This window comes from Sus scrofa, chromosome 12 (assembly GCF_054392235.1).
Source record: "Sus scrofa isolate SSC_HxYL_T2T_F1_AM1 chromosome 12, Sscrofa_HxYL_maternal_Yorkshire_Landrace_v2.0, whole genome shotgun sequence".
NCBI lineage: Eukaryota > Metazoa > Chordata > Mammalia > Artiodactyla > Suidae > Sus > Sus scrofa.
The window spans coordinates 27,054,999-27,193,556 of record NC_139394.1 but is presented as its reverse complement, the minus strand read 5'-3'; the positions used below and the strand labels follow the sequence as shown (position 1 = coordinate 27,193,556).

The 138,558-nt window shown below is 56.6% G+C and overlaps 3 protein-coding genes across 28 annotated transcripts in view; all 3 read right to left on the bottom strand.

Moving 5' to 3' along the window:
• ABCC3 (ATP binding cassette subfamily C member 3) overlaps positions 1-46,034 on the bottom strand; it is a 56,322-nt gene extending 10,288 nt beyond the window's left edge. Inside the window, exons 1-26 of the mRNA XM_003131575.7 lie at positions 45,916-46,034; positions 30,745-30,921; positions 29,996-30,121; positions 29,639-29,776; positions 27,250-27,375; positions 26,983-27,044; positions 26,223-26,354; positions 24,774-24,965; positions 20,955-21,132; positions 20,695-20,856; positions 20,098-20,190; positions 18,703-18,906; positions 18,475-18,621; positions 17,827-17,914; positions 17,106-17,172; positions 16,748-16,874; positions 16,490-16,666; positions 9,873-10,040; positions 9,384-9,576; positions 8,041-8,155; positions 7,730-7,877; positions 7,424-7,631; positions 6,851-7,161; positions 4,684-4,883; positions 4,426-4,552; positions 2,485-2,586 (exon numbers count right to left, since the gene is read on the bottom strand). Of these exons, the coding sequence (XP_003131623.5) occupies positions 2,485-2,586; positions 4,426-4,552; positions 4,684-4,883; positions 6,851-7,161; positions 7,424-7,631; positions 7,730-7,877; positions 8,041-8,155; positions 9,384-9,576; positions 9,873-10,040; positions 16,490-16,666; positions 16,748-16,874; positions 17,106-17,172; positions 17,827-17,914; positions 18,475-18,621; positions 18,703-18,906; positions 20,098-20,190; positions 20,695-20,856; positions 20,955-21,132; positions 24,774-24,965; positions 26,223-26,354; positions 26,983-27,044; positions 27,250-27,375; positions 29,639-29,776; positions 29,996-30,121; positions 30,745-30,921; positions 45,916-45,960 (3,813 nt within the window). The 5' untranslated portion in view covers positions 45,961-46,034. The remainder of the gene's footprint in view (positions 1-2,484; positions 2,587-4,425; positions 4,553-4,683; positions 4,884-6,850; positions 7,162-7,423; positions 7,632-7,729; positions 7,878-8,040; positions 8,156-9,383; positions 9,577-9,872; positions 10,041-16,489; positions 16,667-16,747; positions 16,875-17,105; positions 17,173-17,826; positions 17,915-18,474; positions 18,622-18,702; positions 18,907-20,097; positions 20,191-20,694; positions 20,857-20,954; positions 21,133-24,773; positions 24,966-26,222; positions 26,355-26,982; positions 27,045-27,249; positions 27,376-29,638; positions 29,777-29,995; positions 30,122-30,744; positions 30,922-45,915) is intronic.
• Positions 46,035-54,826: 8,792 nt separating this feature from the next.
• CACNA1G (calcium voltage-gated channel subunit alpha1 G) lies at positions 54,827-123,540 on the bottom strand. 24 transcript variants are annotated; one of them, XM_021067186.2, is made up of 38 exons: positions 122,647-123,540; positions 115,204-115,315; positions 114,869-115,002; positions 114,357-114,454; positions 111,933-112,092; positions 111,138-111,438; positions 110,877-110,969; positions 107,563-108,346; positions 104,545-104,921; positions 90,139-90,290; positions 89,196-89,381; positions 88,979-89,093; positions 88,731-88,886; positions 85,788-85,856; positions 84,168-84,252; positions 83,890-84,083; positions 81,799-82,230; positions 80,818-80,918; positions 80,486-80,609; positions 78,588-78,656; positions 78,261-78,445; positions 77,354-77,480; positions 75,557-75,682; positions 74,608-74,697; positions 73,836-74,028; positions 71,976-72,029; positions 66,537-66,688; positions 65,697-65,806; positions 64,288-64,421; positions 63,913-63,983; positions 63,701-63,779; positions 63,486-63,607; positions 62,810-63,163; positions 61,986-62,129; positions 59,663-59,797; positions 57,498-57,675; positions 57,030-57,199; positions 54,827-55,875 (listed from the first exon to the last, which is right to left on the bottom strand). In XM_021067186.2, exons 1-38 carry the CDS (start codon positions 122,886-122,888, stop codon positions 55,138-55,140), a joined length of 7,146 nt encoding a protein of 2,381 aa, XP_020922845.2. In that variant the 5' UTR covers positions 122,889-123,540; the 3' UTR covers positions 54,827-55,137. The 24 variants fall into 24 exon arrangements, 20 of the variants coding, with proteins under 20 accessions (XP_020922845.2, XP_084840900.1, XP_020922846.2 ...); XM_084984774.1 differs by having other exon boundaries at positions 73,815-74,028; positions 115,204-115,316; positions 122,648-123,066; XM_021067187.2 differs by lacking the exon at positions 71,976-72,029 and having other exon boundaries at positions 73,815-74,028.
• A 4,925-nt stretch (positions 123,541-128,465) lies between these two features.
• SPATA20 (spermatogenesis associated 20) lies at positions 128,466-138,234 on the bottom strand. Of its 3 annotated transcripts, XM_005668877.4 has the most exons (17): positions 138,132-138,234; positions 137,362-137,480; positions 137,051-137,230; positions 136,865-136,929; positions 136,506-136,660; positions 136,286-136,429; positions 135,982-136,183; positions 135,462-135,592; positions 135,254-135,358; positions 134,937-135,011; positions 134,627-134,836; positions 134,351-134,543; positions 133,568-133,736; positions 132,780-132,991; positions 130,128-130,327; positions 129,010-129,090; positions 128,466-128,827 (listed from the first exon to the last, which is right to left on the bottom strand). In XM_005668877.4, exons 2-17 carry the CDS (start codon positions 137,436-137,438, stop codon positions 128,657-128,659), a joined length of 2,370 nt encoding a protein of 789 aa, XP_005668934.2. In that variant the 5' UTR covers positions 137,439-137,480; positions 138,132-138,234; the 3' UTR covers positions 128,466-128,656.
• Between the last annotated feature and the right edge of the window lie 324 nt (positions 138,235-138,558).

The window sequence follows — 138,558 nt, the reverse complement described above, 5'->3', positions numbered from 1 at the left end:
GTTTTGAGATGGGGGAGTCAGACTGTCAGCAGTCAAAAAGCAAAGCAGCCAGTAGAGACCACTCTCTTGAGTGTCCAAAGAATGGACAACAGGGTTGGGGGCAGAATTTTTGAGGTGCAGAGACCGGATCATGGGTATAGAGGGGGCAATGGGAACACTAGGCATTAAGAGGAAGAATTTGAAGATCCCAGAGGTTGGAGGGGAGGGGATGACAGGGGATCTCCTGGGGCAGGAGAGGCCAGGCTGGGAAGAACAGGTGGAGTTGGGGCTCAGTGGGGACAGACAGGGCAAGAGCTTGGAGCACAGAAGCCGTGAAGGAATGCCCTCCAAAAAGGAGCAAGGGGTTGTTTTGTCTGAATGTTGCTGAGAGGTTGAATTCGATAAATTAAAGTGTCCCTTGGGGAGTTCCCATCGTGGCTCAGTGGTGAATGAATCTGACTAGGAACCATGAGGTTGCAGGTTCGATGCCTGGCCTCGCCCAGTGGGTTAGGGATCCGGCGTGGCCATGAGCTGTGGTGTAGGTCACAGATGCGGTTCGGATCCCGCTTGCTGTGGCTCTGGTGTAGGCTGGCGGCTATAGCTCTGATTGGACCCCTAGCCTGAGAATCTCTATATGCCGCGGGTGTGGCCCTAGAAAAGATAAAAAAGACAAATAAATAAAATAAAGTGACCCTTGGTCTGGAACCAGGCAGGTCACTGGTGAGTGGATTCAGTGGAGTGATGGGGCCAGAAACCAGACTGCAGGTGGCAGACAAGCTAAAGGGTGATGAGGCGGGGATGGGGACGGAACCCATGCCACAGCTGCCATATGCCTGCTGCTGGAGGAGAGCCTGTGGAGGCCATATTTTAAAGCCAGTTTCACGACAAAGGAGAGCAGAGAAAGGCGACACAGGATGCAGGGGAAAGGGAGGGTTGGTTTGTGTGTCTAGAATGGAAGCATATTCTTGCGTATGGAGGGAGCAAGATGGATGAGGTAGCAGGTGGAAGGTGTAATGCAGGAAGTGAAGCCCTTGGGCGGCCACTCATAGAGGTGGAGGGAGTGGACTTTGAAACAGGGAGGGACACTACCTGTTAAAAGAAAAAGGAAGAAGGTGAAAGGGACACAGGTTTGAGAGTCTGGAAGCAAGAAAGTCAAGGGAAGTTCACATTTTATAACCTATTTTCTTTCTTCTTCTTCTTCTTCTTCTTCTTTTTTTTTTTGTGCTTTTTAGGGCCACATCAATGGCATATGGAGGTTCCCAGGCTAGGGGTCAAATTGGAGCTACAGCTGCCAGCCCACACCACAGCCACAGCAACACCAGATACCAGCCTTGCCTGCGAACTACACCACAGCTCATGGCAACGCCAGATCCCTAACCCACTGATCGAGGCCAGGGATCGAACCCGCAACCTCATGGTTCCTAGTCAGATTCATTTCCACTGCACCACAATGGGCAACTCCTATAACCTATTTTCTCATTGAAGGGTTAGGCAAGGTCTGTGGCTGAGCACAGGGAGAAGGGGACGCCGAGGTTTAATAAAAGAGAATATTCAAAACAGAAATTTCTTTTTTTTGGGGGGGTCTACACTCATGGCACATGGAAGTTCCCAGGCTAGGGGTGCCAGCCTATGCCCATAGCCACGGCAATCCTTAACCCACTGAGTGAGGCCAGGGATCAAATCCGCATCCTTACGGATACTAGTCGGATTCTTAACCCGCTGAGCCACAACAGGAACTCCAAAACAGAATTTTCTGAAAGTGGAACATATGCTTCTTGGAGAAGCAAAGTAGGAATACCCAGCAGTGGCGTGTGGTCATAAACTTGGAGTAAAATCAGGAATTCCCATCATGGCTCAGCGGAAACAAATCTGACTAGGAACCATGAGGTTGTGGGTTCGATCCCTGGCCTTGCTCAGTGGGTTGAGGATCTGGCATTGCCTCGAACTGTGGTGTAGGTCGAAGATGTGGCTTGGATCTGGCATTGCTGTGGCTGTGGCATGGGCCGGCAGCTGTAGCTCCAATTTGACCCCTAGCCTGCAAACCTCCATATGCCATTGGTGTGGCCCTAAAAAGACAATAAATAAATAAATAAACTTGGAGTAAAATCAATGATTTTTTTCCAGCAACGTTTTAGGTGGTGGAAGGTAGACAGGCGGGCTCAAGTGGGGTGAGGATGACTGAGAGAGAGCACTGGCACTGGTGGAGCATGGCATCCAGGCTAGATGAACTCATGGACAGAGGGACAGAGGCAGGTCATGGGATTCAGGGTCCCAGGGACAAGAAAGTGCAGTGACCAAGGAGGAGCTCTAGCTGGCACCACATGGAGGGCAGACCCTGTCTTGCTCAATCTGAATCCTCTGTAGCTCCTCCCATGGGCTTCTTGTTTAATGAATGAATGAAGAGCCACCTGAACAGCTGGTCTGGGGGCACACGCATGGCAGGGCCCCCAAGCATCCCTCCCAGCTATTCTCGACTCCCGTGCTCCAGGCTCACCCACGACTCACCTCGGTCTCTGTCTTGGAGTACTCCTTGACTCTCTCCACGGCCACAATGTTAGATTCCAAGTCTGATATCGTTCGGATCATCCAGTTGAGAGCCAAAGTCACCTAGCCAAAAGGGCCTGGGTCATAAGTGGGGTGGGGGCCCCTCCCTCTGCAATGGCTTTGGGAGGAGTTCAGCCTCCTTGACTATGCTCCTCTCCCATCCGTGACCCAGGTGGGCTTGGGCAAAGCCAGAGGTGTGCCACCAAAGCGCAAATCACACCTGTACCTCAGGCGGGGACAATGCAGACTTAACAAAGGGCCACTCAGCCCAGTGGTTCTCCGACTCTAATATGCACAAGAAAAATATTCCAGGGAAACTTGTGAAAATGAAGCTTTTGATTCAGTAGGTCTGTGGTGCAAAGTGAGATCTGCATTTTCTCTTTCTTTCTTTTTCTCTTTCTTTTTTGCTTTTTCGGGCCTCATCCATGGCACATGGCATTTCCCAGCCTCGGGGTCAAAACAGAGCTGCAGCTGCTGGCCTTTGCCACAGCCAAGCAACGCGGGATCCAATCAGCGTCTGCGACCTACACCACAGTTCACCGCAATGCCAGATCCCTGACTCACAAAGCAAGGCCAAGGACTGAGCCTGAACCCTCATGGATACTACTCAGGTTCATTTCTGCTGAGTCACAATGGGAATTCCTCTTTTTCTTTCTTTCTTTCTTTTATGACTGCACCTGTGGCAATATGAAAGTTCCCAGCCCAGGAATTGAATCCAAGCCACACCGGCTGCAAGGCTCTATCCTTTAACCCAGTGCACTAGGCTGGGGATTGAACGTGCACCTCTGTAGGGAGCCAGGCTGCTGCAGTCAGATTCAGTGCCACAGCAGGAACTCCAGATTCTGCATTTCGAACAAGCTCATAGATGATGTTGGTCCCTGGACCACAATTCAAGATCAAGGAGTCTTAATAGTCACGCAGAAGCCAGAGCCCCATCCCAGACCTACTGTATCAAAATCCACATGTTAAGATCAGAATCCACATTCTGAGTTCTCTTCGTGGCTACAGGTTAACGAACCCGACTAGTACCCAATGAGGATGCGGGTTCGATCTCTGGCCTTGCTCAGTGGGTTAAGGATCTGGCATTGCCGTGAGTGGTGATATAGGTCTCGGACGTGGCTCAGATCCCACACTGCTGTGGTGTAGGCTGGAAGCTATAGCTCAGATTCGACCCCTAGCCTGGGAACCTCCATATGCCACCAGTGCGGCTCTAAGAATACCAAAAAAAAAAAAAAAAAAAAAAAAGAAGATCTCCAGGTGATTCATACCCACATTAAAGTTTGAGAAAATTGATCTGTTTGGATTGTTCTTTGTTTACCAAAATATTTAAGACTTGAGTCACCCGAGGCCCTGCAAATGTGACCTGCTTCGCACAAACTCCATTTGCAGTTATTTAATTCTTTGACAATACGGGCTGATATCAGGGTGACCTGGCTGCAGCCCAGGCTCCGGTCACCCTCATGTACTTTCTCCACAGGCAGGTGATACGAGGTGTATTTGTCTCAGTTCCCCAGGACCCAGGACCCCTGGGGACCCAGGATTCCCTACCTCAGGACCCCTGCCAGGGTTGACCTCTAGATCAGGTGTCCGGGCAGGGCAATTCTATTTGTCTTTGGGGGCCAAGCTCCATGACAGTTTCTCTCACACTTGGAGGTAGAGACCTCCTCTGTGCTCTTATAACATTTTGCTCCTTCCTCCGCTGAGATCCGTGCACCCTGCAGTGTTATCCCTGGCTGGTGGGAGCTATTCTCCATGCTTTACCGGGAGCTCACAACCCCAGGGAGCAGAACCTGTGGCAGCTCCCCATACTGGGCAAAGCGAGGTGCTCAGGAGATGCTTGTGACACCTGTGGGGCCTCTGCCCCGGTGGTAGCCCTGTCCCGGGGCCTGGACCTCTGCATACCTGTAGGGCATAGGACACAGACAGGCCCACCAGCCCCGGGCTCAGGCTGTTTCTCCCAGTCACAGCGAAGACAGCAGCAAAGAGCACAACGCAGTTGCCCACGAACTCCACTCGGATCCCCAGCCACCTATGGGGATGGGGCAAGGCAGAAGTGGGGCAGATGTAAGAGGCGGGCTGTTTAGGGAGAAGGAAGAGCATCTCTCCCTAGAGATGCTGGTGGGAATTGGAGGAGTAGGGGCTGCGGGAGGGGCTTCTGACCTGTTGGAGGCGATGTAGGGGTAGCAGCTCTTCTGGTTGGTGTCTACCTTAACGTTATTGATGGCCTCAAAGTCCTGGCTGCGGCCATATGCCCGGATGACGCTAGAGCCAGTCACCGTCTCCGAAAAGTGGGAGTAAATGGGCGAGCGGCTGACAGATTCCAGCCTCTTCAGTTGCCGTGATGTGGCCACATAGAAGCGCTGACAGAGGATGGAGAAAGAGCTCGGGGTCAGGACTGCGGAGCCCCAGTCCTGTTTGCCCTCTGGACCCATCGAAGTCACCTCCCAGTCAGTCTCAGTCCCTTGCTCCCTCCCCACACCCAAAGAACCTCAGACTTGGGGTCCTGATGTGGTTGCATGACCTCATCCCACCCTTTCTCTCTAGTCAGCTCTGCTCACTCTTCCAGGCCCCTTCATCCATGAAGCCTTTCCTGATTCTCTCCCAGCTCCTGACCCCCTCACCTCTGGGCTTAGATTATGGCCTTGATTTTGCTTTGCCTCCTAAGTCAGTGACTATGCTTATCTCCAATTCGGGGCACTATCAAATGTATTCACGCAGACAAAATTTTGCAAAATTTGGGAATTCCTGTCGTGCACAGTAGAAACGAATCTGACTAGGAAAAAAGAGGTGGCGGGTTCGATCCCTGGCCTCACTCAGTGGGTTAAGGATCCGGTGTTGCCGTGAGCTGTGGTGTAGGTCACAGACGTGGCTCAGATCTGGTGTTGTTGTGGCTGTGGCATAGGCTTGTGGCTACAGCTCCGATGTGACCCCTAGCCTGGGAACCTCCATATGCCATGAGTGTGGCCCTAAAAAGACAAGAGACAAAAAAAATTTTGCAAAATTTGCAAAAATAGGATAATTTCCTATTCTTTTTTTTTTTTTTGGTCTTCTCTAGGGCCGCCTCCTTGGCATATGGAGGTTCCAAGGCTAGGGATCCAATCGGAGCTGTAGCCTCTGGCCTACACCACAGCCACAGCAACGTGGGATCCAAGCCACATCTGTGACCCATACCATAGCTCACGGCAGCGCCGAATCCTTAACCCACTAAGCGAGGCCAGGGATCAAACCCACAAACGCATGGTTCCTAGTCAGATTCGTTAACCACTGAGCCATGATGGGAACTCCTCGTATTCGTCTCCTTAAAGAGCCTCTTCTCACCCCACCCCCTGGTTGTTTAAACTGCAGCCCCGCAAAAACACAGTTCTGCCTCCAGTTTCCATTCTCTACCCTGAGGGCCTCAGGATGGCCGGGGCTATGAATGATGTGCACCTGAGAGTCCCCTGTCCCACCATCAAGTGCAGCCTAGTCCACGGTCCTTACACACAGGATCTGAGCCTCTGGTACCTGTGCATTACCTTCATCAACTGATTAATTAAGGACAGGATAGGGGCTCGGCAATACAAAAGACTATTTTTTTTTAAGGGCTGCACCCACAGCATATGGAAATTCCCAGGCTAAGGGTCAAATCGGAGCTAGAGCTGCCAGCCTACGCCACAGCCACAGCAATGCCTGATCCAAGCCGCATCTGCGACCTACACCACAGCTCACAGCAATGCTGGATCTTAAACCCACTGAGCAAGGCCAGGGATCAGACCTGCATTCTCATGGATACTAGTCAGATTTTCAACCCACTGAGCCACAACGGGAACTCCCACAAGTGCCTTTTCTAGCTAGCTGTATCTGAATGTTATCGACGCTTCTCTGTTAAAAACATATACACACCTAAGTTTAGATATGTCTAAAGGGAAGGGGAGGATAATGTATCTCAAACTGTTGACAATATTTTATGACAAAATAGCCAGCGGGCATTGTCACTGGTTATAGTTGTGATGCCAATTCCCACACGCAATGGGTGCAGCCAAAATAAAGAAGCAAAGTAAATTAAAATTAAAATTAAAAATAGCCAGCAGGAAGAATTCCAGGGCCAGTCACAATTTACAAGGATTTCATTTTATCCCAGGGACAGCCCAATGAAGTAGATTCTATGATTCTATTTCGAAGGTGGGGAAAATGCGTTTCAAAGGGGTAACGTAACTGATTACTGAGCCAAATCCAGAAGTGACGCTGTGGGTCTGACTTCCCTACGTCCTGCCCCTGGTCGCCCGCAAGAGCCCGCCCCAGATGACATCCACGCTCCCAAAGCCACGCCCACCCGTTCAAGGCACACCTGCACAAAGAGGTAGAGGACAGCCAGGGGCACGACGACCACAGCAAAGACCGGCGTGCTGGCCACGATGACCACGAGGGTGGAGATGGAGTTGTAGAAGGAATTCAGCAGCATGAGGATGGTGGGAGCCAGAACCTCATCGATGACATAGATGTCCTTGGAGAAGCGGTTGAGGATGCGGCCCGAGGGCGTCGTATCGAAGAAGGACTGCGGGGAGCGCATCTTGTTGTGCAGCAGCGCCTGGTGAAGCAAGCGCGCAGCCTGGACACCGCCCACGGCCATCGTGACAGCTGATAGCATCACCAGGAGCCCTGATGGAGGAGGCAGAGGGGCGCTCATCCACCTGGGCCAGGCAGCAGGTGGGGGCGGGGGGGGGGAGGTCCCGAGATGGAGGAGAGCTGCCAGGAACCAGGCAGGCTCAGAGGCAGGTGGACGGCGACGGTGCAGAAGGGAGGCATGGGGGCCGTGAGGTGGAGGGAGATTCAGAGGCAAGGGTATGGTTTGGGGGACCCAGCAACCCAGAGGTAAGGAAGGGGCAGCAGGAGCCCCTTCTAGGCATCTCCGCGGGCTCACCTTGCAGAAGTCCCAAGGCAGCGTAGACACCCAGCCTGTGGGAGGTGTTGTTTTGCTGGCCGTTCATCGCAGCCTCGTCGGTCCAGGCGCTGAGCCACACATTGGCCCCGATGGCAGCCGCACTTTGACCCCCATACAGCAAACAGATGAACAGGGTGGTAGAGAGCCCCACGGCCTTGGCGTAATCCCAGTACACGCTCATCTTCACCTGTGTGGCCACCATGGTGGGACAGAGGACTCCCGTGAGCCCCAGGAATGCCAGGGGCCTGCCTACCTTCTCCGGCCCTCCTCATCCACCCTACTCACAGTGCCTGTCTCTGCCTTCTCCTCCTGGGTCAGCACCCGGCTCGGCTTGGCCTCTGCTTCCTGGACCACCTTTTCTGCTGTACCCACGCGCCTCCGGGGCACAGGCCGACCCTGGCCCTCTCCTTCCGAGGACATGGCACTCAGCTGTCTGTGGAGGCAGCTGGTCAGGCTCAGAGAGGAGGCCTCTAGCCCACCCACAGGACAGAGCCCTAGGAGGAGGTTCAGGCTGCAGCCAGAGGCCTCGAGGTGTATCAGAGGCTTGGGAGCCCTGACTCCGTGTCCCAGGAGGCTGTGCACTCTCGGGAGCTCACCTCATAAACTGCTTCTGGACCTCGTAGGTAATCGGCTCATTATCCGTCAGGTCTGTGTGATTGCTGAGTGTGTCTTCAATCAGCAGCACCTCCTCATCCTCTTTGTCCTCCAGGGCTGCATCAGGGAGGCAAAAGGAGAGGTTGGCTCATGCCCCCTGCAAGGCCCTGGTGTCTCCCAGTCCTACTCCAATGAAGGCGCCTGAGTGGACAGGCAAGGGAGATGAGAGGCACCAAGAGGGCAAACAGAACAATGACATAAAAATAAATGACTAACATTGGAGTTCCCGATGTGGCTCAGTGGTTAACGAATCCGACTAGGAACCATGAGGTTGCAGGTTCGATCCCTGGCCTTGCTCAGTGGGTTAAGGATCCGGCGTTGCCATGAGCTGTGGTGTAGGTCACAGACGAGGCTCAGATCCCGCATTGCTGTGGCTCTGGCGTAGGCCGGTGGCTACAGCTCCGATTCAACCCCTAGCCTGGGAACCTCCATATGCCGTAGGAGCGGCCCAAGAAAATGGCAAAAAGACCAAATAAATAAATAAATAATTTTGTGTTGGAAAAAAAGGGGGGGGGGGCGGCAAGAAAGACTTAGGCCAGAGAGGAAGAAAAGCTTTCCATCAGGGACTGTGTAGACGGGGATTCGAATACAAGGGTAGCAGCCTGGGCTCCAGAGTCAGACTGGCTGAAATTAAATCCCACTTCCTCACTGCATGACTTTAGGCAGGTGTGTAAAATGGGGATAATAGTAGGACCAACTTCATCGTGTCATTGTGAGGATTAAAGGAATGGATGTGTGTCAAGGGCTTGCAAGGGGCATCGTCCTAAATCAATGCTCCAGACATGTTAGCTGCATGTACGGCAAAGAGGCAAGAAAGCCTTGCAGAAGGGCTGTGCGCTGACCTGGGAGTGTGGGGTTGGGGAGCCATGGGGTTTCGACAGGCTCCATGAGGCCAGGGATTTTTCTGTTTGTTTATTGCTGTCTCGGTGCCTGGAATAGTGCCTAGACATAGTGAGTGCTCCATAAATATTTGTCAATACATGACTTTTCCAAGCATTTGTTTACGAAACCATTCATCTGTGAAAGAGCCTTGCCGTCCAAGCTGAGCCGGGGCCCTTAGGCCCTGTTGATACAGGAAGAAGACTGAGGGAAGAGGAGCAGGAGGGGCCTTGCCTCCATTCAGGTCACTTTCCCGCCTAGAGATGTCTGACGGTCACACAGACAGTCCCAGTTCCCTAGAACCTCCTTGTGCAACGCTGGGCCCGTCCAGAGAAGCTCAGAGACCCCAGGACAGGGGACATGCTGGGAGGGCGTGGGGCTATGGAGGCCGGGGGAAGGTGGATACCTGTCCTGCTGTCGGCCTCTTGATGATCTTTGGTGTCATCAGGTGCATAGTTTCGGAGGAAGTTGGCAAAAGAGCCATCGCGCTGCAGCAGAGCTGTGTAGGTGCCCACCTCAGACACCTGTCCGTCCGCTAGCACTATGATGAAGTCTGTCTGGGGCAGGAAGCTGATACCGTGCGTCACCAGCACCCGGGTCTGGGAAGCAGGCAGCAAGCTATCATTCTCCCTGCCTTCAGCACCCCATCCCACAGCACAGCACAGGGCCGTGGAGCGAGTAGGAGATGCCTGGGTGCCAGGGGGCAGGGGCAGGCACATCAGGGACTCGCCCCACACCCACTGCCATCGGCTCAGTACCCACCCCTGGCTTCCCTCACTGCCCAGCCCGTGCTCCCGCTCCTCAGGCCCGCCATACTGCCAGGCCTCGCCCGAACCCCTTGGCCTCCCAGGGCTTCAGACCTTCCCCAGCCCCCTTAGCCTCTGGGAGGCCTCACCTTTCCTGCCAGCACACCTTCCGGCCCGATGACCTGATCAAAGATGTGCTTGGCCACGTGGGCGTCCACAGCTGACAGTGGATCATCCAGCAAAAAAATGTCAGCATCGCTGTAGACAGCTCGGGCCAGACTGACCCGCTGGCGCTGGCCCCCGGACAGATTAATGCCCTGGATGGAGGAGGAAGGTGAGAGGTGTGTATACGGAAGGGAATCAGGCCATCGTAAGGGTTGGACAAGGGCCCTGTCTGTTGTCATTCGACAAGGCAGACCTCTAAATTCACATTCAATATGCCTGGTCCTGTCTGTGGGAAGCTCTCAGGCCACGGACAAAGGGGTGGTGGCTCTTCGAGTCCTGCCGGGGTGGGAGTCTCTGCTCCCTGCCCAGCCGCTTTCCCGGCCTGCCACCTTCAAACTCTGGGAGGCTGGAAAGCCGCAGGAGATGAGACCTTTTGGTCTCCCATTGCCCATGGTTCGCAGATGATATTCACAGTAATTAGGCCACTTGGTCCTCATGTCTGTTCTTCCAGGGAGGTGTCATTAGCTCTACCTTCTAGGTGAAGAAATTTGAGCCCAAGATGTTAATGACATGGTCCAAGCTCCTGAAACTATTATGGGCAGAAGCAAAGATGGACATCCAGCATCATCTCCGGAATTCACCAATCCCGACATCATTCAGATGCCACAGGGGATGTAAGATGGCTCCTTAAACCCGTTACGGAGAAACTGAGGCACAGGGCAGCCGGGCTGGGCCCAGAGGGCAGAGGCCAAAGGGGTAGCCTGCCTTCCTACCATCAGCTTTCCTCATTCCCTCTGGAACAGACCCAGGTCTTTGGGGGGGGGGGTACCCTGAGAAACTGACCCCCGGGGGGGAACAAGTATGGGGTGGCAGCTGGAACTGCTGAGTGGCAAGAAGCAAGACATGGCAGCTGTAGTGACTGGGGCATATGAATATGCCTGCATTCAACCAACCAGTCTTTCTTCAGTGCCACTGTGCACTGGGCACTAAATTAGGTCTGTGTGTGCAAGGTCGGTGTGGGTCCAGGAGAGAGGGGAGGACAAGCATCATAGGTCTGCTCTAGTTTCCTAGAATCTAGGACTCCTATTTGAAATTTTCAGGGTTCCCCGTCATGGCTCAGCAGAAACGAATCCGACTAGGAACCAGGAGGTTGCGGGTTCGATCTCTGGCCTCACTCCATGGATCTAGTGTTGCCGTGAGCTGCGGTGTAGGTTGCTGATGCAGCTCGGATCCCGCGTTGCTGTGGCTGTGGCGTAGGCCAGCCGCTGTAGCTCTGATTGGACCCCTAGCCCAGGAACCTCCATATGCTGCAGGTGCAGCCCTAAAAAGCAATAAATAAATAACTAAAATAAAATAAAATAAAATAAAATTTTCCCATCTCCACTGCCAGGCTCAGGGCCGCATCACTTTCCCAGACCACCACAAGAGCCTCTTCGCTGGTTCCTGTGCCTTTGGGCCCCTCCACATTGCAGCCAGGGCCGCTTTTCCAAATGCAATTCCTGTCCCTTCTTAAAATTCTTCATTGACAAGTTGAACATCAGGGTGAAAAAATGATGGTAATAGATTACGACCCATTGAATCAAATCGGAAGCCATGGGCCCATAATGATCTAAAGAAATTAAGTAGAAAGGGGGGAAGAGGGGAAAGCCCGTTCTTAGAGGAAAATGCCTACCAATAACCACAGATGGCACGGAGTTACAAAATCACAATTTGGCAAGCACCTGAGTAAACAGTGACTCAGGAAAGAAATCATCAATGAAAGACAACACCTCAGGCAAGAGGATCAAAGTTAATGTCAATAAGGCATGAACTGATACCATGTGCCTTCTGATATGACGTACCAAGAAGGACACAATATGACTTCTTTGGTATTGCTCCAAATAGACTCTGAATCTGATCATAGTCAAGTTGAGAAACATTCCACAAAATAACTAGCCTGTACTCTTTTGTTCTAAAGGACAAAGGTGGAGGAATTATTCAGATTGATAGAGAATAAAGAGATGTGACAACTAGGAGTTCCCATCGTGGCTCAGTGGTTAACGAATCCGACTAGGAACCATGAGGTTGCGGGTTCGGTCCCTGGCCTCGCTCAGTGGGTTAAGGATCTGGCGTTGCCGTGAGCTGTGGCGTAGGTTGCAGACATGGCTCGGATCCCGAGTTGCTGTGGCTCTGGCGTAGGTTGGCAGCTACAGCTCTGATTAGACCCCTAGCCTGGGAATCTCCATATGCCGCAGGTGCGGCCCTAGAAAATACCAAAAAAAAAAAAAGAGAGAGAGAGAGAGACGACAACTAGATGCAACTCATGATCTTGGAATGAATCCTAGACCAGGAAAAAAGATAGCTAAAAAATACATTACTGGGACAGGAGTTCCCGTTGTGGCGCAGTGGTTAACGAATCCGACTAGGAACCATAAGGTTGTGGGTTTGATCCCTGGCCTTGCTCAGTGGGTTAAGGATCCGGCATTGCTGTGAGCTGTTCTGTAGGATGCAGACGCGGCTCAGATCCCGTGTTGCTGTGGCTCTGGTGTGGGCCAGTGGCTAGAGCTCCGATTAGACCCCTAGCCTGGGAACCTCCATATGCCATGGGAAGTGGCCCTAGAAAAGGCAAAAAGACAAAAAAAAAAAAAAATTACTGGGACAAATGATGACATTTGAATACGGGCAGTGAATTAGATAATAATACAGTATTAATGGCAGATTTTTTTTTTTTGGTCTTTTTGGGGCCACATATGTGGCATATGGAAGTTCCTAGGCTGGGGGTCGAATAGAAGCTGTAGCTGCTGGCCTACACCACAGCCACAGCAATGCCGGATCCTTAACCCATTGGATGGGAATGCCAATGGTAAATTTTTTAATTTTGAAAACTCAACTATAGTTATGTAAGAAGATGTCTGTTTTGAGGAATACACACTGAAATCTTTAACAGTAAAAAAAGAGCTGAAACTGGAGTTCCTATGGTAGCTCAGTGGGTTACAAACCCTACTGGTATCCATGAGGATGTGGGTTTGATCCCTGGTCCTGCTCAGTGGGCTAAGGATCCAGCATTGCTCTGAGTTGTGGTATAGGTCACAGATGTGGCTCAGATCTGGCATTGCTGTGCCTGGGCTACTTCCATATGCTGCAAGTATGTGCCTCCCTAACCCCTCCCCACACACACAAAAAAAAAAAGCTGAAACTATAAAACTCTTTTTTTTTTTTTCTTTTTACCTCTGCACCTGAGGCATATGGAAGTTCCCAGGCTAGGGGCTGAATCAGAGCTTCAGCTTCCGGCCTCCACCACAGCCACAGCAATGCCAGATCTGAGCTGCATCTTCAATCTACACCACAGCTCACAGCAACACCAGATTCCTAAGCCACTGAGCAAGGCCAGGGGTTGAACCTACATCCTCATGGATGTTAGTCTGGTTCTTTTTTTTTTTTCCGTCTTTTTGCCATTTCTTGGGCCACTCCTGCAGCACGTGGAGGTTCCCAGGCTAGGGGTCTAATCGGAGCTGTAGCCACCAGGCCTACACCAGACCCACAGCAACACGGGATCTGAGCCGCATCTGCAACCTACACCACAGCTCACGGCAACACCAGATCCTTAACCCCTGAGCAAGGCCAGGGATCAAACCCGAAACCTCATAGTTCCTAGTCAGATTCGTTAACCACTGAGCCACAACGGGAACTCCACTAGTCTGGTTCTCAACCTGTTGCGCCACCAGGGAACTCTGAAGATAAAGTCTTGAAAAGATCTTTGTACACCTATGTTTGGAGCAGTATATTCACGATAGCTAAAATGTGGAAGCAAACCAAATATCCATTGACAGGTGAGTGGAGAAACAAAATATGGTATATACATACATATAATGCAGCATTATTCAGCCATAAAAAAGGAAAGAAATTCTGACATCGGCTGCAAAGGGGACAAGCCTTGAGGCTATTATGCTAAGTGAAAAGACAGCCACACCCAAAAAAACTCCCCAGATACTATATGATCTCATTTATATGAAATACTTAGGTGGTCAGATTCATAGGGCTAAGAAGTGGAATGGTAGTTGCCAGAACCTAGGGTGGAGCAGGGATGGGGGAGCTGACTGATGTTTAGTGGGTACAGTATTTAGAGTTCTTGGAGACTGGTTTTTACAACAATGTGAATGTACAAACACTACTTATCTATATACTTAAAATGATTAAGCTTTATGTTATGTATAAATTTCAACAATTAAAAATTAATAAATCAGGAGTTCCCTCCGTGACTCAGCAGAAATGAATCAGACCAGCATCCATGAGGACATGGGTTCCATCCCTGGCCTTGCTCAGTGGGTTAGGGATCCAGGATTACGTGAGCCGTGGTGTAGGTTGCAATGGGGCTCAGATCTGGCATTGCTGTGGCTGTGGTGTAGGCTGGCAGCTGCAGCTCCAATTCGGCCCCTAGCCTGGGGATCTACACATGCCATAGGTGTGGCCCTACAAAGACCAAAAAATTAATAAATTAATAAAAAACAAAAACTTTCACTTACGTCTCTCTCTCTCTCTTTTTTTTTCTCTTTTTAGGGCTGCACTCACAGCATATAAAGTTTCCCAGGCTAGGCATCAAATTAGACCTACAACTGCCGGCCTACACCACAGCCACAGCAACACCAGATCCAAGCCCTGTCTGCGACCTATACCACAGCTCATGGCAACGCTGGATCCTTAACCCACTGAGTGAGGCAGGGATCGAACCCACAACCTCGTGGATACTAGTCGGGTTCGTTAAACGCTGCACCACGACGGGAACTCCTGTCTCATGGTTTTTAGGGTAAAGGTCAAAATTGAAACCTTCAAGGCTCTGCCTTACCCTGTAGCTTCCCCATCCTTTGCTAACCTCCAGTCACGCCATCTTGCAAGGAATGCCATCCACCCACCATCCCTCAGCTCACAACTTCAAAGGTTTTCCATCACTCTTGGTAAAAGCCACAGCCATCACAGTTGCCTGCAAAACCCTACCTGGCCTGGTTGCCCGCCCACCTCAGTGACCTCATCTACTCCTCCTCCTCACCCCTGCTCATTCTGCTTCAGCCACTCTGTTCCTGCTGGTCGGTGAGTACCCCAATCACATGCCTGCCACAGGGCCTTTGCACTTACAGCTCTCTCTGCTTTCATGTCCCCAGATATGCACCACTCTCTCATTTTGTTCAGGTCCCTGGTTCTCTGTGAGGCTTTTCTAAAGCATCCTAATAATACAACCCTGCACATATTCTTTTTTTTTCTTCTAAAAAATAGATTTTTTTTTGTCTTTTTGCCATTTCTTGGGCTGCCTCCATGGCTAGGGGTCGAATCAGAGCTGTAGCTGCTGGCCTACAGCTACGCCAGAGCCATAACAACTCGGGATCCGAGCCATGTCTGCAACCTATACCACAGCACATGGCAACGCTGGATCCTTAACCCACTGAGCAAGGCCAGGGATCGAACCCACAACCTCATGGTTCTTAGATTCGTTAACCATTGAGCCATGACAGGAACTCCTAAAAAATAGATTTATTAGGATAGGACTCTTGTGAGAGATGCAAGCAAGTCTGCCTGAATATAATCTTTTTTTTTTTTTTAGGGCTGCACCTATAGCACATGGAAGGAGGAAGTTCATTAACCACTGAGCCAGGCTAGAAGTTGAATCAGAGCTACAGGCCTATGGCACAGACACAGCAACTAGAAATCCAAGCCTCGTCTGTGACCTACATCACAGCTCACAGCAACGTGGATCTTTAACCCACGGAGCAAGGCCGGAGATCGAACCCGCATCCTCATGGATCCTAGTCAGATTCATTAACTGCTGAGCCATGAAGGGAACTCCCTGCACATATTCTTAAATCCCTTCCCTGTTTCATTCTTTCCCGAGTATTTATCTAATATATATTTTCTGGTTTATATTGTTATCATCTCTTTCCCTTACAAGAATGTAGCCATATGAAGGCAGAGATTTTTGTTGGATTTTTTTTTTTTTTTTTTGGTCTTCTAGGGCCACACCGGTGACCTATGGAGGTTTCCAGGCTAGGGGTCGAATCGGAGCTACAGCTGCCAGCCTACACCACAGACACAGCAACATGGGATCCGAGCCGAGTCTGCCACCTATACCACAGCTCACAGCAATGCCAGATCCTTAACTCACTGGGCGAGGCCAGGGATCAAACCTTCGTCCTCATGGATGCTAGTCGGGTTCATTAACCCCTGAGCCACGACGGGAACTCCTGCATGTTTTTACTATTGTGTAATATTGCCTGGCATATAAAAGGTATGTCATAAAACCTGACGAATGAATGGATGAATGATGAGGGCTTCTTCGCTGTTACAATTCAGCTCAAAAGCGGTGCTTTTCCTTATGCAGACTCCCCGGCATCGCTGCCCTCCCTGTATCCTGTACAGGTCTTCAACTTGGCCTCCAGGGCATTCTACAGCCCCTGCTTGTTCCCAAGTTAGCCTCCCCCAGTAATGAATCGTGAATGAATTTTGCCAGCGCCGAGCGCAGAGCTGGACATGATATTACTTGACTGACTGACTGTACATATATATGGACCTGGGCTGGGCTGAGGTGGGCAACTGAATGTGCTAACGCCCCAGGAGATAAGAGAGGCGCCTGTACCTTCTCTCCAATCTCTGTCTGGTCCCCGCCAGGCAGCACCTCCAGGTCAGCTAGCAGGGCACAGGCTTCCAGAGCCTGCTGGTACCGCTTGGGGTCTAGGGCTTTGCCAAACAGCACGTTTTCCTGAAGAGTGCAGTTCTGGATCCACGCCTGCTGGGGCACGTAGGCTACAGAGCCCTGAATGAAGGAGAAGGTTACTTCGGGGTTTGCCCAAGGCCTGGCCAAGCTTCCCTTCCCGGGAGTCCCTGCCCCTCTCACCTTCATATACACCTTGCCTTCCAGCTTCTCCATCTCTCCCAGCAAGGCAGACACCAAGGAGGACTTCCCACAGCCCACAGGCCCCACCACAGCCACTAGGGCCCCTTTTGGCACTTGAATATCTAGGCTGAAGGCAAGGAGACCAGGAGCCCAGTCAGAGTAGGAATCAGAGTTTTGGTCCCCCGTTTTCCATCTGGAGACCCAAGCCCTCCTCCCTTTCAGACACCACCCTGGCCAAGCCGAGGCTCTTCCTGCTTCCCAGGCCAAAGACTGGAGGGTAAGAGTGGGGCTGGGTTCTGCTTTGCATCTGACCTTCAGCCCACTTTAGGCAGCTGAGAAGGGAAGGAGAAAATGATACCTGTGCAGGGCAGGTGGCATGTCCTGGGCCCAGGTGAAGGTGCCATTGTTTACGGTGATGGCATAGCCTGCGAGGACCAAGGAGTATAGGGCTAGGGGGGCCTGGGGCAAGGGGGAGAGGATCCTTGGGTGGGGGAGAAGTGAGGGGAGCCCTAGGGGAAGGGGCCCCCCAGGGGGAGAGCAGGGAAGCTTGGGGGACTGAGAGTGGGAAGGGACAGGAAGTCCTGGGGGAGGAGCAGGGGGAGGCCAGGGGGAGGGATGTGGAGAGGAGCACAGAGAGCCAGATGAGGAAGAAGATGGGCACAGAGGAAGAGCAGATGGGGAAAGAGGATGAAGAAAAGGGGGTCACATGAAAAAAGTGGAGGAGTTCCCGTCGTGGCGCAGTGGTTAACAAATCCGCCTAGGAACCATGAGGTTGTAGGTTCGATTGCTGGCCTTGCTCGGTGGGTTAAGGATCTGGTGTTGCCATGAGCTGTGGTGTAGGTCGCAGACCCCAGATCTGCTGGCGTTGCTGTGGCTGTGGTGTAGGCTGGCAGCTACGGCTCCGATGAGACCCCTAGCCTGGGAACCTCCATATGCCATGAGTGCAGCCCCAGAAAAGACAAAAAAGACAAAAAGAAAAAAAAAAGAAAAAGTTAAAGAAAGAAGTGTAAAGCCTGGAATAGAGGATTTTCTGGAGCAGGGGCCAGGGCAAGGGCAGCCCAGGGACAGGCTGTCTAGACCTGGGGTGATGGTCTTTCTTTCCACACACTGGGGGTCAAGTTCATCTTGACTCAGGAAATGCTGGATCCGCTTCAGAGACACACTGGTCTGCATGCAGGAGGGTGCGAGTCAGCCCTGGGTGTGCTTCGCCTACACCTGCATCCTCCTACCCTTGCTGGTCCCCAACTTCCTGGGTGAGGCTGGGCCCCTTCAGAGTCCAAAGGCTGGGGCTGGGGTCCCTCCCATGACTAAGTCTTGGCTGGCTCCCACTGCCAAAGATAGGGTCCCGGTTGGTAAGAGGAGGCTGGCTCCAGAACTTGGGTTCCCAGGGACTCTACCAGACTTTCTCTGACTCCACATGACCCTTGACTCTAATGACCTCCTTCAACTTGGAATAATCCTTTTTTTTTTTTTTGGGCTACACCCACAGCATGCAGATGTTCCTGGGCCAGAGATCAAACCCACGCCACAGCAGCAACGTGAGCCACAGCAGTGACAATGTCGGATCCTTACCCAGCTGAGTCCCCAGGGAACTCTGGGACAATTCTTGATAATGCCAAATGGCCCTCCCCTGATTCCAGGAACTCTCCGTGATGACCCCCTGGCCCTACGTGACCCCATCCACCTGCCCGGATTGCAGAAGAACCCTCAGTCCCACCCAGGGTTACCTGGGCCAGGTTGCTGATTAACTGGGGCAGCATGTTGAGCGGAATCTTTAAGATATTGAACAGGGACACGGACACGAAGGCCTTCTCGGCATCCAGCACGTTGTTCTCGTCCACAGACACATACACCCCGAGGGTGATCAGGGTCACCTGGGCAGGGGTGGGGTCCGGGGTCAGGGTGGAGTCTGCCAGGTGGGAGGCAGGATGCCAGCCCAGGCGGGGGAGCCTCACCAGGAAGGGGGTGCAGACCCAGATGAAGGTGGATATGGCGTGGAGGTAGGCGACCTGGCGCATCAGCTTGAGCTCATTCTGCCGGATGCCCTCCACCTGCTTCAGGAAGCTGGGCTCCCAGGCATACAACTTCAGCACCTTGATGCCACCCAGGATCTCGCTCATCAGCTTGATGCGGGAGTCCTTGAACTTCATTTGCTCGACCTATGAAGCGTGTGGAAAGGGCACACCCTGTGCCCTTGCTCAGACCTCTACCCACGGGGGCTCCCATCTTCCCCGCACGCACACAAAGCACAGCAGTTCCGTTTCCAATGCTCACCATTTCTTCTCCATCCCCCGTCCTGGCCTGAGCTACACCCCAGCTAGAATGCCCAGCGCCCCCCTCCTCTTCTCTGATGGGCAAAAGCCAGCTCCATCTTCAGTGTCCCATCACTGACCTTCCCAGGCAACATCCCCTGCCCCTTCCCTGGGTTTCTAAAGCGCCTCCTCATAGGGGGACCCTGTGCATGTATGCTCAGCTGGGAGCCTGACTGTACAGACCCCTTATTTCTCTTTGTTCCCCAGTCCCTACCCCAGGGTGTGGCATGCCAATCAATATATTCATTCAGCCCTGATTTATCAAGTGCCTGCTGTGTGCCAGGCCACGCGTCAGATGCAGGGCAGCCATGAAGATGACAGTCTGATGGGGGAGGCGGATAAGGAGGAGACAATTACCTGAATAAATGCTTAATAAATTTTAGCATGTGTCCTCTGATGGGAGTAACAGGATTCTATGGGAGAATGATGGGGTTGGGACGACTGGGAACTCAGAGTTCATGCTGGGAGGCGAACGGGGCAAGCAAAGAAGGGTGAGGCGCATTCTGGGGAACAGTCTGTGCAGTAGCCCAGAGGCATTCAGAACTTGGTGATCTGGAAAGAAAGGACCTACTGGCTGAAACTTGACCATGTCCCTGGGGGTGAGGGCTTGAGAGGTGAGCAAGGGCCTGATGGGAATTTGTCATTTATTCCAGGTACACTTCCATCAATGTTTTGCAAATTTCATTTATGGAAGCGAATGACTGGCTGTTTATACTCCAGCACAGTGTGGTGGAGTAACTCTGGTTAGACCAGAAGACATATAATTTCAACCCCAGCTCTGTCCGATTCTGGATTTGCTATCGTCTCTCTGGGTCTTGGATCCTCAGCGGCAAAACAAGAGTGTTTCTAAAACCCTCTCAGGGGTGTGAGGCTAGAGCGAGCTAAGGTGTGTGAAAGTGGCTGGTTGCGGGAAGCAAGTAGTTGAGAACCTCTGGGTGCGAGAAGCAAGTAGTTGAGAAGCCCCAGGCTGGGGACTACCCTCCCCCAGGCGCCTGGCCAGGGCTCCAGGCAGGAGCAGCACAGTCCACCAGCACCCACCTGGAACACACGCATCTTCATGGCCACCACTCCATTGAGCGGGATCAGCAAGATCATGAGAGCAACTCCTGCCAGGACGGAGGGACCCAGGTTCTGAGGAGGCATGGTGAGTGGATTAGCCAGATAACCAGAGTGTACAGACAGAACCCAACAGACAGAGGCTTGTTGAACTGCAATGTGCGGATGGGCGCGGAGCAAAAGATGGTGTCAGCCAAACAGACAGACAGCAAAAGGCAGGCATACGGTTAAAGCCAAAATGACAAAAACATTTGCAAGAACAGCCAGGCGTCAGATGAGACAACAGATGGGGACAAACAGGCAACCAGACAAGGATGTCCGGATGCAAAGGAAGGCAAATACACACAGGCAGACAATGACAGCCAGAGTCACACCCACTTCGCCTCCAAGTCCCCTCGTCCCTCCCCTGGGTTCCGCAAGAAGGACAATCACACAAGCTGGGGAGATTTAACTGCAGACACCAGCATCCTCGCAGCCCTGGCTCCTATTCCTCTGCTGACCAGAACAACCCTCTCTTGTCCCATGTGAAGAGAGGTCAAGATCAGAGGAAGAGGGCAGAGGTCAGAGTTCAGGAGTCACCTGCCAGAGGAAGTACATTGCCAGGATGATCTGCATGGGTGCTGACCACAGCAGGTTGAGGAAGGGGACAACGTCCATGAAGCGCTGGGCATCCACTGACATGAGGTTGACAATTTCTCCCACGGTGGACTCACGTTTGACGGAATTGGTGATGACCAGAGCCTGCAGGTGGACAGCAGGGTGATGAACCGGGCCCAGAAGTCTCTCCAAAGCTCCCTGGGGGCTGGCCTCCCAGTCCCCCAAGCCCCGCTCCAGCTGACCTTCCTGTAGATGACACCTATGATCCCCGTGCGGAACCTCAACCCCATCACAAAAATGCAGTGGTAATACTGGTGTAAGATCAGCGTCTGCATCACGGAGCACACGAACATCAGCCCGGCCACCAGGAAGCCCCACCAGGTGGGGGCCGCGGGGTTTGAAATAAATCTGATCAGGATGCTGCAAGGGGAAGAGAGAGGCATGAAGGTGGGGAGGCTGCCTCCCCTTTCTCTGTAGCCTCCCCTCCGCCCTGCCTCTGAAACCTCTTGGGTGGGGGCTTCTGGCCCTCCACACCCCCCACTCAGACGAAGGGGACTGAGCCCAGAGCAGCCTCAAGACCCTAACCCGCCATCCTTGCTTCCCTCTGCCGCCACCTCCTTTCCTATCTTCCATGCCCCCCCTGCCCCCGCCCCTTTATCACTCTCTCGCCACCAGCTTCACCAGCCTGCCTTTCTCGCCTCCTTGGACCATGTGGCAGGAAGAAATGCCACATGTCCATTTTTTGGACTTTCCTGCACCTTTTCCTGGGCTGCTGAGGGCTCTGAATTCCACCATGTGACCACACAGATGCTTGCCCCCCAAATCCATCCTCTTCAATATCAGCTGCCCCCAGGGCTGCCCAGTGACCTTCTCTGGTGCCCTAATCCCCCTGCTCTTCCAGTCTTCCTCCCCTCTTCCCTTCTGACCTGTTCTCACACCTCACCTCCCTCAGCAGTTGCCCATGTAAGTCTTCCACTGAGAACTCCCTGCCAAGTACAGACTTCCCTGCAAACACTGGCCCTCTTCCTTCTGTCCTGCTGCAGGAGATGAGGCGTCCCTCCTATTTTCATTGCCAGAACCTGAGCCCTGGATCACCCACACACTCCATCATCAGCCCCCTTTCTCCTAATCTGCAGCATCTACCTCTCCACTGGCTGCTCTCTACCTTGGCTTAGCGACATGACTAAGTCTCTTCTGCCTTGGGCCAGACTTCCCTAAGGTCCCATGGAGCTACCCCCATAGTTATGGCCAAGTGTCTTCTGCCATGGCTTGGGTGTAACTCTCCAAAGCTATGCTCAAGTCCTAACCCCTGGTACCTGTGAATGTGATCTATTTGGAAACAGAGTCATTGCAGATATAATCAAGTTAAGACAAGGTCATATTGGAGTAGGGCGGACCATAATCCCATGACTGATGCCTTTTTTTTTTTTTTTTTTTTAATTTAGGGGCACACCTATGGCCTACGGAAGTTCCTGGGCTAGGGGTCAAATTGGATCTGCAGCTGCTGGCCTACACCACAGCTATAGCAATGCCAGATTCGCCTCGTCTGCAACCTACACCACGGCTCACGGTAACGCTGGATCCTTTAACGCAATGAGCAGGGTCAGGGATAGAATCCACATTCTCATGGATACTAGTCAGACTCCTAACCCGCTGAGCCACAGTGGGAACTCGGTTCCACCCTTTTATTTTTTGTCACACCTGTGGCATGCAGAAATTCCTGGACCAAAGATTGCAAGAGCGCCAGAGCAGTGAACCGAGCCACAGCGGAGAAAATGCCAGATCCTTAACCACTAGACCACCAGGGAATGCCAGTGATTGATGTCTTTATAAGAGAAAAGAGAGGGAGATTAACACACAGAGACATGCAGATGCAAACACACACAGAGACACCACACAGACACACACACATGCAAAGATGGAAGCAGAGATTGGAGTGAGGTGTTTCCAAGCCTAGGAATGCCAAGGACTTCCAGCACCACCAGAAGCTGGGTGGTGAGGAGCAGATTCTCAGAACCTCTAGAAGGAACTGACCCACGGACACCTTGATTTCAGAACTTTGGCTTCCAGAACAGTGAAAGAATACATTTTTGCTATTTTCAGTCACCCCGTTTGTGGTACTCTGTTACCCTAGGCAACTAAAACCCTCTATAGGAAATTTCTAGACCTTCACTGGCCCCGTCTCCACTGCAGACACCCTGTTCTCAGCCGTTCTCGTCCATCTCAGCTCTGTTCTTGGCAAAGTCACCAACAAGCGCCATGCTGCCTTTATCAGGCTCTACTTAGCTGGTCACCTGGCTTCATTGGAGGCCATGCTTTCCCCTGGAAGTTTCTCTGATTCCCTGCTCCACGATCTGGGTTCTTTTCCAACTCTGGCCCCTCTGAGCTTGTCTTCTGCTCACTTTCACCTTTCAGAATTCCCTAGGGCTCTGTCTGGGGTCTCAGCACGGGCTCTCTGGGAGAGTCAGCCACAGAGAGGAGACTTCGGGCATCCACACAACAGCTCTGAAAATGCGATCTCTAGCTGCTGGGAATGTCCCCTTGAGGGCCACCAATCCCTCAGCCCGACATGGCCAAGATGCAACCCACCACTTTGCCCAGGGCCCAGGTCTCTCTTCCCAGTGAGGTCACCATCTCAGCAAACACTCCGTCATCCTCTGCCCTGCTCACCTTTGGCCCTGCCTTCTCCCTGGCATAAACACTCATAGCTACTGAATCTTATCTCATTGCTGGCCTGGATTTTCCTTGGACCTGGTTGGCCCACTTTCACCCTGCCACCCTGTCCTACATCCCCACACTATTGGCAGGGGATCCTTCCCAAATGCAAACCAGAAACCCCTCCCTCGCTTCAGGTCTCTTCAAGGATCTCTTTGGCTCTCCCTCTTTCCTTTTGTGCTTCTGTCCCTCCCTCTGATCACCCTCCCACTAACATTCAGAAGTACCTGGAATACCTGAGTCATGCTGTTTCAAGCCTTCTTGATTTTGCCTGGAATGCACTTTCCCCTCCTTCTTCACTCAGCTAATTAGCTAATTGCCAGGGCTTCCTCACTTGATACACTTCCTGGCTGGCAAGTGTACCCTGCCCTTTCCCGGGCTGGCTTCCTTGTCCCTCTGGGAATTTTCCAGACACCTATGTTCACCTCCACCTGTGCTGTGCACTAACAGATTGACATGCTTGTTTTTCCCAGAAGACTTTAAGACCATACCTTATTTTTCTCTATGTATCTGTATCCCCAGTATCATATCCACGTCTGTTGAATGAACGAATGCATGAACGGAGGGGCAAAGGACAGAGGGCTCAGAAGCCAGGCAGCTCTCCCCCCCTCCCCCCGCCCCGTTTGAGAGCTCCTTTTTGTCCAAGCCATTCATGTGACAGATGACAGATCCTATTATCTGGAGAGCCCTGCATTCCAACTCATCCTTACTAGCTCTGTGTCCTTGGCCAAGTCACTTCACTTCTGTGAGTTCCTACTTTCTCATTTTTGTTGTGTTTTCTGCTTATTCATTTGTATTTGCCTTTTTTTTTTTTTGGCTTTTTAGGTCCACACCTGTGGCACATGGAAGCTCCCAGGCTAGGGGTCAAATCGGAGCTGCAGCTGTTGGCCTACACCGCAGCCACAGCATCGTGGGATCCGAGCCACATCTACAACCTACACTGCAGCTCACAGCAACACCAGATTCTTAACCCATGGAGAGAGGCCAGAGATCGAACCTGAGTCCTCATAAGATACTAGTCGGGTTTGCTACCACTGAGCCACGACAGGAACTCCCTGTTCATTTGCAAAATGGGAAGAGGGGCACCTCTCTGTAGGCTCATTGAGAGGATTTAAAGACAGAATGTTTGCCAACACATATGCCAAGGTGCCTGGCATGCACACCCGATAAATACAAGTTGGATATGCATGGGGACACTGAGGTGCAGAGGCTCTGCCCCTTGCTAAAGGTCGCAGAGAAAAGTAGGGATAGCTCCTTGGGTCCTGGTCTCCCTACATGGTGTGCTGAGGCCAGCTGGCCGGCCCCCTGCCCTGAGGAAGGCTGTGTGACAGGCAGCGTGCAGAGACCTGAGCAGCTGTGGGTTGACAAAGGACAGCAGGTCCTGGATCAGCTTGAGGCACATGCTGAGAAGGAAGCTGGAGGCGAAGGTGGCCATCAGGGCCCGCAGGAAGGAGGGCTCCCGGGTCCGGGGCCGCTTCCCCAGCAGCACCTCACCCTCGCTGGACGGTCTTTTCCCAGAAGCCTCTGCAGCCTGGTGTCTGGTTTGGGAAGGAAGGAGCAATGGGTAGAAATGAGCACGTGAGTCCCATGAATCAAGGGCCATGGGGGGTAGCGAGGAGCAGGTAGGAGCAGGAGCAAGTTGGGGGGGATGGACCACATGACCTTCCAACTGAGAATCCCCAAGGGACTCTGTCTTCAGGTCCTAGGGAGCATATGAAGAAGCGCCTTAACTGCTCCCCAACGCCTATACACCCAGCAGTTCCCAGCCTCTGGGGCTCTCCTTGTCCCATCCCCCCAACCCAGGGCTGGCTCCGGGGAGAATGCTGATGGGATTGGAGTCACAAGCAGGGCTGGCTAGTGGTCTAGTCACTGGGACCTGAGCAGGGAGGGGGTGGAGGTGGCATGGAGGGACAGGACGGGGGTGCAGCAGGAAGATGGGGGGGGCATTAGGCCTTCCAGAGACTCCAAGACACTGCTTGCTGACCAAGCCCAAGTCTTTGACTCCACCACAGTCAGTCGGCAATCAGGAGCTCGGGCTGAACCAGCACCGGATTTCTGGACCTCCGGATGTGGGTGGAAGGGAAGGGGGCTCGGTCCTGGGAGGGCAGTGGGTGGGGAAGGAGAACTCGGCACCCAGCTCTTCTGGCTGGGTAGCCCTCCAGAGACAGGCTCCTGGGTCCTGGGCAGGAGGCTGCCAGCGGGAAGGCCCTCAGCCAGAGGGTCCTCTCCTCCAGCCCCTACCTCCAGGCAGGAGGAGGCAGGATTGAGAGGGAGGGCTGGCTTCGATCTTCATCACCTGACCCCTTTCCCTCTTGAGAGAAGTCCCTGGAATCTACCCTTCAAAGTCAGGCAGGGCGGTGCCAGGGTGAGTGTGGTGGGGCCAGACAGCTGGGCGTGGATTCTGGCTTTGCCACCACCTACTCGGGGACCTTGGGCACATCATCAAACCTCTATGTCTCAGTGTCCTTATCTGTAATATGAAGACAATGGAACCTGCACTGTAGGGCTGCAGGAGATGGACTGAGTTAATCTACATGCTCGGGACGGGGACGGGGACAGGGACAGGGACAGGGTAAGTACGGCAACAGTGTCAGCCATTCTCCCGCATCGGTAGAGCTGGAAGAGTTGGTGCCACCCAGGCCTGAGCTTCCCACCCCAGGACCCCCTGCACCTGCTCTTCTCCCCACCCCCATCCATGCGAGCTTCCAGGTTTCCCAGGCTCCCCTACAGGAGACCTGGGCTGTGTGAAGGGGCTGGAGTGGAGGGGCGCGGGGACCAGGGGAGGGGGCGCTCACTGCGCTGCCTGCTCCTGCTGTTTCTTCCACTCCTCCAGCAGCCTCTGCACCACCATCTGGGAGCAGTCCTCCTTGTTCAGGGCCCAGAGGTCGCGATCCTCCAGGGGCCGCCTGTAGCCGAGGATGGCTAATCTGGAGCGGGCAGACAGCACCACACAGGGTCAGAGCTTGGCAGCCTGGGGACCAGGGGCTCCAGAGAGGAGGGTATCCCTAGGGAGCTGTGGCCAAGGGAAGGGTCTCCTTTATTCCCACAGTGAGCAGGATGGAGGGCACTTCCTCTCACCTTAGTTCCTACTTTTTTGGCCCCTTCGCTCTCCTTCCCAGATGCCCCACTGACCCCTGGGCCTTCAGGATGGTAGCTGGGGCCCTGGGCAGTGCCAAGTGCCACTGGATGGAGCCCCAGCCCCAGGAGCCTCCTCAGTGCAGTGCAGTTAATGAGCTGTCCCCCCGGGTCACAGACACAATTCTCCTGCTCTAGCTGCTCTAGCAGATGCCAAGGAAATGACAGCTGCAAGCTTATTGCTGACCTAAGAGCTAGGAATTAGTCGTGGTCTCCCTCGAGGACCCAGAGCCTGTCCCCACAGCCTGCCAGACGCAGGTCTGGTCTGTGGCCTGGGATTAGAACTGGGCCATGCCCGCAGGGGTTCACAGCTCCCCAGGCCCCCGAACTTCTGGACGGCTCCCCTTCCTCCCTCTCATCCCCCAACCATCCACCCCTCCCCCGTCCCCCAGGCCCAGGCTCGAGGAAGAGCCAACTCACTTTGTAAACCACCAGAAAGTTAGGCGGGAGAGGAAGCCAGCTCCGGCCTCTGGGCAGGGGTTCTAGAAGGTGCACGAACGGGACAGGGGACATTAAGGCAGAGCAGAGGGAGGGCACCTCATCCCTTCCCGCTCCAAGTCCCCGTCTGCACACTGTGCCGACGACATGAAGATGGAAGGGACTGGAAGGGATGGGGACCGCTGGTGAGGGCGGGGCTGAGCGTGGGCTGTGGAACGACCCCCGCCCCCCACCTCCATTCAAACTCACCGGGTCGACATTCTTGGGGGAGAAAAACGGTGGCTTCTCCCTGAAGCAGGAGAGGATGAGGGAGGAGAGCACCAGGGCAAAATAGATGTAGAAGGTGGAGAAGCGGAAGGGGTCTGAGATCCTGCCCTGGGGGAGGGAGGAAAGGGGAGCAGAATCAGGGCTTGGGGAGCCCCAGGCCCGCAGTCCCTGCTCCGAAGAGTCCTTTGGGGCATCCGGCCCCTCTGGGGAGGAGTCAGCACCTGAGGGGCCCCTGGGTCTCCTGCCCAGAGGGTTCTGAGAGAGGGGAAGGGTGGTAAGGGGGCCCCTGTCCTGTGGGGCTTGCCCTGCTCCAGGCATTGTGCCAAGCACCTCACCCACATCACCTGTTCTAACATTCCCCGTCAGGTAGGAAAACTACCTTTCTCCCTTCCTTCCTTTTTTTTTTTTTTTTTTTGTCTATTTCGGGGCTACACCCGCAGCATATGGAGGTTCCCAGGCGAGGGGTCTCATCGGAGCTGTCGCCACCAGTCTACACCACAGCCACAGCAACGCAGGATCTGAGCCTCGTCTGTAACCTACACCGAGGCTCATGGCAACGCCGGATCTTAACCTACTGAGCGAGGCCAGGGATTGAACCTGCAACCGCAACGTTCCCAGTCGGATTCGTTAACCACTGGGCCATGACGGGATCTCCACCTTCCTGTTTCTTAATGGCTCCATCCACAGCATGTGGAAGTTCTCTGGCGAGGGATTTAATCGGAGCCACAGCTTCAGCAAACACCAGATCCTTTCACCCACTGCAATGAACCGGGGATCAAACCCCAGCCTCTGAAGTGATCCAAGCCATTGCAGGAGCAGCTGCAGTCAGATTCTTTTTTTTTTTTTTTTTTTTTTTTTTTTTTTTTTGCCTTTTTGTCTTTCTAGGGCTTCAGTGGGCGGAGGGGAAGGGTGAGGAGGAGGCATATGAATGTATGAATGTTTCCAGGCTAGGGGTCTAATTGGAGCCTCAGCTGCCAGCCTATACCACAGCCACAACTCCGGATCCGAGCCAAGTCTGCAACCTACACCACAGCTCACAGCAACACTGGATCCTTAACCCACTGAGTGAGGCCAGGGACTGAATCTGCAACCTCATGGTTCCTAGTTGGATTCGTTTCCGCTGTGCCACAATGGGAACTCCCTGCAGTCACATTCTTAACCTACTGCAACACAGCAGGAACTCCTAGGAAATCTTTTTTTTTTTTTCCCCAGGGCTGCTCCCAAGGCATCTGGAGGTCCCTAGGCTAGAGGTTAAATTGGAGCTGTAGCTGCTGGCCTTCACCACAGTCACGGCCATAGCAATGCCAGCTCTGAGCCGCACCTGTGACCTATACCACAGCTCATGACAACACTGGATCCTTAACCCATTGAGTTAGACCAGGGACTGAACCTGCATCTTCATGGATACTAGTCAGGTTCATTACTGCAGGGCCACGATGGGAACTCCTCCTAGGAAATCTTTTTTTTTTTTTTTTTATGTCTTTTTGCTATTTCTTGGGCCGCTCCCTCGGCATATGGAGGTTCCCAGGCTAGGGGTCCAATTGGAGCTGTAGTCTCCGGCCTACGCCAGAGCCACAGCAACGCGGGATCCGAGCCGCGTCTGCGACCTACACCACAGCTCACGGCAACGCCGATCGTTGACCCACTGAGCAAGCGCAGGGACCGAACCCGCAACCTCATGGTTCCTAGTCGGATTCGTTAACCACTGCGCCATGACGGGAACTCTTTTTTTTTTTTTTTTTTTTTTTGTCTCTAGGAAATCTTGATGCCCAGTTTGCAGTTGAGAAATGAGGCTCCAAATGGCTAAAGGTTTCACCCAAGATCACAGAAATATTAAGTGGATTGTCTCCAGCCTGAGCCTGCGCGTGCTTATGAATACACTTGCCTGCCTCCTCTTGAGACAGAGAAATGGGAAAACACTAGACTGACGGCCAGCGTTCCTACCGCCACCTCATCACCCCCTGCCCACCATTGCAAATGAAGAGGAAGGCCAGGAACTGAGGGAGGTGGGGGAAAAGGGGAGAACAGACTAACGGGATTCCAGGGAAGCCAGAACTGTTCGGGTCTGCACACTCGCACTCGTTGCACAGACCCTGCACTTGGTGGCGGTGACAGCGTTCCCACGAGCATCCGACAATGGCTGCATCTTGCAGCATCTCCCGGGTTACACGGCTCCTCACGCTGCTCCCCCGTCTGCTTCCCAGCAGAGATGCAACAAGTAGGGGATGACACACAAAGGACTGAATGGCAAAGGAGGTCCTGGGAGCCAGAGAAGGGGGGCGAGGAGGAGCCTGGGCCCCAGGAGTGACTCAAGTCCTGGGGTCAATCCCTAGACAGCGCTGGACCTGGCTGTTTCCTCGCCGGTACTCACCTGGGCCACAGCTGAAAGGATCTTGGAACGGAAGGGGATGATTCCGCAGATCACGCACAGGAACCAGAAGATGATGAGGATTCCCGAGGACCGCACCCCCCGTAGCCGCTCGTACTGGATCAGCAGGGTGGCCAGCAGCTGTGCAGGGAGGGCAGAGAGGCTGGTATGGAGCACGCACATCTGGACCTGCCCCTGTTTCTCCCCATCCCACGAGGCCAGAGATTTTGGGGGTTACCCCCAGCCTTCTCCCACCCCTAAGGAGCCCAGCCTTCTCCCCAGAGCCCATGGTTCCCCCATCCCCATCCCACAACCCTTTGGAGATCCTCCCCCACCCAGATTCCCTGGTCCCACACCAACCATGGTGACCCCCACCACCAAGGGGGTGACAAAGAAGATGGGGGCAGGGGCCCAGCCGTGCAGCAGGCCATGGAAGGAGTAGAAGAGATCAGCCCAGGAGACGCACCACAGCAGGACGCCCAAGGCCTGTGGACGGGGCACATGTTGGAGTCTCTATCCCCTAAGATGGGGATGTGCCCCCCTGGGGAGGGACTTTTGCTCCTGAAACCACTAGGCCTGCCCAGGCTTGTCCCCAGGAGCCAGGCTGGGTGCTGGCTGGAAACTTCGCCAGGGTAGGGGGAGCATTGCTGGAGAACCTGATGAAACTTCCCCAGGCAGAGACTATTTCACAGGGCTGGCAGGCTGCCATGGCCCCGATCACATGGCGGGTGAGGCTGGGAAACTCAGTCCAGCCACTGGGGGGGGGGGCGGGGGGGAGTGACTCATTGAAAGGAGAACCTCCGGAGTTCCCTTTGTGGCTCAGCAGTAACAAACCCAACTGGTATCCATGAGGACGCAGGTTCGATCCCTGGCCTCACTCAGTGGGTTAAGGATCCAGCATTGCCGTGAGCTGTGGTGTAGGTTGCAGACGCAGCTCGGATCTGGCGTTGCTGTGGCTGTGGTGGAGGCTGGCAGCTGTAACTATGATTCGACCCCTAGCCCAGGAACTTCCATATGCCTCAGGTACGGCACTAAAAAGAAAAAAAAAAAAAAAATAGAAGGCCCTCCATGTCCTGGTCCCACCCGCAGAACAGCCCTGAGCCCCTGACCGTTTTGAGCCTGGAGAGGTGGGAGAGGACAATGTAGCCTTGCTGGTGGCGCCGAAGGTAGAAGAGGTAGCAGGGCAGGGCGGCCCACAGGTACACGCAGGGGGCCCAGGCCAGCAGGGAGTTCTGGAAGCAGGGAGTCAAATCCGGGTTGTCTGTGTGCAAGGACAGGTTGGAGTCCTGAGGACAGAGGAGACAATTCAGTGACAGCTTCCTGAAGAACTGGGCTCATGATCCCGGGAGGCGGCTGGGCCAGAGAGCAGCTCCAGGCTCCCTGGGGGGTCGGAATGTGTGACCACGAGAGGCGAAGTGTGCAAACCAGCAGGTGTGGTTCTGAGTGTGAACGTTCCCAGGAGGCCGCGGGTGCCCCGTTTCCTCGCATTTTCTCTGTCTCTCTAATTGAGGTATAATTTGAGTACAATAAGCTGCACCCATTTAAAGTACATAGTCCAATGAGTATCGGTTGTCCACACCTGTAAAACTGCTGCCACAAAAAAGATATGGAGGATTCCATCATTTCACGAGTTCCTTTGTGCCCCTCTGCAGCCCATCCTTCCCCGGCACCACCGATGTCATTTCTGTCATTCCAGATTTCCACTCTTTTTTCCTAAATTAATTATACGTATTTATTCGGCCTCTCCATGCAGAGGCGTAATGTGGGATCTCAGTTCCTGGATGAGGGGATCAAACATGGGCCCTCAGCCGTGAAAGAACTCTGTCCTACCCACTAGAACACAAGAGAACTCCCTAATTTTTTAAAAAATTATTATTATTATTATTTGCTTTTTAGGGCCGCATTCGAAGCACATGGAGATTCCCAGGCTAGGGGTCAACTCAGAGCTACAGCTGCCGGCCTACGCCACAGCCACAGCAACACAGGATCCGAGCTACGTCTGCAACCTACACCACAGCTCACAGCCACGCCGGATCCTTAACCCACTGGGCGAGGCCAGGGATGGAACCCACAACCTCGTGGTTCCTAGTTGGAGTCATTTCTGCTGTGCCACAAAGAGAACTCCTGTAATTTTTTATTTTATCAAAGCATATATGCACATGGTTGAAGAGCTCACTTTCTTTCTAAGCCCCTCCCAGGGAAGGGATAGGGAGTTCTCTGAGCTTTTGTTGCCTCTCCTTTAAAATGGAGACGGAGGAGTTCCCGTCGTGGTGCAGTGGTTAATGAATCCAACTAGGAACCATGAGGTTGCAGGTTCGATCCCTGGCCTTGCTCAGTGGGTTAAGGATCCGACGTTGCCATGAGCTGTGGTGTAGGTTGCAGACGCGGCTCAGATCCCAAGTTGCTGTGGCTCTGGTGTAGGCTGGCGGCTACAGTTCTGATTGGACCCCTAGCCTGAGAGTCTCTATATGCCGCGGGAGCAGCCCTAGAAAAGGCAAAAAGACAAAAAAATAAAATAAAATACAATAAAAATAAAATGGAGATGGATAGGAGTTCCTATTGTGGCTCATTGGTAATGAGCCCAACTACTATCCATGAGGATTCGGGTTTGATCCCTGGCCTCGCTCAGTGGGTTAAGGATCCAGCATTGCCATGAGCTGTGGTGTAGGTCGCAGATGTAGCTTGGATCTGGCGTTGCTGTGGCTGTGGTGTAAGCCAGCAGCTATAGTGCCAATTCCACCCCCAGCCTGGGAACTTCCATATGCCATGGGTGCAGTCCTTAAAAAAAAAAAGACCAAAAAAAATAACATAAAATGGAGGCGGAGTTCCCGTTGTGGCTCAGTGGTTAAGAACGTGACATAATGCCTCTGAGGATGCAAGTTCGATCCCTGGTCTCACCCAGTGGGTTAAGGATCCAGTGTTGGCGCAAGGTTCAGCATAGGTCAGAGGTTCAGCTTGGATCTGGCATGGCTGTGGCTGTAGTTGCTGCGGCTGTGGTGTAGGCCGGCAGCTGCAGCTCGAACTTGACTCCTAGCCTGGGAACTTCCATATGCCAGGGGTGGGGCTCTAAAAAGACAAAAAAACCAAACCAACCAAACAAACAAAACTTGCTTAAGTAAATTTTTTGTTGAATAAAAGAATAAATAAAGTAATAATTTAGGAGTTCCCGTCGTGGCGCAGTGGTTAACGAATCCGACTAGGAACCATGAGGTTGTGGGTTCGGTCCCTGCGCTTGCTCAGTGGGTTAATGATCTGGCGTTGCCGGGAGCTGTGGTATAGGTTGCAGACGCGGCTCGGATCCCGCATTGCTGTGGCTCTGGTGTAGGCCGGTGGCTACAGCTCTGATTTGACCCCTAGCCTGGGAACCTCCATATGCCACGGGAGCGGCCCAAGAAATAGCAAAAAGACAAAAAATAATAATAATAATAATAATTTAGACCCGCCCTCTAAACCTTCGGTGGCTTCCTACTGCCTAGAAGACAAAACCCAAGCATGGCATTCAAATCCTACAGCTGGCCTTGCATTACCTTTCTGTCATCTATCTAAACTATTAAAGTATCTATTGCCTGATTTCTTTTTTTAAAAAATCTTTCATGGAGTGGTCTGGACACCCTGCCTCCTCTTCCTTGGCGTACACCTACCCTCACACTTTAATGCCGTCCAGGTCAGCCCTCTGCCTCCAATGTGCCTGCCCATGGCCAAAAGATTCCCGAAATACAGCGTTGCCTGCCTTGTCTCCTGCCCGCAAACCTGCAGCGGCTCCTGCTGCTCCTACGGCCAAGGCCAAGTGTACCATCTCCCTCCCACTGCGCCCTTCCCCTACTGCCAAAACTCATTTCACCCTAAATCTGATGTGAAAGTCTCACTCCTAGGTCTTTGCTCAGCCTGGTCCCTTGTTCATCTTCTTGTCAAAAAAATCCCAATAACTCCAAGGAAGTGTGGGGGCCTGGCTCAGGACCCACCTCTCCCTTCCCGTTTGGAAGTCAACACCTAATACGAGAGCCACCTTCCAGAGCATCAGTCTTCCACTTGATGACGCCCTGGGCAGGGCCTGCTGTGAGCTGGGAAGAAGGCGAGGCACACCTGGGCAAGCCCTGTCCCTGCCCCCGGCAGCATGAAGTCCGGGTACATGCTGTGTTGGGGCGTTTCACTCAAATCCTGGGGGTAGAGGCTGTGCCACGCACATCTGTATTTTAGAACCCTGTATCCAGGAGTTGCTCAAGAATGTCAGCTAAGGACATGCAAACTCTTGCTAAGCACCTGGCACGCCAACCCAGGTTGGGTACTGGGTCAAGGATCACAGAGTGGGGTGATACCATAGGCCTATTCGGGCTCTCCAGGGGGAGGGGAGGCAGATGCCCTAGCCCGCATTGTTTTCTTCTTTAAAACATGTCTGGAGTTCCCTGGTGGCTCAGCGGGTTAAGGACCTGGCCTTTTCACTGCTGTGGCTCGGGTTACTGCTATGGCATGGGTTTAATCTCTGGCCTGGGTACTTCTTTTTTTTTTTTTGTCTTTTGTCTTTTTTGTTGTTGTTGTTGTTGTTGTTGTTGCTATTTCTTGGGCCGCTCCCTCGGCATATGGAGGTTCCCAGGCTAGGGGTCCAATTGGAGCTGTAGTCTCCGGCCTACGCCAGAGCCACAGCAACGCGGGATCCGAGCAGTGTCTGCAACCTACACCACAGCTCATGGCAACGCCGGATCGTTAACCCACTGAGCAAGGCCAGGGACCGAACCCGCAACCTCATGGTTCCTAGTCGGATTCGTTAACCACTGCGCCACGACGGGAACTCCTGGCCTGGGTACTTTGGCATGCCAGAGGCCTGGCCAAAAAAATTTTTTTTCTTATCCAAGCCTCATGTACTTACAGAAAGGGCACACAGCTTAAGTGTACACCTCCGTGAATTGTCACACGCTGACCACGCCTGTGTGACTAGAACCCAAATCAAGACACAGGACATCGCTGGCCCCCAAAGTGCATCTTGCGCCCCCACCAAGCCACTCCTCATCCCAGGGGAACACTGTCCTAACTTCTAACAACAAGCGGTTTTACTTGTGTGGGATCTTCCTGTAAAGGAAATCACACAGCCTGGACCTTTCACATCTGGCTTTTTCACTTAACACTGCATCTGGGGTGTCACCCTTGGTATTGAATGTGAGTGGCGGTTTCCCCTCTGAACTTCTGCTTGTGGTCCATTGTGTGAACAAACACAGGTACTTATCCATTCCACTGGCAAGGTTGGTTAACTCCACTGGTTGCTTTAAGCTTTGCAACCTGGAGTTCCCGTTGTGGCTCAGTGGTTAAAGAACCCGACTAGCATCCATGAGGACGCAGGTTCGATCCCTGGCCTCACCCAGTGGGTTAAGGATCTGGCGTTGCGAGGAGCTGTGGTATAGGTCGCAGACATGGCTTGGATCCCGTATTGCTCTGGTGTGGCTCCGATTCGACCCCGAGCCTGGGGACTTCCATATGCTGCAGGTGTGGCCCTAAAAAGACCAAAAAAAAAAAAAAGCTTTGCAACCTGTTAATCCCAACCACTTAGCTGGCCCAAGGCCTCCCCCAACTCAGACCATCTGGTCTTTGAGCCTGGAGTGAACTGCTCAGCTTTCTGGGCCTCACCTGAGTCTCAGCTCCTACAGAAAGCATTTCTGAGGCACCCCAGCCTCCAGTGGGGCTTTTCCTTGCTTTATCCTATATGGTCTTGGCAGCCAGGTAAATGACTAAAGGCCACTTAAGTTTCATTTAATTTTTTTTTTTCATTTTTTTTTTTTTTCGTCTTTTGTTGTTGTTGCTATTTCTTGGGCCGCTCCCTCGGCATATGGAGGTTCCCAGGCTAGGGGTTGAATCGGAGCTGTAGCCACTGGCCTACGCCAGAGCCACAGCAACGCTGGATCCAAGCCGCGTCTGCAACCTACACCACAGCTCATGGCAACGCCGGATCGTTAACCCACTGAGCAAGGCCAGGGACCGAACCCGCAACCTCATGGTTCCTAGTCGGATTCGTTAACCACTGCGCCACAACGGGAACTCCCTAAAGGCCACTTAAGTTTCAGTAGTATGTTATTACAGCACTGGTCATTATCTGTTATTTTTTCAGAACAATTTCCAAAAGAAGAGAAGAGGAACAGTTTGAGGCACGGTTTGCAAAAGAAAAACCAGGCTCCATCTGTTCGGGCAACAAGTCCAAGGACACCTGGCTGTCAGGAGCTGGGAGGGCCACCAGGCCTCGTTAACTCCAACCTGGGGTTTCTCCGACCCTGCGCTCTTGGACCTGCACATGTGACCATGTCTTCTCTCTTATAGCAACTGCGCCTTCAGAATAGACGTTGGCCCCTAATCTTACTCATCTCCTCTCTGCCCCACACCCTCTAACTCCCAGCACACAGCCAGGCATGAGGAGCAGTGCAGATATGGTCTAGGCATATCTGCCAGACAAGGGAGCGTATGTGCTGGGGGACGGGAGCCTGAGTTCAAAGGCACAACACGGAATCTGCACTTGCACTGGCGTGGCTCTTGGAGGCAGCCAGGGAGTGGCCACGAGGAGAACCAAACCCTTATGCAGGGGACTCGAGGTGGGCTGCCACTTCGGAGCCGTGGGACTAAGGGTGACTGTCTTCATCTCTCTGAACCCCCATTTCCGCACGTGAGTCGTAGGAGTAATAACAGCAAGCCAGCCAGCTCGCCGCAGGAGCAGGATGAACAGCAAAGCACCTTGGCTCAAACAAGGCAACACTAGGAGTTCCAGTCATAGCTCAGTGGAAACGAATCTGACTAGCATCCATGAGGACATGGGTTCAATCCCTGGTCTTGTCCAGTGGGTTAAGGATCCGGTGTTACCATGAGCTGTGGCGTAGGTGGCAGATGTAGCTCAGATCTGGTGTTGCTGTGGCTGTGGCGTAGGCCGGTGGCTACAGCTCCAATTAGACCCCTAGCCTGGGAACCTCCATATGCTGTGGGGGCCGCCCTAAAAAACCAAAAAAGACAAAAACACAAGGCAACCCTCAAAGCAGGTGACCCAGCAGAGGCTGCTGGGACCTTGTTTGGGTTTCACAAACAACTTGCACTGTGGCAACAATCAAGAGATCTTGGGGAGGTGAGGACCAGAGACAGCTTTGACCCACAGGGAGATCCGGCCTGGGCTCCTTTCCTTCCAATATGCGTATCTCAGCTGGGCAGAGTTCCACCCAGAAGTCACGGGTACCCATCCAAGCCTGTGTTCCTAGACTGTTTATCTCAGCCTACTTTCTAGGACACTGATGGGACATGTCGTACACAACATGTCCAGAACGGAACTCCTGCCCAGTCCCTCTCCCAAGCCTGCCCACTGGACGGCTGGCGGCTCTTTCCTTCTCGAAGGCCAGAATCCTTGCCATCATCTTTGACTCTTTCTCTCACACCCCACACCCAACCTTTCAGCAAATCCTGTTCACTCTACTTTGAGATTATGAGGCTGAACTATAGGTAAGTTCTATATTTGACTGTTTTTATCTATAAAAAGGCATCTTTGTCTGGATGTCCCTGATAGACCCAGAATCTGATGGCTTCTCTTTTACCTGGACTGTGGCTACTGCCCCCCCTCTGGTCTCTCTGCTTGTACTCTGGCCACTTGCCAAGCTGTCTTTTCCAGCCCAGCAGCCAGGGGCAAGTCTGGGAGAAACCTAAGTCATGCTGATCCCATGTCACTCCTCTGGTTAAAACCTGCCAAGGGCTCCCCATTTCACACAGAATAAAAGCCCAAGACCTGGGCATCTATCCAGAGAAAACTCGCAAAGACACATGTACTCCAATGGTCATTTCAGCACTATTTTCAATAGCCAAAACATGGAAACAACCTAAATGTCCATCGACAGAGTGGATCAAGAAGATGTGGTACATATACACAATGGACTATTACTCAGCCATTAAAAGGAACGAAATACCGGCATTTTTAGCAACATGGATAGACCTAGGAATTATTATGCTAAGTGAAGTCAGCCATGCAATGAGACACCAGCATCAAATGCTTTCACGGACATGTGGAACCTGAAAAAAGGACAGTCTGAACTTCTTTGAAGAACAGATACTGACTCACAGACATTGAAAAACCTATGGTCTCCGGAGGAGACAGTTTCGGGGGTGGGGGGATGTGCTTGGGCTGTGGGATGGAAATCCTGTGAAATCAGATTGTTATGATCATTATACAACTACAGACGTGATAAATTCATTTGAGTAACAAAAAAAAAAAAAAAAGCCCAAATCTCCAAGGGGCCCTCAGGACCCTCCTTATCTGCTTCCCTGTCTCTCTGACCTCAGGTCCCCCACTCCCTCCTCTTGCTCCACTTGCCTCCTGGCCTCTGTGTGGTCCCCATATATCAGATCTGCACCTGCCTCAAGGCAGTGGTGCTGTGCCCCACGCCCTCCTCACCTGCAAACTTGTGCTCGGCTCACTTTTTCTTGCTTTCTTTCTTTCTTTTGGGGGCCATCCCCAAGATATATGTAAGTTCCCAGGCTAGGGATCAAATCAGAGCTACAGCTGCTGGCCTACACCACAGCCACAGCAATGCCAGATCTGAGCCTCGTCTGCAACCTACACCACAGCGCACGGCAACGCCGGATCCTTAACCCAATGAGCACAGCCAGGGATCGAACCCACGTCCTCATGGATCCTGGTCAGGTTCGTTAACCACTGAGCCATGATGGGAGCTCCCCCGGTTTGTTAGCTCTGCCAACCAGTGTATTTCCCACTGCCTAGAACAGGGCCTGGCAGAGCGAAGGCCCTCCCGTGCATTTGTAGAACAGAAAAAAGAAAGAATATGAACAAATAAATGAAAAGTACCCACGAAAGCCCACTTCTGCGGCCATGTGCCCAGCAGCTCAGTATGAGTTCCCCTGGGCACCAAGGCACCAGAGGGGATCTCAGACGTAGACCAAGCTAAGCATCAAGGACAGGGTTGGTGAAGGTCATTTCCTGGACCCCCTGGCACTCTTCAATTCCACAAGGGCAGGATGGGTGACCCCTTCTCAAACCACCAGCCCCCAGTTCCCATTCTGAAGAGTACCACCTGGGAGCTGGGCCCACCCCACCCCCCACTGTCACCCACAAAGTTTCCACAGCAGCAGCAACGACGTTAACCACACAATTAAACAGTTCAATGGGGAGAGACGGTCTGGCACCCAGACGCCACCAAGGGGGCCCCTTCATGGGCACCAAGGCCAAAATCTCGGCAGACCCCAGCAGGGGGCAGGGGGGAATAAGGATCCCAGAGCCCTTGGCCCCAGTTCTGTCAGGGACTTCCCAGGCCCCAGGGGCCCCAGGCTTGCTGATAGCCTCTGTCATGAGAAGATTAATGACTTCCTTAACCCTGCAGGGATCAACTGACAAATTCATTTATCTCAGCAGAAATGGAGGTGCAGAAACGGCAAAGGGCCCGCTCACACTGCTGACCCACTGTGGCTGAGACGGCAGCCTTCAGAAGGGCCTGGGGGTGGGAGCCCGAAACGAGGGCTCACAGCCTGGCCGGCCCATCATCCGCTTCCAAAAGGGGTCTTGGGCCAGCCAGCCACAGCTTTGGTTATTTGAGCACCACGGTGTTCCAAGATTATCATTGAATGCTCGCAACAGTGGAGACCCGTGGCCGGAAAGTGACCAACCCCAGGGCACAGCGGCCGAAGCTGGGACTCAAACCCTGGCCATGCCACTTCTGAGTCCCAGACTCGGTTCTACGGCACTTCCTCTACACCTTGTAGGGCTCCAACAGGACAACCCACCTTGAGGACAGAACCCCCAAAACGTTAAAAATCTCCTTTCAGGGAGTTCCCATCGTGGCTCAGTGGTTAACGAATCCGACTAGGAACCATGAGGTTGCGGGTTTGATCCCTGGCCTCGCTCAGTGGGTTAAGGATCCGGCGTTTCTGTGAGCTGTGGTGTAGGCTGTAGACACAGCTCAGATCCCGAGTTGCTGTGGCTCTGGAGCAGACCGGCAGCTACAGCTCTGATTAGACCCCTAGCCTGGGAACCCCCATATGCCACAGGAGCAGCCCCAGAAAAAGCAAAAAGACCAAAAAAAAAAAAAAAATCTCCTTTCAGCCCTGCAGCCTACTCTGAAATCACCTCCTTGCTATGGTTGATGTCACAGAGCTGATGGGGGAAGGGGCTGCTGTGACAGGGTAACAGACTAGCTGGCATTCTGGGAGCCACTGGACTAGAAACCTGAATATCCAGTTAGAAGGAGAAATCCAATCCAAGGATTAGCCCCTGTTAGCCCCCCTCACTCTCCCAGCCCAGCACCCCCTCCTGAAGGAGGAGCCGCTGCAGGTGGGGGAGGGGAAGCACATCCAAGCTCACCCCCCCCTCAGGAATCCTGTTCCACCTGTTGCCCTGGGACACCCACACCAGGAAGGGGTGGACACAACCCCAGGTACTCTGATTCTGCCTCCCGCTAGGAACCCCGACCCAGGCTCCAGGCTCCAAGACCATTTCCGGGTCAGGGGACCAGAAGGCGGGGCTTGGCAAAGTTCCCTCCCAAATGCCACTTCCTTGACTCATTTCCTTCCCTAAGTCTCCGGCCCTCCAGACCGGGTCCAGGGCAGTGGGGGAGCAGCGCAGCTGAGGAGAAGTCAGCCTGGGGTCATAAGGAAACAAATCTTTCTAAGAGAAGCCAGGGGCTCGGAGACTCAAAGTGGTCTAGCTTTAGCTGCGCCAGATGGGATGGAGAAAAGGAATTCAGGGGGCAAAGCCCTGGCAGGGAGGACTGTGTTCCTGGTGGGGTGGGGGGAGGGGGGATTGGTGTTCAGCAGACTGAGAGGGTTTCTGCCACCTACCCACCTGCCTAATGGCAGAGGCCCCACCTCTACCAGTTTCCCCAGAGACTTGGGGGTCACCATCTTTATTTGAGAGTCAAAGTACACTGAAATCAGAGCCTCACTTGTTCCTCATGTGATGGTGGCCACCAATTCAGGCTGCGCAGTGACCTGGTGGCAGGGCGCGACGGAGGAGACCCTGATACCCAGGAGCCCTAAAGTCCCTAGGGCCTTAGTCATAGCTTCACCCCGAGTCCAAGGCTCAGCCCCTCAGAATCAGCACTGAGCAACTAGACCTGAAGGCGGCCCCAGAGGCGACTTAGGCCCAGCTGGAACACAGAGAGGGTGACTAATTTGCCCAAAGTCACACAGCAAGTGAGTAACAGAATGGCACTAGCTGGAACAGAGCAAGAGACCCAGGGAGTAAACAGACCCAGGTGGGTAAAGAGCCAGGGGACAGTGAAAGTGCTGGTGCCTGGCTAGTGGGTGACCCATAGCGCTCCCCCAAGGGCTGCTACTCGGTAAACGCCATGTCTAAAATAGGGACAGAGGAGTTCCCGTCGTGGCTCAGTGGTTAATATCAAACTAGGAACCATGAGGTTGCTGGTTCGATCCCTGGCCTTGCTCAGTGGGTTAAGGATCCAGCGTTGCCATGAGCTGTGGTGTAGGTTGCAGACGCGGCTCGGATCCCAAGTTGCTGTGGCTCTGGTGTAGGCCGGTGGCTACAGCTCCGATTCGACCCCTAGCCTGGGAACTTCCATATGCCGCATGAGTGGCCCTAGAAAAAGCAAAAAGACAAAAAATAAAATAAAATAAAATAAAATAAAAGTGGGGACAGAACCAGCAAAGAGAGGTCTAGAAATCTCAGAGGAAGAGCTGGTGAATCTCCCATTGGCCACACCTTCCCTCTTCCAAGTTGGTCACAGAATTTCAGGGCAGGACCCCATCTCCTTCCCCCTCCAACATCTCCACCAAGCGGCCACTACCCCCTGTGCCTGAACCCGTCAGCAATGAGGAGCTCACTGTTTCCCAGGCCATCAGTGCCATCTTTGGACAGCTCTCTTGGTCAGGACCTTTGGATTTCTAAGTCCACACCAGCCTCCCAGGAACTCCCTGGAGTCATTAGATCAAAGCTAATTCTGCAAACAGGTCAGGACTTCCTGAGGGCCAACAGTCCCCAGGCTCTTTCTCTGTGCACTCCCTTCACCACCTGGATATGCCCCTGTCTCTGCTGCTCAGAACAGAGTAATCATCCAGGTAGGGGGCAACCTGGGACAGCAAAGGGACACCTCCACCTCCTTTGTTTTTAGCTCTGTGATCTCTGGGCCGTTTAGGCACAGGTCATTCTCTTGGAATTTATTTCCATGAAACTTCTGCGCATGATCAGAGATGTTGGTAATCCCTCCAAAATGGGTAGAGCTAAGAGAGACATCAAAGAAAGGATGGATCACTCACCCAGCGCACAATGTGTGTGAGTGGCAGAGTATGTGTAAATGCATGGTGTGTGTAAGTGCATGGTGTGTGAGTGCACAGTGTGTGTAAATGCATGGTGTGTGTGAGTGCACGGTGTGTGTGAGTGCGCAGTGAGTGCAAGTGCACGGTGTGTGTGAGTGCATAGTATGTGAGTGCACAGTGTGTATGAGTGCACAGTGTATCTAAGTGCATGGTGTGTGTAAATGCACAGTGTGTGTGTGTCAGTACATGGTGCGTGTGAGTGCATGGTGTGTGTAAGTGCACAGTGTGTGTAAATGCACAGTGCGTGTGAGTGCACGGTGTGTGTACACATGTCCAGGAGGTCATGGGTTCCCTCGAGGCTCCTACCCACACATTTATCTGGGGCTGAGGTGGATGGATTTAGCCACAACTTCCCCAGCAAACAGGTGAGATGGGAGCTCTTGACCAATGGCCCTGCGCCCCTTTCTTGCAGGTCTTTCCAAATCTAATACCTCCTTCTAACCTCATCTCTCTCTTTATTACTCTTCCCAGGAATATTTTGACTTGTCACCAACAGAGCATTTTAAATTTAAATCGGTTTAATGGAGTTCCCCTTGTGGCTCAGCGGGTTAAGAACCCAACTAGTATCCATGAGAATGCGGGTCCAATCCTGGCCTCGCTCAGTGAGTTAAGGATCCGGCGTTGCTGTGAGCTGTGGTGTAGGTCAAAGATGCGGCTCAGATCCCGCGTTGCTATTGCTGTATGTAGGCCGGAAGCAACAGCTCCAATTCAACCCCTAGCCTGGGAACTTCCATACGCTGCAGGTGCGGCCCTAAGAAGAAAAAAAATTAAATCAATTTAAGTTCACAAATTGATTCACATTCCTGTTTTGTTTTTGTTTTTTTTAACATTCCCTACTTTATTTGACCTCCACAACAGCTTTGTGAGGTGGTTAGGAGGTGGGTGACTTCCCCATTTCAGAGGTAGAAAAACTGAGGCTGTGAGGATAAGCTAGTGAAAAGGCTGGATAGAATGATCAAGTGGCCCCGAGAGGCCCGAACCATGTCCTCCCACCCCTCGCCCCCACCTGTTCACTCCTGGCTTAGGTACTTCCTGGCTGCCCTGCACTACTTCCAACATTGTGGGTCACCCACAGGCTCCTAAGATAAAAGATCCAGGGACAAGTATACCTGAAAAACACAATGAAAATGAGAAGCAGGAGTTCCCATTGTGGCGCAGTAGTTAACGAATCCAACTAGGAACCATGAGATTGCAGGTTTGATCCCTGGCTTTGCTCAGTGGGTTAACGATCCGGTGTTGCCATGAGCTGTGGTGTAGGTTGCAGACGCGGCTCGGATCCCACGCTGCTGTGGCCCTGGTGTAGGCCGGTGGCTACAGCTCCAATTAGACCCCTAGCCTGGGAACCTCCATATGCCGCGAGAACGGCCCAAGAAATGGCAAAAAAAAAAAAAAAAAAAAAAAGAAAGAAAGAAAATGAGAAGCAAACTAGCTCAGCATCCGTGAATAACCCTGAACTTCAGGCCTTTTGGGTAACTGAGCTAGGGCTGAGGTAATAGCAGCAGCCTCTGGGCCTCAGACCCCGTCCCCCCTTTTCTCAGCTCTACAAACCCTCAGAGGATGAGCTAGGAAACTTTCTGCCTTGTCCCGTACCACCCCCAGTCACCAGCTACTTGGGGGTACAGCCTGGAATAGCTTTCAGGAGCTAAGAAGTTAATGTAGAAGATGGAAATTGTTGGAGTTCCCATCGTGGCTCAGTGGTTAACGAATCCGACTAGGAACTATGAGGTTGCGGGTTCGATCCCTGGCCTTGCTCAGTAGGTGAAGGATCCGGTGTTGCCATGAGCTGTGGTGTAGGTCACAGACGTGGTTTGGATCTGGCATTACTGTGGCTGTGGCTGTGGCTACAGCTCCGATTCGACCCCTAGCCTGGGAACCTCCATATGCCACAGGTGCGGCCCTAAAAAAAAAAAAAAAAAAAAAAAAAAGAGGAAGAAGATGGAAAGTGCTAAGACACGGGGGTCAGGAAGAGGAGAGGTCAGTGTCCTTGTCATTTGATGCATCCCCTTGAACCTCACATATAGATGACCTGACTCCCATGGACTCCAAGGCTCTCAGAGAAGATACACATGTCTCAGGAACAAGAAATTCAGGCATGAGAGAGTCCCAGAAGCCCAAAAGTACACAGTCAGGGAATGACAAAGTTGAAACCATATCTCAGAATCCTGATTCCAAGTCGAGCACTCTGTAGCTGATTGTTGCGTGACCTTGACAAGTTCATTTTTTCAGTTTTCCCAGCTCTTTAATGAGGGGCTGGGCCAGCTACCCCAAGCCCCCAAGCTCTGACATTCTTGGATTCCACAGTATCATGGAAGGGTAGAGAAACCCTATCATGGGATCAAGAAAGGAGCCTTGAGTTCCCAGACTTCTGGTCCCTCAAAGCCTGTTTCTGGGCAATCCTAAGTTCTCAAGGTTAACTACACACTCAGGAACAGGGAGTCCTTGAACTTGAGGCATGGTCACATCTGCCCCCTTGATTTACAAGTCTTCTCCCTGGCCACCTCAGACACCCCAACTGTGCCGCAACAGCCAAGTTCAAGTGGCAATGAGAAAAAGTCTACTCATGAGCCAACGGGGCAACCTCTGGACTCTGGAAACAAGTGACCAGGCCAGGCTGGATGACAAATAGGGTTCCTGTGGCAAGAAGGGCAGCAGCAGAGAAGTTGCATCATCTCTGATCAACCATGTAGTGATCTCCATGGCTCTCTTTCTGGGTTACTAAAAGGTTAATTTTACTCTAACCATTTAGTTAAATGGTATTCTATTGCCCGAAATGTCAGACATCCATTTAAGCCCTTCAGTCCAGCCCAAATACAACCTGAGAGCGGGGTGTCTGACTATACGCTCACACTTACATACACACATGCACACACACATCTACACAAGCACTCACTCATGAATAACACTCAGTGGATGTGCGCGCGGGCGCGCGCACGCGCGCACACACACACACACACACACACTCACACACGCATGCATGCGACCTCCCCCTCCCCAGGCACATACATACAAATACCTGAAATGGAGAAATGATTTAGGCATTGGGATTCAGAGGCCCTGGATTTGAGAGCAGCCTATGCTGGGCAGCTCCCATAGGACCACTGACAAGCCCCTTGAGTCTGAGCGCATCCGTGAAACAGAGACACACCACTACTTGCCTCCCAGAGCTGCAATGATGATCAAGGGAGCTGCCTGTGAACAGGTTTTGAAAGCTGTAAGGAAGCTCTTGGGCTTTCTACACGGAGAGCACCTGAACTATGCTGAGGGTCTGGAGTCAGCAGCCTGAAAAGCAGCCTGATGTCTTAGAAAAGGGTCCGGCATATGAGCAGAAGGCCCACTTTGGTATCCCAGCCCTGTTTTCCTCTAACTGGCTTTGAGCAAGTCTCCTCCTCTCTCTGGGCCTTTCTCCATCTATAAAAGGGGAGGGTTGGACCAGGAAATCCTGATATCTTGCACCTGTAAGGGCCTGCCTCCAGAGTGAGGTCTGCCTCTCCCTCCTGACGCTGGGGCGGTGAGGATCAGCCAGTCTCTGGTGGCTCTGCCCGGAGCAGGAACCCTTTCCAAGAAGGCAGGAACCCTTGAAGAAGGGGGAAGCCCAGTAGACCCCGCCTCCCAAAGCACCTGGTTGAACAGGTGTGGGGATGGGCATCCAAGCCCTCGTCCAAGGGGCCAGTGCTGAAGGATCAACAGGATCTAGTAACCGGGAAATGCCCCTTCTGCAGCCTGCAGTCAGTCCCAGAGAGGGATGTGAGTGAGGTGGCAAGTGCGGGCACCTTCTGATTCCGAGCTGCCACCCACCGTGCCAGCAGGAAGCCTAGCACCTGGCTTTCCCAGGCTCGCCCATGTGGCTGGGGAAACCCGAAGCAGATTTCCCCGACCACGAGGGAACCGGCACTGGGCGACGCCGCGAGACCCGTTCCCGGCATCGCATCGCCACTCCCCGGGCTAAGGGCTCGCTGGTGCTCCCTCGTGGTCCCGGGACACCTCCTTACCCAGAACTTGGAGCTGAACTCCCCGGAGCCGCAAAGAGCGTCCATGGGGCCGGGGTTCGGCGACGAGGACGGCGAGAATGAAAACGGTGGCCTTCCAACCCGGGACAGACCCAGCAGCTGCCCAGAGCCGCCTCCGCCCGGCGCTCCGCCCCCGGGCCCGCCCTTCCCAGCCCCACCTCCAGGCTCTTTGGGTCGAATTGCGGTAGCACCTCCCTGAAACTGCAGCTCGGTGGGGGCCCTGGACACAAGGACCACCCCTTCCGGGGACCGCTGGGCCTCGCGGGAGAGGTACCCCTCCAGATACGGAGGCAGATCCAGTGGGAGCAGGGTCTGCCCAAGGGGCACACGCGGCTCTCCCAGGGAAGACGTTTGCGGTGGGGAGGGAGGGCCCCCCTCCCAGGAGTCAAGGGACATGCAGAGGGACAGCGCGAGACTCCTTCCTTCCGTGAATAAATGCTTGATAAGCTTACATTCATCTCTGGAGGTCAGTCTCCTCATCTGTGAAATGGGAAGAACTTGTGTGCCCTGACAACCCAGAGGCTATCTCTTCCCCACAGGTTGTCCAGGAAATGACAGACACCAACACACAATGTGTGTGTGTGTGTGTGTGTGTGTGTGTGTGTGTGTGTCTGTGTGTGTCTGTGTGTGTGTGTGTGTGTGCGCCCGCTTGCCAAAGGAGAGAGGGGTGGGAGGGGATCCCAGCACCATCCAAACAGTGGCTTCCCATGATCCTCTTAAATTGCCGCCTGGCCACATTTCCGTCCCTCCCTGATCTTGAGCCTGCTGCTTCAGCAGCCTCAGTGCTTCCACTTTCACTTCTGCAAAACAAGGATAATCACAGTACCTATATCACAGGGTTACTCTGAGGATGAAACGGGAAAGCTATGCTAAGCGTCAAGCATATCTCTGGCACACTTGGTAGGCACCCAACCCAACACGTAGTAGCTTCCTCTGCTTCTGCCTGGTTAGGGTGGCAGAGGGGCAGGTGAGGCCCCAAGAAAAGCCCCACATCAACACACTCCTCCTAAGCCTGAGTCTCCACATTTCCAATCTGTGAAATGGGTTTGGGGTCAATGGCCTCCTTCCCCTGCTTTGGCCCCGGCTTGGCCATGCTGGGATCCCTCCCTCCCTCCATCTCTCACTCTTCCTGTCATCCTCTCTTCCCTAATGGGATCCCAGAAGCCAGTTCACTACCCCTCTTGGGGTTGAGAAGGAATCTTCCATTCCCCCAGCAGCTCTTCCTCCAGCCCATCTCTCCCCTGCCCTTGCCGTCCAACTTTGTCCCTGTCTGTAGGGTCTGCCCAGGTGATCCTTTCCGGGGCACCGATCCCCAAGAGAAGGTGTTTTTTCCTTGGTGGCTCAGCAGCAGGTGTAGGTGGCTGCCAGCAAGATAGCACAGCAGGAGTTGCCATCGTGGCACAGCAGAAATGAATCTGACTAGGAACCATGAGGTTGCGGGTTCGATCCCTGGCCTCGCTTAGTAGGTTGAGGATCTGGCGTTGCCGCAAGCTGTGGTGTAGGTCACAGACACAGCTTGGATCTGGTTGCTGTGGCTGTGGCATAGGCTGGAAGCTGTAGCTTCGATTTGACCCCTAGCCTGGGAACCTCCATATGCTGCAGGTGATGCCCTAAAAAAGAAAAAAAAAAAAAAAGCACAGCAGCAGCAGCCACCTCTGGGCAGGCAGGAAATCTCTTCTGCCAAGGGCTATCAGAATACAGATCTGAGCCATCATGAGGTCTGGGATGGGAGCCAGGGGGTCAAGGCTCCTCCTCCCCAGGAAGTAGGACTGGGGGCCTTTCCCCCATCCCTGGGCAAGTGCTCTCAGCCCTTTGTCTGCCCCCCTTCCCTCCCCGGCCCCACCTCCCAGCCCCCCTCCGTCTCTGAGGCAGGCTTTACAGAGCTTTCACAGCCTTGTCACAGTGTGCATTGGGTTATATTTAGTTGTGAAGGTTCTGTCTTCCCTGCCAGTCTGAAGGGTCCCTTCGACTGAGTCCCTTCCAATCCCCCTCCACGCCTCCAGCAGAGCAGGGATCGACTGAGTCCCTTCCAATCCCCCTCCACGCCTCCAGCAGAGCCTTTCCTATACTGTGCGACACACCCCTGGATGTGTCTGGGACTGTTTCTTGAGCATTTTGGCACGGCACCATCTAAGCTCTCTTCCTGTTCTGATGATCTAGGCTTCTATGGTGAGCCGCTGGGACTCCTCCGCCCAGCTTTTCTCTAAGTTTGGGGCCAGGACTCTTGGGTTCTGTCTTCAGCCCTGGGGCTGCAGCACCATCCCCTTTGGCCCCAGCCTTGTTCAGCATTGGGCCTGCAGCACTGGGTGGGAGCCTCTGAGTTGGAGATCATGGTGGGACCCCTGGCAATCTTTACCTCCTCCACTGTCCCCGGAAGCATGCACTGGGAGCACTCTTCCTGGCCCCTCATGGAATGTGGCCCCTTTCCCACCGCCCTTGAATAAGAACTACAGTATTCCTAGGATATTAGGGTTTTGATTGTTCTCGCAAGACCAAGGAAAATGAAGCCCCAGGGCAACTTCTGGCAGAGGCAGGATGTGCTCCATGTCTTCTGAATACTGGGCTACTTCCATGCATCCTCCGTGGGGTGGGGGTGGGGGAGCATTTCCTGCATCCTTAGTTGTTGCACTCATGCCCCACCCCCACCATCAAGATTGCTTGTCGTGCCCTTCCCCCTGTGACTCATCTCCCTTTCTGCACCTGGCTAACTCTAGTCCTCCTTAAAGATTTCACTCAAGCAGCTCCCCCCACAAGCAAGACTTCACCGAACCCCTCCCATCCCAATCCTGGGCTAAGGACCCTTCTTTTCGCAGGCCGCTCTCCTTGTACTGTATCATTCGTTGTCCTGCATAGCATCCCCCCAAAATGTGCACATCTTAAGGACAGGGACCATCTTGGCTGCACCCACAACATGTGGACTTTCCTGGGTCAGGGACTGAATCTGAGCCACAGCTGCAGCAACACTGGATCCTTTAACCCACTGCCGGGGATCCCAGGTTGGGGACCGAACCCGTGACGCTGCCAGCAATCCAAGCTGCCGAAGTTGGATTCGTAACCCACTGCACTGCAGCAGAACTCAGGACCATCTTAAGGGTAGTCTTGTTTATCCCTGTACCCTCAGCACCCAAGACAGTGCCTGGCAAAGTTGGTTTTCAGAAATTTTGTTTGTTTGTTTGTTTGTTTTTTGTTTTTCAGGGCTGCATCCATGGCATATGGAGTTTCCCAGGCTAGAGGTTGAATCAGAGCTACAGCTGCCAGCCTACATTACAGCCACAGCAATATCAGATCCGAGCTGTGTCTGCAAACTACACCACAGCTCCTGGCAACGCCAGATCTTTAGTCCACTGAGCAAGGCCAGGGATTGAAACCGAAACCTCATGGTTCCTAGTCAGATTTGTTTCTGCTGCGCCACAATGAGAACTCCTGGTCTTTAGGAAATGTTTGTTGACTGACTAAACCAGCATCCGGTGTCCTTAGAAGAGGTCATATGTAGCAAGGCCACTGTAGCATTAGGTACAGTCCCAGCAGTGGATACTGTCCACTCTGCTTTTTTTTTTTTATCTTTTTGCTATTTCTTGAGCCGCTCCTGCGGTATGGAGGTTCCCAGGCTAGGGGTCGAATCAGAGCTGTAGCCACCGGCCTACGCCAGAGCCACAGCAAGGACAGATCCAAGCCGCTTCTGCGACCTGCAACACAGCTCACGACAATGCCGGATCGTTAACCCACTGAGCAAGGGCAGGGACCGAACCCGTAACCTCATGGTTCCTAGTCGGATTTGCTAAGCACTGCTCCACGACGGGAACTCCCCCACTCTGCTTTTGAGTTTTCAGAACCAAGATGTTTTCAGCTGGAGGCTCCTGAGAGGAGCCATAAAGACCTGTGTGTTGGGCTGCAGGGAGAGGGTCCAGACCTCTCCCAGCTTTAATGGCCCTAATCCCATCCTCTCTCTGCAACAGACTGTAGCTCCAGGCAGGATGGACAGTGTGTGCTCCATCCCTCTCCCCGCCTCCAAGCCTGCCAGTGAGCATCCCAGGGGAACCCTGGCAGAAAGATGCAGAGATAAGATAATTTCAAGGTACAGCTTCAAGCAGGAATGACAGCAGGGAGAAGAAAGCAGAGCAAGTGGGGGTCGGGGAGGCCCAGGGACGGGAAACCCTGCAAAGGAAGAGAGTCAGGTGGGAACGGATAAGACGGGGGAAGGGCGAGGAACAGCAAAGGCTGTGAGTTCTCCCTTCCACTCACTGCCTGGTTCCTTTTAGCCCTTGTGGCTCCTTGAAGGCCTGGAGCCCCCCCAGACCAGCTTCCAGATCTCAAGGTCCAGCTCTCTATTCCCATGCAGTGGAGCATGATACCTTTCCTCCGGACCCCCATGCAACGGGGGTCTGCACTGGCCCCACTGGCTTTTACACGTCTGCCCCTCCACCCCTAATCTGCACTTAGATCTGATTTGGCAGGCATGCGAGCACTGGCTGCTGTGCCCGCTTCAGGAGTTTTCAAAGCAAGAAGAATTAATTAGCTCCACGAGCCACGGTCAGCGGCTTCCGCCCCTGAACCAAGGCTAAGTCACAGTTCTTAGCAGAATTCCCTCATGGGCATTCGCTGGAGCCACCACCTCCTTGACCTGCCTTGCTGTGTCCTCAGAGCAGGGTGCCAGGCCACAACTAAAGTCTCTCTTAATTTTTGGCCGCAACCATGAAGTTTCTGGGCCAGCGATCCAACCAGAGACAAAGTTGTAGCCTGGGCCACCGTTGCACCCATGCCAGATCCTTCACCCTCTGTGCCACAAAGGAACTTCCTAAAATCTCTTTTGAGGGTTAATTTCCCTTCTGGCAACCACTGTCCTAGATTTTCCTGGGTCCACTGACGGTGGACTGGGCACCATGGACTCAGCCCTCTGATGGCTGGGATTCCAGAGAAGTCCTTTACTGGGCTCTGCAAGCCACTTTCCTCCTTTGGGGGCGACACAGAGCATCCGTCGGTAGGTATCCAACAGTGTCGGTATCCTCTCCCTGGCTAGGTACCCCTACAGAAGGGGCACCTGGGTGGTACCAAGTGAAGGTGTCTTGTGCTGCCACCTGGTGTCTGATGCCCCCACTGCACTGTGTGGCCAGCCCTTCCCCCCCAACCCCCCATAGGAAAGGTGAGAGGAGGTCACAGAGCTGTGACGGCTGAGGATTAGGGGTGGGGATGGAGGTAAAAGTGTTTGCAGAGTGGGAGAGGTCTGGGTGGGGCAGAGGAAAGGGCAGGAAGTGACAAGGCAGGGGATGGGAGGAGGAGGAGAGCAGGTGCTTTGTGGTTCAAGGGCAGCGTTACGTTGCCGAGAGGTGGTGCCTGGGAAACTGGGCAATTGCAGCGTCAGTCTTAGTCAGCCCTTGGCCAAGCACCTGAAGCTGAGGGACACCTTCTCTTGTGGCCAAGCCTCTCTCCACACCAGGTGGGGGGCTGCGGGCTCCTCTAAGCCTCTGAGTGCACCAAACTGGGAGCTCATGAGTACATTTCCATGAACGCAAATGTGACGGCTTTGGAAAAGTCCTCCCTGGCAAGTCATTTTGTGATCAGGACGCCTCACGCCGTGTCCCTTTCCTTTCCACAATGGGAAAGAGGCTTGGATGATGTGAAGCCAATTGTCTGGATGTTGTCCTGACCAAAGATGAAATTCTGATTCTGCCTTCTCCTGGCTGTGTGATCTCGGGCAGGTCACTTAACCTTTCTGAACCCATTGCCTCATGGGACAATGAGGGCAATAGTACCTCCTGTGCTAGGGTGTTGTGAGAAGTCAGCGAGAGACTGCAGATGAGCCTCAGATTTGTTTTTAGCACCAGCTCTGCTTGCTCCTCTTCCTAGTCCTCCCCACCCCCAGAGAGACCTTTTCTTGGAGTCTTAAGGTAGAGGAAGCAAAAGCAGCTAAGCCCGAGGTGGGGGCCTGCAGCTGTTATCATAATTTCCTCTGAACCTGCAAGGAGACAGCTGAGAGCAGAAGCACCAGGGTAGATATTCTTACCTCCAAAAGCTCCCCCATCCCTGAAGCTCCCGGCCAGTTCCAACCCAGTCTGGGGTCCTAATGGCAGACCGGCTGCCTCCACCAGCCCCTCTTCCCTCCAGACTCCTCCAGACTCCTCCGCTCCCCACCCCAATGTATCAAATAACCATCTAATCAAACATCATGAGGTTCGCATCCTGTTATTATTACTACGGTTAGTAAGATTCAGCAGCGTCATGATTTCCACTTCAAAACCCTTTTAAGGAGACAGAGAGTTTCCATCACTGATAAAGATTTTGGACTCCCATTGTGGCGTAGCGGAAATGAATCCTACTGGTATCTATAAGGATGAGGGTTCGATCCCTGGCCTCGCTCAGTGGGTCAGGGATCCAGCATGGCCGTGAGCTGTGATGTGGGTTCCAGACATGGCTCGGATCCCACGCCCCCCGCGTTGTTGTGGCTGGGGTACAGGCTGTCAGCTGCAGCTCCCATTCAACCCCTAGTCTGGGAATGCTCGTGTGCCATGGGTTGGGCCCTACAAAGCAAACAAGCAAACAAACAAAAACAAAAAAAACCCACCAGATTTTACATTGTTGGGGGCGAGGCCACAATTCTCTACCCACATATATCCACTCTCACTCTGAGGGGGTCCTGGGGGCAGGGGGTGGGTAGGAAACCTGGGATGGAGGGGAGGGGGTAGCTGCCCGGCCTCTGGATTCACCTTGACCCAGAATCTTCTAACCACTAGAGGAAAAAAAGACCCCAGAGCATCTTCTGCAAATCTACCATCCTTAGGGAATAGATAGCTATGAAGTGCTACCAAAATATAAAAGCTTAATCTGCAGACCCAGGGGACAAAACTCTATGAATTTTGTGAAGCTTTGCTTTTTTTTTTTTTTTTTTTTTTAATAAAAAGGCAGTTCCTACATGCACCCCCTTCTTCCCACCCAAGGAGGCCAGAAGAAAAAAGCTTCACGCTAATGCACACCCTAAGAGGATAAAACTAGATGTTTGCTTCAAGGAGTGGTATCATTTCTGTCCAAAAGAGCAATTAGAAAAACCTTCATCAGCTTAGAAAACACTGAATTGGACAAAGCCTCCAGGTTCAACCATCGAGCAGCTACTCCACCACCTCTCCAGAAACCCAAGTTCAGACAGAGGCTCTCAGTGAGGGCTGCTGAGCCCCAACTGTCACTGAGGTTTCAAGAGTCCTGGGGTTTGGGAGTTCCTGTTGTGGCGCAGCAGAAACGAATCGGACTAGGAACTGTGAGGTTGCGGGTTCAATCCCTGGCCTTGCTCAGTGGGATAAGGATCAGCGTTGCTGTGAGCTGCGGTGTAGGTCGCAGACAGGGCTTGGATCTGGCGTTGCCGTGGCTCTGGCGTAGGCCAGCGGCTACAGCTCCGATTCGACCCCTAGCCTGGGAACCTCCATATGCCTCGGCGCCGCCCTAAAAGGACAAAAGACGGAAAAAAAAAAAAAAAAGAGTCCTGGGGTTTGAAGGTACTGGGGGTAAGGGGGCAAGAATGTCAAGGGAGTGGGATTGGGGTGGCTGGCAGGGACAGACCCACAGAGCCTGCGGTTAATGACCATGGCATCGTGTCTTGGCAATGGAGTTTCAGACAAAAGTGGTAGCACCAGAAAGGAGGCTCTGGGCCACGGCACCCGCCCCTCCTCCTCTCCCCTCCTTCCCGCAGCCTCCTTGGCTGTCTTCGCCCCCTCCCTCTTCTGCAGGCTCCCACTGGGCAGGCAGCAGCCGACTTTGTAAACACCTTGACGGCGCTCATTCATCACCCCCTAGGGGGCCAGCTCCCCACTCAGCAGCCTGGCCACCCGACCCTGCCAACTCCACCGGGAGGTTCCAGCCCGGCCCCCCTCCATCTCAGGAGGGAGCAGCTCACTCGGTGCGCACAGCTTAATCTCATTGCCGGCCCCGATGGAGCAGCGCCCCACCGTGTCCCAGGGGTCCTCCCCCAAGGAGGCAGGCTGAAGCCCTGACCGCTCAGGTTATGGGGCTGCAGCCTGACGAAGGAAAACCCAGTTACATGGGCTCCCCCCCACACCCCAAGCATCCTCACTGCGGCAGCTGAGGTCCCTCCCCCAGCCTCAGTCAGCCCCATTATCCAAAACAGCTTCATTATGCCAATTTCCAGCTTTCAATGGGCGGCTGATAGCTGTCAGCAGAAATAAGAGTTAATCTGGAATTACGCACATTCACAGAGCTGCCTGGCGGAAAGGAAGCGATAAAGCTTAGAGAGAAGCAGGAGTAAACCCCACTGGTCCAGGCTGCCCACCCAGCAGAGGGGCTTCTCTTGCCCCTGGGAGGGAGGGGTGTAGCATTTCCCCGCTTCCTCCCACCATGGGCACGTGTAAACACACATACACATGCACAGAGGCAGCTCCCACCCCTCCCCTCCCCACCACCCACTCCCCATCTCCAGGAATCTCTCTCCAGTGCCATCTGGAAATACCTAACTCTGTCCCTTTTTGCTTTTACTCTGGACCGGGATTAACTTTTTATTTTGGAAAATTACTTTATTATAGATATAGATATGTATGTATGTATATATAAAAAGGTTCCATTTCATTTGTAAAATCTTTTTTTTCTTTTTCTCTCTCTCTCTCTCTTTTTTTTTTTTTTTCCTACAGAAAAGGATGATGAGGTTAAAGGAGAAAATAAGTTACATTGCAGTTTCCAAAATGGTTCTTGCTCTCCACTGAAGACAGGCCCCCGCCAGGGCTGTAATGCACTCTCGGTCCCAGCTTGTGCTTTGCAAGAAGAGGGAATATAACTAGACTAGTTAGGTTAAAATAGCCAAGAGACAGACGCCTTCGCCTCAAAAATATTCTGAGACACATAAAAGCAGAAGGAAACAAGTCTCTTCAGTCACAAAATGCTGTACATCCCGCAAATACTAGATTCAATTAATTTAATAAAATAGAATATACATAGAGATTCTGCACAAACGTATTGCTTTCTCCCAACAGCTCCTGGTGTCGGGAACCTCAGCTTCCCTGGGCCTCTCTCCCTCTGCCTGGAGCCAGGGTGGCCAGGGCTGCTGCTTCTAACGCTCCAGAAATTCTGCTTGCAGGTGCCCAGCGCCACTGAGGCAGGGGGAGGGCCTCCTTGGTGTCCATATGGAACGTTTTTCAGGAATAGAGCCCAGGAGGAGGAGCTAGGATTTGGCACCCAGTGGAGAAGGTGAGTGGAGGGCGGGGGCAGGACTCAGGGGTCCAGGTCTGCTGGGTCAGAGGATAAACCAGAGAGACTCAGCACGTCTTTCTTTGGGGAGGGCGAGGCAGCCATGCTGTCGGGAGGGCCGGAGGCCGAGGGATCCTTGGAGTCGCTGGATGGAGCCCTCCGCCGGAGGCAGACGCCAGGGCTGGGTGGGGGCCGAGGGCCCTGGCTCTCTGGGGGGTCTATGGAGATACTGGGCGGGCTGAGTTTCTTCTTGGGCCGGCTCCCAGGTCCCCCAAGAGGCTGACCCCCGAGGCTAGAGGGGCCGGGACCCAGGCGGGGTTGGGAGCCACTGTCCAGGCAGCTGACAGCGATGGAATGCCTCCTCTGTTCATCCAGCCAGGATGGAGGCCGTCGGGGGCAGCTCTGGGCCTCCACGCTGTAGCATTTCTTTAGGTCCCTCGGGGATGGGGCTTCTTCCTGGCCGCCCACCGGCAGGAGGTCTCCTGAAATCCAGCTCAGCTCCGTGTCCAGCTCTAAGCTGCTTCTGGTGTCTGGTGGGCCCTCGTCCCGGGCGGGTTCCGGGCCTGGGCAGGGGGCTGCCGGGGGCATGTGCTTCGAGATCTTGCTCTGGCTGCGGGAGTGCGGTGGCGCCTGGGGGCTGGGGCGGCCCCAGAAGGAGGAGGCCCGGGCCAGCGGCGGCGGGGCGGGCCCTTTCACCTCCGACAGCAGGTCTTCCCTGCTGCCCAGGCCCTGCACGTCCAGGGAATCCGTCCTTATTGCTGCCTGGATGGGTCGGGAAAGCGGGGAAGGGCTCAGCGGGGCTTCCTCTCCCCAGTGAACTGTCCCACTTGGCAGCCCCTCCTCCCCCTCCATGGAGCTGAAGGACCACCCTAAGCAGAGGTAGCAGGTTCTGCTCTTGTTGGGAGATGGGGAACCACATGCCGTCTGACCGCTATCATCCACGGTGCCCCTACGCCCACCCCCAGGCCGGCAGGAACCGCTCAGTACAGCTCCCAACCCCTGCCATCCAAGAAAGCACTGGGCCAGCTCTGCTCCCCAGCTGGCTTCTGCCCGCCTCCCAGCCTCGACCCAGGCTATTTCTGTGTCCTTAAATACCCTCTCTGAATGGAAGGCACCCCTTGACTTTATGGGCTCCGTGATTTAGGGCCTGACTCTTTCCTCCTGGGCACCCTGCTGCACACACACACGTGCACCCTGCACACTGCCGCCACAATGGCCCGATGGGGTGTAGGTCTCCACTATTACACCATGAGCTCCAGACAGCAGGGGCTGTCTCATTTGTTCATGTCCCCAGTGACTGACACATAGGGGCGGCTCCGTGAATATTTTCTGAAAGGATGAGGGCTGTGCCGGCTCCCCAGATGTACTGGATGGAGCAGTTTCTGATGTGGCCATCCCAGCACGAGAGGCACACACAGCACGGGCAGTGGCCTGGGCACAGTGGCAGAGGTTGGGGGGGGGCGCAGACGAGCCTAACCTGGCTACAGGAGCCTCTGCTCTGTGCCCCCCAAGTGTGGGCTCTGGAAGGGGGGCCCTGGGCTTGGCCAAAAGGGGAGACCACCTAAAATGTGCCTCATGCCCCTCAGCTAGGTCTAGAAGTACAGAGGCTCGGGAGGCAGCTTTGGGCCTTGGACAGCGAGTCCAGCCACCTGGGTTCTACCTCCAACTTGACATGCATCCCTGGGCAAGCATGGCCCCCTCAGGTCTCTGGGCCTCCTCTGTGAAATAAGCAAGGGGGTGCAGATTTTCAAAGGGCACAGGCCACTTCTGCTTTGCCCAGAACTGTGTCCTTGGTACCTAGAACTCAGTCTGGCACATCACTGGCACACAAACATTTGCCGAGAGAATGCAAAACCCATCACCAAGAGCCTAGGGTTCCCAGCCCCGGCCCACACCCACCCTCTACCCCTGCTCACCTGGCGCCTGAGGGGCCTCTGAGCCAAAGGGGAACGGCCGGGCGGGGGCAGTTTGGGGATGGTGACCCAGGTGGGGGCACCGTGGGGCTGGAGCAGAAGGGGGGCATCTTTGGGAAGCTGCAGGATGTAGCTGGTGTCTGCTGGCTGGGAGTGAACAGACAGGATGGAGCCTGTGAGGGGAGGGAGAAGAGTGAGAGAACTGGAGGGTCAGTGTGCCGAGTCCCGAGTCCCCGCGAGTCCCTCTCGTCCACTCTCTCCACTGAGCCCCGCCCCTGTCGGGGCCTCTAGTCTCACACCCCACCCCCACTCTGGATCAAAAGCCACCCCTCTCAGGCTGGGGGCTCCCCAGAGCTAGGAGAGACTCCTTTGGCCCCCTCGGCATCCCCACTTCCCAAGGGCTGGGTGGAGCTTAGGCAAGGATGGGATCTCCCAGCGGAAGCCGAACCCACCCGCCTCCAGTCTTGGTACCTGACTGAGCTTTGGGGAGCCCCCAGCCCCTGTGTCCCAGGGACCCCTCGGCAGTGCTCCCATCCCGGCACATGTAGCTGTCGTTGGGCAGAGAGTGTGTCCGGCTGACCCCAGCCTTGCGCACAGTCAGCAGATCTGGTCCCAACAGGATGGGCACCTCCTCAGGGTGGGACTCCATCTGCAACCGGAGGGAAGTGGGAGGGAGAGGGAGCACCCCGATTGGGTAACTGAGGCTGAGTCTGGCCACAGAAACCAGAAGCCCTTCCCCCCGCCCTGGCCCCTCCCTGGACCAGGTGGCGATGGGATGAGTGTGGTCAGGGAGAAGGGACAGACACACGGATGAGCCCTCCATACAGAGAGGGGAAGGGGGTGGGAGGATACCCCGCCCCCTAGAAAACCATTCATACGGCATGACCTTGGCATGTCCCAGGGGGGATGGCAGAGGAGCGAGGGGGTGTCCAAAGGAGGAGAGCAGCCCCCAGCCCCCAGCCCCCAGCCCCCAGCCCTGCAGGCGGCCCAAGAGCTCATTGTCAAGGGCCCCTGGAGAGGCTCGGAAGCTGTCCAGTGGAGAGGTGAAAGCTAAAAGCAGCTCCCCCATCCCAATTGCTGTGCTGGGGCTGAGGGGGGGATTGGGAAGTGGGGGAGGACCTTCCCAAAGATCAGGGTCAGATGAGGCAGCCCCAAACTGCCTGCAGAACAGAGGCTGTGTCGCCATCTAGTTCCTTAAGGTGGCCCCAGCACCCAGCCCTAGAGAAGGGCTGGGTTGATAGGAGTTGAATGACAGAGGAACACTGAGGGGGATGTCATAGCTGGCTCACCTACCTGTCTCCTCCCTGCCCCCCTTTAATTAATTACACAGTGATTCTGGCAGGTGAGGTGGCGGGGAGCAAGGCCTGGGTCCCATGGACTCCGGTCCTCCTTTAGGGGACAGACTGGGGATGGGAGTGTGTCCTTTGAATGTATTTCAAAGGAAGGCAGTAACGCAGCCATTGACCCCAGCTGGAGGGAGACAAGGTTTGTTCCCGAGAGATTTCTCCATCACTCAGTCTGTTGCGGTTCACAAAGAGGCTGTGGGGTCCTGTCTCCACAAAGATCCAGCCAGTTAAGTAGCCCCAGCAAGCCTGAGTGTGGCTGTGTCGGAAAATGGTCTGGATCCTTACGCTTCCTGGCTCAGTCCCAGGCTCCACTTCTGCCAGCCCCACTCCAAGCGCCCCTAGCCTGTGGTCAAGGCCCTGCCCTAGCAGAGCCCTGTCCCTTCTTATGTCCCCAAAGGAGGAGGAAGGCAGGGAGGAAGGGGCTGCTCACAGTCAGATGGGGACAGGGAGCTGGGCAAGGGGGGGAGAAGCTGTCAGAACACAAAGAAGCCCCCCAGGACATGGGGACACATAGGGACAGTGACAAGGGAGACAGGGACGGCCCCCAGGTAGAGAAGGGCATGGTAGTGGCAGCAGAGATGTGGCTCTCACCCACTATGTGGTGGTGAATGGCTCATGTTGGGGGGGGGGTGCTGAGAGGGGGAGGGCTGGCTTGCACAGGGCTCCAAATACAGAGACTGACTCTGCATCCAGACAGGCCCTTTGGTCAGCTGTGCTGCAGGATGACCCCTCTGTGGGTTTTGTTTTGTTTTGTTTTGTTTTTTCGGTCTTTTCCAGGGCCACGCCCACAGCATATGGAGGTTCCCAGGCTAGGGGTCTAATCGGAGCTGCAGCCACTGGCCTACACCGCAGCCACAGCAACGTGGGATCCAAGCCGCATCTGTGACCTACACACCACAGCTCACGGCCACACCGGATCCTTAACCCACTGAGCGAGGCCAGGGATCGAACCCGCAACCTCATTGTTCCTAGTCGGATTCATTCACCACTGAGCCATGATGGGAATTCCCATGATGCCTCTGTTTTTGAGCTCTGTCACTCCTCGGTGTCTGGATTAACCCTTTCACAACTGCCACCCCTAGGCTCTTCTGGGCAAGGCCTCCATTTCATCCGATCGAATTTCATTGTCCCCCGTGGGGGACCCGAAAGACCGAGCAAAGCCTGGGGCACTAAGGGCGCCTCTGGGTGGGACCCGGTGGCAGAGCGAGAGGAGGAGAGGGATCTGGAGCCCTGCAGCCAGCCCAGCCCCTGGAGAGGCTGGCGGAGCAGTGAGGGGCTGTGTGTATGTACATTGCTCTCCAGGGCACTAAGTAAGAGTGTGTGAGTGTCATCAGGCAAAGAGTCATCCGTCAGAGCTAGAGAGCAGGGCGGTTCAGACACAACCTCTGACGTCAGAGACAGAGCCTCCATCTCAGCTAGAGGGATCTAGACAGGGAGAGAGATGATCAGGCATAAGAAACCAGGACAGGGCACACTCTCGAGTGTGCACACACACACATGCACACGTGCACGCACACAGACACGCACACGCGCACACATCACACAGAGCTCCTCTTCCCCGTTCACCAAGCATAAGGAAAAAAGGCCCCCCTTCTCTCTCCCCACCCCTTTGCCAAGAAAACTGAGAGCGCCTCCCCTCCCCCCCAACCCCCACTCCAAACCCCTGCTCTGATCAGGGAGGCTGCGCAGGCACCAAAGAGCCAGAGCAAACAGTGACAAAGCGAGGAGACACAGAAACACATTCTAAAGATGCCCCAGGAATCTTACAGCCCCTCCCACACTACCACCACCCAGGGAGGGAGCAGGGAGCGGGCAGGGTTTCTGACTCTCAGAAAGAAGATACCAGGAAAAAAAAAAAAAAAAAATGAAGAAAGGCCAGCAAAGCGCCTCTCTGCTCCCAGCACAGACAGAGCAGCGTGGGGGGCGCTGGGGACAAAGCTGCCAACCTGACAAGTGCTTTCTGCCTATTCTTTCTGCTTGCAAAAAAGCCTGGCAGGACTTGGCCTGCCCCCAGATTCAGGCATCTCCCCTCCCAGGTCCTCCCCCGCCTATCCTCTCCTGCTGAGGTTCTGGGAGAGGCTCTCCTCCCGCTGGCCTGAATTGGCTACACTCTGGTGGGCCACCGCACCATCTGGCTGGCTCACCTGGGATCGGCAGGCAGGCTTCTATGCCTGCAGGACCCTGGGGGAGAGTGGGGCCACGCCTCCCAGATGAGCTGACTGCCAGGTCACCTTCTGAACACATGCTCTTCTCCCCCAGCACCTTTCCCCATGAGCTTCCTTCAGGATGGGAGGCCTCGGGAAGGGACGCGCTCTGCACTGACCATTCTAAGGTCATTGCCGGGTTCAGATCCTCATAGCCTATCTGAGACTGAATCCCGACAAGGGGTCAGGAACCACAGAGGCAAGGTTCCTTCCGATTTGAGGATCACTGTCCATTTCTTTGCATCAGGCCACAGGTGTCCCAGGGGCCGGGAGCCTGCTTGCCTGCCCCAGCAGCCATCAGGGCCCACAGAATGCTAGGCTTTCTACCTCCAGCTGACACCTGTCTCTGTGCTTCCACCCTGGGCTTTGTTGTTGCTGTTGTCTTTTTAGGGCCGCACCTGTGGAGGTTCTCATGCTAGGGGTCTAATCGGAGCTGTAGCTGTCGGCCTACACCTCAGCCACAGCAATGACAGATCCGAGCCAAGTCTGCAACCTACAGCACAGCTCATGGCAATGCTGGATCCTTAACCCACTGAGCAAGGCCAGGGATTGAACTTGCAACCTCATGGTTCCTAGTCAGATTCGTTTCCGCTATACCACGACAGGAACTCCAACCCTGGGCTTTCTTGCAGTCCCTGACCTAGGGGACGTGTTGGTGGGGTGCACCTCCAGGTGGAGGGCATCGAAGGCAGCCAGACAGGTGCCAAGGGTAGAAGGAAGAGGATGCCAGAAAGCAGAGGACCATGCTGAGATGCTGTGGAAGGGGCAGAGCTTGGGGAGGAGCCAAGTCCTATTGCAGATCCAAGTCCCCAGAAGCCCCTCCCAGCTGGAAGCCTCGCATCCCCTCTCAGGACCAGGTCAGAAGCCACTGGCTACTGACAGCACTCGTCAATGCCCAGTGGGTTCCATAGATTAAAAAAACCACCAAACAGAGGACTGGGGGGAGGGCCTTGGACATGGAGAAGAAGCAGCCCACGGCCTAAGATGTGTCCCTCAGTGGGTGTCCTGGCCACCTGCTCTCTCCCCCAAAGCCCCTCTCCCCTGGCTCTGGCATCTCACTTCCTGAACCCCTAAGGTCCATTGACAACCATCTTCAGCTCCATCCTCCTTTTCCCTTCCAGGTTCTTGCTCGCAGTTGCCCTCTCCAACCTCCCCACCTCCATCTAGCCTCCCTCGGAAGGGCAACCTCAGCATCCTTATCTTCCAACTCCGAGTTCCTGAGGTTGATCTCAGCCAGAAGAACCCCTGGCTGCCTCCTGCCAAGCCCAAAGCGCCACTGAGGCCCCGAGGCTGTTCTTTCCCCAGATACCCAGTGGGCAGGAAACACCCCCGCTTCCCCAGAAGCATGGCACAGCATGGCACAGCCCAGCACAGTCAGGGGAAGGGACACAGCACGGGAACACGGTAACCTGTGGGTCGGAGCCGCCCGGGCTGCGGGCGGGAGGGAAGGCAGAGGGCTGGCCCCCTGGGCCTGCCAGCTCGTCCATCAGCTTCAGCTCCCCGTCCAGGGAGCCCTGGATCATCAGGGATATGGTGTCAAACAGCTGTCCGTCCTGGGGAGGACGCGCCCATAAGGGGAGCCAGAGAGTCAGGGGAGCAGGGGTCAGGGGAGCAGTGATGGGGACGTGTCGTGGCAGGGGATCGAGAAGAGGCACAGAGAGAGAAAGAGGTCACACGCGTGCGTGCCCCCCCCCGACACCCACAGAACAACAAAGACACAGAGAACGAGAGCGGATGGAGAAGATGGGGAAGGGAGGTGTGGGCAGAGGAAGGAAACGTGGGAGACGGAAGATGAGAAGAGCCCACAGGGAGAGAGGGAGGAGGAAAAAGAAGATCGCGGCCAAGGACCGAGAGATGGAATTAGGCAGGTGGAAGGGCAGGGAAGGAAAGGGGTTTGGCAACATCGGGCAAGGGTAAGAAAGAAACAGGAAGGAAACAGAAAACAGCCTTGAACCTAAGAGCCAGGAAAGGCGCGTCCAGGCCAGGCTGGAGGCACCGGGACAGATGTGCCAGTGGCTTGTTGGCCCCGTGCCTCGAGTGTGGGCAGCAGCCTCTGGGGACAGGCAGGGGCCTGCTCGCTCCTCTGCATCCAGGCAGGAGGGTCAGAACGATTCAGGAGACCTGAAGTCTGCTTGCTGCCCGCTCCCTGTACGTGACCCACCACTGAGCACCCATGCCACCCGTCTCCATCCCACACCCTCTCCAGGGGGTGTTTGTGGGGAGGGTTGCTTACCATGGGGTGCTCCAGGGAGAAGTGGGAGGCTGCTCCAGCACGGGCCGCGGCTTCCGGGGCCCCAGGCTTGGGGCTGCCGGGGCTGTCGGGACCGTCGACCCCAGGCCAGAGGAAGGGGCTGCCCAGCGGTGAGGGGGGCTGGGGGCTGAGGGTCTTCATCTCCAGCTCCAGCTCAGCCTCCAGCTCGGCCTCCTCCTTGGCCTCCTTGTTGCTCTCCTCCAGGTGCTTCATCAGCACGGCAATCACCACGTTGACTAGCACAAACTGGGCTGTCAGCACGAAGGACACGAAGTAGATCGGGGAGATGACAGTGTTGTAGCAGGTGGACTCCTGGTCGCAGTCCCGGAGGGTGTCCTGGGGAGGCGGGTTAGAGGGGTGAGGCCGGGAGGGCAGGGGACAGACAGAGCCGGCCCCGGGGAAATCAGGGCCACCCGGGGCCATGGGGCTTGGCAGCGGGAGAAGGAAGGGCAGGAGGAGGGCGTTACAGTGTCCTGGGGGCAGAAGAGCATGTGGGGGGGGTAGTTCCAGAGTGTTCCGGTATGTGGTAGGGACGGTCACACGCTTTGATTCACATGCAACTTGTCCTGAACTAAGACGGGGGTCGGGGGGCGGGGGCTGTCTCCTTTGGGACAGAGCCAGCCCTGGGAGGGACCTCGCCGCCGCCACGGGCTCTCACCTTCATGATGCCGTTCCAGTTGTCACCTGTGGATACTCGGAAGAGGGTTAAGAAAGCCATGCCAAAGTTCCGGAAGGTGGCATGCCGGCCCAGGCCCTCGCAGGGGTGTGTCTCGTCACACTCTGGAAGAGGAGGGAAGGGGAGAGGGGCCCGAGTTAGTCCAGGGCCCCTGGGTCTGCAGCCCTGGCTCCTCCGCCCTCCCTACCCCAACTCACCCAGGTCTCCAAAGAGCTCCACGCCCAGAGCTGCAAAGATGAAAAACAACAACATGAAGAGAAGTCCCAGGTTCCCCACCTGGAAAAGAGGAAAAGAAATGGAAAAGGTGCCACTGGATCTCCTGGCCAGCTTCCCTGAGCCCCCGCCCCTGGGGAGAGCACCCTCTCCTCCCCGAGAGGACCCTTCCCACCCACCCTCGCCTCCCAGCTACCTGGGGCAGGGCCTGCATCACTGTGTCCAGCAGCGCCCGCATGCCCACAGCCATCTTCAGCAGCTTTAGCACTGCAGAACAGGACAATGTCGTGAGCTGGCCCCTCTGGGTCCCGGGTCACACAGCAGGTGGAGCGGGGCCAGAGCCGGGGCTGGGGCTGGTGGGATGGCCAGCCCCAGCCAGCCAGGCTGCCGTGGCTTCACCCCCTCCCCCGGCCCAGCCCCCAGCCTTCCCCTTTGGCAGAGGCTGGAAGAAAGGCCCACGGGAATCCACACCCACCTGGTCCCTAGCCAGGCAGAGCTGACCCCTGCTCTCTCCCCCGGGGCAGGTCCCCCTCGGAGGGTGGCTGGGGTAGGCAGGCAGCCAGGCACTGACCTCGGGCAATACGCAGCACCCTCATGATGCGGATGATGGTGGGGTTGATGGGCAGGGAGGCGTTGACCTCGATCTCCTCCAGCGTGATGCCCATGATGGACAGCAGCACGATGGCCAGGTCCAGCTGGTTCCACCTGAAAGCCCAGGACACAGCTCCCTGAGGGGGGCACGGCAGAGGAGGGGGCAGCTGTGACAACACAAGTGGCACGTTCTCAGCCACAGAAAAGAGGGTGGAGGAGTTCCCGTCGTGGCGCAGTGGTTAACGAATCCGACTAGGAACCATGAGGTTGCAGGTTCGATCCCTGGCCTTGCTCAGTGGGTTAAAGATCTGGCGTTGCTGTGAGCTGTGGTGTAGGTCGCAGACGCAGCTCAGATCCTGTGTTGCTGTGACTGTGGCGTAGGCCAGCGGCTACGGCTCTGATTGGACCCCTAGCCTGGGAACCTCCATATGCCATGGGAGCAGCCCAAGAAATGGCAAAAAGACAAAAAAAAAAAAAAAAAAGAAAAAGAAAAAGAAAAAAGAAAAGACGGTGAAGGTCAGCCGGTCCAGCCTTCCCATCCTGCAAAGAAGGTGTGGCTTATCTATGGTCACACAACCAGCGGGGGAGCACAGGTGGGGCTAGGACTTTAGCTCAAGGGCCTCGGCTTTTTGTTTTCATTTATTTGCTTTTCAATCGAGCACTCACGTGGTATTTTCTCTGTGCCAGCACTATTTGAAAGACTTTTCAGATAGGAACTCACAGTCTTCACAACTCTATGATGTAAATACAGTTATTTCCCGTTTTTTTTTTTGTTGTTTGGTTTTTTTTTTTTTAGGGTCACACCCGCGGCACATGGAGGTTCCCAGGCTAGGGGTCTCATCGGAGCCATAGCTGCTGGCCTATGCTAGAATGACAGCAATGCAGCATTCGAGCTGCATCTGTGACCTACACAGCTCACGGCAACACCAGATCCTTAACCCACTGAGCGTGGCCAGGGATAGAACTTGCATCATCATGGTTCCTAGTCAGATCTGTTTCCACTGCGCCACAATGAGAACTCCTATTTCCCATTTTATGGATGAGGAAACTGAGGCACAGAGAGATTAAGTAACTTACCCAGGATTGTCAGCTTCTAAGTGGTGGAGCCAGGATTCAAAACTGGTCCAGGCAGTCTGGCTCCAGGCTAGGCCTTACTGCTTTCCAGCTGTCAGTGTCCCCAGGCCCTGTCTGGCCAAGATCCCTTCCTCCCCTTCCATTTCCCAGGTCCTGGATACGCCCCCAGCCCCCACCCCACCATCAGCCCTGGGTGGGTCTCAGAAGCTGAACCTTGGGACTCAAGAAAGATCTTCAGGCCCTAGATCCTTCCGGGAGCTCCCAGGAGACATGGCGTTTCTCCCGATCCTTGGCTCCCCTTCCCCTCTCTGTTACCTGTCTTGGAAGAACCGTCGGAAGCCAAAGGCCACCAGTTTGAAAACTGACTCCAAGACAAAGATGACAGTGAAGATGTAGTTGCAGATCTTCAGAGCCTCATCCAGGATCTGGCAGGGATGGGGGCAAGATGCAGTCCTTAAGGCCTAGGGCCGATGCCTGCCCTGACCCCTCGCAACACCTCCCAGATTTGGGAGACATAGGGAGAGTCTATGGGGACTTTTCCTCCCTGCGCCCGCCGTGATGGGCGACACGTGGCCGCCACTCTAGGATACTGTTGGGTTCTCATTTACATGCAGGATCCAGACATCGTGTTAAAGGATCTCTCTCCTTTGGAGATGGTGAGATCATGAGAGAATGTGCTGGAAGGCACAGAATGCTAGAACTGGAAGGGGCCTTTCACATTACCAATTCAATGTCCCCATTTTACAGATGGAAAAACTGAGGCTCGAAGAGCAGCCGACGGAGGCTGACTTGGTGAGTGGCAAGATCACAGGTGAGCTTTGCAACTGGACGTTCACTAGAATCTAAACTCCAGAAGGGCAGGCGACAGTCTGCCCTCTTTTACCCTCAAAGGTCCAGAGCCCAACACTGAGTAGGCACTCCATGAATATCTGCTGGGTGGAGAAACCAGGTCCTCCACTTCCTAGCTGTGTGACCTTGGTCAAGTCAGCTAACCTCTCTGAGCCTCAGTGTTCTCACCTGTAAAACCAAGAGGAGACCCACCCCCAGAGGTGGACGCCCTGTAGGGTGCCCAGCGCTCCCCTGAGGGGTCCCGGCTCAGGTCGGGTTCGCCTCGTGGCTGGAGGTGGGACCAGATGGCCAGTCACCTGCTCCTACCTGGGGCTGCTGGTAGTGCTCCATGGCCATGGTGACCACGTTCAGCCCAATGACACCGGTGATGAAGAGATCCAGGTAGTGGCTGGTACACAGGTGGTGGACGAGGAGCCGGAAGCGGGGGTAGTCCGAGTAGTAGGGTTTGCACTGGGCTTCTGGTGGGGGGGCAGTAGGGGAACACAGCAGCCATCGGGCCCTGCCCCTGTGCTCCTCCACCCACATTCCCCCCACCCCCACCCCCCAGCCGCCAGCCTCTACTGCCAGAGCTGAAACATTCCAGCGTCATCAGCATCCTCGCCCTCCGCACGCCGCCCTTTCGGGGAGGGGGGCAGCTCTCTTGGTGTCTCCCCTCCAAGCATTTGTTCTACTGGCTGCAGTTGGTTGCAGAGGGGGTCAGGACATGCAGAGCTTCCCACCCACATTAGACGCCAGGTGAGCGCCCTCCCCGAGGCAGCCTCCCAAATCCACCAGCCCCTCGGTGACACCCTCGACCCGGTGTTCTGCAGCGAGGCCAGATCAATAGATGAAAACAACGGGTCTCATTGGGCTCAGCGGAAGCTCCATCAATGGAGAGGGGAAGGTTCTTGCTCCCTCACCGAGCTCAGCCTCTGGCGGGGAGCAAAGATTACACAGAGCTGGGATTTGGAGATAAAACCGGAGATTGGAAATTGGACATCTTCTTGGCTGGCTGCACTGACCGGCTCAGAGGGCCTCCGGGGGGTGGGCAGGGCCTGGGCCTCCTGAACCCTCGCGTGGGGGAGGGCAGAGGGGAGGCCGCAGGGCTCTGCACCAGCCCCGCCAGGAGGACTCACCCAGTTTCTAATGAGGCAGTGCCCAGCCTGCTCCCGGGCCAGGGCAGCTTCACCTGCAGGCTGGGCTGGAAGCACTGTCTGAGATCTGTCAGAGGCATATTTCTCTTGTAATTAGTGAACCACTTTGTTATGAAAATCACAGTGACAGAAGGTTGACCTACTATGCAGGCAGAACGAATCTGGGAGCAGACGATTTCAAGGGGCCCCTCCTCCGGGTGTGAGGAAAGGCCAGGCCAAGTTGGGGATACATGTCATCCGAGGTGCTTGACAGATTGGGCCCCCAGCAGCCACAAAGAAAGAAGAGGCTCCCCACGGGGAGGCTTGGGGTAGCCTCAGGTCCCAGACAGCTCTTCCCCCTCAGGAAGTCTAGGGCGGAAGCCAGCCAGCCAGGGCTGCAGCCTCTGAGGCCCATGCCAGGGGCGGCAGGAAGCTTTGGGCTCAGGCCAGCTCGGCTCTAACTCTCCTCTCCCATGCAGGATCATTTAACAGAGAGGTAAACTGAGGCAGGGAGCGGCCTGGGGTGGGCCCCCACCAAAGGCCGGAGGAAGAAGAGTACCCAAGAAGCTCTATGTTCAGCCTCACCAGATGCCACGCTCCAGCATCAGCCCTGAGGTCTGGATAACCAAGTGACACAAAGTCCCCGGGGTTCTGGGGCACCAAAGGGTGCCTTAGGCCATATTTTTGTTTCCAGAGATGGGCCAGCCAACCGTGACTCTGTTTTCTCAGGCGGCCCTCCCGGCCCCCAGGAGGACAGGGGTGGAGAGGCCAGGGACCGGGGACAACGTGACGCCACGGGTCATCCACACGGCGATGCGATCTTGGAGGGTGGACCGGGTGAGCTGGCCTCTTGCTTCCTTCCTTGAGTACCCACAAGAACCAGAGGGCGCTAGTCGCCCAGCGTTGCCTTAGCAGCCGGAACTCTTTCTCTGCATTAATCTCCATAAGTGCCGAGCGCACCCGATCCCATTATGCTAAAATATGAATGGAGAATTAACTAAAATGTTTGAATACAATTCGGTTAGAAGAAGCGGCTCCTTATTAGCCCCATTATTAGCTGAGACAATGCAGAGGAGAGGTTGGGATGAGTCTCCCCCACCTCCCCCGTCACCCCAGTCTGACTGTGTAGGCAGCCCCAGGCCACAGGGAGCTGCCACCGCCACCACCTCCCAGCCTTGCTCTAGGAGTCAGAGGAGCCGGTGGCCGGGGATTCAGCCAGCGACCCTCCTCCAAGAAGCCCAGAGGGTGGGACGACTCAGGCAGGGCATCCGTTCATAGCGACCGGTCCCAGGCCCTTGAGGTCTGAACAAATGTCCCTCTACCCTTGCCCCGATCCCAGACCAGCAGGTGCCAAGACTGCCTGAACTCCCCGCCCAAGTCCCTCACCAGCTGCCGGGTGGGTTTAGCGTTTGCCCAAAGGCTTTCAATGTTGGGCTCTGGGTGATGCCACCCCCTTGTTGCTCCTGGGACCTCAGTTCTACCGGCAAACATGTGAGCTCAGAGAAGAAAGTGAGACCCCCCTGGGAGGAGCCTGGGTGAGTCTGCTACTCCAAGAGCTCCAGCTATGACCCAGGAGGGGCTACGACCAGCAGTCACGGGCACGTTGGCAGCCCTAGCCCCCACCACTTTGCCTCCCACCAGTATGAGCTGCCTTGGGCAGAGAAAATTCCAGAGTCAGACAGTGGGGAGAAGGGCACCCCCAGGACTGCCCAGCCCCCAGATAGGGGCAGGAGCAGAGCAGAGGTGCAGGAGGGGGTGCGAGGCTGTGGGTGAGAGCTACAGGCACAGTTAGTGGGGATGGCTGGGAGCCCGAGGCAGAGGGTTTGCACAGGAGTGGCGGGAGTAGGAGGAAGGCAGGGGTCACTCCCAGGGACACAGGCCCCCACGACAGAGGCCACACCTTCAGCTGCTGTAGCCAGGGCTAATCAGTGGGTCTCGGTGGAAAGAGAGCGGATAAGTGGAGACAGAGGCCAAGGGGAGGGAAGCTGGTGCTGGAGGCTGAGTTATCACTTGGGGCTGAGCTGTTCCCCGGCAGCCCCATCTCTCCCTCCACCTGGAAACTGGGCCGGACCAGGTGTCTGGTCAGGCCCATTCCCCTGATGATCAAGGACTCTTCTCTTCTGCCTTTCCCTGGTCTGGTTGCTCCACTCCTGCGGGGGGCAGCACAGGGTGGGAGTGGTGCTAAAGGGCAGTATGGTGCATGTGCAGCCCCGGATTCCAGCAGCTCAGACGAGTGGATGTGACTACATCCCCATCGCACTGCTGGGTAGACCATTGTGCCAGCCTCACCACCCCTGTGAGCTGATTGGAGATGCAGATGCTCAGATCCCACCCTGGACCACTCTGTGAGAATTTCTAAGGTGGGACTCAGGAATTTGTGTATTCATTTTTTGGGGGGGGGGTGGGCTGTACCCATGGCAGGTAGAAATTCCCAGGCCAGGGACTGAATCTGCACGACCGCAGTGACCTGAGCCACAGCAGTGACAATGCCGGATCCTTAACTGCTAGGTCACCAGGGAACTCCGGGAAATGTGATATGTCCTCTGAGTGGTTCTTAGGCACAGTGAAGTTTGAAAAGCTCTAGTATTGACCGCACAGCACATGGGGTTTGGGAAAGAGGGATGGGGTGATCTGAGCCCTAGTTTGGGGTCTCTGAGTCTTCATCACTTACTCGGAAGGTAAGACACTATTATAACCAGTGAACATTGCTGCCTGTGCCAACAGGAACATGGCAGAATGTCCCTGGGGGTGGGGTGGGGGGCAGAGTGAGAGTCCTGAGAGTGTTTAGCATTAAGTGGGTGTGTCAGGAGATGGTCTGGGGGCCGTGAGAATCGGCATGTGTGGATCCTTGTGGGGAAGGCTCTGTGGGCCAGCCCCATGCCAGGGTGGTATGTTGGTGTGAGTGTGTATATGGACTTTCACAGCCTAAAGAGTAGGTGAACCCATAAGGGAAAAGTGCAGCCCCCCCCATTCCCTAACACATCAGGAATGCACAGTACAGCCTAAATGAGACGCAGGACCGGGACCACCCTGACACAAAGCAGGTGGAGCCTCCAGCACTCCCCATCAAGGCCAAACATCATAGCTCAGCACCATGGGGCCGGGAGACATCGACCCACCCAGGGCCTCAGGGATGACCTGTCAAATAAATAGCAGCCCAGGTAGCCCAGGACCCACAGGTAGCATCTGCTGGGGTCTGGCTCCTCGGGGATGCGGAAAAGCAGAGAAGAATACGGCCTGTGGTTCCCAGCCTGGAGTCCCATGTCCTCAGCAGCCTGAGGAGGCAGCCACGTGGGGGTCCTTCCGTTCTTTTCAATATTTCTGTTTCTTTCTTTTCTTTTCTTTTTTGTCTTTTTTAGGGCCGCACCCGCAGCACATGGAGGTTCCCAGGCTCGGGGTTGAATCGGAGCTATAGCCACCGGCCTACACCACAGCCACAGCAAGGCCAGATCTGAGCCACGTCTGCAAACCTACACCACAGCTCACAGCAATGCCGGATCCTTAACCCACTGAGCAAGGCCAGGGGTCAAACCCACAACCTCATGGTTTCTAGTCAGATTCATTTCCGCTGCGCCACAACAGGAACGCCTCAATATTTCTAAAAGCTTAAAAGAAATCATACATATGCCTGTGCTAAGACCCCACAGACTAATTTAATGGCAAAATGGTCTTTCTTTGCTGTCATTCAGTGTGAAACCTTCTGCCGCTCAGAAGCTCTGATTAGCAATTAGATGTGCCTTTGATTAGTAAAAACGGTGACACAAAGTCTCAATTGAAGTGCTCTCGACTTCAAAGACAGTCTTTTAAAAATGTGGGGTCTGTTGGAGGAGAAGATAAGGGGAGCCCTTCGGGATTAATGGGTTGGGAACCACCGGGTGGAGACATCAGAGGGTGTAACATGGCCCCATCATTGGGTCACAGATTCTCCAAACCTCTGAACCTCTGTCAGGGGGCCGCGTTGGGAGAGCAGGGGCCGGAGGACCAGGGGAGGGCAGGCAGAACCAGGACAGCCTTCCCAGTGACACGGCTCTTGAAAAGAATGACCCAAGTCACCTCCAAATCTTTTGGGGGGAGAAGCTTGTGGCCAACTCAGGCCTTTGATTCCCAATTCCTGCTGTTTGTCGCGATGACGTGGCCACCGCGATTACTTGACTATTAATGAGTCTGTTCAATTATTCACTGTTACATTTTTAAAACAAATCCTTTCCCTCTCTGCTCGTCTCATCCTGCTCGCCTGGATCAAAGTCTCCCCTTCAGACACAAGGAGACAGGAGAGATTTGCAGCTCTAATCACCGAAGGGTGTGACCCGGGAAGAGGGCAGGAGTGGGAAGAGGCAGGGGCAGGGGGTGCTAGGGGCTTGGGCCCTGGAAGCCTGGCCAGACAAGGAGGGTCCATCCAGGGTAGTCGGATAGAGTTGGGGGGCTAAGGCCCTCACCTCCTGTCCAACTAGCACAGGCCTAGAGGATGCCAAGGAGCCCGGCATCCAGGGACCCTCACCCTGAGGGGACAGAACCAGTGAGCCATGGAGAGGGAGCAAAGAGGACGGCCCGCACGCATGAGGGGGGCCTGGAGGCAGGTGAGGCCTGACCACCCAGGCCCACACTCTGGAACCCATAACCCCAGACGCAGTACCTGGCGCCGCGCTGGCGGAGCTGCCGGAAGCAATTACATCGTCCAGCATTAGATCTAAAAGAACGAAACATGACATTGGTCACTGGCCAGACCAGGTGGGCTGGGCAGGGCCCCCTCAGCAGCTGGCTCCTCCTGGGCTCCACCCCTCACTCTGCCTATAATAGGGTGGGGGGGTCCTTGAGGAAGCTGAGCTAGTGGGGCTTGTCAGGGTCACAGGGGGGCAGGGAGTCGGAGGCATGGGGAGGGGCAGGAAGCCTGTGATCAGAACAGAGGGCCACTCCTACCGGCACTGCGGCCTCAGCAGCACCCGAGATGGCTGCAGACCCCAGAAGGGGAGCCAGCTGGTCAGGCAGGGCCACAAGGGCCTCCTGCCAACAAAGAGTTCCATCTGCAGGTGTCCTGCCAGGAAGGCAGACTGCAAGGAGGGGCAGGCGGAGCAGGGGTGGGAGTATGGTTGCTGGGGGCAGTGCACCTGCTCAGCCTCAGCCGTCCACTGGGAGCCAAGACGGGACCCCCACCCCAGAGCGTCTGTCCAGGGGCCAGGGATCCCGCACCGCTGGCCTGGAGCAGCGCCCCATCTCACAGGAGCAGGAGCTCTGTCCCGCCCTCAGCCACCCCACATGCCCCCACACCCCTCCCCTTGCTCCAGGTGCCCTCACAGGGAACAGGAGATAGAGCCAGGGCTGCAGGGCACACGGCAGCCCCCGACCCGCTGGGGAGTACTCACATTTCAACAACCCAAAGGGAAAACTCAGAGCACCGCGCACCTCTTATCATCGGCGTAAGGAAGGCGGTTTATGAAAGGGTGGAGAGAGGAGGGGAAACCCGCAGACCAAACAGAGACAGACACACAAAGGCTCAGAGAAACCCACACATAAGTCACTTAGAGAGACGTGGGCAGTGACTGAGAGAGAGTCACACAGACTGTCGAGCACCAGACAGACAGGCAGGAGCCCAGAAGACGGGGATGGGAGCCAAGGGCAGACACACCTGGAGACGCACAGGGAAACAACGGGACCCGCACGCCTATCAGCCCGGGTGGGTGTCCTCCCTGGAATCTGGGCGTCTTTCGCTTAGTTTCAGCCCACCCCTGGTGTCAGAGCATGAGGAGGGACGGGGACGGGAGGTGGGGTGAGGGGTGCAATGACAAGAGATGTTGATCGCCGGTAAGGGGCTGAAAGGTCTAAGGCCGGAGTGTCATGAGCTTAGGGTTCTTGTGACCTCAGACCTTCCCTGAGCTGGGAGAGGTTTTTGGTTTTTGTGTTGTAACTGCTTGGCCAAAAAAATATAACAGTCACGAAGCCAGAGAGTTCTGCTGGAGACAGGGAGAAAAGGGGGGGGGTCCTGAGATTTGCTCAGGCCACCGTCCATCTGTAGGTTCTGCCGAGGCCTTGCCCAGCAGCTACAGACGCTGGGCAGCCACAGGTTGAAGATGCTTGCTGGCCAGCCCTGGGGCAGGCCAGGCTGGCACCTGGGCTAAGCCCAGGGTCCCTGGACACTGGCAGGGGGCAAAGCAGCAGGATTTTCATCTGAAGAGGCCCCTCTCTGAGTTGAGCTGGGAGGGGCCGTGCATCAGCTACCACGTGGCATCATCTGGGGAGCACGATGCTGAGACCGGGAGCCCCACGGGGGGCGGGGGTAGCTCCCCTGCCCCCCGCCCCGAGGGCTGGATGGGGCTGCTTCATGCAGGCTCTAAAGGCTGACATGCTCTCCGGGGGGGAGGAGGTGGGGAAGGGGGTGGGAGCCTCTTCTCCCAGCCCCCCGCCCCAGCCCCTGGCCCACTACGGTCTCAAGGCCAAGGTCAAGCACGACTCAGAGAGATGTGGAAAGACTACCGACCAGCCATCTGCTTCTCCTTACTCCTTCTCTTTTTCTCCAATCTCCGGAGACGCTTCTCCTCCCGCCGCCGGGCCTCCTCCTCTTCCTGGTGCTGCCGACACTTGTGGAAATTCTCCACCACCACGCCCACAAACATGTTCAGGACAAAGAAGGCCACAATGAGCAGGAACGAGATGAAGTACAGCAGCATCCAGGGGTTGTGGTTCATGATGGGCTGGCAGGGAGTAGGAAGGACAGGGGGAGACATCAGCCCGAGGGTACCTGTCACAGGGACTGCCCCACGGCCCGGGGTTCCTTAAGACAGGGCCCACACACTCAGTGGCACAGACCCAGCAGATGGTATAGAGCGAATGATGCGGGCGTGGTGTTAGGCAGTAGGGAGGGGCTAGGACTGTGGCAAAGCAGAGAGTGGACGTTCTCGCCAAAAGGAGCGGCTGCATCTTGGCTTTAGCGGACTGCTGCCCCTCAGGAAACGTAAGCCCAGGGTTCCCAGATCTTTGGTCTTCTCCCGAACAGGCCTCAGTCTGGATGTGCATGTGAAATGTGTCAAGTTTTTATTGTGTACCACTAATTCAAAAGAATTGCAATATGTTGCAAGCCAATGAAACATGCCCAGATGGGCCCTTAGGCCACCCCGTGACAGCCTCGGCCCTTAGGAGGTGATGCCTCTCGGATGCCGTCTTGGAACCTGCCCTGCTGCCTTTCTGTCCAGTGCCTGTCCCTGTCACCGCTAGAGGTGGCCCACGGTGAGTGACCTGAGCCCACAGATGGATCCTGCCTGCTTCAGCCCTACCTGCTGGTCCACGCCGACAGCATCCAGTCCGTCGTACATGATATCCACCCAGCCATCCTTAGAGGCCAGCACGAACAGGGACATTAGGGCCTGAGAACAAGGGGACCAAAGGGCCATTTGAAACTCAGGATGTGTGGCCAAGCCACTTACCACCTCCCCTCCCAGAGCATCTCCTGGCAGTCGCTCAGGGACCTAGGCCTTCAGAGGCGAGGCTGGAGTCACACTCCAGGCCCCAGGAGGGCGCTCTGTCCTAAGGCTCCACAGCCGCGATGAGGCCAGAGGAGCTGTGGGAGGTGACCGCCAGCAGGTAGAGCAAGGGACCCCAGGGTCTTGGAAATCCAGAAACCCAAACCTGGGTGGGGCAGGGAAACAAGGCAGCAAAACTGAGTGGGCTCTTTCATTTTTCTCCATCTCTATTTCTTTTTTCTTTTTTTTTTTTTTTTGTCTTTTCTGCTATCTCTTGGGCCGCTGCCACGGCATATGAAGGTTCCCAGGCTAGGGGTTGAATCGGAACTGTAGCCACCGGCCTACGCCAGAGCCACAGCAACGTGGGATCCGAGCCGCATCTGCGACCTACACCACAGCTCACGGCAACGCCGGATCATTAACCCACTGAGCAAGGGCAGGGACCGAACCCGCAACCTCATGGTTCCTAGTCGGATTCGTTAACTACTGCGCCATGACGGGAACTCCCTCCATCTCTGTTTCTGTGAATGTGGAGTGAGAAAAAGAACTGTCTTGACAATATGGCTGTTTCCTGGTACCAGGCGAAGCAAAGAGACACGTCGTCTCACTGCATCCTCGCTGCCCCCTGCCAAGGAGGTACCCTTAGGACCCATTCACTAGACCCGCAAGCCCAGTTGCCCCGCACACATCATTCAGCCTGGACTTGCATCCTCTCCAGACTCCGGCCACCACACCCACCTCCACCTCGGAGCCGGGGGCTCACCTGGCCAAGGTTGTCAAAGTTGTACTTGTGCCGGACCCACCGGTAACTGGCCTCAGCACAGTCGGACTTGTTAGTGATGTTCCTGGTGTCCTCGCCCTGGCACACGAAGAACTTCCCTTTGAAGAGCTGAACACACACAGACCCGGAGACAGAGAGGAGTGAGCTGTGAGCACAGGGAGCCCACCCCAGCCCCCGGGGGCCTAAGCGATCCCAGCACACCCTGGGTGAGGACCAGGTGCTCGGTCAAGTGAGGGAAACGCTGATGGGGGGCACCTCCCCTACAGGCACCCCTTCCTCTGAGCTCCTTGGAGCAGAGGCCCTGGTCCGCAGAAGGGCACTGGGAGAGGGTGGGAGGAGGGGAGACAGTCATTCATTTTGGTTTTTTGTCCTTTTTTTTAGGGCCACACTCATGGCATATGGAGGTTCCCAGGCTAGGGGTCCAATCGGAGCTGTAGCGGCCGGCCTACACTACAGCCACAGTGATTCAGGATCCGAGCCATGTCTTCGACCTACAACACAGCTCACAGCAACACTGGATCCTTAACCCACTGAGCGAGGCCAGGGATCGAACTCGCATCCTCATCCTCATCCTTCTCACGACAGGAGCTCCCGTCATTCATTTTCTATCAAGGGGGAAGCCAGAGTTTCTCCAGTGGGGTCCCTTGATCAGCAGCATTGGCATCAGCTGGGAATGTGCTAGAAATATAAATTCTCAGGGCCACCCCAGACCCGCTGACTCAGACACTCTGGGGAGGTCCGAGGGATCTGGTTTAATGGGGTGGGGGGAGCCTTGGTATTATGGACCCCACCTAACAGATGAGGAAAACTGAGACTCAGAGAGGGAGACTTACTCACTAAGGTCATACAACCAGAAGCGGGCAGAAAAGGGGCTGGAACCCAGGTCTTTCTGACAGAAAACTCACCCTCATTTTAGAGCAGACCAGGCAATGACTGTGGGGAAGGGATTTGAGGGGCAGGAGGCCTAAGGAGGCCGGGAAGTAAGAGAAGGGCAGGGGCCCTGGGTGTGCTGAGAGGCAGCGCACAGCCTTGGACAGCTAGCCTGGCCTCTGGAGCGAATTCGAGGAAACCCAAGAATAGCTCCCTCCCCAGGGCAGAGTGGATACCCCCAGGAAGCCAAAAGAAGGGAGAGGGTGGGGCTGGCCACCCTGCTGGCCCCACAGCCAGCAGTCTGAGACATCTGGAGCACGGGCCGGGGGTGCTCTGGAAGCCCAGGGTAGAGGGGCTCCCCTGGCTCCTGGAGGCGCCTGCTGAATCCTGCAGGCAGCTCCCTTTCTTTTTCCTCCAAAGCCAAGTTCCCTCCCTGGGCCAGAGGCCAAGTTTCCCCAGCAGCCCCCACTTCCTGCCTCGTCTGGGGTCTGCACCCGCCTGCCTGCCTGCCTGCCTGCCAGCTCGCTGCTAACCTGGCCCAGCTGTCTGGGCCCTGGATTCCCAGGTCTGGCCTGCAGCCCACGGGCTCCAGCAGGGAAGGGAGGGAGGGGATCCCCGAGCAGACCGTGGGCCAGGGCCAGGGTCTGGGTTTGGAGCACAGTGCACGGTGCGCAAAGGGGCAGAACAGCACCAGCAGAAGCCCCTCAGAGGCCCTCTCCCTTTTGGGGCCTCTTCTAGACTCCCAGTTTTCTGCAAAACGCCCAGGAGGCAAAGAGGCTTGAGGCCCTGGGTTTCCAGAGAAGCACTCCTATTCATTCCTTTCTGGGAAAAGGATGGCAGCATCCAGGGGCCAAGAGAAAAGCCACTCTTCAGGCTTCTGCTGACAGCTGGTCCCGGACCCCCACAAACCTGCACCCCCAGGATGCCAAAAATGATGAAGAAGGCACAACAGATGACCACAATGTTGCCAATGGGCTTCAGCGAGGACATCAGCGTTTCCACCACCAGCTTCAGCCCTTGTGCCCGGCTGATCACCCTGGGAAGGGAGGGAGGGCGCGGGGGTAAGAGGGGTTCCCGGTGCAGACACTCCCTTGCCCCTCGCCCTGCTTGCCACCCCCTCCCACCTTGGCTCCCTGGTCCGCATCCTGGGCTCTAGTGGAGGGAGGAGGTTGACAGTCTGGGCGCATCAGGCAGACACCCCACCACCACCCCCGCCCTCACACCTCCATCGCCACTTCCAGGATGTCAGAGTATTAAGTGATGGGGTCGGGGTGGTGACTCAACCCAGGGATGCAGTGTGTTGTGAGGGCAGGCAGGGAGGGAAGGGGTGGGGAGGCGGGTTCTCACAGCCAGGGAAACCTCACTAGTCAGTGTCAGTCCCACCCACGTCCACGGCTCAAGGGAATCTTTGACTCTAGGGCAGGGGGCAGGCTGATTGCCTTATGGGGGAGGCTTTCCTCAAAGGGCAGATCCCCTGCTAGAGGTGTTACCTGGGGGGTCGTCCCCGGGGGACGGGGATGGTAAAGAGGGGGGAAGGGGGAAACAAGAGTCTGTCCCACGGGGGATCAAGAGTTCCCCCTGAGGGTACCACCCAAGGGAGAGCTGCGGCTGAAGGCTATGGGGGCCCTTGTCTTGGGCTCTGCAGGAGTATGTCGCGTGATGGGGGGGTCACCAAGCAGGGGTGCTGCTGGAGGGAGACTACTGGGGGCTATAGTTAAACTAAATGAGAAGTAATGCCTGGAGCCGGAGACAGGGTTCCCTGTGGGCGTTCCAGGCAGGAAGCAGGGGCAGGTGGGGTGCTGGCTACTGGGGGCACCTGAGCGGGCGCAGGGTCCGCAGGAGTCGCAGCACGCGCAGCATGCCCAGGATCTTGGTGCCGCTGTCCGAGACCATGGACACCAGGATGTCGATGATGGAAATGAGCACGAGTAGCCCGTCCAGCACGTTCCAGCTGCTGCGCAGGTAGGCCTGCTCCCCGAAGCACCAGCCCAGCGCCACTACCTGGGGATGCCTGCGTGTCACCAGCACTGCCGGCTCCCTGCAGTCCCCAGCCCTGCCTTCCCTTTGCGGCCCATCTTCTCCCCCCCATCCCCGCACTGGAAGCCCGATGGCTCCAAACCAATGCCACCCCCCCTCCCATCACCTTCACTGTCATCTCGGCCAGAAAGACGGCGGTGAAGACGTAATTGGAGAGGGTCAGGAAGATGCGTTCCTGTAAGTGAGAGCAGACGGGTGTTGCCCACGGGGACCCTCTTCTTGGGCCAGGTCTGCTCTGCACACAGAAGCCAGGAACTGCCTCTGATGTTTGACTCAGCACGACCCCCCCCCCCTTTTCCCAACAAGGTAGACAATCTCCTCTCCGCTCCGCACCCCCCGCTTCTCTCCCAGGCACACACACGCATGCACGCATGCGCACACGCGCACACACGCGCACATGGCTGGTGTCAGCTCCTGACTCATTTGCAGCTCTGTGGACAGACCTACTGAACAGAACTGCCCCCACCTCCCAGAGGGGCCTAGAGGGAAAAGAGATCCCCACTACAGTGCTGCCCTCTGAGCTCCACCTCTCAGGCCCTATTCGCCGATGCCTTTCTTGAAACTGGAGCAGGAGTTAGCTCCATCCCTTGATGCCCCCATCCTGCTCTCCTCTCTGCTCCACGCACGGGCTTTCCTGCTGTGTGCCCCAGAAACAGAGCCGCAGGCCAAGCTGGGGGCCTGAATACAGGCTGTGCGTCCCCGGGCACCGTATTTATGCCAGGCAGAGGGTGAGGCGGGCCAGGAAAGAAGGCAACCCGATCCCCTGATAATCTGTGGGCTGATGCCATCGCTGGGTGGCCGAGAGAGGGGTGGAGAGAGCTGGAGAGGCAGCAGGCAAAGCGTGAGTGTCAGAGGGAGTGAGAGGCAGAGAGAGGGGAGAGGGAGAGGCACGCACATGACAGAGCCAGAGATGGAGGGGCGGAGTGGGAAGATGCGGGAGAGACGGGGCCACAGTGAGCTCAGAGGCAGGGACCTGGGCAGGAGGCAGAGGAGGGGACCAGGGTGACCGGCCACTCTTGCTCTAAGCACACAGGCCCCTGGGGGTGGGGGTCCCCGGTGCTGTGTTCTCACCTAGTCCCAGGCTGGTCCCTCCATTCCCTCGGCTCCCCCAACCCCCCACCCTCACCCCCTCCCCACCGGCCTGGCTGGAGCCCACCCTAATGGAAAACAGAAGTGCCAGCAACGTTGAAATCTGAGCAACGGTGTGAGAGGGCAGGGGCAGCTCCATGCAAGGGGTGCAAGATGCCAGGAGGGGCAACAGAGCCCCCACCCACCCTTCTAGGACCCGGATCACTGTTGGGGAGAGGGACTGTGATGCCAGGCTGGGGAGAGACAGCTCCCAGGACCAGCTGGGCCCACCCTGAAGAGGTCGGGCCCCGGGGGGAGGATGGCCAGATACTCAGGCCCATGGCCCCTCCTCTCCTTCTGAGGACAGGCAGGTTCACAGCCAAGCAGAAGTGCCCAACGCTCTTCTGAATGCCCCTGAAATCCTACTTGTCTGTGCCCTGGCAGGACCAAGAGGAGCAAGGGGCAGCTTCCCTCCTCCACTCAGCATCACCCATGGGACAAGCTGGGGTAGGATGCCTCCCCATCAAGGCACAGGTCCCAGTAAGACAGAGACCCTTTGCCACTCAGCCCGGCCAAGAGCCAGTCCCACGGTTCCCATCACCGTGTCACTCGCTGACTCATGCCCAGGCCTCAAGCACACGGGCCAGCTGCAAACAGCTGGGTGTGACAGAGCTCACGTTTCCAGGAGAGAAGCGACACCCCAACTGGGCTGCTGTGTCGCAGAAGGGAAACAGAGGCAGGAGAGGGACACAGAAGGCACCCTGGGGCGCCAGCTGCAAGGGTCAGAGTCAAGGAGATTCGGACTCCCTGCCTCTGCGTCTCTCTGGGCCTCCTTGCTCGCCTGGCTTGCTCCATGGGTGCTGACCCGCTAACCCGGGGTGGGGGCTGGGCACCAAGCAGCGCTCGGCAGCCCCTGTGTCAGCCCTGGTGACTCACAGCACTGTGGGGGTCGATCTTGGGGCGCTCCATGGCGATGGTGATGCAGTTAAGGAAGATGATGACAAGGACCACATGGTCGAACATCTTGTGGGTGATGATTCGGTGACACAGGAGGCGGAACCTGTGGCAGGGCAGAGGCAAAGGCTGAGTGGGAGGCAAGGCCGGGTGGCGTTAGAGGCGCTGCCCAAACCCTACCCGTCCTGGGCCCGAGGCCCCGCTGTCACCCACCCCCACGTCGGGGGACATGTCTAGCATCCCTGGGATGGAGTCCCAGGAAAATTTCCCATGAGAAGGAGAGGTCGGGGTGCAGATCAGGGACCCCTGCTGACCTTGACTGAGGAGGGAAGATGTAGGCAGACCAAGAGTCTCGCTCTAGGCAGCAGGCAGGGAGACGGGCTCGGACCCATGCTCTCATCCGCTCCCCTCTGCTCTGTAGGAGGATGCCCAGGGCGTGAGCAGGGGCCAGGCCACCATGTTCCTGATTGATCCCTCTCTCCCTCTCAGCATCTCCACGGCCCTCACCCCTAGTCCACTCTCTCCACGCTGGTCCAGCCCTCTGCCCGGCTTTCCTTCTCGTATTCCCCAAACCACCTCCCCATCTCCCTGAAACTCCCCTCAGCCCCTCTCACAGCCTTCCCTTCTCCACCTGCCACCCCCCCCCACTCTTCTCTCTTCCCATCTCTGCCTCCAGCCCAGCCCCCCTGCTTGCCTTCCCTCCTCCCCATCCCTCTGGGCTTGGAAAACCACACCAGTTATCAAACATTGTCCCCATCACAGCTGCCTGTTCAAAGATACACCTGGGATGAGGGGACACTGGCCACTTTGCACGTGCTGAGAACCCTGAGGTCCTGGGTCCCTGAGCCTCATCCCCAGGGTTAAAGGTGGCGCTGAGGGGGCTGGGGGCGGGGAGGTGAAGGGGTGAAAGCAGGTGTAAACTCAAGGCTTGGGATGAGGTTGAGCTGAGAGAGGGGGACAGAGGAGGGCATCAGTTTGGAGAGATGAGTGATGGGTCTTTCTGAGTCACAGGGGGAGGGCCATGAAAGATTCATACACATCTGCCCGAAGCCATTCTTATCCACCAAGGACACAGAGCCGCAGCCCCAGGCGTGACAAGGATCTGGGGCTCAGCAGGGTGGGCGGAGGGAGTAAAGGGCCTGTTGGGAGCTTGGCTTCAGGGATCCCTTGGGTGCGATGGTAACTCCTTTAATGCCACAGAACTGGGAGGGGGTCGTCCAGCCCTGCACTGGCCCTGCATGGCTCCCTCGCCTCAACGTCAGGGGTGCGACGTCACTTGCCCCCAGGGGCCTCACCAAGTTGCCCTCGTCATCGCCATCATCCCCATCCAGCGGGGGGTCGTCAGGGTGCAGGGCCCGGATCAGGCGTCCCGGGGCTGACTTGCCATTGCAGTCCTGGTGCTCAGAGGCTGAGCTGCGGCCACTGGCTGTGCGGTGCAGCCCCGGCACCTGCAGTGTGTCCGGTAGGTCAAAAGAGCTCTTAGCTTCCCGCTCCAGGGAGCCCCCATGGCGACGGTCACTGCCCGCTGGGCTGGTGCGCTCCTCCTCCGAGCTCTCCTCCTCATCCTGGCTCTCCTGGCCCTCGCCCGACAACAGGGACCTCCGCTCCCCACTCGGGCTCCTCCGCTTCAGGCTGGGGGCGCGGCCCAGGCTGTTCCGGCTGGAGCGCCTGCTAGTCCAGCTGCTCGCTGCACTCCAGGGACTGTGCGGGGAGCTGCGGGTGCTCGGCTGAGGGGTGAACAGAGGAGAGAGTGGTCTCAGCCATGACCTCATGGCCCTACACTCCCTCACCTGCATCCCGGCTCCTCGGAGCCTCCCTGGCATCACATCAGATATGCGGGTAAGAGGAGGAGCCTTGGACCTGGATGCATGGATTCACATCAACTGTGTGACCTGGGGCAAGTCACTAAACCTCTCTGTGCCTCAGCCCCTCATCTGTAAAAGAGATTATGACTCCGCATTGAGTTGAGAAGCAGTATAAAATGACAGTGAGAACATGGGCCGACACCAACCTCCTGGACTAAAATACTGACTCTGTCACCCACAGAGCTTCCCACAGATCGCTCTGGCAATCTGAGACACAGGTCCCCATCTGTAAAACGAGGAGAATACTGGTACCTACCAGAGGGTTGCTGTGAGGATCACATGCATTTTGTTGGCTTTTTGTTTTTGATTTTTTTTTTCACAGCGGCACCTGCAGCCTATGGAAGTTTCCGGGCTAGAGGTTGAATCAGAGTTGCACCTGCCAGCCTACGCCACAGCCACAGCAACATGGGATCCGAGCCCCGCATCTGCAATCTATGCTACAGCTTGTCACACCACTGGATCCTGAACCCACTGAGCGAGGCCAGGGATTGAACTAGGGATTGAACCAGCATCCTCACAGAGACAATGTTGGGTTCTTAACCTGCTGAGCCACAACAGGAGTTCCAAGATCACATGCATTTAGACTACTGATAATCAATGTCTAGAAGAGTGTCTAGCACAGAATCAGTAAATAGGTGGGGTTCCATATTATTTTATTTTATTTTATTTTTGAATTTTTGCCTTTTCTAGGGCCGCTTCCTGCAGCATATGGAGGTTCCGAGGCTAGGGGTCCAATTGGAGCTGTAGCCACCGGCCTACACCACAGTCACAGCAACATGGGATCCAAACCATATCAGCGACCTACACCACGGCTCACGGCAACGCCAGATCCTTAACCCACTGAGCAAGGCCAGGGATCGAACCCGCAACCTCATGGTTCCTAGTCGGATTCGTTAACCACTGCACCACGACAGGAATTCGTCAATATTATTATGATGAGGCAGTAAGGAGGTAGGGACCTCTCATTTTACAAAGGACACTCTGAGATTGAGTGGCACCCAAGGTCAATTAGGGAACAAAAGAAGCAGAATTAGAACCCTGCACCCCTTCTTCTTCTTCCTTTTTTTTTGCTTTTTAGGGCCACACCTGCAGCATATGGAAATTTCCAGGCTAGGGGTTGAATCAGAGCTGCGGCTGCCAGCCTACAACACACCCACAGCAATGTGGGATCTGAGCTGTGTCTGCGACCTACACCACAGCTCACGGCAACGCCGGATCCTTAACCCACTGAGCGAGGCCAGGGATTGAACCCACAACCTCATGGGTACTAGTCGAGTTCGTAACCTGCTGAGGCACAATGGGAACTCCCAAACCTTACACTTCTGCCCTCAGGCCAGGGCTCCTACACTGCCTGCATCACCAGCCCTACGGACCCCCCCCACACACACTGCCGCCACCGCCCCCCAGGCCTTGTCCAACCCATGACTCAGGGACTGTCCCCTTGGGCCCCCCCTTTCCACCTCTCTTCCCTCCTGACGTCTGTACATCTCCCACTGTCCGGCACCCACATGCACCCCCTACCGGTGACTTCATCTCGTGGGGCGCCCCTGGCTCGGCCGACCCGCTGCTGCTGGTGCGGCGGGAGGCAGGGCCCAGCACCTCTGCCAGGCCAGTGCTGGAGCTCTTGGGCAGCGACATGGGCGTGGCGGCCGTGTGGATGATGAGAGGTGGCAACAGGCTCCTCCGTAGCTCTGGGTGCTCTCCCAGAGACACCACTGCAGGGGGACAGAGGGAGGCACCCTGAGTCCACTCGAGGTTGGCCTTGAGCCAGGGGCCACACCCCTAGGGGAGATACTCACAGGCCAAACGCTTCTTCCTGTCCCCATTGCCATCCAGGCTGGGCGAGAAGAAATCGGGCTCTGACTCGGACTTGGTGGCATCTCCCTAAGGTGGGGGAGCAGCAGGCCGTTAGGGTCCTGGCCGGGCAGGGGTAGGAGGCGGGGGTGGAGGTCTCCCTGACTTCACACGCACACACCACATAAAGGCCACAGGAACCAGCAACCACGGCACGAGGCATGCACTGGCGCAGGCCAGACCACCCAGGCTTGGGCCCAGGGCTCCCCAGGGCCTCTGCCACCTCAGAGAAGGCCACGGCTATCCCCAGAACCCACAGCCCAACCAGCCTGGCTGGGACGGGTTCCAAGAAGGGCTGAGGGGAAAGGGGACAGCTGGGCGGGCAGGGCGGGTGGCATAGGCCAGGGGGAGCTGGGGACCTGAGTGAAGTAGTCACTAGGGCCTCCGTTCCAAAGGCCGCTTGTGCCCTCTGCTTTCCCTCCAAGGCGGCCCTGCCCTGAGCCTCAGACCTGAGATCTCCAGAGCAAAATGGAAGGACCACAGACAGAGCAGCTGAGCCCAAGGAAGCCACTTCCGGCCCTTTTCTTCTTCCCTCCGTCTTCTCCAGGCCCCCACCTCCTCCCCTGGCCCCATTTGTCCCTCTCTCCATCTCTGGGACAGTTTTTTCCTTCCTCCTGAGCAGGTCAGTAGGTTTCCCAGTAATGACACACTTCTCCTTAAGAAGTTATTAAGAAATACTTGATTGCTACTTTTGATAAGGACATAAATATTGTGTAATTGGCATCTCGGGGGATCATTTTCATTAACTCAGTTTACATCCCTAACGAGGCCTTTAATTATCAAGTGGGATCTCCAGGGGGCTGCTGGGGATGCGCAGCACCGTGGGGTCCCAGGAAAATCCTGGCTTTGCCCCCAATTCTGGTGCCAGTACAGGAAACAGCAGGGCACAGGCTCGGGGCCGGGGGCCAGAGGAGGAACGCGCCCCAGAAGACCTGCCAGGCCTCCTAGGTGGTCAAGGGGCCAGAGACTCAGAAAGTTGATTTAACATTCTGGTACATCCTACACAATACTCTACATGCATGGACTTTTAAAAATGAAAAAAAAAAATAAATAAATTCTGGTCCATTCTGGCAAGAGGCACCCGCACCCCAGACTTGTTCTGAGCTGAGGCAGCTTTGTGGGGTCTCCATCGGGGGCTCAAGGCAAGGAGGAGGGGAGAGAAACGGGGGAGCACGGTCTGCGGCCACAGATCCCGACTTCACTGAGGCCCGATGACTCAGGTCCTCGGGGACCACGGCGTAGGCACGCACACGTGGTGTGCCACACACGTGCACACAGAGGATTCTAAGTCCCTTCCTTCTCCGGCCCATCCACTGGTCTGGCGGGACGGATAGGCGCCCTTTGCGGGAGAACAGGGCAGAGGCAAGGGGGCCCTCCCTTCGATATCCTCAGGGGGGAAGGGACTTAAAATCCAAGCAAACCTCACGACACCAAGAACCACCACGGCCACCACAGGTTGCACAGCAGCTGAGCGGGAACACAAGCACAGACACGGAGGCGGAGTCGGGGGGTCGCGGGGATGGGGCGGGGGTGGGGGGCATGCCGACTCAGGAGCGCATACCTACCCCCTGGGAGTCGACAGGCAGCTGAATACAGCTTAACTGTCCACTCGCATCTTCCCGTTTGCTGATTTCCTACAGGGAGAGGGGGAGGCGGGGACGGGCACTGTCACAGGCGCCAGGCTTTCAAACATCAGCAATGTCGAGAGAGGAGGAAGAAAAGGAGGGGTGCAAACCCAAGGTGGGGGACATGAGACACGGGGTGGGAGAGGGCAAGAAAGGGGACGGAACGGCCTTCCAAAATTCAACCACAGGCCCCGGGGCCAGAATGAATCCGAAGGGTGAGGGCAGAGGCCACGGAGATGGGAATTGAGGCCAGGGCAGGTGATGGAGCCCCCCCCACCCCCACCCCAGTGATTCTAATAACAGCTACCATTCACTGGGGGGCAGGCCAGGCATCCCCAAACTGCTTCATTAACACTGGCACACCTCCTCCCCGGGTGGGAAGGAGGGACCGCTAGTGCTTAGAGGAAGCACCTGAGGCTCAGAGAGTTATGAAAACCGCCCCAAATCATAAAGAGAAGAAGAGGTGCCTCTGGGCCTTGGACCTGAGTCTCCAGCTCACCTCCCACTGGCTCTGAAGCAGCGGGCTTGGGGAACGGGCAGGGAGAGTGGGAAGGAGGAGTGGGTGGAAGTTAGAGGAGACAAAAGGCCGGGAGCAAGCACAGCCTCCTAACTCCTACCCATGCCCGCCGAATCAGAATGCTCCCTACCGGGATGGGATGTGACAAGTAACACTGGGATGACGGCGACGATGTTGTTTGATATCAATTAATGGCCTCACACAGGGCCGGCTGCCTGTTCATTTAATTAAGTGTGCAGATGATAAATATACAGGGATTCAGGGCGCTGCCCCCCCTCGCCCCCCGCAAGTCAGGAAATCAACAGCTGAGCTGGCCCAGTCCCCTGGGACTCCTGGAAGGATGGCAAGGCCCACGGGGGGCCACCTTTGAGGCCTCCTGCTGGTGATGCTCAACAAAAGAGGAGCGGCCACTGCGTCTACGGAGGTAGGTTGCTTGGTTTGGAGCAAAACAGGTCACCACAACAGCAAAAGCCAGCCTGCCCGTTCCCCATGTGGGCCAGATTGCAGGGTTCCCTCAGAGCCACACATGTACCCCCTGGAACTCCCTACAGTTGAGGGCAGAGGCCTCTGGGGGTGTCCAGGTCACTGGCATTGAGTGACCAACCTCCGCATTGACCCAGGCGTTGGCAGGACAGTGAGCAGCTGGTCCAGCTCCTCACACGGGCATGGCAGGACCATGCCACTGCCCAGCCCCACAGAGCGGGGCAGATTCTCAAATTCTTTCTCCACCCCCTCCTGGACCCAAAGCATCACGCCCTGAGTGAGACCCTCTTCCAGGCCCTTGTACTCTGAAGGGCAAGGAGGGTATGGTCCCAGGTAATGGCCAACCCCTCGTGTTGGAGCAGCCACGAGCCTCTAGCGGGGACAGAGTGACCAGGCCAGGTCCAGGGGCCAGGCTGCTCTCCATTCCCACACGCAGACTCTGCCGCTGCCTAGCAACCAGGCTGGCTCAGCGGCTCTCAGTTTAACAGCCAGAAGGACCATTGATGGGGAGGGGGCTGTGCAATGGGCCCCTCCCAGACTGCCGAGCCGGCTGATGGGGAGGGGAATAGGCTTGGGGTGTTTTCCATTGCCACTGAATTCCATGGGAATTCTGAGGGACTCTTAGCTGTCAGAATAGGCTGTGGTCTGGAAAGGGCTGAAGGACCCCTGGCCCCACTCAGCTCTTCCTCCCACGGGCCATGAGCAGTGGCCAAATGTGGGGGGGGGCCTCCCCAGAGACCTTGGATCTCGTGGGAGCGTGGTGGCACCCCTTAGCCCTTCAGGCCCCAGGGAAGCCCCACATAAATGTCCCATCCCTGGGAGGGTACCATGTCCCTCCCTTCCATCAAGAGGCCTAGTCAGCATCAAAGGGAGGGCCTGCCTCCCTGACCAGCTGCCTTCGCCACCACCCAGCTGGGAGGAGATGTGATGATGGGTAGCTATGGAGTTTACAATGGGGGGAGGCAGGTGTGGGACAGATGCACCCGCACCCACCAGCCCAGCCCGGCCCACGGGGAACAGCCCTCCCTAGCAAGGCTGGGAAAGAGTCGGAAAATAGATTTTTGTTTTTCCACCGTGTGCTGGGTATTTATAGACCAGGCCGCAGCGGGAGTTTCCATCCGGGTCACCCGGAGAGAACTGGACCAAGAGCTTCTCCATGCCTAACCTGGAGCATTTCTAGGTTGAGTCGACCTGCCCTGCGCTAGGTGCTGGGACGTTGGGCTGGGCCCAGGGCTCAGGTTGGAAGAGAGGCAGAGCTGAGAGAGCAGAGCGGGGTGCAGCCTTTCAGGCAGAGGCTGTGTCCTGGCAGGGCAAGGGCAGGATCAGTGTAAATCAATATTAATTGATGACGCTGCCTGTGATGGAGATGATGGAGCCTGGGCTGGAAATAGGACGCTCAGCCCTGCCATGCCCGCAGCTAATTGGGCTCATTTCTCAACCCCGGGCAGCTCAGCCCTGCCCAGGCGCTGGTGGCATCCTCGCCAGCTCAGCCAAAGCTCAGATAACTTGCATGCAAGCTTCCCCACCCCCGGCTCAGATGGGTCCCCTCCAGATGTCCCCAGGCGCACCTAGGCTCAGGGGTCCAAGGGCACCCTGTGACACCCATCTCGTCCGGCTCTCTGGGGAAGAGTCTAGCCGACTTTGAGGGGGAGACCCATTCAGCAGCTCACTCAGGATCCAGGGACCTCCCCACAATCACCGACCGCGTCTCCTCAGCACTGAGGGGCTGCCTGAGACCCAGAACCTCCCGCCTCTAGTCCCCCACGCCTGTCCCCACCCCACATCGTCTGAAGGGAGCATCCTACAGAACCTTCCAGGATATCCCAGCTCCAGCCAGGAGGCCGATTTCTCCCAGGAGCAGACTGCTGCGGGCAGGGGGTTACCTCCGCCTGGAAGCCCTCCACCAGGATGGCGACGAGCAGGTTGAAGAGCACATAGTTGCCAAAGGTCATGAGGGCGATGAAATAGAGGGCAGCCCAGGACGACGTGGAGGCCATTCCATTGTAAAGCACCTTGTTCCAGTCCTCCTGGGTCAGGATCTGCTGGCAGAGGATGGGAGTCAGGGCCTCCAGCTGGGACACGCCGCCTCCCCACCCCCTGCCCCGCCCACACTGCCCTGCGACCCTGGCACCTGAAAGACAGTGACGATGGCCCAGAGCAGGGAGTCAAAATTCTTCCGGTCCGGCAGCGTGTCCCCGTCCCGCTCGGATGCAAACTTGCAGCCGAAGAGATGCATACCCAGGATGCTGTGGACACAGGAGCCACCCGAGGGGGCGGGGTCAAGGCCCCAGCCAGCCCCGCCCCTCGAGCCCGCGCCCCGCTGGCACAGAGGCCACACCTGCCCTCACCTGAAGATGAAGATGAAGAGCATGAGCAGCATGCAGAAGGTAGCCACGTTGTCCATGGTTTTCATGAGCACCACGAGCTGCCGCTGCAGCGCCGGCAGGAAGCGCACCAGCTTCAGCACCCGCATCAGGCGGAAGGTCCGTAGCACCGACAGGCCGCCCCCCTGCTGGCCCACGATCTCCCACACGCTGCAAGGGGCAAGGGGGCCCGAACGGGAGCCTGAGCCTGCTGCAAGCTCAGCCTTCTCCCAGCCCGCCCTCTGGGACCACCCAGCAGCACCTGAGGGTCTGGTGTGGCAGCCCAGAGAAGGTGGGGCCCTGATGGACCCTCAGGCCTCCAAGCAGGAGCTCAAGAGGCGAGGGTTTGTTTTGAGCGATGTCAACCCCAGCCCTCCTCCGGGCCAGTCGTCCCCCTCAAATCAGCCAATGCAACAGAATCAAGTTGCAGAATGTTTGCTTTGTTCTCCTCGAATGAAATCAAAAGCCAATTGCAAAGAGCAATAAAGCAGTTCTCCTGGCCCAGGGCCTGGGGGGTTGGGTGGGGGCGTGGGAGCCCTTTCCCCAGGTCTTGGAAACCCTAAAGCAAGTTGCCAGTCATCTCCAAGCAATCTTTGCAAGCAGGGGACAGCTGGCTGGGCGTTATGCCTCCTCCTGCTCCTCTCCAAAAGCCAGCTCCCCAGGCCTGTGTGGGGTCAGCAAGGAGGAGTGGAAATGGGAGTGGAGATTTCAGAGGCGCTCAGCCAAAGCATAAGTGAAGCCATGTTCTGCATGAGCAAGGTAGGGCCTAGGCAGAGGGAGAAGAGCCGGAGGGGGGCCCATGGGGAGACCCCAGCTCAGGGAGTGGGGGGCCCTGTGGGTCAGTGGGGCCGGACTCCAGATCCCTCCACCCCCAGAGGAACAGGCTGTGTGGTGCCTCAGGCAAGAGGCAGTGGAGGGGCAGTCACACCTGATGACAACGATGACGCCGTCAAAGATGTTGTAGGGGTTCTTGATGTAGCCAAAGGGACCGTACACGAGCAGCTTCAGCAGCATCTCCAGGGCAAAGAGGCTGGTAAAGACGATGTTGCTGATTTCCAGGGCGTTGGTGAGCTCCTCGGGCTGGAGGACAGGCGGGGCATGAAGCGGCCGAGGCTTGTCCCTGAGCCCCTCACCCCAGGCCTCCCGCACACCCAGGCCACAGGGAGAGGAGGAGCAGGAACAGCTCGCTGGGGGCGGGGGAGGAGGGGAGTCGGGGGTGGAGCGGTGGGAGGTGCCCACTGCCCTGGAATAGCAGATGAGGTGAGTTTGTCATTGGTTCTGATGACCTCTCTCGGATGTGTCTTTGGTCTCAATCTCAGACCCTGGGCAGGAGCATAAAAGAAATTACCTCCAGTGTTTTATTTTATCTTATTTTATTTTTGTCTTTTTAGGGCCACATCCAAGGCATATTGGAGGTTCCCAGGCTAGGGGTCAAATTGGAGCTATAGCTGCTGGCCTACAGCACAGCCACAGCAACGCAGGATCTGAGCTGAGGGGAGTAGCGGGGAGGGGGCTCAGGATCAGGGGAGGGGAGTCAGGGATGGAGAGGTTCTGGGGAGAGTGTAGGAGTGGAGCCAAATGCTCGGGCTAAGGCAGAGCACCCACCCCCAAAGGGTCCGTGAGAAAATGCACCCAGGGGGTGGCCACCATACGCCACTGCACAGAGCCCGCCACCCCTGGCCATTTCCAGCTCTGAATCTCAGATCCTGGAGTCACAGGCTCCATGGAGGCCTGTACTTGGGTTCTATCCATCCCCTAGCGGGTGCTCCGAGACCCATCCTGTCCCGTGCTGCTACGTCAGCTTGGCAGGCCCAGGTCAGCAGCGCACTTATGTTGGCTGACACAAGAGGGTGATTGCTAAGGCCTCACACGCATACCCGGTCATACAGCCACATGCAAAGTCACACGTGCTCTACAATTACTCTGTGGACTTGGCAGCATTCTCTTGGACAACTGTTGGCTACATTGCTTCCTTCCAGACAAGCACATGCTGCATACACACACACACACAATTCACATGGGTACCCACACACACGAACACACATGCATGCATGCACACACAAGCACAATGATGAACAGAAGGGAGACCCCAAGAAGGGTTGTCACACATGAGGTGGCACTTGAAGCTGCTACCTGGGACCAGGATACCTGGTTTAATTCTCAGCCTAGCCTGTCAACTCACTGTGCCACCTTTGGCAAGATCCTCAACCTCTCTGGTCAAATGTAAAACACTGGAGGAGTTCCTGTCATGGCTCAGTGGTTAACAAACCCGACTAGTATCCATGAGGATGAGGGTTCGACCCCTGGCCTTGCTCAGTGGGTTGAAGATCCAGCGTTGCCATGAGCTGTGGTGTGGGTCACAGACGTGGCTCGGATCCTGCGTTGCTGTGGCTGTGGTGTAGGCAGCACCTGCAGCTCCAGTTCGACCCTAGCCTGGGAACCTCCATATGCCTTGGATATGGGCCTAAAAAGACAAAAAAAAAAAAAAAAAAAGTGAAACAATGGAGGTAATTTCTTTTATGCTCCTGCCCAGGATCTGAGATTGAGACCAAAGACACATCCGAGAGAGGTCATCAGAACCAATGACAAACTCACCTCATCTGCTATTCCAGTGCAGTCGGCAGCTCCCACCATCCTCTTTCAATATTAAGCACCTACTGTACAACCCAGGTACTGTACAACCCACCAGGTACTGTACAAACCACAAGCTACTGTACAACCTCCCAGGTATTATATAACCCACGAGCTACTGTACAATCTCCCAGGTACTGTACAACCTACCAGATACTGTACAACCCACGAGCTACTGTACAATCTCCCAAGTACTGTACACCCTGGCAGGTACTGTGCAACTCATCAGACATGCAAACACAGGCCAGCTATGCTCCCTGCCTCCTGGGACCTCAGAGTCTATCTGGAAACAAGTTACACACACACCAGCTGAAGAACCACAAGAGGCCTCACACTTTGGTGCCAAAATAAATTATGCACACAGTAAATGCAGGAGTTCCGGGGAGAGAAGGTACAGGAGGGACACACTGGGAAAGCCTTAGCGGGGAGGCAGCCCTTGCTCTCTGAGCGGGGTCTTTCCCGGCAGAGGAGGGGATGGCATCGCAGGGTGGAGCACAGGGGAGGGAGCCGTGTCTGGGGGAAAGGGAGGGGCCCCCCAGGCTGCGGGCTACAGCTGCGGAGTGAGGTTGGACGGGTTCAGTGGACCCACTGCCCACCTGATGAGGTCTCTTGACCCCCGAGGAGCCCGAGGGCCAGAGTAGCTACTCAAGACGTTGGAATTAAAACACCAGATGAAGCCCTCGGTCCACCAGACACCTCCCCCTGTTTACCCAGCTGCCTCCTCTGGCCGGCTGCCCAGGTAGGTCACCCAAGCATGGAGCCAGGCCCTGGGCACTGCCAAATGCATCCTAATGGCCCCAATCTGTGCGGCCAACCCAGGTGGGGGGGGGAGAGTTGGAAGGAAGGGCCTTCTGACTGGCAGGTGAGGGGTATTTGGGGGTCAGCGGCTACTTAGAAGGCAAGACACTCTCAGCCCATGCATGGATTCTTTCCAAAGGCAGGTCTGAGGAGCAGAGCCAGGGTCAGCAGGCAGGGCTGAGAGCCAGCTGCCCAAAGAGCGGGTGACTGTGGTGGGGGCCTGTGTGGCAAGAAGCCCATTGCTCCAGCAGTTAAGACTCTGCTCCCCAGACGGTCAGTGGGGGCACTGCCACCAGACCTAGCAAGTGGGGTCACAGAGAGATAGGACCTCTCGTCCCTCCAGCGGGAGCTCAGCACAAGTGGTGGGGAAAGGGCCACGGTCAGGACAGATAAACTCCAGGCTCAGACCCCTCCTGGCTAAGCGGATCTCCCGCCCTCTGCTCCCAGGTCCAGTCTGCCAGAAAGTCATGGTCAGCGAACCTTCCTCCCTGTCACTCTGCCATCTGTCCAGTTGTCCATCCTTGGACTGGATAAAGATGGTGAGCACAGGCTACACTGGTGTGATGCTCTGTGGGTTCCCAGGGTCACTGGGGAGAGCCAGGAAGTGGGACCCAATCCCATCTTTTTTTTTTTTTTGGTCTTTTTGTCTTTTTAGGGCCGCACCACAGCATGCAGAGGTTCCCAGGCTAGGGGTCTCCAGCCACAGCAACGCAAGATCCGAGCTGCATCTGCGACCCACACCACAGCTCAAAGCAATGCCAGATCCTTAACCCACTGAGCAAGGCCAGGGATCAAACCCGCAACCTCATGGTTCCTAGTCGGATTCGTTAAGCACTGCACCACGACGGGAACTCCCCAATCCCATCTTACTCTGACTCCGATAATGCTAGGCAGTCAAGATCTGAACCCAACTCGAGTGACAGCTAGAGGCCTGTGAATGCAAACACGCATGCGGATGGACTGAATACGTAATGGCCCTTCTAAGGTGTAGAAAAGTATATTTCACATGACCGTAAATGCACAAATAAAAGAGTGAGGTTGAGGAGTTCCCATTGGGGTGCAAGACCACTGAGCCACAACAGGAACTCCAGTATTGTATTTTCGTAATCAGTGAATCCTTACAGTACAACGATACCGGGTGGAGGAGGGGTGTTCTCACCATTTCCTGATGTTACCAATGGGGGGCTTGGAACAGTTTGTACCAGAGCGCTCACAGACACACACACTCAGAGGAGCTGGTAGAAAGAAGGGCCTGGCACTCTCCCCTGAGCCTGCCCTCTTTCTCCTCAACTGCACACACTTAGGGCCAGTGCCTAGTCCCTTCCAGGGCCCCAGTGTCCCCCATGATCCATGGGAAAAAAGCTCTCTTCCTCCAGACAGCCAGGTCTGTCCAAGTTACTAAATCGGAGGCTGGGAATGTTCTGCAAACGCAGGACAAGGACACAGAGACACAATCTTAGCAACACGGTTGCCCCAGGGACCAGAGCTGTGATCACGGCCTCGGCAGCCACAAAGGGACAGGGAGGGAGCCAACTTCTACTAGTGCCCTCCACGGGCACTGCACTGCTAATACCTTCCTCCCAGGGTTTCACTGCCTCCCTGCTCACAACCAAACAAGGGAGGAAGACGAGCCTCCTTGACGGCCAAGGAAACGGAGGCTCCGAGGTGTGGTGACTTGATGGGGCCACCCCGCTGGCTTCGCAAAGTGCAGAGCAAGGTCCATCTGCACTTTCCTCCACGTCTCGCCACACTGCCGCCCCTGCCACACACGCAGACAGCAGACACACACAAGCCTGTTGGTCAGGTACCAGCCTCCCCTTGGCGGCCAGGAAGTCCCTTCTCAAGTCTAGGCTGCAACCTCCCTCCTGTTCACAAATGGCAAGGCCCAGTGGAGGCTTCTGTGAGTGGAGGCCAGGCAGCCTGAGCATCACCCCCAGAGGCTCCGGCTCTTCTTTGCGCTGATGCCAACTGTAAATCTCCCAGGTCCCATTTCCCAATGCCTCCCCTGCCCTCTCAGCCTGTCACCTTGGCGTGATGGGGCTCCAGGAAAGCTGCTCCCGACTGCCAGCCCTAGGACTGGGTACCTCCATCCACTGACCCTTAAAGTACCCACAGTGCACCCAACACTGCTAAGAGGTGAAGCCGAATCTGAAGGCAGGAGGCATGCCCACTGGGAGACCTTCTGCCTGGGTGACCTCAGGCAAGTCTCTGAACCTTGCTGAGTACCAAGGGCCTCTTCTATTACACAGGGTAACATCACCCTGTGGCCAGGCTGCTCTACAGAACCCAAGAGTTAAAGCCTGTGAAAACGCCCAGGGCAGCTTCCTGCTCAGGTGGCCCCATGGGCACTGACAGTGGCAACAGTCATCACACGTGGCAGGGCAGAGTGCCTGCAGAGCCGCGGCTGAACACCACGTGGGGGCAGACACCAGGAGGGGCCCAGGAGCTCAAACCAGCTGAGGTCAGTGGGCCAGTGGGGAGGAGGCGGCGGGAGGCACCCCGGGCCGGGGCAGTGTGAGCAAAGGAGCAGAGGGAGGAATGTGCAGGGCATACGCCAGGACCAGGAATCAAGTGTCTGCCCTGTCAGAGGGTGGGAGGGGCCGCCGGGGAGCAAGGCTGCCGGGTGGGCGGGGCCCAGGCAGACGGGCTTTGACTCCGCCTCCGCGGCTCAGACTGGACTTGCCTCTGCCCACGATGCTGCCATTGAGGCTTCTGGGGGGAGGGGAGAGATGTGCAAAGTGGGGTATTGAGAAGATTAATCCGCTGCAGTGGTGGCAGCGTGTGGATGGCCTGGAGAGACGAAGAGACAGAGACCAATTAGGGGATACTGCAGCGGTCCAGGCAGGAGGCCTGTGAGCCGGCTCTGGCGGATGGGGATGTGCCTTTTGCAGGGAAGGCGCAAGGCAGGAATAAACCAGGCCAGAGCTGAGGGGAGGCCTGCGTTGAGTCACCGCGGCCCTGCCACGGGCCACTCTTAACCCCCACCTCTTCAGCTGCCGCCCGTTCCACTGACCCTAAAATCTCGGCTCCCCAATTCTGACTCCTCAGCTCACCTCACATCTGCTTTTGACAGTCCTGCCAGGTGTTCCCACACATGCAAAAGAGGTGGTTCAGAGAATTCCCTGGAGGCCTAGTGGTTAAGGATTTAGTGTCCCTGATGTGGCTCGGGTTGGACCCCTAGCCCAGGAACTTCCACATGCCATGCACATGGCCAAAAAAAAGAGAGACAGATTGTCCAGATGGGCCACAGTGATGAGATGAGGGTCACTGGGTCAGTGGGACCTCCCTCCGCCTCCACCTCCTCCTCCAAGGAGGTGTGGGAGGTCAGGGGACACCTGAGCAGCAGGAGGTTTCCAGAAGACCCCACAGGCTCATAGAGATCACGACCTTGCTCTTCTCACACCCCCGGAATCACTCCAGCTTGGAAGTTGGCCTCTCTCAGCAGACGTTTTTCTAGCCCCTCCTGCCCACCAGTGCCTCTTAATGAGGGGTGGCTTCAGCCCATCCCCATAGCCTCCTGCCAGCTCCCCAGAACCACCCCGAGGAACACAGAGCTAAGTAGGCGCAGGGCAACCACAGTGCTTACTCGGCTTGGAGATAGTCACCCCAAAGCTTCTGGGACTTAACATTTCAGAGCATCAGCCCCTGCCCATGACCCACTTGCATAAACTCTTCGCTCGGCAGGTGGACCACTTAAAGGTCCAGCTCCAGCCCAGGTAAGTCCCTGCCCCCTCTGCATCTCTGCTGCGGCTGTTGAATTGCTGAGCATCGCCAGAGTCACAAACCTGTGCTGACTGGACATGGGAATACCCTGCTGGGGCCCAGGGCTGCTCTGTGCCTGTATGCATTGCCCCCCACGGCTGGGTCTCCATTTCTCACCCCCAGGAGCTGCCTCAAACCTCTCCCTCGCCTTGGCCGCCATCCCCACTCCCGCCTGCTTCATGGGGCTCGGCTTCCACACCCCAAACAGCTCTGCGTCCTGCAACCTCTCATCTCTCTCCCCTCCTGCAAGGATGCCAGCCCCTCCTCCACCCGCACTTCCGTTTTGTCACCAGCCCCCAGGTGCCCTTGGGCTCCATTTCATTCCATCAGTCATCCCGGTTTTCCTCGCTTCTCCAATATCCCTTCCCTGCCTAAAAGCAGAAACTTTCACATGAATCCAGGTCTGTTCACCCCTGGACCCCATCACTCCAGCTCTCTCCAAGGACCCTCTTCCTGGCTCTCCTCTGAGTGGACGCCAGGGCAGTACCTGAGCCTGCCGCCAGCCTCTCCTGCCAGATGGCCACCTCCCTTCACTTCCCTGACCCTGTGGTGGCCACCTCCTGCCCTCCTAGGGTGTCCCTCCGGCTGCCTTCCTCCCCTCAGGCCAACACTCCTCAGAGGTCAGTCCGAGCGCTTCCTCCCCTTGGCTCCCTGCTCCTCCGTCTCCCGCACTCCCACCTCCCCAGCTGTCACTGGGGTGTAGACGACACAAATCAATCTCCCTCCAAGCCTTGGCGCCTCACCCAGAGAGCCAACCTGCCTGATAGTCTTCCCAGGGTGGCCCACGGCCAGCTCAAATGTGGCATGTCCAAGACAAAGCCTTTCACCTCCTCTCCAAACCTGCGCCTTTCCCGACTTTCAGGCTCCATCCCTTTGCAGGATGCTGTCTTGGAACCTAGGAGTTACCTAGGATCCATGCTTGCCCTTCATCCCTCCAGCAGCCCACAAACCCTGGCAACGGAATTGCTGTGCCCCCACCCACCCATTCTACCCTCCCACCATAATTGGGGCCCTTATCACCTCTGATCTGACGACAGAAATAGCTTCCGGGTCCCTCCCCCAACACAGCCCATACCTCCTGGAAGCTCCGGCTTCAGCTTCAACGGTGCTGCTGAACCCATATCAATCCTTCTCAGACAACTCTGAGCAGGGGTAGGGTGCAGCACGGCTATCCTCCGGAGTAGCCCATGTCTCCCTGTGCATTCCCAGGCCAGGCTGCTGGAAGTCACCCCAATCCGTCCAGCAGGCCTCTCTGCTCTTGGCCCCAGCAGCCAATCCCCACTTATTTTTCAAGGCCACTCTTTTTTTTTTTTTTTTTTTTTTTGTCTTTTTGCTATTTCTTTGGGCCGCTCCCGCGGCATATGGAGGTTCCCAGGCTAGGGGTCGAATCGGAGCTGTAGCCACTGGCCTACGCCAGAGCCACTGCAACGCGGGATCCGAGCCTCGTCTGCATCCTACACCACAGCTCACGGCAACGCCGGATCGTTAACCCACTGAGCAAGGGCAGGGACCAAACCCGCAACCTCATGGTTCCTAGTCGGATTCGTTAACCACTGCGCCACGACGGGAACTCCCTCAAGGCCACTCTTAAAAGCCACCTCCTTCAAGAAGTCCTCCCAAGGCCCCCATCTGGGTGTGAGCATCTCTCCTCTGTCCTCAGAAGTCTCCTTGAGGGCATTTGGCATAATCACCCATGAAGCAGGATGACTTTTCTGCTGGAACTGAAGTTTCTTGGGTGCTCCTGGCACTGCCCCCACCCCTGTTCTATTATTCTACCCTCAGGTGCTGTGCAGAGCGGGTGTTTCCCATTTGCTGAACTCGGGGAGCCAGAGCCAGAGAATGTCTGCAGGAAGGGGAGCACCCATTTAACTAGCTGTCTCCAAAACAGCACCCCCCCACACACACATCTAGAGAAGCTTTAAAAGTCTGGGGCCAGTGCACCTGTAAAAAGATGGTTCCCCCAAATCTTGCTCAGCCCCCAGCCCCAGCTCCTCAGCCAGGGCCCGTCTGCCTGGAGATCAAGGAACCGGGTAGGTTCTGTAAACCCCTGTCTTGGAAGACCACGTGGGGTATCCATGCAAGTATCCGTTTTCTGGGGAGAGGGTCCCAGCTTTCAGCAAAATCCAAAAGGAGCCAATGAATGCCCTCAAAGTTAAGACCAACCACATCTGGACTCTCCCCCACCCCACCCCACCCCCAGCTTCCCCTGCCTTGAACAGCTGACCTCACTCGCTTATAAATAGAAACCCTCCCTGGACATGTATCTAGAGTGACAGGATGGGCCCGGAGTCTGAGAAACGAGCAGAATCATCACCTGCCCTGTCCTTTCCTGGCCAGAAAGGTGGTCTATTCTGGACCCTCCCTGTCTCTTTTCTGCAGCCTGGGAGACCACTCCCCACCATCGCATACACGCTCTTGTCCCGCCTCTAGAATATGAGGTTGGCCCCTGCCCTCAGCAACCCAGAACCAGGAAGGGGATGATTAGGAAGCTCCTATGATTAAGACCCCCCTCCCCACCCACCCCCGTGCCCTCCCCTCCCCCAGAGGGGCCTTGCCTCCACACAAGCCCAGGCAGGGACAGGTTCCAGGAGACAGCCTCTCTTCCGAGTTCCTACAAAACGCTGGATGTCCCACAGGCACCGTGTCTGCCAACACCCTCCGGCCCAAATCTGCACGAGCCCCATTGCTCCCACCCCAGGCAGAAACGTGGGTGTCATGCTTGTGGTCTCCTCCCTGAAAATATCCAAATGGTGTTTGAGTTCTACAGATTCAGCCACCTGCTAGTTCTCTCCAGCTCTCTTGTGTCCATCTCCAGGGAGAGATGTATAAATGGCCCGAACTACTGCAGTAGCCCTCTGCTTGACTCTCTGCCTCCTGTCTCCCTCTCCACTTGATTCCCCCCCCCTTTTTTTGGCATTTTAGGGCCACACCCACAGCATATGGAGGTTCCCAGGCTAGGGGTACAATCGGAGCTACACCTGCCAGCCTACACCACAGCCACAGCCACAGTCACTCGAGATCCAAGCCACGTCTGTGACCTACACCACAGCTCATGGCAACACCAGATCCTTAACCCACTGAGTGAGGCCAGGGGTGGAACCTACAACCACATGGTTCCTAGTCAGATTTGTTTCCACTGTGCCACAATGGGAACTCCTCGATGACTTTTTTGATAGAGCACAAAACTACGCATATCATAGACTTGCTTAAAACCTTTGTTGGGAACATACCACCTTCAGGATAAAATCCAAACTCCTTCTTAGACCTCTCAGGGCCTGGCCCTGAGTTTTTTTCCACCCACCTCTTGTTACTTGCCCATCCCAGCCTCCACCCAGCGCCCCATTCCTTCTGAACATCTTAGAAATCTCCCCATTTTGGTATCTGGTGCCTCTGGCCCTCCCCATGCTGTGCCTTTCCCTCCACCCTTCACTGGCCATATCTTACTCTTTTTTTCAAACTCAGCTCTGAGGTCATGTCCTACGGAATTCCTCCCTGAATCATTAACAGAGTCTGGGTCACGGGCTCCTGTGTGCATCCTTTCCAAGCGTGTACTACATCAAGAATGTCTGGGAGTTCCTGTCGTGGCGCAGTGGTTAACGAATCCGACTAGGAACCATGAGGTTGCGGGTTCGATCCCTGGCCTTGCTCAGTGGGTTAAGGATCCGGCGTTGCTGTGAGCTGCAGTGTAGGTTGCAGACGAGGCTCGGATCCCTTGTTGCTGTGGCTCTGGCGTAGACTGGTGGCTACAGCTCCGATTCGACCCCTAGCCTGGGAACCTCCATATGCCGCGGGAGCGGCCCAAGAAATGGCAAAAAAAAAAAAAAAAAAAGAATGTATGACTGTTTACTTGGTGAGGTGTTGAGAGGAAGGACAAAGTGCCCCAGCCCCAAAGTGTGCCAGAGCATCTTGTTGTGCCCTTGTCTTCCCAACTCCATGTGCAGTGACGTCATATCGGTAGCTTGCAAACAGCCATAATGGGAGCATTTACACCATGGAAATTGGCAGACACTGCAAACACCACAAATCAGGACTTTTTTTTCTTTTTCTTTTTGGCTGTAAAAAGCACTTCCCAGTGGCATGCAGAAATTCCCAGGTCAGGGATCAAAACCAAGCCACAGCAGTGACAATGCAAGATCCTTAACCAGCTGTGCCACCAGGGAACTCCAGGACATCTTTTCTTTGTAAAGGGCTGGTTGTTAAACATTTATCAGCATGCCTCTGCTTAGGCCCAATTCTGATGCACAGAAAATGTGTGTGAAATGAATGGATGGATGGATGGATGGATAGTTCACAGGTTCCTTGTTCCCCATACCGCCCCCTAGTGGATGGGACACAGTTGCCCGCCCTCCATCAGATCACACCTTCGACCTCATATCACATTCTTTTTTCTTTTTTTCTTTTTAGGGCTGCACCAGCGGCATATGGAAGTTCCCAGGCTAGGGTAGAAGCAGAGCAACGTCCGATCCAAGCCACATCTGTAACCTACGCCACAGTCTGATGCAGCACCAGATCCTTAACTCACCAAGCAAGGCCAGGGATCGAACCTGAATCCTCATGGATACTAGTCAGGTTCTTAACCCTCTGAGTCATGACGGGAACTCATCGTGTCATATTCTTGCTCCCTCCACAGAGTCCTGCATCCTTGTCCACCTCACCAGTCTCTCTGAACAAACCAGCCCTGTCACTTCTCTGCCAGCTGGTGGGTTAAGGGTGGGGAAAGGGAGAGTGTGGATAGCATGGGGCCCACCTTGGGTCGGGTGGGGTATGACAAAATGGGTGCTTCCTCAGTCAAGAGGCTGGTGGAGAGGGGCAGAAGGGGTACCACTGTCCCCGGCAGGAAAGCCGAATGATGGGGAGGGTCAGTGACAGTGGGAGAGCACAGGGCTGGAAAGGGCAACAGCAAACCGGGCTGGAAAGAGAGCTGGGCTTCTCCTCCAGGGAAGCACAGTAACACCCTCTCCAGTGTTCCCCTCTCTGATTAATACTAGGATCGATGGCCCCTCATCACGGGCACTGGAGGGAAACCATGAGCCTCTGTCAGCATCTGCGGACACACTTCCTCGCTGTCTCTCTGGGCTCCCTGGCTCAACCGGCTCCTCCTCTCTCCTTCATCTGAGGCTCCCTCTGAGCCTCTGTCTCCTCATCCCTGCTCCGTCTGTCCTTGTTTGCATCTGGGTCTTTGTCTGTTTGGGGCTCTTTCTCTGCATGGGTCTCTGTCAGCCCTAAACCTCTGCATCTCCTCCCCAGGAGTCTCCATCTCTTGTGTCTGCATCTCTGACCCTCTTATCTTTGTGTCTCTGCCTTCCTTTTCTCTCTCTCCCTCTGGGTCTCCACCTTGCTCTCTGTGCCCGTATCTCCCTTTATCGCTGTCTCTGTCTCTCCTTTTCTCTGTCTCCCTCTGTGTCTCCATACCCCCCCGCCCCCTGTCTCTGACTTTCCAGATCTCCTCACTCCCTTCCCGGCCCTCCCGCAGCCTGCTCAGGTTCCAGGACCCAGATGGCAGGACGTTCACGCCGCAGTGCCTGCAAGCACAGGGCCATGGCTGCCTCTGGGATTTCCTACCACCCCAGCCCCTGAGCCTGCCAGGCAGCAGCAGTCAGTCCTCTAGCTGCCTAGCCTGCTGAGGACTCCCACTCACCCCTGTGGGGCCCTCAGCGGCCAAGTATTGGGACAAACTCCTCCCTGGAGCAGACCCCGTGCCGCCACTGAGTGGGGACCCCCTAGTGCTGAGGGCTTGGGGCTCTGTCCCCCGCTTTCCTCAGACTCTTGGATAAGATGCTGCAGGCACCCCTGACTGAACTGTTTTTACTTTTCCCCAAGGGGTTGTCCTGTTTGATGGCTAACTGAAAGCCCTCTCGCTGCAGCTTCATCTGCCCTCCGTCTCTGTGACTCAGCTTCTTTCTGGTGCAAAGTCTCCACCAGCAGCTGAAGATCTGCCCCCCTGGCAGAGGGGCACATGATGAAAGCCGGAACTGGGATAAGGGGGAGAAGGTTCAGGTTCAGGCTTGGGAGCCCGGGAATGGCAGATTAAGAGATGCCACCACCTGGGTCCCTGCGACAGGAAATGCTTCCCCCGCCAGTCAGGCAGAGTGTAGCACCTCTCCCCAGGAGGGTGACTGAGCAGACGTGTGAGCACACACACCTACGGCCTACGCGCCCAGACACAACACACCCACCAAAGTGCCATTCGCCCCACCTGCTGACACTGCCGCTCTGCCTCCACCTCACCTCCAAAGGAAGGGAACAGGGTGTACCCAGCTGGGTGCAGGTCACTGAGGCATGAGCAAGGGGCATCAACATGGTGTGATGGTGGGGAGGGAGGGGCTGGGCCTGGGGTGCACCTGGCCGGACAGGGTAGTGGGGGCAGGAGCTGAGTGCTGAGTGGGGTGGACAGTAAGGGGCTTTGGAGCCCCCTGAAAAGTGGACATCTCATGTTTGCTCCAGCCACAGCTTGGACCTAGGATCGCCAGCCTCGATCGAGATCCCCTTCTTCCTGCTTCCCCCAACGCCGGCACCCCCCACCCCGGGGGGCTCGCCCATTGGAGCTCAGGCCCCGCTCCTTTCCACACCACGTGAGCATGCGCACCCTCCACACCTCTGGCTCTTACACAGGCATAGACTGTTGGGGGCGGGGCGAGGGGCGGGGTGGGCGGGGCAGGGGGCGGGCTGGGGACGGGTTGGCACAGTGCGCAGCCTCGGTCCACACCAGGGAAGGTCGGATTCTGACAGCCCTGACCCCTCCCCGAGCCCCAGGGCAGAGACTAAACTCAGGAAAAAAAGAGCACAGGAGTTCCCGTCATGGCGCAGTGGTTAACGAATCCGACTAGGAACCATGAGGTTGCGGGCTCGATCCCTTGCCTTGCTCTGTGGGTTAAGGATCCGGCCTTGCCGTGAGCTGTGGTGTAGGTTACAGACATGGCTCGGATCCCGCGTTGCTGTGGCCCTGGCGTAGGCCGGTGGCTACGGCTCCGATTCGACCCCTAGCCTGGGAATCTCCATGTGCCGCGGAAGCGGCCCTAGAAAAGGCAAAAAGACCAAAAAAAAAAAAAACAAAAAAACAAAAAAAACAAAAAAAAGAAGGAAGAGCACAGAAGGGCCTCTGAACGGCAGCACCTGCCTGCTGGCCTCCGTTCTTTCCCAAGAATCCCGCCAAGGGGGTGACCTGGAAGGCCCCACTGGGGGGAAGGGCTGCCTTCTGGAAAGAGCCCTATGGGGGTGAAGCCATTGCCAGTTGTGAGGCCCCCATGGTGCCTGCTCCCATCTCCAGTCACTACGGGGGGGGGGGGGGAGCAGTGGGATTCCCCAGGCCGCCCCTTCTGTCCTTGCGCGGCTCTGAGAGAGGAAACCGCTTCCTCCCCCGCATCCCGGATCCCATTGCTCGCAGCCACCGGCCCCACAAAACAAGCCTGCTCCCTCTTCCACATGACAGCCCTTCAAATATTTGAAGACAGCTCGCCTGTCCCTGCTGAGCCTCCTCTTCTCCTGACTAAACAGCCCGGTTCTTAGAACGATTCCTCAAACGCAATGGTTTCAAGTCCCCTCACCATGCTGGGAGCTCTTCTCCACCAGCGCAGCCCTCCCCGCTCGCTCGGCTCGCAGCAGCAGCAGCAAGGCTCCCAGAACAGAGGCCGAGAGCAGATGGCCTTCCTCCCTCCCCTACCCAGGTGCAGGCTCCAGCCCTCCACTCCGCATCCCTACCTGCCCAGCCCCCTCCTGCCTCCAGTCAATCACACCCCCAATTACTGAGTCCGGTGAACGGGGGGCGGGGGGGGGGGGGGGCCCAGCCCATCCTCCGTTTGTGCCTTGTGATTGTCCTTCCGAAAAGGCCTTGCCCCCATCTGATGCCTGCCACTCATGTACTTCTTTTAAAGCCCGCCTCCTCTCAGAAGCCTTCCCAGATAACACAGCATCCAGTTCAGATCCCGCCCCTGCCCTGAGCAACCTCCACACTCAGAGAGACAGAGTGACATTCACTGGCTTTCACTCTCCAAAGAGCCCCCACGTGTTGGCGCATCACCCTCTGGTCCTCCTCCCCGCGGCGCGGTGCAGGCTAGGGGCAGGGGGCTGAACTGAACGTGGGGCGGGAGGGGAGGAAGGCAGAGGGTCCCGGCCCCAGGGACCAGGTCCTTGCCCGTGCCCTTACCTGCTCGTGGTATTCGATGCCCATGCTGAGCGTGTTGACCAGGATGGCGATCATGATTCCCCTACCAAAGTACTTGCTGTCCACAATCTTTCGGAAGGTGTCACAGATCAGCCTCCAGAAGGCCAGCACAGAGTTGGGCTCCCCGTCCAGCCCCAGGCTCTGCCGACGCCCTCTGTGGGGGTCCCGGAGGTCGCCATGCTGGGCGTCCTGTGTGAACTCATAAACCGCCTCGCTGTCTGAGTCAGGCATATCGTGGCCGGCGAGCTCTGCCTCCCCTGCCCCAGCCCGGGCACAGTAGGGACAGCTGTCTGGGCCACAGGCTCCACTGTCTGCCTTCAAGCAAGGGCTGGAGATCTTGCAAGAGCTTTGGCAGGTGCCTGGGACAGGAAGGTAGAGGTTAGAGGCTCCAGAGTTTCCTATTGGGGGCAGCCCATCCCTCGGAGTGGGTATAAAATGAGGGGGAAGTTTGGGGTGCTTTCAGTGATGGAGTACTGGGCATTTGGTGGGCAGGGGTGCTGAATGACCTGCAAGATGGACCATCCTGAGCAACAGAATATCCCCAAATGCCAGTAGCATCCCACTAACAGTCATTGCTGGTTTTGGGGTCCAGACAGGTGGCCTTGAGGTCCTCTGAGGTCCCAGGCAGCTCCTATGTCCTAGAAGGGCCATCTTTCCTTCCCAGGGAAGCCAGCCCTGCATCAACACTGCTCTGAGTAGCATCTTCCAAAGGATCCTTAAGACACACACCCACAAACGTGTAGCCGTGTACATTCTCATATCAGACACATGCCCAGTGCACTAGACACATACTCACATATACAAGTATACTGTATTTATATACCTACTATTTGTGAGTCACACATACATGGCAGACCCATGCCAGGCACATGCACACGTGGGTGCAAGACACGAGCACCACCTCATGTGCATAGGCATGTACCTACACAGCTGAGACACGTGTGTACACAGGTGCAGTGAACACCAGACACATGCATGCAGACAGGCACACACACATCCAACTGCGCATGAGCACACACACAGTGACCTATCCCGAGACATCAAAGCCCATTTAAATCCAGCTTTGAGGAGCTCCCATCATGGCTCAGTGGTTAACGAATCCGACTAGGAACCATGAGGTTGCGGGTTCGATCCCTGGCCTTGCTCAGTGGGTTAACGATCCGGCATTGCTGTGAGCTGTGGTGTAGGTTGCAGACGCGGCTTGGATCCCGAGTTGCTGTGGCTCTGGCGTAGGCTGGTGGCTACAGCTCCGATTCGACCCCTAGCCTGGGGACCTCCATGTGCCGTGGGAACGGCCCAAAAAAATGGCAAAAAGACAAAAAAAAAAAAAATCCAGCTTTGTCCATGGACTGTGAGAGCTGAAAGGAACCTCAGATACCACCCAAGGAAAGCATGGATGTGAAGACACCCTGCTCTGGGCCCGGCCCCTTGGAGGCATCCAAGGCTTTCCTTCCGGATGCACACGGGAGGGTGTCAGTGAGCAGCACTGACATCTTCTAAGATGGTCCCAGCCCTGCCTGTTACACAGAAGGAAACGGAACCATGCGTGCATGCAGTTGGCTGGCGCCCCATGGCAAGGTGGTGGAAGAGCTGGCACAAGAACCCCTCCCACCGTCCGTCCTGTGATGGCAACTTCCTGTCCCAGCCCACATTCCCACACAATATCCCACAGATATCCCACTTCTCCCACGTGCCACATCCTTCCTGAAACACAGGCCCGGGGCATCAGCGACAGTGAGTCTGTGTGTGGAGGAGGGTGCACCACCCCTGCCCGACTGGGGGAGCCCACAGGTGCGAGTGTCTTCCACCCATCAGCCTCGTAGCCCCTGAGGACTTGCTGCGCCAAGCCCATTCTCCCTATGGGGACGGAGTGAAACTCATGTTTACAAGAGTCCCCTTAGGAGTTCCCGACATGGCACAGTGAAACCAAATCCAACTAGGAAACATGAGGTTGCGATTGGGTTGGGGATCTTGCGTTGCCGTGAGCTGTGATGTATGCACGGTCGCAAACTCGGCTCAGATCCTGCATTGCTGTGGCTGTGGCTGTGGCTGTGGCACAGGCCAGCAGCTGTAGCTCTGATTTGATCCCTAGCCTGGGAATCTCCATATGCCTCAGGTGTGGCCCTAAAAAAAAAGAAAGAAAATAAAGAAAAACTTGGAGTTCCCCTCATGGCTCAGTGGTTAACGAATCCAACTAGGAACCATGAGGTTGCGGGTTCCATCCCTGGCCTTGCTCAGTGGGTTAAGGATCTGGCATTGCCGTGAGCTGTGGTGTAGGTTGCAGATGCAGCTCAGATCCTGCATTGCTGTGTCTCTGGCGTTGGCCGGTGGCTACAGCTCCGATTCAACCGCTAGCCTGGAAACCTCCATATGCTGCAGGTGAAGCCCTAGAAAAGGCGAAAGACAAAAAAAAAACTTAAAAAAAAAAAAAGAGCCACCTTAGCGTGAGACACAATGCTGCACAGAGTCATAGACCATTTTCCTTCTGAACCTTGCAACAAGGACCAAGGAGCGTGGGCCTCAGAGTCAAAGGGCCCTGACTTCACCCATCACTAGTGGCACGGCCATGGACAAGTCACAAAACCTCTCCAAGCCTCCTTTTTCTCATCAGTAAAGTGGGGACAATAAGAAAGATGAGCACTTAAACTGATGAGAGGATCCAATGGGGTTTTGTCTGCAAAGCCTGTGACAGGCGCACAGCAATCCATCAACAACGACTATATTACTACAGAGAGCACAGAGCAGAGCACACAATAGGTACTCATTACACGATGGCCATTGTTATTATTCCAGTGTGGGAATTCTGATTCCCAGTTTCACAGATGAGAGAATTAGGACTCTAAGAAGCAACATGACTGGTGGACGGTCCCACGGCCGAGTGACAGGATGGGAATCCAAGCCCTGTCCTCTGACTCCAGAGCCCCCAGTCCCTTCCAGGACGGGACATTACCCGGGTCCCAGGTGAGGGGCACCAACATACCCCCGACCCTGTTTTCTCACCTGTACTCTGTGTCTCCAGCAGCTTGTGCATAGAGCTGTAGGGCCCAGGCGGGATGTTGAAGCTGGTGAGGGTGGGGGGTCCAGAGGTGGGGGCCACCTCCATTAGTGCCTTCTCTTTCAGCATCTCCGGTGGAGGGCTGGTGTGCACGGTGGGGTACACCTTCCCACTGCCCGCAGTCCTGCCCGATGCCTCAGATGGTGACCTGGGAGGGGGCGCCTGGCGGCAGACTGGCTCCAAGTGGCAGTCAGCATGGTAGAAGCTGTGCACAGACTCTGCCCCCCCTGGTGAGCCCCTGGAGAGGGCGGGGGTTGAGGGTGGCGGCAGCATGAGCCGGCGGGACCCATTAGCATCCCTGTCCTGGATCTGCAGGTTGGCCCGGGGGGCCCGCAGCGTCCCGTTGCCCAGGTGGTAGTGGTGGTGATGGTGGTGGTGATGGTGCACCAGGTGGTGGACAGATGGACGGCGGTGGGAGCGGGAGCAGCTGCTGCTAGGCTGGGGCTCCTGGCCCCCTCGGGGTGCTGGGCTGCTCAGCAGCCCGGCCCGCACGCCCACTGCCCGGGAGACCTGGGCCAGCCTTCGGGCTGCTTTACGGAGGATGTACACGAGGTACTTAAGCAGCTCCTCGTAGCAGCTGCCTGGCTCGGAGAAGCTGGCCAGGGTGCTGGCATTGGAAAGGAATCGCACACGCTGCTCTCGCATCAGCTGGCTTTCCCGCTGCTTCGTCTCTGAAAACTGCGTGGCAATCACCACCAGGCATAGGTTGATCATGAAGAAGGAGCCCACCTGTGGGGGGTGGGGACAGAAGGAGGAGACAGCCTGAAGGAAAGGGAATCTCAGTGCCAGGGGCCGAGGACCAAGCGGTTCCCATGTGCCAGGTGCCGGGCTTCAATAACTGCCCAAGCGTCATCCTGTTTTATTCTCATGAAGCCTGAAGAGGTGACGTTTTTACTGTCTCCATTGACAAGGGAGGAGGGGCTCAAGAGGTGGAGGAAATTTCCCGCGATCATTCAGCTAATCCATTGATGAAGCTAAGACTCGGAACCAGCCTCTTTGGAATTCTAAAGCATGGCTCTTGATCGTGAGGCTATCCTGCAAGGCTCTCTCCCAAACTGCCTGCCCCTAAACACACCCATCCTCTGGGATTCTGAGCATCCCTCCGCAATTCCCATCAGGAGTAGGGAAGGCTGTGGAAAGGAATGCTCTCTTGGGAACGTGGGGTTTTCACACGGGATTGAGCTTCTTCTAAAATCCTGGCAGAAACATTGTTCACAAAACTCTTGCTTCCAGTCCCAAGCCTAGCTATGTGACCTTGAGCGAGCCACTTAACATTGGGGCTTCAGTATCCTCATGACCAGTGGCCTTGCCTGTATCCCTTTCCCCCCACACCTCTCCCCTCCCCCAGCTGGATGATGGGCTGACCCCTGAACCCTCAGGACCGGCCAGGCTGTCACTCTGACGTGGCCCCACTCCCCCCGCCTCCACCTCCGTGCCTCAGTTTCCCCAAGACTCTGGGAGGGCAACGGCTTGGACAACAATCCAGAATGAAAGGTAATGAATATTTATGGTGACAAAGCAGATTTTTTTTTCTAGATTGTGTCCTAGTAATTATGATAATTAGCTTCACTAGTGTGATTCCAAAGGGCTGTTTGGAAAGATTTTTCGTGGCGTGTGGGAGGATAGAAACTAGGGCCCTTACCTCGCTGTCTGCTTCCTTTCCACCCCCTAAGCCCAAGGAGAGCCGAATGGTGAAAAGATCAAGCTTCTGCTTCCACTCCTCCTGCTGTGCTGGCCTTGCCACCCAAGTGATGGGGGTGTTGGGGGGTGGGCAGACAGGAAGGTTACGGGGTGGGGGAGGGGAGTGGTGCAGGAGCAAGGGGGGCAGGGGGCTGTTTTCTCTCCAAGACCCCTCTCACTCACAAAGAGGTTTTTATTCTGTCTCCACCTCACGCTGGAGCCTGTCCTAAGTCTTTTTTGTGTGTGTGTGTCTTTTTTGTCTTTTTAGGGCCACACCCACAGCATATGGAGGTTCCCAGGCTAGGGGTCGAATCAGAGCTATAGCCTCCAGCCTATGCCAGAGCCACAGCAACACCAGATCGGAGCAGCGTCTGTGACCTACACCACAGCTCACGGCATTGCCGGATCCTTAACCCACTGAGCGAGGTCAGGGATTGAACCCACAACCTCATGGTTCCTAGTCAGATTCGTTTCCGCTGCGCCCCAACAGGAACCCCCGAATGTGTCCTAAGTCTTGAGTAGATCTTAATCTCTTTCTCTCAATATCCTGTCTGGCTCTGTCACTGGCCTCTTGGTGACATGGAATGGAGCCGGATTTGGAGTCCATAGCCTGGGGTTGAATTCTCAGCTCCAGTTGCTTACTTAGCCCAGCGACCAAGCCTCTAAACCTCAGGGTTCTTATTTAGGAGAAGAGGCCACTGTCCCTACACCTGCCACCTCGCAGGGGGTTCTGAGGATTAAGCAGGCAGCAGATGTTAAGGCACACTTCAGCCGGCGACACTCCACCCAGCAAGATTAATCCACAGCACAGGCAGAGCACAGGGGTGGGGGGTCAGACAAATGAGGAAATGTCAGTTTGCTCATCTGTAAAATGGAGATGATGACAGGATCTGGGTGAGGATTAAATGCACCAGCACATAGAGTGCTCAGAGCGAGGATGGCTGCTTAAGAGAAAGGACTGGCACATAGTAAGTGCTCAATAAATACTAGCTACAAGTAGTAGCAATTAAATTCTTCATCATGAATGGTAGTAATTCAAACTAGGGACTGTTGCTACCTTCGCCCCCGTCTTCTGTCCTTATAAAGTCTTGAAACTTCTGAACTGAAAGGAACAAGCGATCACGCCGTGCTTCTCAACACTGAATGATAGGAATTTGGGGTGCCACGATTCTTTGTAGGACTGTCATTTGGGGGTGTCTATTACCTTCCCCCTGCCCCTCAGCCAAAAGCCAATAACAGGACCGGACCACCTTTTGCCATTTCTGAATGCCCTCTGGGAAAGGCAACATCACCCTGGGTTGAGGAGCGCCCGTTTTCCTGATGAAGCAGCAGATGCCCAGGGTGGGGCGGAGGGCCTCTTGGGGAATGCCTTGCCCACAGCTATAAGTGGCAGCAAATGATAGGCCTTGGCCTTGGCTGTCTTCCTGACATCTCATGACAGGTGTCCTCTGCCTGTGTCTCTATAGCACTTGCCCTGAGAGCTCACACTTCAGACGGGGCAAGCCTCCCCGTCTCTGGACTCCCTCCACCCGTTTTCCCAGGATCCCCCATCCCCACAGGGGCCGGAGGCATCACTCACGATGATGAGGAGGATGAAGTAGATGAAGTTGTAGAAGGAGTGAGCATCCATCACAAAGTACATGATGTCGACCCAGCCCTCCAGCGTGATGACCTGGGGAGGGTACAGAGGGGCAGGCTGTCTCTGGGCTCCCTAAAGCCTCCTACCGTCTCGTCCAGAGGCCCCCGACCCCATCCCAACCCTGAGAACAACAGCTCCAAGCCTGGACCGTGTCCTGGCGCTTGCATTCTGGGGACTCTCCCGGTGCGCACGCCACCCCACCTGGAAGATGGCGATCCAGGCATAGCCGATGTTGTCGAAGTTGATGGCGCCCTTGAAAGGGTTGTGCTCCCCCGCAGAGCAGTTGGTGTAGTACTGGTTCCAGTTGACGCAGGTGGTGTTGCTGGAGCTGTTGTAGGCCTCGTAGTCCAGGCCGCAGGGCGGGCCGCCACCCCCGTCCCCGCGCAGCGTGGGCACACTCCTGCAGGAGCGCATGCCGTTCTCGCGGGGCTGGGAGCAGATGAAGGGGTTTTCGTCCTCGTTCTCTGTCTGGTAGTAGCGCTCCAGGTCCACACTCAGGGGGCTGTGGCAGGGGGACAGACAGGGATGAGGCTGGGAGCAGAGTTCTTGGGGATTGGGCCCCAGGAAGGGAGAGCCGTGTGAATGCACTGAGGGGCAGGATGAGTGCTAGGCAGGGACAGGGATTTGGGGGTGCAGATGGGGGTGCCGGGAGCATTCGGACTGAGAGGGAGACTCCAGAGTCGGGATGTGGGAGGGCTATGTCCTAGAGCAGTGGTTCCCAACATGGTTGCACTTGAGGCTCCCTGAGGAGCTTTGCAAAGTCCCCCCACCCAGCCTGAAGCCCACACCAATGAAATCAGAATCTGTAGGGGGGTGGGGACCCAGGTTCCAGGAATTCTTTAAACGCCCCAGGTGACCCCCCCAGTGTGTCGCCAAGTGTGAGTACCAGACCTGTCACCAATCTGAGGACAGATAATGTCACTAGCAACAGGGACTGAGACAGATCCCAGCCCCACGACCACTTCCAGGTCATCTCTGGGCCCATGCACCACTCACAGGCTGAAATTCTCGGGCAGGAAGCATCGGTTACGAAGCAGCCCTGCCCACAGCTGGACGCCAACGATGCCGAAGATGAAGAAGACGAAGAAGCACAGCAGTAGGACGTTGCCCAGCATGGGGAGCGTGTCCAGCAGCAGCGTGACGAGGATGCGCATGCCTGTGGGGGGGGGGGGGTGCAGAAGCCACGCTGGGGCCGCCAGGCTGGCCGGGCTAGGCTGGCTGCCACGGGCCTGGCAGCACTCCCAGAGGGGGCCCGCTGGGGCCTCTGAGGCTGAGACAGCCCGACTCAAGCGAGAGGGAAACCAACAGACACCTCGAACTCTGCAGGCAGCCCTCACAGTCCCTAACCCCTGCCCGCTATCCCCCTTGGCCTGCCCACACCGCCAAGGATGGGTAGACACGCCACGGTTCCCAAAGCACCCCTCAGCACCGCATCCCACCGCACTCTCCCATCATCATCCTGGCGTGGACATCACCCCCAAGTTACAGATGAGGATGGAGGCTCAGAGAACTGCCCTGACTGGTCCAGCATCGCGGAGCTGCTAAGCGTGGGTGCCAGGACTTAAACCGGGCTCTCTGCTGCTGAATCCCATTCCATGTGCGTGCACACACACACCACACACACACTCCCCTCCCACTCCCTTCTCCCACCAGACGTGGTCATCTGACCTTTCTAAGTTAGAGCCGCCGAAGTCATTGGGGAAACGGAGGCAGAGAACTCCAGCAGAGCCATTAGCAGGAAGGAATTTCCCTTTGAGAGCCAAGCCCTATGCCCTGTGTTTCACTGGGGTTCGGAGCCCACCTCCCTGAGTTTAGTCTCTGCTTGGTCCAGATCCTCCCATCAGGACCTGAGGCGATACAGGCTGTTTTCTTCAGGTGGCTTTCAGTGAAAAACCCCTTCCACGGGGAAAGCCACCACAACCCTGCCCCTAAGATACACTTAGAGATGCTGGGAGTTCCCGTCGTGGCGCAGTGGTTAACGAATCCGACTAGGAACCATGAGGTTGCGGGTTCGGTCCCTGCCCTTGCTCAGTGGGTTGATGATCCGGCATTGCTGTGAGCTGTGGAGTAGGTTGCAGCCGCGGCTCGGATCCCGCATTGCTGTGGCTCTGGCGTAGGCTGGCAGCTACAGCTCCGATTGGGCCCCTAGCCTGGGAACCTCCATATACCGCGGGAGCGGCCCAAGAAATAGCAAAAAGACAAAAAAAAAAAAAAAGATGCTGCCCTCCTGCTCCACTCCAGATCTAGGACATCTGAACCAGCCCCCAGGCCACCAAGCCCCTGTCAAGACCCCTGGTGACTAGTTTCCACCCCAAAGTGCCACTCATGGCCCTCTGCCCTTCTCCAGGGAAAAAGGCTTCTAAGCAGCTGCTAATTAATCCTCCTTGGTGACTGCAGCAGCCCTGCCAGCCCCGTCTTCTCACTCAGTCCCTTTCCCCTCCCCCAGCCCCAGCCCCCTTCAGCTCCTCCGTGCTCCAACTGAGATCAGTTCCTCAGGGTTTGCATTAAGGGAATTACAGCGGTAGTTGGAGGCCTATAAATCTGCCAGCCATCACCTGGGGCGGGAGAGGGGGGGAGGCACGCCCCTCATCTGGAGCTCCCGTTAACACCAACATACCCCAACGACACACTGAGCAGCTCTGCACACACACACACACACACACACACGCACACAGCATATACAGCCAAGGGAGCTACTGCTACATCAGACACAGAGCCTCAAAATCACAACGCCCCCAACTCCACTCCTGGGACCTCAGCAGAGACCATCAGCAGCTTGTGTAGGTTGGGGAGTTTCAAGGGGTCCTGAGCAAGGTGGCGGCGGGGCGGGGGGGAGGCAAGGATGCAGGGGGAGCTGGAGCTGCCAAAGCCTGGCTGGCTTGGAAACCAAAGCGGTTTAATTTAGATAATGGTCCCGGGCTTCGGTTGCTGCAGCGGCTTAGAAGGCAGTGGGAAGAGGAAGGAGGCACAGGCGGGAGGATGAGGCATGGCGTGTTCTTTGTCTTGAGAGAAGTCATGCTCGGTGTGGCCAGTGTGGGCTCACCGAGGAGAACCAGACTGCGTGAGAGGCGGTTCTGGCTAGAAAAGGCCATCCCGCTTGGCACCCTCTCCTCCTGGCCTGCCAGCCTCTCCACCCTGCTCCCTCCCACCTCACTGGAGGGGGCAGTAGTCTAGCTGCAGGGAAGGGGTCGTCTGAGACTCTGACCGAAAATCAGGCTAAAAGGAGTGGCGAGGGTGTGGGGGTCCATTTGGCTCCAGGGACCCAGCTCCCCACAGAGTCTTCCTCTGATGGGGTCTGCCTCTGTATGCCAGGCCTTGATGAGGCCTGGGAGTGGCCAGGAGGTAGGGGTGGGGTCTGAGATTTCCATATGTCCTCTTGGGGCTCTCCGTCCAGGGGCCAAGGGCCGAGGGGTCACTCACTGGGCACCCGGTTAATGGCCCTGAGCGGTCGCAGCACACGGACTGTCCTGACAGCTGAGAAGCTGACGTTCTGCAGGTCCAGCGAATACTCCAGCATCCTGCAGGGAGGGGCCCAAAGGGAGGCCCTTTGAGTCTGAGGCCGCCGTGGGGGGGGTCAAAAGAGGTCCATAAGGAATCCTGCTGCAGTGGGGCAGCACAAGGCCCAGCTCCTCCCCCTCTACCAAGGGACCCTGAAAAGCCAGCTCTCTATCTGGGGGCAAGGCCACCCCCAAACCAAGGACAGCCGCCTTATCGGAGAACAAACAGCGGGAGGTGTGGCTGGAGGGGCCGTGAATTCAGAGAAGTACAGGCTGGAGCACTACTGATGGGACAGCCCCAGACCCTTAGTGGACAGGCAGGGAGAAAGCAGCTCTCTAAGTGGGCTGGGCGTGGGGGCTGGGGCCACGGACTCCGGCCCCGGGGAAGGGACGGATCTCCCCCATCGCACTCCCTCTCCAAGCCCAGGCCCTCACCCTGCAATAACGATGAAAAAGTCCAGCCGATTCCAAGTGTCTCCCAGGTAACACTTCTTCCCAAAGATGCCCAAGGCCACCATCTTCACCACCATCTCCACGGCGAAGAAGGCAAAGATGAAGTCATCGAAGGCCTGCGGAAGGGAAGGGAGGATGCTGAAACTGAGAAATGGTGGGCTGGGGGGGGGCACCCCTCACTCCCCCACCACCGCCACCATGGGCTCAGGGCGTCTTGTGGAGGAGGCTGGGTTATAAAGATCCGGAGCTTCCCCCTTCCTCCAACACACACACACACACACACACACACACGCACGCACGCACGCACGCACGCTCACCTGCAGGATCCGGCAGCGCTGGGAGTCACAGGCAATGTCTTCACACGGCCGGAACATGCCCAGGGTCACACAGTTGAGAAGGATGACCAACATGCTGATGCGCTCAAACCAGGTACCAGGCGGTCAAGGACACAGCTGGGCCAGGCTGGAGCTGCGCTGGGGACCCCCACGCCCTGCGCCCAAGCGCCTCCCACCGCTTGACCTCCCCACTCCATCTGAGGGGCAGCCAGGGGCGCTGGGAGGGCCCTGGCCCCCGCATGCATATCACCCTGGCCCGCAGGCTCAGCCCCACCTCCATCATCTCACCTCCCTGGCCCCAGCTTCCTCCTCGGTAAACGAGGAAAAGCCACAAATACCCTGACTGTTTGCACAAGCCATTTGGGGGAGAAAATCGATCGTGCCTGTGGAAATGCCAGGCACCAAGAGTTTGCTGCTGCCTCTGAATCCTCGTCTCCCTACCTCACAGGGAAGATGTGAGAAGCAAATGAGAAAATGTATGTGAATGTGTGACACAAACCTAAAGGCGGATTCCGCCTGCCTTACAGTTTACCAAGCACTTGCCTGGCACGCCACACTTGATGCGCACAACAGCCTCGTGAAACATCATGGGCTGGATCTTCTCGCCCGGAACCCAAGGAAACTGAGGCCCAGACAGCCAACATCATGTGCTGAAGGTCACAGCAGAGGCCCAGATAAGACTGAGGTTTCTGAGCTTCTGAGAGCAGCTTCCATCGCTGCTCAGGCTGCAGGGAAGGGACTGTCACGACCACACTGGCACCAGACAGACAGGCCGAGGCAGATGAGCACCACAGATCTGGAGCCTCAGGCTGCTTCTTCACCACCAGCCCCCAGCCTCTCGAAGCCCTCAGACGGCCTCCAATACATGCACACATTTCAATAATGAGGACACACCAGGCCCGGTTCTGGATGAAAGCCCTCAGCCTGTGCAGAGCTGGCAGGAGCGTGTCACCATCACACCTTCTTACGGCTTCCCGCAAAGCCCCAGACCACTCAAACAGACTCTTGTTTTGCAGCAAAGGAGAGAGAGGGGGTCTTTCGAAACCCTGAGTCTTTCTCTACTTAGTGGATTTCATTTTAAGGGGTTCACTTCTGGCCCACCAACAGGAGAACGTGCACAATGGCCTCCGGACATTAGAAGGTTCTGGGCACCAGACTCACAGATAAGTGCCCAAGCATCCTAGTTTCTCAAGGAGAACATGAAGAGGTAGGGAAGAGCAAAGAGGCTAGAAGCAGGAGCCTTGGAGACAGAGTAGGGGAGGATGTCATGCCAGCATGAGCCAGACTCAGTGCAAGGGCCCGGAGATGGAGGATTCCTGTCCTAACTTCACTTCTGGAGGAGAAGGCTTTGGCCAGGGACCCAAGGACTTTCTTGGAGGCTGGTCTCAGCCACACCCCATCTCTGTCCTGAACCTCAGAACACATCCCCTCCCTGGGAGCCCACACTCTATCCCCTCCACCCACTCCGGCCACCCAGGCCCTTTTCCCTCAGACTCACACCCCTGCCACGGACAGGTACCCAAACTTCCCAAGACACTGCAATGTCCCTAACCCCACATCTTCACAGGAATAAGAAGATTCTAGCTTTTGGGGGGTAGGTAGGTGGAAGCGGGAAATAAAAAGAGTGCCCTGGAGTTCCCCTCATGGCTCAGCAGTAACGCATCAGACTGGTATCCATGAGGATGCAGGTTCGATCCCTGGCCTTGCTCAGTGGGTTAAGGATCCAGCGTTGCTGTGAGCTGCAGTGTAGGTCACAGATGCAGCTCGGACCTGGTGTTGCTGTGGCTGTGGTGTAGGCCGGCAGCTGCAGCTCTCATTCAACCCCTAGCCTGGGAACCTCCATATGCTGCGGGTGAGGCCCTAAAAAGAGAGGGGGGAAAAAAAAAGAAGAGTGCCCTGTTTCCATGGAGCTGTTTTCCTGAGTGGAGCTGGAGCCCAGTGAATCGCCCCAGAATGGGGGTCAGGCAGGGGTCACCCTGGGAAAAGGGGGCAGGGAAGGAGCTCCCTTGGGACCATCTTCCGGAAAGGGAAGGACACAAATACCCTCGGGAACTGCTTTCCCCCAGCTACTCCCCACCTCTCCTCCACTGGGAAGAGGGTTCTGGAAGGGGCCCATGTGAACAGATGTCTCTACATGAGGGGAGGTGGGTAGTTCTCCTGGGACGAGGGGCTCCCAGGACACCTGTCTGGGGACACTCCTAATGGCAGTGATTCCACCATGTCATCTGTGCCCTCGTCTCATCCCCCCTCCCTGAGGCGGGGACATTATACATGGAAACCCCTACAGAGCTTAGGTAATGCCTAGCAGGTAGCCGATGATCAGTATATGGGAAGAATGAATGAATGAATGACTTAATCAATCCATCCATTGATTTCCCTCCCTAGAACCCAATCAATCTCCCCATTCGTGCTTCTCTACTTTGTTTGCTTCAATAGTAATGAATTGATGATAACGGGGGAGGGGGGTGGGGAGGGGGAGAAGTGACACTGTAAAGAAGCCGTCCCTCCTTCTGTCCCCACCTTATACATGCTCACACTGGAGCCCCTTGCAGTCAGAAGCTGCCTCCAAATAACCCTCCCTCCAGTTCTTAACCACAGAAGCCCCTTCTCAAGAGCCCCCTTGGCAATTCACCTTACTTCCAGGTACATCCTGCCTGCTCTCACTTCTCCACTTTCCTTACAGGTAAACAGAAGTGGACAGGGAAAAACATCAAGGCACAGGAAAATGTGAGACAATCTGAATCGAGGAATAATTAATGGAAGCAGGGAGGTCTTTCACCTCTCTCAGGGTAGGGCTCACTTCCTTGGGAATATGGCCGTATGTCACCGTGTGATGTTCTTCTGTTGCCATAACAACAGGAGGATGTGTCACCAGGTGGTGTGGATTTGTTGCCATGGTAATTAAAGGCCCCCCCCCCAACACACACACACACACACATGAACTTCCCTTATCCAGGCTGCTGTCTTTCTCGTCCTCGTGCAGGGAAGGGGAAGCGGGGAGACCCACAGGTTATCAGGTTGGGGGGGGGACCATGTGACAAATCCCCATGGCAACCCAGGGAATGGGGGACACTGGTTGCCATAGTGACTATGAGAGACCTGTGCGGTCACATGTCTACTGTTGCTATGGTGACTGTCCGGGCTGGAGTGGATCCCAAAGCGGGAGGTGGGTAGGAGAGGGGAGAGGATCTTTCTTCTCCCCACATCCCACCATCAAAAGCAGAGAAAAAGAAAACGCCAGGGTGAGGAGCCCCACTTCCATTCCTCCTCCTCACCTCCCTCCAGGAGAGAGAACTAGAGCATGTTATCTGCACAACTGAATCCTCTCCGTGGGGCTTTATCTAGAGCCCTTGCTTAGTCGAGCAGCTACAAGGGAGAGGAAGGTAGAACGAGGAGGGAGGAGGCTGTACCACCTTCAGGGGCTCAGGGGCATGACTGCGAAGAGAAGCAGGCCCCAGCTGCCCCCTTCCCCACTAGGAGCCTACAAATCTGAGGCCAAGAAGCGCTGGAGAGGACACGGGCCTGGACCCAGGAATCCTGGGCTCCTAGTCTTCTTTGGGAAGGTGGGGTGTCTCATTCACCCAACCCTCGGAGAGATGAGAGATGGGTGTCTCTGGGATCCAGCATCCCCCTGGCGGGGGCGGGGGAGGGGGGCTGAGCTCTAGGGCCTCGGGAGCAGGGCTCCTGCTAAGGAGGCTGAAAGGGGGATTCCCCCAGTGAGCCCCTGACTCCCACAAACCTATTTCCCAGTGGCCTGCCCTCCGCCTGCTCCAGCATGTGGGTGTGTGGGGAGAGAGGTTTCCAGCTGAACTGAACACTGCAACCCAAAGGAAGGCAGCCAGCCCCACCCAGAGACAGAGACGTGAGACACAGAGACACAAGAGAGCCGGCCTGCTGGAATCTTTGGGAGGGGAAATAGGCCAGAAATCTGATTCAAACGTCTGTGACCCTGTGTGTGTGTGTGTGTGTGTGTGTGTGTGTGTGTCTGCATGTGTGAGCAGTTGTGTCTGTCGCCATCCTGGCTGAGGCAGGCAGGGCGGGGTGAGCGCTGGGGCGGGAGCAAGTGAGGGGTGAAGGGGGGCTGTGCGCTGGGGTAATCCCAGGAATGGCTCCAACTGGCACTGTGGGTGACAGGGAGTCCCCCAACAGTTCAGTGGAGCAGAGTGTGTGTGTGTGTGACCCAGAAAGAAAATGGGCCTGGGACAGAAAGACTGCCTGGGGTTGGGGGTGGGGGGGCTCCGGCCCTCTTCAGCTGGGCTCTTACCCCCCAGAACCCCCTCTGCAGAGCCTGGGGTTTGAAAATGAGAGGAGGGAATAGGTGAAGAGACAGGAAGAACACCTCCCCGCCCTCCACTTCCTCTAAGGACCAAAATGGAGACTTGTCCCTAGGTAAGAGAAGCAGGGAAACTCGGGACACCGGCCAGTGGCAAGGAAAACTCCAGAAATCCTTGGCGCCCCCTCCCCTCCAGACGCACGCAGAGCTACGACGACGACGACAAGGACGCCGGCGCTCACACTTACTTCTGGAAGCCATTAGGGCTCCTGCTGCTCAGGCCTCCCTTCTCCTCCCACCCCCCTCCTCCTGGCAGGCTCCCTTCTCCCCCTCTGGCCCCCTTCCCACTCCCCCTCTCGGCATCCCAAATGCCAGCCTGTGATTTCCAAATGAGAAAAAGCTGTGCTGGGCTCTGAGCTTGGAGAAACTCCTACACAAACTTCCAGATGTGACACAACAGCCGGAGAGGGAATGCTTAGGATCTCCTTCCCGGGGGGGGGGGGGGGGGGGGGGGGGAAATGCACTCCCTCCCACTTGAGGAAACACACACTGGAGAGGCCAACACACTCCCTCCCCTAGAACCTGCGAGGTGGGGGAGCCTTTCTGGGAGCCCCTGGTCTCCCCAGGACCAAAGCATATGCACTTCTGAGTCTCTCCTTTCTTTTGCAGCTCTCCTTCCCTCCCCAAAACACACACACTCACACACACACACACACACACACACACACACCCCACTTCCTACCTGGGTCTAGAGCCCCTCTCTAGGAAACACAGTCTCTTAAAGAGGCTGAGAAAGGGGGCTGAGAAGACTGTCAAGAGCCTTATTAGCTTCAGTTAGTCAAGGGGAAGTGCCTTAGGTCCTTCAGGCCCAGCGGTGTCTAGAGGAATCTTGTGGAGCCAAGGGAAGCCTTGGATACCAAAAAGAGAGAAAGGAAGGGAGAGACTGAGGCCCAAGAGTCTGTCTGGAGCCCCTCTGGCAGTGAAAACCCAGGTTGCCCTTGATACGTGGGTCTGCTGGGAGTGGTGGGAGCACATCTTACTTAGGCAGCCCCTTCTCCAAGAAATTGGTCCCCACCCACCCCCAGCCAATCCAGGCTTAGCGGCTTCTCCAGACCTAGGCATGCTGAGGCTCCACACCCCAGCCTCCCACCACCCTAGAAGGAGGCCTGCTCCCCCACCCCCAAGATGAGCGGCTGGGCCTCCATCTCGCTCCCCTCCTTCCCGTTCTCTCCACTTGCCCCCTCCCAGAACCCCTCAAGGAAGGACACTGACCCCAGACTATCCACTGAAGCACCTGAAGACAGGGCAGGTGGACAAGTCCTAGCCAAGAGATTGGGGGGGGGGGGTTTGGAGGGAAAGAGGAGAGAAGATTTCTCTACACCCCTCCCCCACCAGCCTCCTGAAAAGAGGATGGATATGGTGCTTTTTCCCATTCATGGAGAAGGTAGGTGATTAGGCGTGGAGAGAAGGGATGCCCCGAGCCTCTTCTTTTCAGAGACATCCGCTCCCCATTTCTACCAGGATGGGAGACCCAAGATATGCCTGTTCAGCAGGTCCACAGACCTCTGAGGCAGCCCCCCCCCTTTACTGCAGCTCAGAGAAAAAGAATGGGGCAGAGGATGGGGAGAGGGTGTGATGAGGGGAGCTTCCTAAAGACCCACCGGGTGAGGAGGATGGGGGTTGGGGGGGACCCAAGCTCACATCCCTGCTTTGCGCACTAGAGGCAGCAGAGCTGCAGAATGAGGGCGGCATCAAGCTTCCCCCCCTTCCCCAAAGCAGAGTCCAGATTGGGCTCTCAGGGGTTATGTGGGAGACCTGACATTTCCCACCCTGGGTCCAAAAGAGCCTCTGAGAAAGAGTCAGAGGAAGCTGTCAAGACCTAGGATGGCACCGCACTGCCACTCCTTTCCTTCCAGCGGTGGCGGCGGTGGCGGGACCCACCCGGGAGCCCGGCATCAGTCAGGCGGTGCTTTGTGCTAGGGACTAAGGGGGAAAGGCTGTTGGGATGAGGGGGCTGGGGTCTCTCACACCATTCCAGACTGGGCAGAGGAGAGGGGGGGAGTATTAAATCTATCTCCCTGGAATGTGGGGCTTGCAGTCCACAAACCCAATCCAAGGAGTAGACATGGGATGGTGGACTGGAGCCTTCCTTAGTGAACCCGCTCACAGACTCCCGGTACCCCAGTACTTTCTTGGAAGGGCTGCGGTCTCCCATACCTGCTGTGTGATCAGGCGGGAGCACGCCTATCGAAAGGGGACAGGTAACGTGGACCGGCTTAATCCCATCCCCGGTGTGCCAAAGCTCTTGCCACCGTCTTTCCCTCCACAAGAAAAAAATTAGCACGAAACTCCCTAACCCAACATTAAGCACCTCACATTAATAAAGAATTGGGGAGAAGGGAAGCACTCTGAGCACTGGGCTCCCACTGAAAGGGTCTCGACTCTGGCTCTGGGGGCAGACAGCTTCCCTCCACCACATCTTGTTCTCATTCTGCACCCCTGACATCAGCCGCCGCCGGAATCTCCTTGTTGTGCCTCCAACCCGCGGGGTGGGGGGGGTGGGGGTTAGGACCTGGTCTCCGCCCCCCCCCCCCCCGACATCTCCCTCTGGGTCAGTAAAAACGTCAGCCTCAAGGACCAGGTGGGGGCGGGGATCAGACCCTAGAATCCACCGCAAACTTTGGAGCGGGGGCAGGAGGGAAACCCAGGAGATTGCGGTCCCCCCTCCCCCGTCCCCGTCCCCGCAGCTTCCTCCCACCCCACCCCCCAAACTCGGAAACCAAACCCAGCTCGCTAACCAGCGGCGGGCGGAGTAGAGCTCCCAGGCTCCCGAAGCTTCCCACATCTGGAGGATGAAGACCCTCCCCTGCCCACATCTGGAGAGCATCCAGCTGCAAACCAGCGGGGCACGTCTCCTCTCTTTTCCTGGCCTGGATCCCCCCCACCCAAGGAAGACTGAGGTGTGTGTGCCGAGGTGGGGCTCGCCTGGGGGATCAGCCAAACCTGCTCGCGTCTGTGCTCCCACTCTGACACCCCCTCCCCTCCCTAGCAGCCCCCATCTCATCTGCCCACCTTCCAGGCTCACTTCTCCGACTCACCCGGCCCGCCCCCCGGCAGACCCCCCAGCCCGGCCATCGTGCCCCAGAGGATATGGGTTACAGACCGTGCGGAGACACCAGCTCCGCGGGCGGCTGTCCTGGCTCAAGTAGAAGAAAACCACCGGGGCCAGTGCAGGGTATGGCAGCCCCTCCGCCTCGGAGTCCGCGCTGCCCGGGTCCTTTTCCGCCGACCCTGGCCCCGGCCGGCCCCCGGCTCTCGACAGGTCGTTGAGCCGCATGAAGCTCCGGGGCTGTCCTGACTCCTCGGTGCCCGCTCCATCCTCCTCCTCGTCCATCCTCTGGCCAGCCGGGGCCCCGGGAGGTCTTGAGAGGGGCGAGCGGCGCCCCTCAGAGGAGGTGTCCTCACGCAACCGGGGGGCCCCGGAGGGGGCACATCTGGGGGGCTCTAGGGCGTAGGCTGAGCCCCCGAGAGGGCCAATTCAGCCCAGCTCCCCCTGCCCGCAGGGGCATGCTGCCCGCGGGGCGCCGGGTCGCAGGGAAGCCCCGCCCGGCGCGAGTCCCGCTTCCCCAGGGCCTCCGGGGCCCCCCGGGCCAGCCGGCCGGCTCCCCCTCACTTTGTTCCGGCTTCTTCGCTTCGCGCCCAGGCTCCGGTCGCCAGATTCGGCGCCACCTTCCGCGAAGCGGCCCCAAGAAGGGGAGAGAGAAGCGGGGCGGAGGGCGGGGGGGGGGCCTCCGGGGAGGGGCGCCCCCTCTTCCCGCGGCGCAGCTGGAGCAGGATCTAAGGGGTCAGCATCGTCCCGGCTCCGCGCCAACGGCGGCGGGGGAGGGGAGGAGGAATCTCTTTGGGGGTGGGTTTGGAGGGGGTGGGGGGCGGCTCCTTCCTCCGCTCGGCTGCTGGCTCCGGGTCCAGGAGGGGCGGGGAGGTGGTGGTGGGGCCGTCCCGGGCGGGGGTGGAGGCGGAGATGCCGCCGCCGCAGCCGCCGCGGTGGCTGCCGCTGCCGTTGCTGTCGCCGGCGCCACTGCCTCCTCCTCCGGCCGAGACGCGGAGCGAGCAAGCGAAAGCGGCGGCGAGGAGCCCGGCGCACACCACAGCTGGATCCCTCACTCCAACTTCAAGCCTCGGCCCCGCCTCTCCCCAGCCAACCTCGTAGCCAATCGCCGCGCGCCGCCGGCCCCAAGCTGCACTCTCATTGGCCGGTCGCAGTGGCAGTGCGGGCGGGGGCGCAGAGGGAGAGAGCCACAGCTGGAATCCGGTTCCCACCCCAAAGCCCGGTACCGCCCCTCTCCCCTCCCCTTGCCCCTGAAGGCAGGAGCCAATTAGACGGCTACCAAGACCGAACCCACTTTCCTATTGGCCGCTGGGGGCTCCGGGACTCCTCTGGAGGGAGCCCCAGGGAATCAGAGTATTTGGCTTGGGGTCCTGGGATAGCGTCGCCGGCCCCCGGGCATCATTTGTCCCCCACCCCGAATTGGACGGCAGCCGGAGGGCGGGCCCAGCTCTGGGAGGGCCTAGAGCTGAAGGGAGGCACTCGGCCCGATGAGGGATGTGACCAGGGTCCTTGAGCGAAATCCTGGGTCTCCATTTATTAATCGCCCACCCGGGAGTTGAGCCTGGGAGCGGGACTGAGGAAGGGGTGAGCGGAGGGGAAGTCCCGGGCCTAGGGCTTCAGCCTGGAGGGAGGGGGCTCGTCCTAGGGAAACGGGAGGAGCCAAGGAAAGGCTGGGACAGGCAAGGTCTGGGCGTGGCCTCCACGAACATTTTGGGCTTGTTGGTGCTCCTCCCAGGTTCCTTCTGCAACTTTGATCCTAATCTTCTAACCCTAACCCGCTGACCCAGGCCTCACGTTGAAACTCCAGAGCTTCACTAGGGACCTTCGTGCTTGAACACGTAGCCCCAGGCAGGTCACGTCGGACCAAGAGCTGGGATCTCCAAGAACAGCTGCGGAGCAGAGAGAGGCTCCCGCGAAGGGACCTGTGGGGGCCTCCAGTGTGTGGGAATCGGTAGAAGCATAGAGCTGGGCTTTGCCGACTCTGAACCTGCACAGTTCTGCCAAGACCCCATTCCGTGCCTCAGTTTCTCCCTCTCGAGTTCCGATATGGCTACTGAAGCGAAGAAACCGGAACCAAGTCAGAGGGAGCCAGCGGCTGGCCAGGGCACAGGGCGGGGGTGGTCTCCAGACGCCCTGGGTAAGCTGGACTCACGCCTGCCGGGACTTCTGCAGGACAGGAGCTTCGCTGGGCTACTCTCCTCGCAGACCTCCACGCTCCCGGGAGCAGGTCCACGAGGGTCTGCAGCTACGCGCGCGCGCACACCCAGGTGCAGACCCCGGCCCTTGCCCAGCCTCTCCTTAAAGTCGCGGAGCTCAGTCGGCTCCAGCTCCCTCTCACAGCCAGCGCTTCCCCTAAAGGATGTAGATACCCGGGAACCGGGTTCTGGGCGCTGGGGTGAAGCAGGGTCGGGAGGGCCTCAAGGATTAAGACGTCTGGAAGCATTTCCCCACCTATTCGGGAGACAGACACGACGGAGCCAAGCAGGTCAGTCTATTCCCTCTCCGCTCGCTTACCGCTACTGCGGAGAGGCAAACGGATGGACCCGATGACCTCCTGCACCCGCCCCCCTACGAAGACTCCCCGGCGTTTTGCACTCTCCCAAGGCTGCATCACCCAAGCCTCCCGCTGAGTGAGGTTGGTGGTAGCGGGGAGGGGCTGTCTCAGCTCCGTCCCGGGAGGGTTGCGGGGAGTGCAGTTGGAGAGGGCAGAGTTTGCTGCTGCGCAGACGTCTCCCAGGTTGCCCTTTCGCCGAATCCCTGCACAAGGCACCGAGTTGTGCAAATGAGGCCAGGCTTATTTGCATTTCATGCTAATAAGCCTATCCCTTAAGTGTCTTTCCCTCCTGGAGGGAGTCTCTGCTCTCATTCTACGTGTGCCCGCACCAGAGTCTTGAACTCTCTCTCAGTGGTCCTCTGGGAGAAGGACCTATTTGTGGTTGGCTCCCCGTGTCTGACACCTTCCCTCTAGCTGCTACGCAGTCTGCCTAGTCTGCCGGCCCTTCCCAGACAGGATCAAGAAGCACCAGGGCTATCACCCGAGGTACTGACGCTATAATCATCCCCTCTTAGCAGAGGGGGAAATGAGGACAGAGGAGCTTAACCAGCCGGGTCAGGTTTCCTGATGGTCGGTCAGCAGGCCCCACACCTTCATCCATTTTCCAGGCCACCCCCTGAGCTGAACGCAGTCCTAGAATATACCTAGAAAGGGGGGCAGATGCACGCACCAGCTGGACAAACCATTCCTGGGCTTGGGCCCATCTGAGGCATCCCGACCCCTGTGTGGGACTCCAGGGGACTCTGACATCCCTGCTGGAGATGCTGACTGTTGGGCTGAGTGGGGGAGGTGAGGAGGAAGGCAGGGCCCATGAAGAAGGCAAAGGAAGCCAGGAAGCCAGGAAGCCCTAACCCTAACCCTAACCTTAACCCTAACTCCCACCCTCTAAGCCTCAGCTCTCACATCACCTCCACTAGGTGGCCTTCTTTTAGCAAGTATTACAGTGCCAACTAATGCCAAGGTGCTGAGGACACAGTACTGGGTCAGGCCAGTGTCCATAACCTCTGAGCACTTGGCCCAGTCTGGGATAAGTCTGTATTTGTAGTAATAAAGTGTCTGTCTCCCCCTCTAGGCTCTAAGTTCTCTGGTAGCAAGGGCTATGTCCATCTTGCTCACCAGTTTGGCACACAGCAGGTGCTTAAAAAATCTTTGTTAGATGAATGAATACCCTAAGCAGAGAGGGGGAATGAGAGGGAAAAGAAATTCCTTTCTCGGGGTCACAGTTGCCTAACTGTTGTCTAAGATCTGCTCTGGTTTGGGATCTCCTTCCAAGGCCCTGTTCAACCAGCCCCTCCAGCCCCCTCCAGCCATCTTCCTTTTATAGCCTGGATGGCTCCCTCAGGAACCGAGAGAATCTTTTCATAGGTGATGCTCTCTGCTCAGCAATGCTACATTGTCCCATTTAGTCACTTCGCAGCCCTGGGAGTTGGTGGCTGGGTGGGATCTGGGTGGCTGGGTGGGATTTTTTAGGTAAGGCAACAGAGGCTCTAAGAGATGAAATTATTTAAGTGACTGCCCAAACTAGATGCTCTGTTTCTAATGGTCTTGGCCCACAGCTCCTCCAGCACAGTCCTGCCAGCAGAGCAAGGAGCATACCCAAGAGGGACCAGCAAAGGGGAAGAGAGGCTGAGGCCTTAAAACCCCCCATGTGAACAAGACTTGTGCTCAGCCTTGCCCTCTTTAGAAAATGAAAGCGCTCCCAGGAGAACTGATGCTTTAAGGCCCTGACAAGTTCCTCTGAATCTGTTTAACAAATATCATTGTCAAGTGTATGTCTGATAGCAAGGGAAGAGAAAGAGGAGGCACAGAGCAGAAGCCTGGGTGGAGGGGCACAAAACACCAAAGGCACCGTCCTTCACAGCGGTGCCTGGATCTCCTGGGGGAAGAGGAAGCCTTAAGGGTCTTTAGTGTCTGCCAAAGACCCCAGAAAGAATGAGATATGTTGAGTGGTTTCAGGCCAGGCTCTTACCCTCTCTGGGCCTTGAACATCTATCCGTATGGGGCCAAAGTACCCACCTTGCAACCTCATTCATGAGGCCCCATGGGACGACAGAGGGAAGAGGGATTTGCAAACTGCCTAGACCTTCCCAAGGCCAGGGCTGGGGCTGCCAAAAAGGCCTCCTGTGCTTTACCATGCTCCACCCTCTCTCCTCACTGTCCCCCAGACAGGGTGCTGCTTGCCCAGGCCTCAAACTTCCTGGCAAGGCCAGAAGGGGCCAGCCGACCTTGTTGTCTGGAGCCCTAATCCTCTCCAGATGGGCTGGTGGCTTGCACCATGGGCCCAGCGTCCCAGACAAAGCTGACCTGGGTCCCAGGGACCATGTGTGGCTATAGGTGACAGTGTGCAGAGGGTGGCTGTGGTCCCAAACAGAGCTTGGAGTGACTCAGTCCAGTCTCCTAGCTCCTTCCAGCCCCATCCCTCCCCAGGGCTGACATCCCCACAAGCAGTGGCCCCATTCAGATCTCATCTCTAGCAGCCTCCTCTGGTTCTTGGCACTGCTTGGCTGGAAGGCTACAAGGGTACTTAGGCTCAGCAGACCCCTGAAGGGCCCACAGTTGGAGGCAGCCCCATTCCCCTACACGTGTCCTTCCCAAAGCAAGCTTCCCTGTTCCCTCACCCAGCAGAAGCTAGATGGGGGTTCCAGGGCCCATGAAGATGCAGGTACCAAGGACAGGGCTTGTGAGCACCTCCCAATTTTGAGGGAACAGGCAGAGGTCACAGGAAGGCAGAGGCTTTCCCTGAAGCAGGAAGGATTCAGGTTTGGAGAAGGATTTCCAACCCAACAGATGCTCCAACTGAGAAAGAACGCTCTCCCTGGACTGGCTTCTGTGAAAGCAGGGGGATGGACAGAATGACCTCCCGCAGGGAAGCTTGGAGCTGGATAGAAATATCCTTGGCCCTGATAACAGCAGCTCTCATAATGAACCAGAGCATATACAAATGTCACCCTTTCATGAAAAATAAAAGCTCACATAAAGATCCCCCGGCCTCTTTCCCAGCTTAAAATTGGAGAAGACAAGGGGAAGGGAGGGCAGGCCCCTTTCTTAACTCTGCCTGAGGGCAAGGATTGGCCTTTCCCCTCCTGCTCAGGTCCACACTCTGATCCCTCCACCCCCAGCGGTCATTACTGGTCCCCTGACCTCAGCTTCACCCAGGTTGCAAGGACCATGAACGGGGTCAGTCAGCCTGGTGACCTCTGAAGGCAGAGAGGTTGGCCAGGGGCTCTGAGAAAAAGGGGCCCTGGGCTGCTGGTTCCCGTGCTGGAGCCCGAGGCCCCTCTCTCACAAGCAAGGCCGGGGCCTCAAGGTTACCGCGGGACGCTGTTAGGTTTATTCCAGGGTGAGTGGGTGCCCATGGGGGGGCATCAAGGATAGCCGAGGTCACCTGGTGACAGGGTGCCCTGGGATGGCCGCAGGCTCTGCAGGACCCTGCAGGGCCTGAGTCTCTGGTTGACTGGGAAGCTTCGCCTTCTGCCCCAGCCTGAGGTGGGGGAGGCAGTCACTGATGCAGCAGTTTCCGCAGTTCACAGGGCTCCGTGATGGGCATGGAGCAGGCTTGATTCTCGCACACGTAGGCGGTGGCCCGGTCTTCTAGCCGCCTCAGGGTACCCAGGAAGGGCAGCTGGCGGGACAAGAAGCTCGAGGGGTCCCCATCTGCCAGAATCAGCACCTGGGAGAGCAAGAGAGTAGAGCGGGTCACGGGGCGGGGGCGGCGCTTGGACACCGCCAGGGGCCCACTGGTAGGTTTCATCTCCCCAGACCTTCGGAGGAGCTGGAGATACTGGGGAGCCGAGGAGGGGAGGGGGCCTGGGCAGGGCAGGCAGAGGGTGGGGCCGGGTTCACAGACCAAACCTTGTTTGGGATGTAGATGGAGTGGACACACTGCAGCAGAGCCTTGGTGTCCTTGGCCTGGGGGTCGCCACAGATGACAATCTGCCCAGAACAGAAAGGCCACTCCAGTGACAGGGGCAGAGGGGCTGGACCTGGACCTACCAGGGCTTCCCCATCCTGCCACCCACTCTATATGCCTAAAGAAGAAATAGGGACTCAGCTCAGCATCCCCCAGACCAGCTGCCAAGAGGCTGCATCAGATTCACTGCTCAGCAGGTGAAAACATGTACACACACCACACACATACACACACACACACACACACACACGCATGAGAATACACAAAGTGGCAGTATCATACATAGTGGTAGCCATACAAACATCAGGACATGCACACGTGGGCAACAAGCAACGCCAGCACGCACACACGCAGGACTTGGTACACTGCAAGACACACAAATACCCAGAGACCCATATACAGGGAGACAGAGTTGTATATACAGACAGAGTTGTCACAGATGCACATAGCAGATGCCCACGGAGAGGCAGATACACACACACACACACACACACACACACACACGCAGACCAGAACAAGGGACATACCATTGCAGAAAGGCAATCACATACTGGTGAGCACTCACACCAGCACACACTCAGAAGGGCAGGCACAGAGTCATATACGTCCAGGATTGTACACATCCAGATCCACACGCACAGCAATAACATACGGAGGGACACACCTGCAGTCCAGCATATTCTTGCACACATGACACTGCCGACCCAACTACAGTGATCCACAGAGACACACAGAGAAGCACTTCGCAAACCACAGGGACCCATAAAGTAGCGCCCCCTACTCTGAGAGCCCCAGGCCTAGGCACCTGCACAGGCACCTGCCCGTGCCCCAAGCCTATCTCACACACACACACTCACAGACTCCTCCACCTGCACAAAAGCAGCCTTCCAGACATTCCCGCCGAGACACCTGTGCACACAGTCACACGGGGCCGCACACTCACAGAGCGGAGCTCCAGGAACAGCCCCAGGAGTCCCACTCTGCGCTCTCCATTCCCCGGGGCGGCCCCAGCTCTCCTCCCACCCGGGGTCCCAGCCAGAGGGCCCTCCCTGCCTCCCACCTGCTTGAGGGTCTGCTGGTGGGCTGAGAGGGCGCGGACCATCTCCGGCAATGCCACTGGGACCCGGCGCATGCGCTCCGAAAAGGCGGTCAACAGGCACACGCACTTATCCATCCAGTCCTTGTGGCCCGTGAAACCGTGCAGCCGAAGCAGGTTGTGGGCCGACACGGAGTTGGCGCTGGGCTCTGCACCGTCCTGGTCTGCAGGGGGTGGGGAGGGCAAAGGCTGAGAGGGAGGGTCCCTGGGTCCCAGGACCCTGCTCCAGGACTGTGGCCAGGGCAGCTGGAGGATGGGGTGGAGAAGAGCCGGCAGACACCCCCCCACCCCCCCCCCCCCGGCTCTGGCCCCAGATCTTGGAGGGTGATGCCAGCTCTGGCAGTTACCAACCCTTTTCACTACCACATGCGTTCTTAACTCCCCTTGCCCCAGGCTGAGCTCTTGGTCCTCAGGCTCCCCCTCCCCCTCCCCCTCCCTGCTGGCAACTCCATCCAGCCACTCAGCTGTCCCTCCCTCCCTTCTCCCTCACCTCCCACTTTTTTTTTTTTTTTTTTTTTTTTGCTTTTTTAGGGCTGCACCCACGGCATATGGAGGTTCCCAGGCTAGGGGTCTAATCAGAGCTGTAGAAGCCAGCCTACGCCACAGCCACAGCAATGCCAGATCCGAGCCATGTCTGCAACCTACACCACAGCTCACGGCAATGCTGGATCCTTGACCCACTGAGCAAGGCCAGGGATCAATCCCACAACCTCATGGTTCCTAGTTGGATTATTTTCCACTGTACCACGACGAGAATTTCTTCTTCTTTTTTTTTTTAAATGCTTTGCCAGGTTTGGGTTTTTTTGTTTTTTTTTTTTTTTTTTCTGCACCCAAGGCATGAAGATGTTCCAGGGCCAGGGACTGAACACATGCCACAGCAGCAACCTGAGCCACAGCAGTGACAACACCAGCTCCTTAACCCCCATGCCACCAGGGGACTCCCTCATCTCCCACTTCTAATCTATCCACAAACCTACAGGGTCTGAGGCCAGAACAGATCCAACCTGACCACCTCTCCCATCTCGCACTAGTCTGGGCCTTCGCCACCACCTGCCTGGAGAGAATGCCGCTAACAGCCTCCTAACTGGCCACCCTGTTTCCCCCGCCCCCACCCCTTCTCCAGTCAGAGTGACATTCTTGAACCAAAACCAGAACGGATCACAACCCACTTAAAAGCCGTCGCCAGACTTGCCACACCTAGAAGACTGCAGGGATCCAGCGCCAACTGGGCACCTTCCCCTGACACTGGTCTCCGTCCCCTCCCCCACCCCCACCCCCGAAACTATCTTCCAGGGCACAGGCTGCCCCCTCGGAACCCCTCACGGGCTGTTCCCGCCACGTGAAATCCCTCTCCTTCTCCTCCTTGACCACACAGCCCCATCTTGCCCTCCAGCCCTTGGCTAAATGACACCTGCACAGTTTAATCCGATTCTCCTGCTGAGCTGGGCCACACCCTTGCTCAATTAGGGCTCTTAGTCGGTCAGCTAACCTGTCATCGAGCATCTAATTATGTACGAGGCCCATGCTAAGATCCTGGAGATACAGCAGTGACAAAGTCCTGCCCCAAAGGTGCTTACATTTGGAGTTCCCGTCGTGGCGCAGTGGTTAACGAATCCGACCAGGAACCATGAGGTTTCGGGTTCGATCCCTGACCTTGCTCAGTGGGTTAATGATCCTGCGTTGCTGTGGCTGTGGTGTAGGCTGGCAGCTACAGCTCCGATTCGACCCCTAGCCTGCGAACCTCCATGTGCCGTGGGAGCGGCCCAAGAAATGGCAAAAAGACAAAAAAAAAAAAAAAAAAAAAAAGGTGCTTACATTCGAATGAGGGCAGAGGCCATTGAACAGACCAGAGGCATTAGGTGATGCTAAATGCCACTAAGAAAAGTAGACACAGGAGTTCCCGTCGCAGTTCAGAGGTTAAAGAATCCAACTAGGAACCATGAGGTTTTGGGTTCGATCCCTGGCCTTGCTCAGTGGGTTAAGGATCCGGTGTTGCCGTGAGCTGTGGTGTAGGTTGCAGACACGGCTCAGATCCCGCGTTGCTGTGGCTCTGGTGGAGGTTGGTAGCTATAGCTCGGATTAGACCCCTAGCCTGGGAGCTTCCATGTGCCACGGGTGCAGCCCTAGAAAAGGCAAAAAAAAAAAAAAAGAAAAAAGAAAAGTCAGACACGGAGCACACGGTGGCAGCTTCTACATCACCATGGCACCCACAATTTTAACTATGCGTTTATGTGTGCATTTTTGCTTTAAATGTTACTGCCTCTAAGTTGTCTCCCCTACCACAGGGTAAGTTTTATGAGGGTCAGCATGAAATCGGCCCTGTTCAGTGTACCCAGGCATGCTAGTTACTGCCACTAAGCACATTCGGAGAATAGCTACATTATTCTTTAAGTCATCCATGTAAGGACATGCCAACATTGGCTCCATTTTGCATATTAAGAAAGTGGTCTGTGAAATATGAGACCGGCCCAAAGCCACCCAGTTAATGAGTGGTGGAGATGCGAGCCCAGGAGGGCTTGGTCCCCACCCACCACACTGTGCTTAACGCCTCCCCCAGGGAAAACCAAGCCCCAGTTGGGGTCCAGGAGCCCCGGCCAGCTCCACACACTCACTGACCGTCCTTCAGACGCAGGGGCAGGCCAGCCCCCAGCTCAGCCTCACTGCAGAAGTAGCCGCCGCCCCGGGAGTCCCAGAAGAGCCTGTCCTGCGTGTCCTGCAGCCGCAGAGCCCACTCGAGCCACGCGCTCTCCTGTGAGGCTTCGTACAAGTCCAGCAGGCCCCGCACCACGAAGGTGTAATCCTCCAAGAAGCCCCAGCAGGGCGGGTTGCTGAAGGGACAGGCGTTGGGAGGGGACAGGCCAGGGAGAGGGGGGTTTCCCCAGAGGAGGCCCCCTTTGCACATGCTTTTGTTTAGAATTGGGTTGAGGTCCTGTTAGCCCATTTCCAGGATGAGCAATGGTCCCAGGGAGGTTAAGGGCTCCCAGTGGTGGGGGGTGGGGGGGAAAGCACAGCCAGGACTAGTGCCTACCCCGAGGGGAGGAGAAGGGCAGAGCAAGACCTGGGATGCCCAAGGAGGCAAGCCTGCCTGGGCAGCCCGGCTTCCCACCTATGCTCCACCAGCCCCCGAACTGTGCTCCAACCATCCCCCACCTGTGCTCCATCAGCCCCCCACCTGTGTTCCACCAGTCCCCCCACCTGTGCTCCACTGGCCCCCCCACCTGTGCTCCACTGTCCACCCATCTGTAATCCACGAGCCCCCCCCACCTGTGCTCCACTGGCCCCCCCATCTATGCACCACCATCCCCCCACCTATGCTCCAACCATCCCCCATATGAGCTCCACTGGCCCCCTACCTGTGTTCCATTCCCTCCCACCCTGATCTGTGCTCCACCAGCACCCCCCACCTGTGCTCCACTGTCCCCCCAGAGCCTGCATAGCAGGTCCGCATCAGGCGGCCGCTGGCCACATCAAACATGTGTCGCTTCAGGAACTTGGCGCCATTGATGGCATAGTTGATCAGCCTCTCCTGGCCCAGGACAGCCCCGGTCACGGCAAAGCCAGACACCATCAGTCCTTGAGAGAGGCAACACCCATGGTGAGAGACCAGCCCAGGCCCTCTAGGTCCCCCTCCCTTGGGGGATCCACCCCAAGCTCACAAGCCCTGACACCTCTCTGGAGCAACAGGGTGACTGGGCAAAAGTTTGAGCCCCAGCACCAGGCGGGGCTGGGCTCCTGCCCTTGTGCTTGACCTTGGGTGGACCACTTTAACTCTCTAAGCTCCAGTTTGCTCATTTGTAAATGAATGGACAATAAACCTGACAAAGAAAGAGTTAAGATTTAGCAAGGGCAGAGTTCCGGCTGTGGCTCGGCGGGAACAAACCCAACTAGTATCCATGAGAACAAGGGTTCGATCCCTGGCCTTGCTCAGTGGGTTAAGGACCCGGCGTTTCATGGCCGTGAGCTGTGGTGTGGATTGCAGTCTCGGCTCAGATCCCATGTTGCTGTGGCTGTGGCGCAGGCCGGCAGCTGCAACTCCAATTTTACCCCTAACCTGGGAACCTCCATATGCTGCAGGTGCAGCCCCAAAAAGACACACACACACAAAACACCGATTTAGCAGGTTCCTGTTATACAGAGAGGCCCTTGTGAAGGGTGATTCTCTCAGGTTTTGGACCCAGCCATCTCACCGTTCCAGGCGGCCAGCATCTTGCTGTCCAGGTGCGGCTTCGGCCGATGTTTCCGGGCCTGGAAGAGCTTTTCGAGGCCCGTGTTGAGTAGGGTCTGTACAGCCTCCACGTCCAGGCCAAAGCGGGCGGCAGTCAGCTCCAGCGAATAGCGAACAGTCAGCACGTTCTGGCCCTGCAGCTCCCCCTTGGGGTCCTGAAGAAAACAGCCCTTGTCTGAGAGCGTCCCGGCGGCCCTCGGGCTTCAGGAGCCCTCCCACGGCCACCAGCAGGCCTCACCTGGCTCGGGCTGATGTTGCCAGCCTCCGTGAGCCCATAGTGCTTCATGAGGAGCTGGCCTGAGGTCAGGGGCTCAGTGGCACCTGGTACATGCTCCGGGAGGAGCTGCTGGACCTCTTTGACGGTCCACAAGTAGAAGGCCCCCTCTTTGGGCCGCATGCCCCGCTCTGGAGGCGAGTCCGCGTCCTCGGCACTGTAGAAGCCTCCAGACTGTGGGGAGGCGAGAGTTGGCTGCCCCAGCCTTTGGAGCAGGGGCGGCCCCAAACCCTCCCGCAGCCAGGCAGGCCCGCCTGCCTCAGTGGACACACACCCGGTGACTCAGGTTCCGGGCCACGTACTGCAGAATGCCTTTGGCGACATCGGAGTAGAACTCGTCACCAGAGATCTGAGGGGGGAGGAAGAAGGTTGTAAACAGAGGTCCCTGGGGGTGGCCTGGGTACAGGGGGCAGTCAGCATTCTCCAAGGGGGTGGGGAGGGCGCCTGGGTACTTGACATGAGAACGAAGGCCAGGGGGGACCTAAAGCGGGGGCAGGGGGCCCACATGTCACCAGGAAAGCCCTGGAAGCAGCAGTCAGGAGTGAGGGGACCAGCTAGGGGTCTCTGCTCTGGGCTGCGGTCAGGGGTCACCTGGAAGGCCTGTGAATAGGCCACCGTGAGCTGTGCCTGGTCATACAGCATCTTCTCAAAGTGGGGGACGTGCCACTGGCGGTCCGTGGAGTAGCGGTGGAAGCCCTGTGCCAGGAGGGACGTGAGGCTGGAGGCCCATCCCCGCCGCGTCCTCCCCCCTTTCCCCCCCGCCAGCCGCCCTTCTCCAGGAAATGCCTTGTGCCATCACCTGTCCCACGTGGTCTCGGATGCCCCCGTTGGCCATCATCTTCAGGGTGTGCAAGGCCATCTGCTGGGCCCGAGAGCCATCCTGCGTGAGCCGATGGCTGAGCCAGTAGGAGAACAGGAAGCTCAGGATCACTGCGGACGCCCAGAGAGAGCACGCGGGTGAGAGCATGGAGAGCATGGGGCAGCGAGCAGGGCGATGAGGCCTGTGGCCGGGCTGCCGCTAGGGGTTTGCTCAACAGGCAGTCTTTCTGGACAGGCGGAGGGTCCGCAGGTCCCTGACCGGTCCACCCAGAGGACAGAGGACTGCTATCTAGGTCAGCCATCAGAGGATCCCTGCTAAGACCAAAGTCAGGTCTTCACTCCGATAGCTACCGACACACAGGCTGGGGGTCAGGAGGTCCCAGGCCAGGCAGGAGAGTGCAAGGTTGACAACCAAGACAGGGGTCAGGAGAGCACCGACTTGGGTGGGTCTCGAAAGCCCAGGCCAGGGCTGGCGTGGGCGCAGGGCGAGGGGCACTGACCCGGCGTGGGGAACTTGGGGGCCTCGGCGAAGCCGCCATACTCCTCATCATAGCCCTCGTCCAGCTGTTGAAAGCAGCGGCTGTTCATGGTGGCAGCGGAGGGTGGCAGCTGGCGGTCACCCATGCTGATCTCCGACCGGGCCAGCAGAGCTGTGGTGACACGCTGGCTGTTTTCCAGCAGGGTTTTCTTGTTCTGTTTCCACTGCGGGAGGGTGGAGGGCACACCTGGAGGTCAGCACCGGGTGGGGACCCCTGGCTCCCTCCCCCCCTGATCATCACCCCACCCCCACTCCACCGTGCCCACCTGCTCCCGAATCCTCAACAACACGGTGCGGAAGCCGACTCGGGTCAAGCCATCCTCAGGGGGGAAATAGGTGCCCCCCACAAAGGGCTGTAGGTTGGGAGTCAACCACACACTCATGGGCCAGCCCCCACCACTGCTGGTGGCCTGGCAGAGAGAGGGCAAGAGTGAGGGGGGCGGCACCGTGGGCCCGGGCCACCCCCTCCAGGGGAAGACCACGCACCTGCACGAAGGTCATGTACACCTTGTCCACATCTGGCCGCTCCTCCCGGTCCACCTTCACGCTGACAAAGTCCTCACTGAGCAGGCGGCCAATCTCCTCATTCTGGAAGGACTCCTCCTCCATCATGTGGCACCAGTGGCAGGTGGAGTATCCCACTGGAATGGGGCCATGGGGGGCGGGGGAGGGGGGGCCAGTGATGGGCACAGGAGGGCCAGCCAAGCGCCCCCCCCCCCCCCGCTGGGCTGAAGACACCCTGACCTCTAGTTTCCTGGGAGGCCCCCAGGCCCAGAAGACCCTTCCCCTACCCCCCATCCATCACTACTTCCCACCGCCCATCGCAGGGAAGGGGGGTACAGTACCTGAAAGGAAAATTGGCTTGTTTTCTTTCCTGGCCTTGTCAAAGGCTTCCTGTCCCCAGGGGTACCTGGGCCCAACAGGGTGGGGCATCACTCACTAGCCTGGGCTGGGGTGGGGAGGGAGGGGCAGGCGGGATAGGTGGGGCTGAGGGTCCAGCTGCCCCGGGAGGCCTCAGGAAAGGGACGCACCAGTCCACAGGGTTGTAGGCATGCTGCAGGAGATACGGTGACTTCTCATTGATCAGGCGGTTGGGGGTCTTCTGGGGCGCGGAATGGGAGCAGTTGGTCCTGCTCCCTTTCCCTCCGGCAGGCATGGGCACTGAACTGCTGACTGTCACGCTGCGGTCCTTGTCCCGGGGGGAGCTACCCCTGGCACGAGCAGGTGGGTCAGGCTCAGAGGTTCCCCCCCACTTCCCCCTACACCTACCCCAGAGCCCCGTCCCACCCCACCTTGCCCTCTGGCATCCCTCCTGGAAGCTCCAGCTCCCAGCCCAACCCACCTTTCTGAACCACGGGGGAGACCGTGGCCTTTGTGCTCCCCCTTGTGTTTTGGGGGGGGTGAAGAAAGGTGGCTCATTGGGGGCTCCCTGCCAGGTTCGTCTCCCCCAAACTCTCAGACCTGGTGGTGGGAAGGGTGATGGCTGTGAGGTCAGGGCGGGTCACAATGGGCAGAACGGTCCTTCTGGCTCCATTCTCTCCCCCTAAGTGGGCCCCGCCCCAGGTGGCCGTGCTGGACGGGTCTCTCTGGAATGCCCGGGTGTGTGTGTCTGGGCAGGAAGGCTGCCCACTGCTGGGTCTGGGACTGCACCGGGTGAGGGGCAAGCAGAAGAAAATTGACACCCAGGACTTCCTCACTCAACATCCACCAACAGGGCACTTTCAGGGGGCCACGTCCTGTGCCAGACCCTCATGACCCCCAAAGACTCAGAAATTGATTTCAGGGGGCTCAGTCTGGGCAGGTGGCACTGTGGGGCAGACCGAAATAATGACAGAGCCCCGCAGCAATGAGGACTGTGACAGGCCAGCCCAGGGTGTTGTTGGACAAAGACCCTTGGCCCAGCATCAGGGTTCAAGGAAGGCTTCCTGGAGGTGGTGTCAGAACAGAGTCCCCGCAGCTGGCGGGGAGGACAGGAGGGCGTTAATGCCCTGGGCCAGGTGGCAGGACAGGGCTTGAGGGTGGGGAGAATGCAGGCATGAAGGGGTTGGCCGGGCAGGCGCTGGGGACCAAAGTGGGACGACTGGCCCAAGGGCACCCCTCGCCCGCCCGTACCTGAGGCTCGCGACGAGGCCCGGCCCGGCGCGGGGCAGCAGGAGGCCGCGGCACCGCCAGGCCCGCGCGCCCAGCATGGCTGCTGACGGCCGTGGGCCGGGACGCCGCGGACAGGAAAGGCGAGCGGGACGGAGGCTGCGAGGGGCGGGCCCGGGCACGGACTCAGCCGCTGCGCGTCTTCGCCAAAACAGCGGGCCGCGTGGCTGGTCTCCGAGCGCCGCCCGGTGGCCGGTCGCGGGACTGCAGGTCGGATAGCCCGGGCTTGGGAGGAGGTCTGTGCCCAGAACGGGGCGCCCTGGGCCTCAACCAGCAGCCTGCGCTAGGATAACCCTCCTGAGGAGAACTGGAGGGCTGTGAGGATGCCAGGGCTGTGGAACACCAGAGCCTCTGGTCATTTTGCCTAACCTTGCCTGTTTTTTTGTTTTTT

Coding starts and splice junctions, on each gene's coding strand:
- CACNA1G (XM_084984774.1), bottom strand. CDS start 122,888: ATGGACGAGGAGGAGGATGGAGCGGGCACCGAGGAGTCAGGACAGCCC. Junction 110,970..111,137: donor CCTGGATCGCCATCTTCCAG/GTGGGGTGGCGT, acceptor TACCCTCCCCAG/GTCATCACGCTGGAGGGCTG. Junction 63,164..63,485: donor ACTGGAACGGCATCATGAAG/GTGAGAGCCCGT, acceptor CCGCCTCCCCAG/GACACCCTCCGGGACTGCGA.
- SPATA20 (XM_005668877.4), bottom strand. CDS start 137,438: ATGAGCCACCTTTCTTCACCCCCCCCAAAACACAAGGGGGAGCACAAA. Junction 135,593..135,981: donor CCCCAAGTTCCCCACGCCGG/GTCAGTGCCCCT, acceptor GGGCGTCCGCAG/TGATCCTGAGCTTCCTGTTC. Junction 128,828..129,009: donor CCATCTACATCCCAAACAAG/GTTTGGTCTGTG, acceptor TTGCTCTCCCAG/GTGCTGATTCTGGCAGATGG.